A 144,179-nucleotide genomic window follows, 5' to 3' on the forward strand; every position below is an offset into this window, starting at 1 on the left:
TTCCATGTAATATAAATCTGTTTTTAGTCCCACGTCCTGAACACTAATCTCAGTTTAAAAAGAGCTAAGTAAACATGCTGAACAAGCTAAATAAAGGCACTTGGATCACTGAGTGAGCTTTAAGGAAAAAGGAATTCCGTAGCCTCCATTGTGCCTCTAAAGAAGCCCTTAGAAGTTTTCAAATTTAATCAGTAGCACAAAAATAAAACTTTGCTAATGTTCTACTTAATTTTATTATTCTCTTAGATTATAGTGATCAAAGAAAGAAGTCTTCCAAATACCTTGATCTTGAAGACAAATCATAAAAACGAGCCTAATTGTTTTGAGAACAATTGGATTGTTGTAGGGCTATATTTTCAAGTGCCTATTATGCAAAACATCACAACCAAGGCTTAGTTTGAGAGTGAAGCAATAGTTCAGTTTTCAGACAGAAAACTCACTAGACATGTTTGTGACTAAATAACCTAGCATACGCGTGCATAGACACCTGGAATGGCAGTACTCAAAACAGGTTCATAGATGTCTGCTTGTTTTCAGAAAGTAGCTACATAATTTTTTTAACAGAGGATGTAATCCCAAAAAATGAGCACAGTTGATGAAGCAAATTTTAGGACAAGGGGCAAGCTTATTTAGACTCACATTGTAAGAGAGATATAGAAAAACAAAGTTGAGAAACCAAGAAACCAGTTATGAAAATTGTTGCAATAGTAATAGATATTGAACATTTTGCCTGCTACACATAGAAGGTAAAAGTGATTTATATAGCATTTTGTTTCTTAGACTACTTCAAGACATCTGGGTCCTAGTGTTATATATCAAAAATTATAATGCAGTCGTTCTATTGTTCCTTTAGTGGATTTTCTCCAGGAAGAGAATGATGAAAAAAACAATGGAAATAATATCTAAATTTCAAATAAATAATGATAGCAAAACAAGTCAGGACAATTGTTTGGCTCATCCCTTATTTGGGAAACTGACCCCCCCCCAATTTAATGGGGATAGAATTTAATGTTTAATTCACAATGCAATCATATGCATGTTTACTCCAAAATAAGTATTTTTATTTTTTAATTTTCTTTATGTTAATTCTTTATTTAAAAACATCAATCCATCTGCTTTTACTCATGAAGAGTGTTTGAAAAAAATATTGTCAACTTAAAATTCATGGGGTCTTTCACAAAAATCTGATACCTAAGGCAGTGTCTCATTTTTTGAACTTCAGTACTGTCCCCATCAAAACTTAAGACAGAAAGATGATTCTGTAGGCCTCTTTGGCCTCAAATAGCTTTTCCTAAACTGAAGTATACATTTCCAACACCTGTACTCCCAACACATTTAAAAGGCAGCATGTTAAGGAAGTATGATCTAATTAGTCCTTAGTATGCTCTCAGATGAACTTTGGCATTGGTTCCAAGCGCACAGCAACAAGTTCCTAATAAATTACAACCATTCTTTGTAGAACTTGAAATTAAAGTATAATGTTGGCTTTGATTATACTGGATTTTTTTATGAGAATGATGAGTGAAGGGCCCATTTCCATAGCAGTGAAGGTCAGCTCTGACTGATGACTCACTTGTCATGATCATCTGGTAGAACTATCTGCATCACAAGGTTTTACTTTTCCTCTACCCAGCCTATATCCGCTGCAAGCCAGAGGGAAAATCTTAGCAAGTTTCCACAAGAAACTTTAGAGAAAGAACAACACAGGGAGAGAAAGAATTAGGAAAATTATAACTTCCCTCTCCTTTCCCTCTAAAGATAAGTTTGAAAGAAGTATAGAATTGTGTTGGTTGCTTTTCCTGGTAAACATCCTTTGCAATGAAGAACATTTGCTTCATGGAGAATCATAGAGAGCAATGCTCTAGCAAAATGGTAGTGTTCACCTTTCAATGACTTGTGGCAATAAAGCCACAATCCTCTGAAGTTCTAAACCAAGGCAATGCCACAGCAAATGCACAATTAGGTCTTTGGTGTTTCCATGTGGGAGGCTGGGTAGATCAGAATTATTGACAAGAAATTCTGCCTAGATTAATAGAATTCTTAAAAATGGAGAAAGAAGAAGGCCTATAGGAGCCCCAATTCCAGAAGGCTCATTTGAGCTTCCGTCTTTGGTTTCTTCTTCTCTAGTCTTGATATTTTATTTTCCTCTACTATAATCAGTGGACCAACAGATGGGATTATGTGAAAAACCCACAGCAGCAAAATAAAATTGGTATTGGTATAAAAACAACAAGTTTTACCATTCGGAAAGATGAAACATTCCATTTACGGTTTACCAATAATGAATGATACTTTGGACAAAACCCCCTTCATTCCCCTTCCCAGGCATGAAGTAGAAAAAAAAATGTTTTGTTTTGTTTTTTTAAAAGAGCCTTTTTTACTTTTTAAAAAATTTAGGGCACTTAAAAATGTTAAATATTTAGACTTGACAAAGCTTTTAATAAAACAACCCAAAGCTCTTCCTAATATCACAAGTCTGAAAGAATATTTCTTACATTGCATGGTATTTTCTAAAACTTGAGTTGTTCTCCAAGCTTGGAAGGAGAAAATGGATCTATATTATGCACCCCTAGGGGCCATAGCGCTGCACTCTAATTATTATTCACAATTTCTGTAACCAATCCTATTATTTTTATTGTTTTATTAGCTATTTCTTTTTTCTTTTTTTAAGGTACTACTGTATCCTTTTTGGACAGCATACCCAGAACATTGGTACCTTAAGCAAATGGATACAGATACCTTAAGCCAGGGGTGTCAAACTCAATTTCATTGAGGGCCGCATCAGCATTGCGGTTGCCCTCAGGGGGCTGGGTAGGTATGGCCAGGGTGGGTGTGGCCTACTGGGTGGGCATGGCTAGAGTGCGTATGGCCTATGGGGTGGGCGTGGTCAGCTCTACATCGTTCGCATCAAGGGTGCCTATGGGGGCCTGGGCAGGAGTGGGACAGATCTGAGGGTCTCTGGCAGAAGGAGGGTCTCTGGGCCAGGGCCAAGGTAGTGGGGGCCGTTCCCTCACTGTTTCCAGGATGGCTTCACGGGCCACATGAAACCACTTCACGGGCCGCATCCAGCCCCCGGGCCTCGTGTTTGACATGTCTGCCTTAAGCAAATGGATCTGTGGTAGCAAATTTTACATATGTGAGGAGGCACAGGGCACCATAGTTCACTATGGTAAACTCTTTTACAGATCTTTGTCCCTAGTCACAATTTTATACACACATACACACATATACCACAACTATGCACATCAGAGGAAAGTTGCTCAAATGACAGGTGTTGCCCTCAGCTCTCATTTTCTACATGACATTTTACTATCTGTACACTACTTATAGGCTATGTCAAATTGTTCAAAAATTACTGTTTTAATTAATGCAGATAAAAAGGCAGAGAGAAATGAAATGTCTACATCTCTTCAGATTGTTTTGTGAAGAATTACCCAATAATATCCCCAACCTCAACCAAGGAATAAACAACAAACGAGCCATGATACTGCCCAAGAGAAACTCTTCCAGCGCCCAGACCAATTTGTAATTCTACCCCCTTTGCATCTGTCAAGTTTGGTACATAATGTAGCAGCCTCTGTATGAAATGGTCTATTCCCACGGAGAATTTCATTACAGAATGATGCTCCATGCGAATAGTAATTTTGTTTTATTTGCCTTGCGCATATGGGAATATTTATCTTCAAAGTTTTTTCCTCTGGCTCAGAGGCTGCTTTGTAAAACAGATGGTCTTGTGTGGCCTAATTGTAAGATGATTTGTTGTGTGATTCAGTAGCATTGTTTATTTATACAGTGGTTTGATGGAATTTGTACACTGCATAATATTGTTCCACAGTGCTTTCCTTCAGGAACACATCCCATTTCGTGGCTGCATTGTAATTAGAGGGGGTTTGGAAGACCCTTTGATCTCAGTTCACTTGCTGCAATGAACCAGTAACATTAAAGAAGATGAGTCCATGCTGAAGCCAGCCTTGGCTGCTGGATTTGGAGATTTAGAGAGTATATTTATCACTGCTGTCATCTCAGTGAAATCAGTGCTATCTGCTATTAGATGTTGATCCAATATTCATTTCTAGAGTACTCTGCTAATAAAAGTGTTTTCGTAATGGAAGGGCCACCACACATGATAAACATTTCAGGGACCAGCCAGAACATCTAACACTAATCTACGGTATACTGAGAGTTGTAATAACACTCAGCAAAATTCTATGACAGAATCCACCCATGAGCATCCTGTTCATTTCATAAGGAACATTAACTTTCTTCTACTGAAACCAACAAACAAAAAACCCAACCAAACACGAGTATTTCCTTTTTCATCTTCATTTTGATTGCTACAATTTCTTTCATTGTACCATTAATAAACATTTTGTTCTTTGATAATCAGAAAGCTTGTTCCTGGATGAATTCTCAATTTTTTCTAGTAAGGAATTTAGTTTGATCAATGTTGAAGAGGGACTCCTATTAAAAAAAAATAACTTACCTTGTTCTCTGATTGCATGCCAACATTCTAAACCTGCTGACTTATTCTATCACCAAATATTTCTACAACCAAAGGCTAGCAATTTCTGAAGACCTGACTTCAAATTAGTAATATTGCACATATTTGCTTTTCTTTTCATCAAGTATATTTTGGGGATATATCTAAGCTTTATTAGGGCTCCAGGTTTCCTAGTCATATTCAATTAATATCTAAGATAACAGCTATTGAGTAGAATAACCAAGTATTAGATTTCTGTATTCATTTCAGTCTTCAATACATTGACTTTCTAAATGTAAAATGCAATGTTTCTGTAATTAATCACATTTAATTAATTCTTACTGCATCTTTTTATAACTTTCCTCAATCTGGTGGCCTCCAAAAGTAGATGAGCACAAAATAGTCCAGATATTTTTGTTTTACACTTATGAGAATTGAGAGTTATAGTACAACATAATTTAGCTTGGAGAAGGCTGCTTAGTATATAGCTTTTATAAAACTAGCCCATGAAAGTCTCCCACCTTTAAGAGAAGCAACCTAATAGAGCAACCACATTCCTAAATATATGTACCACTTTTCTTATATGTTGCCACGGGAAGCTAAATTGTTATTCAGATCTAGAAATGTGATTGTAAACTCATCAGGTGATTTTTGGAAGGCTTCAGCTAACTATTGCTATAGACCTGTCATTCATGAGTGTAAGGTAAATACCTTCCTATTTTCCTATTTTCTTGGCTGTCTGTTCAGCAAGTTCACTTACAACAGTGCCTTATTATAATTAATGACTTTTGTAAGAAACATATTCAAAGTTACATTCAGCTGGAACTCTTTGAACTCTGTTACTATGAACTAAGCACTCTCCAAAACAGACTTTCCAAGTATTAGAAAACATGCAAAAGTGCTATTTGGCTAGTCTATTCTCTCTCTCTCTCTCTCTCTCTCTCTCTCTCTCTCTCTCTCTCTCTCTCTCTCTCTCTCTCTCTCTCTCTCTCTCTCTCTCTCTCTCTCTCTCTCTCTCTCTCTCTCTCTCTCTCTCTCTCTCTTTGAATTTTTATTGAGTGGATTGGGCATCCATAATTTTATGCATCTTTAAAAATAATGCTGTTCCCTTTCTTCATGAATAGCAACCGTCCTCTCTCTTCTTAAAATGATTCTCTGCTTTGTGGAGAAACATTATGATCCACCTCAGATACTGCACCATCTATTTAGGTATCTCAGCTAATAGCAGGACTACCTCTCCAATTGTCTCAGCCCATATTATAAGGTCTGACAAGGTCAGCAAACTATGGATCTCCTCACTGAAGGATATCATCCCATGGAACTCCTATAATTTGCAGCAGCATTATGCCTAAGTTCATATAGCCCATGGACGTCAAACTCGATTGTGTCAAATGATGTATTGTGAAGTTGGGATGGGCATAGTCTGTGCATGATGCATCCAACCGATGAGCCACCAGTTTGACACCCCTGATGTAGCCCCAACCCTGGTGTTCTTTAGGAAAGCTAAAAAAATCTGGCTTTTCCAGACAGTTTTCGACTCTAGTATTGTGAACCCTCTAGTATTCTAGGACTATTTTGTTTGTGGCATTCCTAGGATAATTGATTGGTATTTATTTCTTCTACTGTTACATTAGGTTTTTAATATTCTGCATGCTTTTTTGAGTAGTTCAACCATATGGCAATCTTACAAAAAAACAAAACCTAACAAATAAATAAAACTATTCTTAAGTCAGTTTGATATGTAATTTGGTGGAAATATATTGTATGATCCTGGAATATACCAATCTGCAGATATTGTTCTGCTAGATATAGCCCCAATTTTCTCTATGTCAGGATTATATTTTGTCCTGAAATTTATAGTTTTAATATTTTGTAAAGAGAAATTTTATATATCCATGTCATGGTAAACTCCTCTGCTGCAGCAGTTCAGTATTGATCTGTGACTGAACACTGAGAACACTAGTAAGAAAAAGAGCTCAAGGAAGCAATTGGGTTTGTTTCTGGATCTGTATGCATGCCTGTAGTTTAATATTGTTATCAGTTCCTCAAAAATAAAAGAGATTATGGTTTGTGCATGTGTGCATGTATATGGATGCATACTGTATAGGCACTTACTTTAAGGCTTTAGGATAGTGATCAGTGATTAGTGTTTCTTTTTTTGCTACATAGTCCCATCTACGTAATTTGTTCCATCAGATAGGATGTGGATTGGCGTGAGGCAAGACCAGGAGACACCAGCACGGTTCTCAGATGTTTATTAAGGGGAAGCACTGGCTTAAAGACATCACCGGGACTCCCTGATATTTATACACAAACTTGTACAAGCGATAACCAATAACAGTGCGGCGTTCTCCCGCCGCGTGGCAGTGGCCAATCAGGCGCGGCTAGCTGTTGACAGCCGCGAGCTGTCAACGAGCTGTGCCTTCGACCAGCTGGTAACATTTGACAGCTTGGTCGCTACTGCGCATGCGCAGCCCCCGGCAACCTGCCAGCTGTCATTGAGCTGCGCCTGCGCGGCCGCTTTGACAGCTGTCATGGTCAGCCGGTCGCCGTGCCTGCGTGGTGGTGAGAGGCAGCCCGTTTGACAGCTGTCAGCGGGCTGCCGCGTTATCTCCTCACAAACTTGTGAGAGACGGGAACTTGTTTAAACACACAACAGTAACTGTTTAATACACAACAGGATGTTTCTTCATTGGACAACATGAGATTGTGTAATGATATGTATAAATGACCTTGGGAGACAAGAGAAAATGCTGCAGTCTTATCAGTGAAATTGGACTCCAAAAGAGGGGTGGAGATGGAGAGAGCATCTCAGAAGGGATGCTGCCTAGTATTGGGGAGAATAAAATAAGGGAGGGGAGACTTTCAAGATTCTGTTATTCTGTTATTGTAACTTTAAAATAAAGGTAGTGCTAGTATTCACAGTTGGTGCTTTTTTCTGGACTATCCTGAAGGCCTGACAGACAGTTAATTTGATTCTACTGCTTCCTTCAAACTCAAAATGGGTACAGTACCAATGAATTTCCAAATGCAATTCAACTGCTGTTCGCTACTTTTAAAGGCTTATATCAGGCATGTCAAACTGCCGGCCCATGGGCCAGATGCATCATACTGAAACTGTGCCCTTCCCATTGCCGTCAATGGGGAAAAAGTTGCGATACATCGCGCAACGTCATGTGAAGTTGCGAGTTTGACATGGCTGGCCTATATAGTTTTGGGCTTGGGTATCTTTTTCAAGACAAATTCTGCCAGCCCAGCCAATTCTAGATCCTTGATTACCAGGCAGTACAATGCAGTGTATGTGTCTAGAGAGCTCTCCTTAAGAATTCCCCACTTATGGAATAGCCTGCAAGGCAAGGATGGAAGTCCTGTTGCAACTTTTCAAAGAGTTTACGACTTTCCAAAAGATTTAGTTCATGGGGGGGAGGGGGGAGGCAGCTTTTGGGATTTCATTGCAGAATTGTCAATTCTAGAATTGATTTCATTATATTGCAGTACATTTTTATTTCATGATTTTTGTATTACTTTTATGTTTTGTTATATACAGTATTTTTGTGAACCTTAAAGTGGTGCATAAATTTCAAAATGAATTTTAAAAGTTCAACAGTGTTGCCAACCAGAGGTAATAGCAGTAAAATGTTTAAAAGATTAGGACCAACCTTGCCAGTCGCTATATAGGTGAGTACCTTAGAAAGAAGATGCTGGAGCAAGAAAGAAATTAAATGTAGGATCTGTGAATTTCACTTAACTTGCCCTACAGCCCTAAAGCAGCCAGCTCAATGAGAATAGAGGTAGAAGGGACTTTGGAGGTCTTCTAGTCCAACCCCCTACTCAAGCAGGAGACTGTGTGATGGAAATTCTTCCCCTTGAGTTAAAATAAGATTTCATTGAAAGTAAAATAAAACAGACACTTAACAGTGAAGTAGGTGGCATAAAATTTAATAAATAAATACAAATAAAAAAATAAAATAAACTGAAGTTAATCAGTGGAACAACCTGCCTATTAATCAGTGGAACAACCAGCCTCCAGAAGTTGTGAATGCTTCAACACTGGAAGGTTTTAAGAAGAGACTGGACAACCATTTGTCTGAAATGGTATAGGGTTTCCTGCCTGAGCAGGAGGTTGGACTACAAGACCTCCATGGTCCCTTCCAACTTTATTACTATTATTATTATTATTATTATTATTATTATTATTATTATTATTATTATTATTATTATTATTATTATTATTATTATTATTATTATTATTCACACAGTCAGCCAGATATTCAGACTGCATTTGGCATTTTTGTCTACCTATCGAATCCTTACCAAGGATCTGGTATAGGCAGATGTGGATGTTTGATGGTATTACAGATATCATTGCAGGATGGAAGCAGTTCTTAGTAAGGCCACCTTTTGCAATTGCCTAATGGTGAATTTGTCAATGCCAGTGGTGTTCAGGTGGTGCTCCAGTTGTTTTGGGATTGCACCCAAGACATCTATTACTATTGGTACTACCCTTGCTTGCCTTTGCCAGTCTTTCTATTTCTCTTTGTAGGTCTTTGTATTTTGTTATCTTTTCCAGTTCTTTCTCGTCTATTCAGCTGTCTCCAGGCACTGCGATGTCCACTATCCAGACTTTTTTGTCTTTCTTATCTACAATTGTTAAGTCTGGGGTGTCAAACTGAAGGCCTGTGGGCTGGCTGCATCATCCAGAAGCCACACCCACCCCATTGCCGGCAATGGCAAAATAGTCCCAATACGTCTCATGACGTCATGTGACATCGTGAGTTTCACATGTCTGTTCTATGACTTTCTCTATTTTATGATCCCACCAGTTCTTGCTTACAGGCAAATGATATTTCTTGCAGATCTTCCAATGCACCACTGTTGCTACTTTGTCATGCTGCTGCTTATAGTCAGTCTGTGCAGTCTTCTTGCAGCAGCTTACCATGTGGTCCACTGTTTCTTCAGCTTGTTTGCATAGGCGGCACTTACTATCTGTTGCTGTCTTCTCAATTTTGACTTTGTATACATTTGTCCTTAAGGCTTGGTCTTGTGCAGCCAGAATTAATCCCTCGGTCTCTTTCTTCAATTTTCCTGCTCTTAGCCATTTCCAGGTTATTATCTGCTTTCTCAGCTATTTTTTAATGTACTGGTCATGTAGTGCTTTGTCTTCCCATGCCTTTATTCTGTTCTTCATTTGGTCTTTCTTGTAGGACAGTTTGGTCTCTCCAGTAGTCAGTAAGCCTTCCTGATATACTAATTTCAGTGCATCTTCATCATTGTCCTTCAGATATTCTCCCAAAGCTATTTTTTCTTCTTCAACCACCTGATATACTTGCAGCATTCCACGCCCACTTATTTGCCTTGGTAGATAGAGTCTGTCAATGTCACTGCGTGGATGAAGGGCATGATTCATTGTCATTATTTTTCTGGTCTTCCTATCCATTGCTCTTACTTCTGCTTGAGTCCAGTCCACTATTCCAGCTGTGTATCTAAAGACTGGAATTGCCCAGGTGTTGATTGCCTTCATGGTATTTCCTCCATTGAGTTTGGACTTTAAGATCTTCACTCTCTTGATGTATTCACCTCTAATCTTTTTCTTGACTTCAGTGTGCTTGATGTTGTTAGCTTGAAGGATTCCCAACTATTTGTAGTAATCTTCCTCATTCCAGACTCTTAATGTTATTTTCGTGGGCCATCTTGATTTCTTCAGTTTTCACCATTTTTCCTTGTCTGATAGTAAGTGTGGCACATTTGTCCAAGCCAAACTCCTGAGTTATTCAGTATTGTTGACAGAGGAAACAGTGCAATAACAAATAGTAGTGGTGATAATGAATCTCCTTGAAATATTCCTCTTTTGATATTAATCTCTCCCAGTCTTTCACCATTGACCTGCAACTGTGTCTTCCATTGTGCCATCGATCTTTGCACAAATTTTCTGATGTTTCTACTGACTCCTGTTATTTTGAGGCACTTGATTATCCAGTCATGTGGCAGAGAGTCAATTGCCTTTTTGTAGTCAATTAATGTCACATTCGGGTTGGTCTTCCTTTTCTTGCAGTTTTCCAAGATGATTTAGTCTATTAGGAGTTGATTTTTTGTTCCTCTGCTATTGGGGCGGTTTCCTTTCTGCTCGGGTGGAAAGAGATTGTTTTCAACTAGATGCTGTTGTACTGCATCAGCTACCACACCAGTTAGCAATCTGAAAGTTGCTGGTAAGCAGGTAATTGGCCTGTAGTTGCCTGGTGTTGCCCCTTTTGCTGGATTTTTCATTAGGTAGGTTTTCCCAGTTGTTAGCCACTTTTCAATTTCTCCTCCTTGTAGTATATTGTTGAACTGCTAGGCAATGAGTGGATATATAACAGTTAGATGTTTCAACCCAAACCCTTGCAGTTTATCATCACCTGGTGCTGATCAATTTTTGATCTTCCTTGCTATTTTTTCTACCATTTTTGTTGTTATTACTAGTTCTTTCATTTCAACTTCTGTTTTATTTGCATCCATCTCTTTTAACCAAGCCGCATCCTTGTTGTGTTTCTTTGGGTTATCCCATATCTGCTTTCAGAACTGCACTGTTTCTTCCTTGTCAGGTACTGGCTGATTCATTGCAGTTTCTCCATTAATAGATTGGTTGAAACGTTTCTGATTGGATTGAAATGTTTCTACCAATCCATCATCATCATCATTAATTATTATTTATGGTGGCAGGGAGGCTTTTGTTTTGTTCTTTGCTTCAAATAACTCTAGTATACTGATGACCAGTTCTGGGCTGCAGAAATCAGTATGACCATCATATGGAAGGATAGAAATAAGAAGCGCAGTTTCCCGGTGATGCGTCCAGCCTGTGGGCTGGCAGTTTGACACTCCTGCTTTAACTCTTTGCCTCTGTATTCTGGTCATCTAGAGTTCTGCAGCTCCAGTCTAGTAATACTAGATAATCTATTCTGGAGATTTGATTATTTCATTGCTGTGGTGGTTAGAATGAAGTATTGCAGGCAAACTCTGCCCACTGCCAGGAGTTCAATCCTGACAGGTTCAAGGTTGACTCAACCTTCCATCCTTCTGAGGTCAGTAAAATGAGGACCTTGATTGGTGGGGGCAATATGCTGACTCTGTAAACTGCTTAGAGAGAGCTGTAAAGCACTATGAAATGGTATATAAGTCTAAGTGCTATTGTTATTTGAAGCAGTGACCAAACTCTTAAAGGTTTAAACATAGAAATGGGGTCTGAAGTTGGAAGTGCTTTATGAAAGGTGAGTTATGCTGACATATGTGCATGCTGCACAAAAACCCAGGAAACAGTGGTCATTAGTTCTCTGCTGCCAACATTTTGGTTTAGATTGTTGGAGCACTACCACATGGGTTACTTCATGCCCCTGGGAGCTGCTCTTATATTCCAACAGGTTACTTCATGAAATGAGTGTATCCAATTTGACAGAGTTCTCATCAGTTTTCTGTTCCATTTAATTTTATTTTTATACAGATGGAGAAATTACCGTTACACCCATACCTTCTGAAAGCCAACTACATGACTTCACATCTACTTTATAACCACATATAAGGGGGAGGGCCTTCTCTGTGGGCGCCCCGGCCTTATGGAATGAACTGCCGGTGGAGCTCCGGATGGCACCGGATCTCCGCTCCTTCCGGCGCGGGTTAAAGACCCACCTGTTTGAACAAGCTGGCCTGGCCTGATGGGGAGTTAATTTGGGTTTTTAAATATTTGTATATTTTACTGTTTTATCTTGGGCATTAATTTAATTCTATTTTAACTTTTGTAGTTTTGTACTTTTATTATCTGCCCTGTTCACCGCCCTGAGTCCCTAGGGAGAAGGGCGGTATAAAAATTTAATAAAACTAAACTTTAATAATAAACTAAACATAATCTCATCATTTATTTTCTCCCAAAACTGATGGCTCCTGATACTCATCTTTCTGATCTAAAAATCAAATAACCTAAAACACTTATACAATATGTTTTTCCCCTGCCTCCTGCCCTACCCCACCAAAATATCTACCTTTATTAACCACATTATCATTCAAACAAGACGGAAACAATGTTCTGTATAGGATAAACAAAAGACAAACTATGCTAGCTGAAAATTTGATATAAGCAGTCTTGTTTAATAATATACATTCAAGAGGCATATTGGCACAGTGGATAGAATGCAGTACTGCAGGCTAACTCACCGCTTACTCCAGGAGTTCAATTCTCACCAGCTCAAGCTTGACTCAGCCTTCTGTCCTTCTAAGGTTGGTAAAATGAGGACCCAGATTGTTGAGGGCAATATGCTTATTTTGTAAACCACTTAGAAAAGGTTGTAAAGCACTGTGAAGCAGTATATAAGTCTAAGTGCTATTGCTGTTCAACTATTTGTGCATATCGGTTAAAAATGGAGTTATTTTCATATTTCTATTCCTACATAAGGAATAAAACATGACCTGAAAAGCATTTATTACATATTGCTAGTTGGTTTTTTATAGCTGATACAGTCTGAACTAAATACAGGTAGATCTTGACTTGAATCTCTGCATATACAATAAAATCTTTGGACCGTTGTTTAGCCTAACCTGTGTGATTTGTTGTGAAATATCTAAATCTATCTCCATATAGATTACTTTGAATTCTTGATCCTAAACATAGTACCCACAAAGATCTCCCTTGGAAATTTCCAGATTTTAAGCCTTATTTAATATGAAGTTTTTATTTTTATTTTTTTCACTTAACAGTGAAAGCAAAGGACCTATCACAAAGCAAAGGATCTATTAGAGGTAACATTTGTGTTTCTGATTATGCTTTGTGATCTTTTTTATAACTTGCCTTTCCAAAAGCAGATAAGCTGAGGTAGTCGAAAGCATTCCGGCAGGTTCAAATAAATCTTGGGCAATTGGAGAACTGGGTGACAAACCATACACAATGAGTAGTCTTTAATGGAACTACATCCACCTAGAGCAGGGGTAGGCAACCTTGGCTCTTTTATGACTCGTGGACTTCAACTCCCAGAATTCCTGAGCCAGCCAGCTCAGGAATTCTGGGAGTTAAAGTCCATGAGTCATAAAAGAGCCAAGGTTGCCTACCCCTGACCTAGAGGGAAGTAAGCAGTGGGGTGGCCCAAGGTTCCATTTTAGGCCTAGTACTCTTCAATAGCATCATAAATGATCTAGATGAGGGAATAGAAGGAGAACTCATCAAATTTGCTGATGACACTAAACTGGCAGGAATAGCCACAGTGGTGGGATTCAGCCAGTTTCCACCACTTCGGCAGAACCGGTAGCTAATTTTTTGTTGCCCAGGCCCAGAATAGACTTCCAGAAGTAGCATCCATACAGAGAACCAGTTGTTCACATGTTTGAATCCCACCACTGAATAGCCAACACCTCAGAAGATAGGCTCAAGATCCAGATGGATCTTGACAGACTTGAATATTGGCCCCTATCCAACAAAATGAAATTCAATGTAGAGAAATGTAAGATTTTATGCTTAGAGAAAGAAAAACCACAAGTACAGGTACAGATTAGGTGAAACTTGACTCAATAACAGTAACTGTGAGAGGAATCTTGGCATCCTAGTGAACAATCCTAGGCTGCATTAACAGAGAGATAGAATCAAGATCATGTGAAGCACTAGTATCACTTTACAAAACCAGACCACACCTTGAATACTGTATCCACTTTTGGTCAACATATTATGTTAAGATGATAAGTCTTTGAAAAAAGTGCAGAGAAGAGTAACAAAGATTATTAGAAGCCTGGAGATTAAAACATATGATGAATGGTTGCAGAAATTGGATATGGCTAGTCTAGTAAAAAGAAGGACCAGGGGAGACATGATAGCAATGTACCAATATTTGAAAGGCTGCCACAAAGAAGAGGAGGTCAACTTATTTTCCAAAACATCCAAAGGCAAGACAAGAAACCACAAATGGAAACTAATCGAAGAGAGATCCAGCCTAGAACTAATGAGAAATTTCATGAAGTGAGAACAATAAACTAGAAGAACAGTTTGCCTTCAAAAGTTGTGGGTGCTGCATCACTGGAGGCTTTTAAGAAGAGATTAGACAGCCACCTGTCTGAAATGGTATAGGGTCTCCTGCTTGAGCAGGGGATTGCACTAGAAGACCTGCAAGATCCCTTCCAACTCTGATATTCTATGTTTGACCCAGCAATATTCCATTAGACAAAGGATGGTTTGGTTCCTCTATCTGGCCTGTGAGAGTCATTTTTGTGAAAGTGTCCATGATTTTATAAAATGTCTCCATATTTCCTGCCTCATGTATCTTGCAGGTAAGGCAGAATACAAAAGGACTAAGTTAGTATCCATTCTCCTTATGTAGATGACACATTCACCATAATAAAAAGGACCAACCCTTGTTGCTGCCTATTTAATGATTCAAAAAGCAGTATTACTTATGTTTAAACTCTTATGCCAGAGAGATTTTAATAAGAAGCAACAGATATTTACTTTAGAAAGTAATAATCACCACCCTGTATGGAACACTTCCAACTGAAATAACTAAAAAAAAAAGACATTTTTGAGGTTGGACCTTGTAACTTCAAAAAAGCTTTGTCATTTAATTGTATACACTGGAAGATCATTTGCAACACTTTTCTGAGGTGCATGGCGCAGTCATTGATTTTGATGATGAAATAACTGCTGCCTCACATTATGTAAACAGATCGTAACTAGTTTTTAATGGGTGGGGGAGACCCCATCCCAGTGAAGAGAATCTTCGCTCCAACTTGGATAATTTAAAAATGCTTTTTAAAACATATCTGTATTCTTTTTTTTTAAATTGAAAAAGCTTTCATAATATTTGCCATTGCTTTGTGTTTGGAATTTTAGTTATACATACTGCCTTGGCAATAATATCACTCTTGAAAATTGAGTAAGTCATTTGGTAAATAACAATTACTGCAATCAATGAAAGACATCTAAGAGAACTTCTAGGCCTTTCCTGTTAGAAGTAGTTCTAACAGTATCAAAATAGCTCCCTTTGTAGGGAGGCGGTAGCCTTTTCATAAAAAAGAGAGCTAACATTTATTTCAGAATAAAAGAGTTGGAAGAGACCTTGGGGGTCTTCTAGTCCAACACCCTGCTCAAGCAGAAAACTCTACATCATTTCAGACAAATTTGTCTGAAATGGTATAGGGTTTCCTGCCTTAGCAGGGGGTTGGACTAGATGACCTCCAAGGTCCCTTCCAACTTATTATTATTATTATTAAATGGTTGTCCAGTCTGTTCTTAAAAACCTCCAGTGATGGAGCACTCACAACTTCTGGAGGCAAGTTGTTCCACTGATTGTTTTATCAGGAAATTTCTCCTTCCTTCTAGGTTGGTTCTCTCCTTGATTACCTTTCATCCATTGCTTCTTGTACTGCCTCCAATTGCTTTGGAGAATAGATTGGCCCCCTCTTCTTTGTGGCAGCCCTTTGGATATTGGAATGCTGCTATCATGTCACCCCTAGTCCTTCTTTTCATTAAACTAGACATACCAAATTCCTGCAACTGTTCTTCATATATTTTAGCCTCCAGTCCCCTAGTCATGTTTGTTGCTCTTCTCTGCATTATATTTCTTTTATTCCTGTTCCTTGTCTATAATTATGATGGCAGTAGAATTTGTTTGTAGATGTTTTAGGGTAAACATGTATCTAGAAGTATGTTACAGTGAACCCAATAGCCCTTGAAAATATATATGGTATACAGATCTGTTTGTGGGACATCCTGTGGAATAAGGCCTTGTTCTTGACATTCTTGAGTCTATTCTTTTCCCTGTTTTGTAATGTCTTGCCTGATTAAAAGTTGAAGGGAATTCAAACGGTCCATACACCTTTGAGTTTTATGGCTTGCTCCTAGTGAAGGTATGGTTCAATTATAAATTTAAGGATAAATAATGTAGAGAAAGAAAACTACCTGCCAATTAGAAGAGACACTGTTATTAGACACCATCGTAGTTTAATATAAGGGAGTTTCAATTTGTTTGATATGTTCTCCTTATCAGAATTATCTCTGCTATGAAAACACATCTTGGACCAAAACATATATTCAGTGGTGGGATTCAACCGATTCGCATCACTTTGACAGAACCGGTAGCTAATTTTTTGTTGTCCAGGCCCAAAATGGACTTCCGGAAGCAGCATCCACACAGAGAACCATTTGTTCACATATCTGAATCTCACCACTGCATATATTATTTTTTGTTTTAAAATGTCTGGCTTCAAGCCCTGATGATCTTACTTAGTTTGGATAACAAAACATCTGCAAAAAACCCAAACAAACAACCAAGCTCAGAGAGCTCCAAGGACCCTTCATTTCAATTAAGCTACAAATATTTTCGTTAATTGGTGTTTGGCTTCTGTTATTTGAAAGAGAAAAAAATGAAATAAGGACCTAATCTTAAATGTGTTCCCAATCTGAATTTGGTCCATGTATTAAATTTTCATCAAAATCCCTTTGCTAGACTATCTTGAAGGTTCTCATTACTATTAATAGCAGTGTGAGACAGAAATAGCTAGATGGCAATTTTAGCCCAAAATCACTCCCTCTGTATTGCTGCTCCCCACTTCCAAATAAAATATGCACCAAAATCGTGCTTCCTCCTATATTTTGTAATGCTTATTTTCATTTAATTGACATGCTTGATACATACTAAAGTAGAATAAATTAAAATGACTAACCAACCTTTTTTATACAAGGAACATCTAAAAATTTATGACAGTTGATGTTCATATGGATGCTTATAATCTCAAATTAATTTTTGTCCCCCCAAAATTTCTTCTCTTCATAAATATTTACATCTCAATTGTTTAGATGTGTGCCAGTATATGGTGGCTTTAGATTGGTGTCATTCAGACACACATGTGCAGCCATTGAGAATAAGCCTATCAAACAAGCTTGGATTTATTCTTGGAATAAACATGCACAGTATTGTATATTAAAGGTAAGATATCTATAAAGTTTTGAGCTCAGAATTTAGAATATTAGAATTAAATATAAGTCTTATTGATGTCCATGGGGTGGGGTGATTTGTGCCTGCATTTGTATGTTCATGTGTATGAATGTGTTATATAACTTGCCCAGAATCAGATCTGAACACACTACAAAAACTTTAAAATAAACAGAAATTGCATATGTTCATATTGAAGGATGTAGATTTCTACACAAGAAAAACATTGAAGTCTTCCACTTTTAAAACAGTGTAAAATAATTTGAAAAGGAAAAAGGCATTTCTGTAACTTTATTTTAATGAAAAAAGCCAAAAAAAGTTATGAGAACAATGAATTATATACAGATACAATGCCTGATCTTATAGATCAGTTGTGAAGCTGATGGGTTGAGAAAGACAATTTTGTAATTAATTAATTGATTCCAGGTCAGATAAGAAAATTGTTAGCAATTATTTGAATTCATCAAATATCATTACAAATACCCTTCCTTCTGAATATGAATTCTGATTAAATCAATTCAATTTAGACTAGATTTAATCAGGGGTAGGATTAACCCAATTTAGGCTACATCCTGGATATTTTGCTTAAGACTTAAATTCAGCTGAATAAATGGTTAGTGAGATTTACAGGAGATAAAGCCATCAGTCTGGGGGAAAAAACTAATTTAAATAAATTAAATATGATTTTTGTAAAAATTATTTGTATTCCATATAGTTAGGATTTCATTTAATATTACTTTGGTAGCATTAAGTTACAATATTCAAGAAAAATATCTGGGTGCTGTATTTACCTTGATGTAAAAATCCATATACCTGACTTGTGTTCCAGTCTTAATAGTTCTGGGGAAAAATAAATCCTCAATCATCAAAAGGTAAATTTGCTTGACTGAATCAGTGTAAAACATGATTTTCTTCACCATACTATGACTTCCAGGGTGCTCAAATCCAACTGTGGGGAGCAGATGTTCAGAAGCAAGTTTTGTCATGTGTATATCTGAATATATATAAATAAGCAGTGCATGTACTGCTTTAAAAGTTTGGTCTAGCTTATAAAGATCACCTGTAAGCTTTAATAAATCTCTATATTCCCTAAATCCTAGCTTTTGTTGAGAAGAAAAATAAGACTCAATTGCTTTATGTCTGTTCCAATGCACCAAGAAGCTGGTCACTGATACTACCATTTTCTTAGCGTCTACTATGTTGGAATAGAGACAGTACATTGGTGCTTCCTTTGTTTAATTTGGAATTTAATTAACCCTATTACAGTACCCTTTTAAGTTATTAATGAAGGAGCACGGTGACTGATGAGATTAGGACAGTGGGCTGATGGTCAGCAAGCTCAAAACCTGGTTGCTGCCACAGGACACTCTCCAGCTCCTGCCAACTCAGCAGTTTGAAAACAGGCAACTGCAAGTAGATCAATAAGTATCACTTTGGTGGTATCACTTAATGAGGAAATGAAAGGAGCCCCAACTGGGCATCCTCCGGCAACAGTGATGTCAACATTTAATCCCTTCAATCCAGAAGTGCTTTGTTGCTCCCAACACGACAATAGTAGTAGTGTGAAAAATAATTCTGTACTCAATCTGCTGTGCCCCAGGAAAGGAGTGAAGTTGCACACACAACCAGTTTTTGTAGATTTCTCTGGTGATGCACAGGCCCATCAGAACTGCCAAGTTCACTTCTGCCTTTTGATCTGGCAGGTCTTGTCTTTGGACTAACTTCCTGTGAGCAGAACAGGGCAACCAAAGGCAGACTCCAGTCTCATCCCATCACCCTTCTTCAGAAATGTGTGTTTGTGTGTGTGAAGTTTAGACTTTTAAGATGTTTGATACATACATTTTATACAAAACAATATTTAAATCTATCCCTCTGTCTATATACAGACCGAAAGGAAAAAAAAAGAAGCTTGCGTCATAGAGATGAAAAACAACATACAAAACGCATGTATAGCAAATATTATAAAACATGTATTTGTAGTGCAAGTTAAAAGTACAGGGGACTCTACTTATACTGGCCAGCTCGAGGGAAGCACATGATTCTGAGTAATCAGCAAGAGCCCCCAAATTCAAATTCTTCAGAGTTGACAGTATTAACAGAATACAAAAATATGGTGAAAATTTACACATTACACATAAAGTACTTAATTTTTTAATAGTTTACAATAGAGATCTACAGATATGTTTCCAATTTAGCTGGCTTCTTACTATCCACCCTTTTTTAATATTATAGGTGTGGTTACATATATCAAAAACAATCTCAAAGCATAGCTATACAGCAACATATTAGGGTCTGAAGATGAGACCGGTACACGTTAAATATTTCACTGGCTTACTAAATTGACAGTTTATTCATTTACAGTTGTTGTTTTAATCTTAATAGATTTGTCTTTGAGACGAAAACAGAATGTCCTTTATTAATAACCTCCTCAGTATTATAACAATGATATGAGAAGCCCTCTTAGGCTTTCCACAAGAAAACAAGGTGTGCGTGGCTTTTCTTTTATAGTAGGCTTTCTTAATGATGTAATAACAGAGTTCTATTTTAATTGGGATAAACTAATTATTGTTTTCAGGATATTTCTGAGTTCATGTTCCCCAGAGATTAAAAACATTTTTAGTCATTTATTTGGTCTGATTATTTGTTTCTTTCTAGTCTGTCCCCATAACCCCTAGGGCAATACATATTCTTGTTTGATCGCATTACACAAAAATAAATAATGCACTGTTAATTCTAAAAACTACAAGGAACAGATAGGGCATCTATGGCATAACAATATAAAAATCAAGTAAGCCACGGGATAGATACAGCAACTCCACTTAATGGGTTTTTCCTGTTTTTTCCTTTCACATAAGAACTCTTAACAAATTCTTCCAGTGTTTATTTTTTAAAAACGTTTTCTTTCTTTTCTTTCTTGTTAGTATTTCTGCTTTCCTAAAAATGCTTCATGTCTATCTCACTAACCAAGTAGATGAAATGTAGGATAAGGCTTCACGGTTTTGCATCAGATGACTGTTTAAAAACAAAACACGAAACAGTGAAACCAAGTTTCAATCCATTCAGACTAGTACCGTTTCATTTTCTTTTTTTTCTTTTTAAAAACCATGGTTGATATATATATTTTTATTTCCTTCTTTTGAATGTTTCTTTTTCTCTTTTCTTTCCAGAGGAAAAAAATATACATATTCCAAAATGCTCCAATACATCCCTTAGCTGCATTTGCAAGACTTTACAATCATATTTGAAAGCTGTTCAATTTTGGGTGTTTTGCCAATGTAATACAAGATAGTGAGGGGTTCCAGATCCTGAGATACACAGCACGGAGATGCAGATGCCTCTGGGTTGATTGAGTTATACAAGCTAAGCACCTAGGATGAAAAAGAAGGGGGAAAAAGAGATATTTCTTCAAATTCTGCAGTTATTACAGTGGCAAGCAACTTTGGATAACAAGGAGCCTAGGGCTCTGATGGCACCATTGACATGGTGAGAATTTATTATTTAAAGTAATTATACTCAAATTCTTTTCCTCTGTATAAGACTAGACATCTGGAATCAATAAAAACACAGATATGTAAAACGTCCAAACAGTAGAAAATTTTCACAGCAGTAAATTACATTTTTTTTCCTGAAACAGCTGTTGATTAAAAAAGAGACACCAGTGAAAATACTTGAATACTTCTAAAATGAAAGGTTTTCTCAAGATTCTAGGCTTCACAAGAGGGGATAGAGTTGAAAATTGCATATCATTCTTTGGCTTTTTTTTGAGGAAGTAGTTGATAGAGTTATGTAAGATAACTGTTAAGTAAAAGTAAGGGAGAGAAATAAAATGCCCCATTAAAATTTTGCTTTTCACCCTCAACCCCCCTCTCCCACCCCGGCCCGGCCAATCAGGGCTGGCCTCACCTGACCTATTGGTGATAGTTTTTCAATTCCACATATTTTAACTTGCTTCTAAGAACAAATGAAATCCTGTGGGATGGGGCCTTTTCAGTCCAAAATCCTTTCCAGAATGGCCAATCATGCTTACAGGAAACCCATAAGCAGAACATAGTAATCCAGCCCTTTCCAACTACAGGTAGTGCTCGACTTACAATAGTTCATTTAGTGACCATTCAAAGTTACAACGGCACTGAAAAAAGTGACTTATGACCGTTTTTCATAGTTACGACCTCTGCAGCATCCCCATGATCATATGATCAACATTCAGATGCTTAGCAACTGGTTCATACTTATGACCACTGCGGCATCATGGGGTCACATGATCACCTTTCACAACCTTCTGACAAGCAAAGTCCATGGGGAAATCAAATTCACTTCACAGCCAGGATACTAACTTATCAACTTCAGTGATTCACTTAACGACCGTGGCAAGAAATATTGTAAAATGGGGAAAAACTCACTTAACAACAGAAATTGTTCCATGACCATTGATCTCTAAAAGCATATCTTCTCAAGATAAATGGATTGTTTCCATTTATTTATGGTCAGGGATGAAATGTTTAAAACTTGTTAGAAAACAAGTAAAATAAACTAAAAAGTAATGCACCATACAGCCCCTCCCCCCGCACCTTTATAAACACTCCAAATTGTAATCCTTTCAGTTATAATCTGAAACACATATTTCTATCATCAGACATCAGAACCATTCCTACTCATTGAAGGTACTCTAACTGCTGTGCTTACCACTGATCCATATTTCTTTATGGGTTTTTTTTGCAGCAGGATGCTGCATGGAGTTGCTTGCTTTTTTTAGTGCCAGATAAAGAAAGCTATTCTTTATACTAAAGGAGTGGAACAGGGACCAAGTCTTTGCATACTGAATACTTGAGTTTCTTTACATATACAATCTGGATATGAAGTACAGTTTTTCTACTTTTAAAATGCTCTTTCCCTTTCCCTTAGTTTCTGTCAATGGTATATGCCATAACAGATTAATCTGTTAGGTAAATTGGGTAAATGAAGTATTAATCTATCAATTAAATTAATTAAAATCATTTTAAACTGACAAAATAGGTTTTGTTCTGCTTTATAGACCTAATATTACTTAGTTTTCTAAAATACTTACTCTACTGTGCTGAGTGTCTGAGCTCCATAAATAGGGACAAGCTCCTGCACAGAAATTTGCATGATATCCTTTAGGTTCATGTATCCATTTCCATCCAAGATCTTTCTTGAAATCAATATAAAATGGACGTAGACAGCAGTTATCTTGCACGTTCCTGTAAATGGAGTTATAGACAAGTTATTTAATAAGCTTCTGCCAGTCAGAATGCTCCTATGCAGTACATATTCCTTAATGCAATAAATCATTCAGAAATGCAAGTGAGGAGACATTTCTGTTTTTCAAGGAATAATTTCTTTGAACAATGAACTAAACCAAGTCTAGCTGAAAGTGAAAGAGTTATAGGAGCAAGGACTTTGAAGTTGTTCCTAAGCATTCAGCACCATATGGCAGATTCAGCAGGTGTACAACATGTACTAAGATGTACCGGTATCATTTGTTTGATTTCTATAGCTACCCAGCTGAACAAGTTATTCTGGGAAGCATATTTCATAACAACATTAAAACAATACTCTCTATTGATCTGTCTCTTTTATTCATTGAATAAAACTATTGCCATGGATGTTAATATAGCCAAGAAAAGGGGCCCTTAACATACTGTGGGGTAAGATACATTACCAGGTCTTTATGGTCTTACAAAAAGCCAACATGTTTGAGGTCATCTTAATGTTTGAGGAAAAAATGTTCTCGAGGGCATGGGCTACCACAGAGAAACCACATCTCCTCATCCCAGCCAGTCAACATGTCTTGACTGATGAGACCCAAAATGTGCCTAACTTGCTAGACCAGAGGTCCCCAACCTTTTGGGCACCAGGGACCAGTTCTGTGGAGAAAGTTTTTTCTACAGACCGGGGAATGTGTGGTTTTGTGTGCCTACATCCCATGGATGGGCCTATATCTCATGGATGGGACTTTGCTTGTTTGTGTGGACCAGTTGCTGGCATGCTGCGGCCCAGTACCGGTCCACAGACCAGAGGTTGGGGACCCCGTGCTAGACTCAATATATATTTTCCTTTGAGATAAGTGTGATTTTTGTATATCCATGCAATTTTCTTGGGAACAGAACAGAAGGGGTTTATCATACCATAGCCTCCCATTCTGGCATCCTATAGTCCTGATATTCTCTAGAAGGCTTTATTCAGAAAGGAGCCTATTTATCTTCCAGACAAGATCAGCCTAATGCTGTCACCTATTAAAATATATTTTTATAACTGCATCCATACAAATAAATTAGCAAATGCAAAATTTATCCCTAGATGGATGCTCTTAGTTATGCTATGTGTACAGGTGAGGAGGGACAGAGGAATTTTTCTTTAATTATGCTTATAGGCTGTTCCAGTAGCAACAGATTTTTAAACAGTTTACATTTGTCTTGTTTGATTGTTGTTGCCATGGGGCTGGATTTTTATTGATGTTTGTATTTGGAGTTATAATTTTCTGAGATGCCTAGAGTTATCGTGAGTTGAACAGTCATATATATTTTCTTAATGAGTAAATAAATAAATACATGAATTCATAATTAAGTAATAGATTCAAAACAAAATACAGGCATAAAATATAATCATATTTGCTTCCTGCCTAAGAAATAAGCAAGGACCCCACAAGAGTGAAATAATACAACCCCAAAAAACCTGAAGGGCTTGCCCAAAAGCCCATTTTTCTTGATTTTAAAAGAACCTAACGAACTGGGGCCAACTTCATCTCAGACAGAATGGTGTTCCATAGAAAAGGGACAATGATCCAGAAAGAGCAACTCTGTGGTTCCTACAAGTGATACTTCCTATGGATAGGGATGTAGAGCACTGTTCCCCAACCTTTCCAGCTTTGTGGACCCACGGGAGGGGGGATGGTTCCACACATGTGGTGGGCAAGCACATGCACCCACAGCTCCATTTGCATGAGTGGCTGGCACCTGTGCCTGTTGCTTGCACAAATGGAGCACAAGCACTTACCCACTGCTCACACATGCGCTCACCTGCCACTTCTGGGCCCAGTTGGGAACAGCTCAAGGCCTGGGGGTTGTGGACCCCTGATCTAGAAGAAGCTTTCCCTTCTAGATCTTATTATATAGGCATCAGCTAACAAAACTGTTTTGATCCTCTGGGTATCTAGGTCTGGGTCACATATGCTTTTAAAGGAGAAGAATAAAATAAATTGTAGCTGGAAGCCAGTTGGTAACCTTGAAGTACTTGTGATATGTGGGCAAATTAACTGGTTTCCATGAGCCTCTTCAAATAGCCTATTGCAATAATCAGAATGAGAGATCATCAAAGCATGACTAATAGTCAGTAGCACTTCCTGAACCAGGAAAGGTCACAAGTAGAGCACAAGATAGAGTGATAGAAAGACCTTCCTAGAGCTCCTGTTGCCACCTAATTCTTGTCCTGGGGTTGTGAGTCCAGGAAAATCCCCTTATTACAAGCCAGTTTTGCACAGGAAATGCAATCCTTTCAAAAATGGAATAAGCTGGCATCAGAAGGCTTTGAAAAGCCACTGCCTCTGGATGCAACCAAGCCTCAATTCCTCCCCATTCAGACACTAACTGATTCCAAGCACAGGACAGACATTTAGCCACATTTTCTGATTTCTGGCACTATATTAGCAGCTGCTCAATTATTACATGATTTTGAACATATGCTCTTGTTCTATACATTTGAGACATTTTACTAGAGCATAAGAATTCCATTTGTTTAATTTTTCAAATTGGAGATAGCCTACCTTTTGAACTAGCAAAAACAGCCAAAATGTGACAGAGATTTTAACAAAGGTGCTAATAAAAGCAAATGTTATTCTTCAGTTAAATTGCAGTTAGTATAAAATGCCAGAAAATGAACAAATGAGATTTAGGGCTGAACATATAATCTGATGTGTATGAAGCCCCTTGCTGAATTCTTGATATGCTTGTTGAAGTTATGAAGCAGCTGCTCAATGGTTTCTTGGCCAAGTATCTTCTTCAAAGCAGCCCCCCCAGGTCCTACAGCAGCTGTAGCCCTTCAAGACTTTGAGGAAGAAATCCAGAGAAATACAAACTTTTATCCAAAGTTATGTGGGCGGGGTGGGGATGGGAAGTGACATATTCCTTTCACTAGAATGCTGTTAAAATTATAAATAAAAAGCAGTTTTTTTAAAAAAATGGGCTGCATTAATATTTTTATGCATGCATAAAAGTCTATAACATCTTATAATGTAATTACCTAAAACAATAAGCAGCATCTAAAGCACGCTTCTTCCGCCGACTGGATTGTTGCGACTCAAGTCTGTAGGAGGGTAACAACATTAGCAGAAGATGTGGGCTCTTCCCACTGTATTTTTTCCTACTCGACTTTAAAGCTTTCTCACCACTGGAATAAGGGTGGTCATCAATACCTTTAAAAAATACATTTTGGTAATAAATATTGTGTTGCTTTTTTTGGAACAAATTATATAAAGTATCTCTTCACAAGAAACTCAAATCATAGAATAATCAGGTGTGCTGGCATCAGCTGGGCTGATTTAAGACATGCTGATACATGAATGTGGGAAGCAGGGACCTACATACATTGAATTAAATACCCTATATTCTTATTATCTTTGCATCATTTCAGATCAGGAACACTTGCTTCATTCATATCAATTATTAGTCATATGATGGGTTATAGGTTTCCTTGTCCCACAATTATTACAATTATCCATATAATATTTATTTAATCCCAAGCAAATATTAATTCATTTCAATGTAGGGATAATAGACAATAGTGTGTCACTTTAGATCCAGGGGAGATGGAGATATAAAAGAAGCAGCTAGAGAATCAGTCTCAGGGACGCAGGGACTATATGTGAATCTAGTTACCTGCGTTATGATATAGACTCCATTAGTATGCTTGAATGTACCTTTCACATACATGTAAGGTCACCAGTTAGATAATGGACAGGATTTAAATTAGTCATTTACATTCTGATTCTCTGAGCATGAGTGCTGATATCTATTGGCACTAAAAGAGTTATGGCTGGATGGTCAAAATCGAGAATCCCTAAGCAAGTTGCAAGATGAATACCATCTGACACTCCATATTTTCCTTCATTAGTTGAGTTTAGCAGTACTGGGCATATTATAAGATCTAATGAAACATTTCACATTTATTACAAAATTACTTTATTTTTAAATGTTTAGTTATTACCTGCAAATCTTGCCTCTAATTCTTCACTTTTGTTTGGGATAATATAATTATTTGAAGGCACAAATGTACAGCACGGACAATGTAAACTGATCTTAAGTCCCAAATTCCTGTCTGCAAAATATAAGAGAAAGAAAATTTACCTTACATCAGGTCAGGCAAGACTAAAAACTGTTCAAATTTAATACAGGTTAACTCTAAAATAATTAATTACTATCACCTTTGTGATGGAGCCATTCATGTACAGCCTCAGTTACATCAAAAGATAACCATTCACCCTCAGCTCTTGTTTTCACGACCTTGCTATCAATATAGCGTTGTGTAGGTGATGTGGGATCTTTATTTTTGATCATCTGCAAAACAAGAACATCTATATTCTGTGACATGGAGTTCTCACAATTTAATTTGAAAAAATAGCTAAAGGGGACTCAAAACAGAATACTGAAAATCACTATAAGCCTCAAGAGGTTGTGCCATCTATCTATCTGTCTGTCTGTCTGTCTGTCTGTCTGTCTGTCTGTCTGTCTATCTATATCAATGTCATGAAAACAAATTTTGACATAATGCTTTGAAAAACTGTGACACAACAGAATTACAAGAAAAAAAATCTTGAAATATTTTGTAGAGATATGCAGCTGAACTGCACAAGTGAGATTCTTTTCGTCAAACGGAGATTTTGTACACAAACTTTTACTGCTTTACTTTACTTTTACTGCTTGAAATACATTTAAGCAAATTTCCTGATGTCATTCTTTTTTTATTTAATTGACTATGATTCAGTTCCTTTTCTTTATGTTAAAGTAACCCTAACAATGTTTTAAACCAAGGCAAGGTAGATAGAATTGGTTTCAAGACTTTTATACCCAAGTGTACCTTTTGTAACAAATGTAATGTTTTTGTAGTGTTTCTTTATCAGAAAAAATGGATAAATCTGGTCCTCTGATAAAATTTTTTTACATTACTAGAATTTTGCATTTTTGAAACATGGATCACTGTAATACAAGACAATTTCTAGTATTCATGACTGCACTAAGAATACAGCACTTCTTAATGCCTGAAATATGAGATCAAGACCAAAAATGGCTTTCAAGATGATAATATGATACTTAGATTGAAACTTACAAATGAATGTGATAGTTCAGTTGCAGCTTTTAATATATTACTACTTAATCACCTGGCAGTAAAAATATAATAAACAAAATGTGTAAGATGCATCTGTGAAAGTTTGGCAAGAAGTGTTAACTGCATGATATTGTGAAACCTAGTATTATAGATCCTTAAAGATTTTGGTATAGACTTCAGTAGGCCTTGTTCTATATTTATAGCATAGACCAGGATTTGTCCAAATGAATATTTCAAGCTTGAGTTTAATATAGTTTACACACCCTATACCTACTTTAAAATGCTCTGGGACCAAGATCTTTCCTCTCTTATAAAATACAATTAGTTACTAGGAGTCATAAATGAATTGATGGTACATAATCAATTGGAAATCCAGTACTGATGGGACAGGCCAAACATCCAATTCCAGATATTGCCAGAATGGATTAAAGCAAACATATTCCTACTGTAGATGCACTAAGCTAGCTTTCCCTGCAGCAAGTGTAATCCAGACAACACACATAAATTGCAACTGAGATACTAACAATACCAAGAACTCAGTTCACCTATCAAGCATAAGACTTTAACTTTTCATGGAACTTCTTTCACAATAAACATCCAAGTATTTTGTTTTCATCAAAGTATAATTATGGCTTCCTACATTTAGGCTGTTTCTAGGCATATACTTTGCCCAAATACTTTTTGTGTATTTTGGCTGGATGCCTTCTTTGTACATCATCTCAAATGCCTGCCCAATGAAAGTTAAATTGTGGCTTGGGAATGCACAATCTGTTTTACCACTGAGGATTATCATTTCTCCATTTGACTTAGAAGATAATGATAGACAATACTATTCTCTTCTCTCTCTCTCTCTCTCTCTCTCTCCCTCCCTCCCTCCCTCCCTCCCTCCCTCCCTCCCTCCCTCCTGTCAGTTCATTGTCTTTCTCTGGTTCTTAATCCTTCTGGGATAGCCTTCAAGCCTTTGCTAACTGAGCTTTCATAATTTGATATGTCTGTTTATTTTATCTTGGTATACTTCCTTTAAGTCTTTAAGTCTCCATTTTGCTCTTCTTTCTTGGAATCTTTATAGAGAAATTCCATTATCTAGATGAGAAGCTAGTCCTCAGTAAAATTCCACTGTCCAGATAACTGATTGTTTCTTAATTCTTGTATACTCAGTTGATTTGTAGGTTTCTGAACTACTGGATAGTAGCATCTTCAGAAAAACAGTGCCACAGGTAATATATGGGAAGCAATTTCCTAGTGCCAGACAAATTCCATAAATATTCAGTTTCCCTAAAAGATGCAGATTTGGACACACCCTAAATAGACTGGCTCAGGGAGTGGTCTTGAAGCCTGCTCTCCAAATAAGGTCTTAAAGAAAGTTACAGTCATATAGGATGAGGGTGTTCTTTTGTATACCTGGCCCTAGTCCACTGAGAGCTTTAAAGTTCAAAATAATTTTATGTCCGGGCTCCAAAGGAGCTTGTTCTTTGGGAACATTGCTCATGCCATAAATGCTCAGGGTTGTCTCTTCCCAGGCAAAGTAAAAGAACTAAATTAAATTCCAGATATTAAAGAAGGATGCCACTACAGTCAAGTGAGTTAGACATTCATACTGGTGATATGTTAGGAGAAAAACTGAAATCTCTCTCAAACACAAACTACTCCCAGAACTACATTTACTGCAATCTGATTTTTCCAAACTTTCCTAGAACATTTTATCTTTGAAAAACATATGGATTTACCTCTTATCGCCCAGTAGAATTTATTTATGTAAAAGTTTTATATGGCCACTCATCTTAAGCAAATCTGGATGGCTTACAACAACCATAAAATAAATCAAACCAATAAAACAATGAACAAAACCCTTGTGCCATAGTTGTCTGCTTGAGATGCCCCACACCAGGCTCAGTTACCCTCCTTCCATGTACACATAGAAAAGTCATGCTACTGAGGTCCTGCTAGATGGCAAGATTTCAGGAAGGGGACTTGGAACATGCCCACCCCATCTGTTCTAGTGGGATGTGCACATATTCTAGGGAAAGGTGGTCCCACAAATGGTCAGAATCCTTGCCATGTGGAACTTTAAATGTGATAATCAGCACTTTGAATTGCATCTGAAAGAAAACTGACGCCAATGCGCTCACTCAATAAAAATGTAACATGGGCAAACCTAGTGGCAGCTGTTGTCTTCCAGACCAGTTGTAACTTTCAAATGGTCTTTAAGGGCAGCCCCATGTAAAGCATATTGCAATAATCCAGGTTGGAGGTAACTAAAGCATGAGTGACCTCCCCCTCCCTTAGATATGGCAGCCACTTGCTCATCAAACAGGAGCCGTGCATCCAGAAGGACTCTTAAATTGTGCCCCCACTCTTGTTTGGTGAAGTGCAATCCCATCCAGAGTAAAAAAAAAAAAAGATAAATTACCAAGTCCCACAGGGCTAAAACCCCAAAGCCACTCCATCTTGCCAGGATACAGCCAAAATTGGTTCGATCCCATCCAGACCCTTACAGCTTCCAGGAACTTCAATAACTCCACAATAGTATCACTTGCTTGGCCCAGGGTAGATAATCGCATATCACCAACATACTGATGAAACTGTACCCCATGTTGCTGGATAACCTCCCCCAGCAATCATATAGATGTTAAAGTGTAGAGGTGAAAGACTCAAGCCCCCAGGCACCCCATCCTGCAGAGCCTAAGGCTTGAACTTTCCTCCCCCATCAACACTGACTTGAACCGGCCATGGAGAAAGGAGGAGAACCACTGTAAAATATTGTCTCCTACTCCCAACCCCTGGAGCCAGTCCAGAAGAATACCTTAGTATCAATGTATCAAAAGTCACTGAGAGATCAAAAGCTCCTGAGAGAGCCAGGACAGCTGCATCATCCCCATCCCACTCCAAAGTTCAGGAGCAAGCATTTTTACCAATGCCATCCCTGATCTAAACATTGGCCTGAAAAGAATCCAGGTAATAAGATTCAGCCATTTCATTATTCAAGATATAGTTCGATCATACTCAAAAGGTTATTTCACCATCTCATATCACAAGGTTTTTTATTTACTTCCAACTATCTCTCTCTCTTGAAAGCAATTATGAAAAGCAAGTATATGTATATGTATATGTATATGTATATGTATATGTATATGTATGTATGTATGTATGTATGTTAAATGTTTGTTAAGCATTCAGAATATACTTGCTTGGCGTATTCAGGTCTTTTCCCGTGTAGAATCCTACACGGGAAAAGACCCGAATACGAAATGGGAGGAGACACCATCCTCTGGGAAGATAAAATGAAAAAGAGGGCCATACAGGGTTTCTTTAACTTCACAGAGGAAAGAAGACTTGTCAGTTTAATAAACATACTAAATATTACACAGTATAACATAGTAAATATAATAAACAGACCATTCTGCCTCTTACTATGCCCAAATATTAAGCAGTGGCCTTAGCACAAATGCCTGCTTCTCTCTTGCTTGCTTGAAAGTGATTAATGTTGTTGGCTGTTTGCTGAAAAGTATTTCCAGGATATTTCCCATGAATAACTTTTGACAGCAGGGTTTTTGGCAACTTCAGCCACCTGCTAAATTCTGCAGGTCATGTTATTCCATCAGCTGGACTTCCTTAAAGCTATGTGGCTGCAAAGGGAAATAGTTCTGCAGAAGACAGTCGGGGTCTTTCTTTTGGCTTCAGTCAGCTTTGTATCTGGCAGGCACTGAGTACAGAGTGTGGACCTTAACAAGCTATTGTACGAGGTGCAGCATACTTGCCAAAATACAAAAGGTACATAGGACTTGCCAAATGTTTTAAAGCCGATAGTTCTGTGATCCGCTTCCTGTGATCTTGCCAAGCACGTTCATCATGCAAGATTGCAAATAACAAGGACATGTGGCACACTACACAAACCCACTTATAGCTTGTATGAAGGTAACACAACTATAGTGGATATTAATTGTTCGTACAGTCTCTTAAAAGTGGCTTCCATTTCCTCTGTTTGTACTTATCATGGTAAAAACTAGCATAGTTTAAAAATGAAAATTTCTAGCATTCGTATCTGTGAAAAAAACCATTTAAATACATTAGGGTTCTAAGGGAAAAGCTACCATGGGCCTGCACAACTATCTTTTCTCTGATGCTTTCATCTTTTATTTCGATGCCAGTTCTTTATCTTGGCTGCTATAAGTACCACACCTCAGTGCCTGTAATCTCTACAGCTTACATAAGGGTAAAACAGTGCTCTAAGTTTGTCTTTCTTCCTGAGCCAAATATATTTTATCAAAAAGTCATCTTTGCCAAGATTTCTTTTCCTGCTAGAGGTTAAAATGTATTAAGCTGTGAAAATACTGAAAATGTAATTTATTTTTGGCTTGCTTGAGAAATGATTACTGTGAATCTAGTGTATTTCGTTGTACCCATCTGTAGCCATGCAAAGAACTGAAGACAAGTGTACAGGTAAGTGTGCAATGAGGTTTTTATTGGAAAAAAAATGGGATGGGCTACAATACAATAGCTGTCATTAGTTGCCTGTCAGTTTTGTCCTTAACACAAGTACTGATACTTCCCACAATAAAGCTGCCATATTACACCAGATTTCCTCCAGTGTATCCACTTGCATTAGCAGATTCCCCTAGGGGAAATCAATTGATAGTTGCTTTTGATTAATCATATTCTAATATAGTTTATGGAGATTAACCAATTTGAAGAAAATTGGGGCAGAAGAATTTCATTATAAAAGTATTGTTCTTCATCATACTAGTTAGCCAAAACATATCTTCAGTGATAGAAGACATCTTAATACCTTACCATTGTTTCTACTTTATACACTTTATATTGTCAAAATATAAAGTATATAAAGAATGCATAAATAGGATGGTCACAGTTCAGAAAAAGGCTGAAACAACACAAATAGTTTAGAAGAGTTCAGAAATTATCAGGAATAAATACAAATTCATCACTAATCAAAATTCTTTTTGACTATCACTTGCCTGAAACATGCTAGGTTTGATTAAAAATCAGAACCATGAAACCATGAAAGCTATTACTTTTTTTAAAACAAGTTTTATTAGTTTTTCAATTTACAACCTATATATTTAGAAAGCATCATGATACCTGGGTAGTCATCAATTGAGTAACAGAGTTTTCAATACATAGTTCGGGTTACATTATCATAACATCCTTCTCTATTTCCCTCAACATTCAATACAATGTATTTAAACTAACAAATTTCTAGGAATAGCATGGTGAATTAGAGAAGATTTTGTCAATCCAATTTCGATAAAGTATATCTATATCCTGTTATTAAATTTTATCTAATTTTGATGTTAATTATAGTATCCAAGTTTAACCTTTAACATCCCAAACAGTATTCACAACCCAAAGTTCCCTTATCTTATTACACTAAAGACTGTATCATCTAACATACACCCAATAGTTAAACAGCTAGCTTCTACTTAGTAAACATTGTTTGTTTCATATCCTAATACATCACAAGTTACCAATTGGAGAGTCTATATTTATCAGTCTAGTTCTACTTATACATAACCAAAATTTTAACATCAGACATAGGATCCATAAGCCAAATTTCCATATTATCAATATATAAATTTATAATATTTGGAATAAGCTTAATAAGTACTTAAACACATTTTAATTCTATCTCACAAATATTTTCTATTTCAGATCCTAATAAGTCACTAATTACTAACAGAATGACCTACATAATTCTCTAGGAATTCATTTTTTAAATCTAACTCTAGGTTTCTTTTTTTTGCCAGTCGGGTTTCCAGACCCAAGGCTTTAAATTGCCAAGTAGGTCTTCCTTTGCTCGCATGCATATTATTTGCACCAGAGGAGGCCATCCAACCATCAGCAATGTACAAAAGTTGAACCATTTATAGTCATTATATTGTTGCATTGTTAATTCCATTCTCTTTATTTGCTCTAACATCTCTGTCTGCAATTCAGTCTGGATTCTTCTTCTATCTGGGTTGACCTGTTTTGAGAAGAAAATCTTATCCAGTTTTATAGTTAGTAGTTGACTGTCCAAGCTTTCCATAAGTTGTCTTTGTTGGTCTTCAGCGTCCTCTATATTAGCATCACTATCTTGCATGTAGTGTACTTCTGAAATTGTAGGCTCTTTAGAGAGAGTCAAAAGTTGAGTATTAAGTTTTTTCCTTGATTGTTGTTGGTCTTTAGGATTGTCTGTCATAGTAGTAGTTCCTTGTACTTTAAAAATTGAAGGTTCTTTGAGTAAAGTCAGGTTTTGGATATTAGTTTTTTCAGTACTTTGTTGTTGTTGCTTATATTCCTCTGTCTCAATAGTAGTACCTTCCAATTTTGTTATATTCCGAAGTGTAAATTCTTTAGTTGCAGTCTGGGTTTCCACTTGTAAATTAAGGTTGGCATGTAAATTATTAAATCTGGAGATAGACATCTCAGTGATTCTATAGATTGTTTCAAGTATAAGGTTATAGTCAAGCGAGGTTTATGGCTGATCCTTCTCCATTTTGTAGTATTTATAAATAGTCCTTAGTGGTGGCTATTTTTCAAACAAAAATCAGTAAGTGTCCACCTCCACAAGTCTAAGCCAAATTCATCTCCAGCTGTTTCAGGTTTTTATCTCGATGCTAATGATATGTAAAATGTAAGCAAACATGTTTGCCAGTAGTATTCATTTGCTGTAATAGACTTAGCCACTACTTCAAATCCTTTTCAGACAGAGTCTTTTTATTTATTTATTTATTTTTATTCCCTTTTTTAGACTAATAGGTAGAATAGTCCATTTCTGTAAATATAGGAACTTTGGGCCAAAAGTAGAAAGGCAGTAAGTCCAATTAATAAGTATTCTTTAGTACAAGGCTTTTTTCCCTCTCCCAATGTAGATAAAGGCCGCTATTAAGGAGGGTGGGGGAAAAAAACCAAAGATCTCTTCCCTCTCTCCTCACAAGGGGAAGCAAATTCTGGATGGCCCCGGACCTCTGGTCCTTTCGCCACGACCTCAAGACCTCAAGACGTTCTTTTTCCATCAGGCTGACTTGGATTGATGATGGGTTTTTAAAAGTCTTAATTTTAACTGTATAATTAATATTTGGGGCTGTTATTTATTTATTTTTTAAAACTTTTGTACTGTTGGTTTTTATTGTTGTTAGCCGCCCTGAGTCCTCTGGGAGATAGGGCGGCATATAAGTCCCATAATAAAAAATAAATAAAATAAATTCAGGAAGCTTTTGACAGGCAAAGTAGACGATTAAAAAAGAAGGCAATTCTCACCCAGTTTTCAAGTGCTTTGTTGTGCTTTCGCTTCGGCAGGAAATGGCTAAACAATGGGCCATGGGAGTGGCTGATCCTTTCTTCTTCGGTTTGGAGAGTAGCTCCAAGCCGAAGGGAGGGCTGCCACCCTTCTACTGCCGACTGGAGAGACCTCTACCCCGCTCGTCGCCCCTCCAGGGTGACTTTTGAACCCTTTACAGGGGGCCCCCGATGAAGAAATCCAGGCGACGCGAGGAGTGATTCCCTCACACATCTGGCCGCACTGAGATCCGGAACCAGAAGCCACCATGAAAGCTATTACTATGGATGTTATTTTATGCCAATCCAGCCAATCCGAATCCGACCGATTGCAGTTAAGAACCTTTATAAGGTCTTATCTTGCGGCGATAAGGACGGCGAAGTCTAACTACTTTGCCGCCCTTGTCGCGTCCGCAGATAATCACCCAACCGCCCTGTTTAGGGTGACTCGCTCCCTCCTTAACCAGGAGGTGAGAGAGGATCCCTTGCAGGGACGAGCCGAGGAGTTTAGTCATCATCTGGCGGACAAAATCGCTCGGATCCGGACCGGCCTGGACTCTGACTGGGCAGAGTCTGATGTGGAGGAATCAGGCGGTCTTGAGCACGTTATCTGGACTGAGTTCGACCCTGTTTCCCCTGATGATGTGGACAGGATCATGGGGAGACTGAGCACCACCACCTGTTTGTTGGATCCGTGCCCCTCCTGGCTAGCTTATGCGGCTCGGGAGGGAACACGAGGCTGGTTCCATGCTGTAATAACTGCTTCTTTGAAGGAGGGTGTCTTCCCTGCTGCCCTGAAGGAGGTGGTGGTGAGACCCCTTCTCAAGAAGCCTGCTTTGGACCCAGCTGCTTTAAACAACTATCGTCCAGTCTCCAACCTTCGCTTTCTGGCAAAGGTTGTTGAGAGTGTGGTGGCGCATCAGCTCCCTCTGTTCCTGGAGGAAACTGATTATCTGGACCCGTACCAATCGGGCTTCAGGCCCGGACACAGCACGGAGACGGCATTGGTCGCGCTGGTGAATGATCTCTGGAGGGCTAGGGACAGGGGTTGCTCCTCTGTCCTTGTCCTATTAGATCTCTCAGCGGCTTTCGATACCATCGACCATGGTATCCTGCTGCGGCGTCTCAGGGGGTTGGGAGTGGGAGGCACCGTTCTACGGTGGTTCTCCTCCTACCTCCAGGGCCGCTCGCAGTCGGTGTTGACAGGAGGGCAGAGATCCGCCCCGAGCTCTCTCATTTGTGGAGTTCCTCAGGGGTCGGTCCTCTCGCCTTTCCTGTTCAACATCTATATGAAGCCGCTGGGCGAGATCATTCGTGGTTTTGGGGTGGGGTATCACCAGTACGCTGATAATACCCAACTTTTTCTTTCCACCCCGAACCAACCCAGTGATGCCCTCTCCGTGATGTCCCGGTGCCTGGAGGCGGTTCAGGTCTGGGTGGGGAGAAACAGGCTTCATCTCAATCCCGCCAAGACTGAATGGCTGTGCATATCGGCATCTCGGGTTAACCAAGTTATTCCACCTCTAACGATGGGGGGTGAGGTGTTACCCCCCGCTGATAGGGCTCGCAACCTGGGCGTCCTCCTGGACTCACGGCTCAATTTTGAAGACCACATAGGGCCTTCTCAGTGGGAGCGCCTGCCCTCTGGAACCAGCTGCCGGTGGAGCTGAGGACTGCCCCCGACCTCCGATCATTCCGCCGGGGCCTGAAGACCTGGCTCTTTGAGCTCTCGGGCCCAGGCTGAGGAGAAAATTTTAACTGGGGTTTTTAAGAGTACAGGGTTGATTTAATATTTTTTAATTTGGTTTTTAACTTTTGTATGTTTGATTTTTAATTCCCTGTAAACCGCCCTGAGTCCTCAGGGAAAGGGCGGTATATAAATGCAATAAAATAAATAAATAAAATAAATAAATGCTGTCTTTCAGTTCATAAATAAAAAATATGTGCCTCTTGGAATTTTCAAAATCCTATATAGGTAGCCCTCAACTCATTACTATAATTGAGCCTGCAACTATGGTCATAGATTGTGGCAGTTATTAAACAGGTCATCACATAACCGCACCTGATTTCACAAATGCTGTGATCGTTAAGTGAACTTTACTGTGGGGTATTTTTTATTGGAAACTGGAAGTAAACAGTGGTTTCTGACAAAAATGTTGCAAATCACAATTACATGACTGTAAATGCTAGCTGACTGTTGAGCACTCAAAAGGCAGTCACATGACTGTGGGTGACCTGGGAATTGTAGTTTCTAATTTGGGTTGTAAGTACCTTTGGGGGGGGCTCTATCACAACTTCAAAAGATTAATAAATGACTGGTCCTAAGTTGAGGACTACCTGCAGTCTTCCTTGATCATAACCTACTACTAGGTAAGATAGAAAAATGTGGCTTAGACAGCATCACCACCAGATGGATTTGTAACTGGCTGACCAACCACACTCAGCATGTGGTCCTCAATGGAACTGCATCTACATGGAGGGAAGTATGAAGTGGGGTACCCAAGGCTCTGTTTTAGGCCCAGTACTTTTCAGCATCTTCATCAATGATTTGGATGAGGGGATAGATGGGGAACTCATCAAACTTGCAGATGACACTAAGCTGGAAGAAATAGCCAACACTCCAGAAGATAGGCTTAAGATACAGAAGGATCTGGACAGACTCGAACACTGGGCACTATCTAACAAAATGAAATTCAATGGTGAAAAAAGTAAGGCTCTACATTTAGGTAAGAAAAACCAAATGCACAAATACAGTATAGGTGGTACATGGCTCAATAGTAGTAACTGTGAGAGGGATCTCAGAGTCCTAGTGGACAATCACTTAAACATGAGCCAGCAGTGTGCTGCAGCTGCCAAAAAAAGCCAACACAGTGCTAGGCTGCATTAAGAGGGACAGAATCAAGATCATATGAAGTGTTAATACCACTTTACAATGCCTTGGAAAGGCCACACTTGGAATAATACATGCAGTTTTGGTCACCACGATGTAAAAAATATGTTGAGACTCTAGAAATAGTGCAGAGAAAAGCAACAAAGATGATCAGGGGACTGGAAGCTAAAACATATTAAAAATGGTTGCTGGAATTGGGTATGTCTAGTTTAATGAAAAGAAGGACTAGGGGTGACATGATAGCAGTGTTCCAATATCTCAGGGGCTCCAACAAAGAGGAGGGAGTCAAGCTATTCTCCAAAGCACCTGAGGGCAGGACAAGAAGCAATGGATGGAAACTAATCAAGGAGAAAAGCAACCTAGAACTAAGGAGAAATTTCCTGATAATTAGAATAATTAATCAGTGGACCTGCCTCCAGAAATTGTGAATGCTCCAACATTGGAAGTTTTTAAGAAGAGACTGGACAGTCATTTGCCTGAAATGGTATAGGGTTTCCTGCCTGAGCAGGGGATTGGACTAGAGACCTCCAAGGTCCCTTCCAATTCTGTTATTCTGTTCTGTTCTCTTTTGTTCTATGTCACATATATTATCTACTATCATTAAGAGTGGATGCAGTTTTGGGGAGACTCTGGATTTGGGTTGTCTCCATCTTCAGTTTGGGTGGGGTTTCACTCCACCATTCAGTAGTGGTACCCAGTCTGAGGATTGTCTTAAATTCACAGCTCCTGTTCAATGAACAATGTTAGCTGCGACCAAGAGGGCCCTCGTACAACTTTGTCTTGTGTGGCAGCTGTGTCTGCTCATGGATCAGAAGGCCTTCTAGACTATCACTCATGCTTCAGCCACCACAGAGTTGGCCTTCTATATGATGCTGTTCGAGTTCCATAGAAGCTGCAGTTCTATGGAAGCTGCAGTTGAACCAGAATGTAACAGCACAAGCAAGGTTGGTAATGCCACAGTACGTTTATATGAGACTATTACTTATTGAGTTGCACTGGTCACCATTAGGCTTCCAGGTGCAATTCAAGGTGTTGACCGACACCTATAAAGCTTTTCAGGGCATAGGTCCTCCTCCTATCTCCCAAGGTTCCTGTTCTGTACCAGCCTGCTACCGGCCCTGCAGAAAAGGCAGGGACAACCCCTTTTACAAGAAGGCAAGAGGCTGGAATTACGCCTGCCAAATTTATTGCTACAAAAACAAATAGAACAAGACACAAACCAAGAAACAGGAGCTTTTCAAGCGGTTGCCTTCAGCAAACCAGCCCTCCCACGCATTCCCCCTTAAATACAGTTCAGGGCGTGGCTTCTCTCTGCCTCCTTCCGAGGAGCCCTATTGCCTTCCTCTGTTTACTCCTGATTGACTGCCTCCTGCGTCGGGCATCCTTGAACAGGGCCAGCTGTGGGTCATCTTCATCCACGCTGTCAGGCTCACACAGCTGGGTCTGCGTCGTGACCAGATGAGGACTCTCATCAAGCTCTTCAACACCCTCCTCCTCCTCCTCCTCTGAATCATCCGACCCAACTGCCGAACCCACAGGCTGACCCTGAATCACAACAGTTCCTGCCCATCTGAATCAATATGGCTCTGGCCCCCTCAATTAAACAATACCACCTATTGGGACACAATACACTATTGCAGCACCTGCCCTCTAAAACGTTTTCCTTCTCCTTTTCCATGTGGTATGGTACATTCCATTCTTTCCACAAGCTTATCAAGTATCTAGGTATGCTAAAGACCCTGATAAGAGCAGCAGTAAAACCCAGAATTTTGGCTCTATTTTTCATGATACTTCATGTGCTGTCAAAACATGACATTGTTTCCATGGAAAAATCACTTGAACCCACTCTTGTTTTATAATCTGTATAGACTATAGTATATGTCTACTATAGCTTTATAGTAGCTAATGAACTACCATAAAAACAAACTGCTACAACCGTTTAAAATGAGAGCATGTTTCAAGGTACTTCCACTCTTTGCTTGCCCTCCATGTCACAATGCCTATTTCTTTTTCAAATGCCTATTTGTAAACTAGAAATGTGTCAGAGTTTATTTTTCTTTCTATGCAAGATGTTTCTTAATAAAATAAAGATGTCACAAAATCAACAAAAATGCTACTGAGAATATGTGTTCAAGAGATTCCCATAACATTCAACCTTTCATATGATTAAATTCCAGTAATTCCTGGATTTGTCAACCATTTTTATAAGCAAAGGAAGAGACGCTGGATATTTGAGATTGTTTAATCATTTTATTTCCTCTCCTCCCCCAAGCTTTTAAAATAATTTTATTAGTTAATTGGAATTACTGGAGATCTAGAGAAGAAAGCTGACAGGTTATAGACTCACAGACAGAAACAACAGCAAAACTTCATTGGCAATTCAGGCAAAGAATGGTCTGTTACAGTGCTGAGCCAGAAATTCTTAGTTTTTTTTTAATCCTGTCTTTTTAAAATACAGGTAGTCCTCAACTTACAACAGTTTGCTTAGTGACCATTCAAAGTTACAACGGTACTGAAAAAAGTGACTTATCTCCATTTCTCACCCTTATGACCATTGCAGCATCCCCATGGTTACGTGATTTACATTCAGAAGTTTGAAAACTGACTCACATTTATGACAGTTGCAGTGTCCCGGGGTCATGTGATCACCTTTGCAAAAGCAGAGGGGGAAACCAGATTCACTTAACAACCATGTTACTAATTTAACAACTACAGTGATTCACTTAAAAAATGTGGCAAGATAAGTTGCAAAATGCAGCAAAACTCACTTAACAAATTCCTCACTTAGCAACATAAATTTTTGACTCAATTGTGGTCGTAAGTTAAGGATTACCTGTAATAATAATTCAAGACAGCTAACATACCTAGTATTTCTTCCTCTTTCTTCTCTTTTCCCACAGCAATAACCCTCTGAGGGAGAATAAACTGACCCAAAGTCACCCAGCTGGCTTTCATGCCTAAGGCTTGACTAAAAACTCAGTCTCCTGGTTTGTAACCTGGTGATTTAACCACTGGACCACACTATTTTTATGGTTATTTTTTTTTTAAAAAATCATCTATATAAACTGGAGACATCTATAACTGAACAGCAAATTACTAAACTGGGGGAACAAATTAAACAGAAGAGATCCATCAAAAATATGAAAGGAAATTGGGACAACCATAACCGGAAATTGCAGAGACAATCCAAGCTATGAAATTGAGAAAAACCTTTGTTCTTGATGGGTTTCCAACTGAATGGTGCAGTGCAGAAGTTTTATAGTTTTATTAGTGTCTAAGTGTATTTTTCTCCCCAACGTGTTGTGTTTATCAATGTAGTTTTCATATTGTATTTGTATGCTATTTTAACTGTGTAACCTGCCTACGGTCTTTGGATTTGGCAATCTATAAATCTAATTCAGTAGCAAAAATAAGTCAAGAATAAAAATCTATTAAGGCTGGATCTTAATGTTAAGTATTCATCTCAGGGCCTAACTTTACAGAAATTTGCCAAATGACTAAAAAAAAAGAATAATTTTTTTTAAAAAAACAACAACTTTAGCATAGATTACTTGGAAATACAAATATGTGTACCAGATTGGTGTCCCTGGCTTCAGTGGAACTAATCGGCCTTAAATCTGAGCAAGTTGATTTAACTAGATTACATATGAAGTGCAAGTGAATTAAAAAGAGCATAAAAAGAGCTTGCTGGCACTGAGCAGTTAGAAACAAAATAAAACAAGCTCCTGGCTTTAACTCCATGGAACACAAAACAGCATCAATTGAAGCAAGACAAAATGAGGTCAGGTGGGGTCACTGAGGATGAGAAGTACTCCACCCAGGACTGTCATATTTTTTACAAAGTAAAGCTGCAATCTTGTGCTTGATTTATTTGAGAATAAATTGCACTGTGCTGAACTGGATTTGCTTCTAAAAAAGATGAAACACTGTAATGATAAACATGTTTATACATCTTACAGTCAGTATGACACACTGAGTAAAATGTATCTAGACCCAGCCCTTGTGAATGTCAATAAATGTCATATTCCCGTATGTACAGTATTTATGATTTTTTAGCCCTAAATCTCATTGTGGCAACAGGAGCAACAGAAGAAGGACCATATATTGCTTGGATCATTCCAGTAAGTTACAAATTATGATCTCCTCACACTGGTGAAATAAGAAAACTCACACCTTGTCTGTTGTAGCTTCAGGATTTTGATTTTCCCCCTTAGCAGAACCACAATTTAATTTAAACTGGAACCATCAGTCACTAAAGTCTGAGGTAACAGATTTGTAATGTTTAATATAGCAAAGGAGAAGAATTACCAATCAGACAATTTCAGGTTAATCATGTTATCTATGTGTAATTTTAATGAAATCCAAATGAAATGAAATCACTTTTATTTTTTATCCTAGTCTCATTCCTGTTTTTTGGAATGAGGTATGCAACATGACTTTTGGCCTGGAAAATTTGCTTCTCCTGGACTCACATAGCAAATCTAAAAAAAGAGGGATCAGAAAATAAATTTAATGAATGAGATTCCTCTGTGCAGAGCCTGAGATCTCTTCTCATAAACTACATTTCCCAAAGTGTCCAAAGAAGAGAGAATGAATATTACTATCTATTTAACTCTACAGTGTCTAACTGTGCTATAGAAAAAATCTCATATTAAAAAAACATAAAAGCTGCAATAATCAAAGCTTTACCTGATACAGTTCTATCCGTTGTTCTGATACACGAGCTTTTGGATTCTGTAAGCGGAAGACTCTAAATTCCGCTTTCACTAAGTTGGAAGCATTTTTCTCCATTGCTGAAACATCAAACCTCACTCTTCTAAAATACGGGTTTTGATTGCTTGATGAGATGAAATCTGCAAGAAATTAAAATTATAAATACATTGCTTTTTTTTTTTTACAGACTGCAACATAAGACAGATCCCAGAAACAGTGACGGAAATGTCTTTAGGATGATACAACATCCAGCAATCAATTTTGATATCATTAACTGTTTAATCAGATAAACAAACATATGTGTTTGGTTACAAAAACAGCAGATTAATAGTGATCAGAAAAAAACATTCCCAAGTTTATTTCAGGGCATGCATTTAAACCTATTCTTTGAAAGCAAGCATGATTATAAGTTGGGGCATACTCATGATAGTTATATTTTTAAAAATGACCCAAATAGTTCCATAAAAACCAGTAGCTACTGGTTTGTGATGGTTATTTCAAACAGGAAAACCCAATCTACCTCAGTTAGGCAGCCCTGAAATGTGCTGGGAATTACATCTACCAGAATTCCCAGCCAAACTCAGTATGAGTGATCCCATTTGCATTAGAACTAACTGTAAGTGGGAGAACTTATGTACAGTATTCCCCTGGAGAGCTGTTTGTTTCCTAACCTACAACAGTTGCACAAATCTTTTAAGAACCTGGCTTTGCTCCCAAGCCTGGGGTTAGGGTAATTGTTAAGCCCCCATTAGTTTCTTTTCTAGGTATTGGACTGTTTTTCCAGATGTACAGGTTTTTTTCTTCATTTTCCCCCCTTATTTTTGTGATGTAAGCCACCCAGCGTTGTTTGGGAGTTGAGTAGCTCTAAATCCAATGCAATAAATGTATCAGCAAACAAATAAGGGGGGAAAAAAGCTTGTCTGTACTCCACCAGCAGTAGTTGTGGGGCAACTGAGAGCAGGTATCCTAACTGATTTGGCGGGGGGAGTGAAGTAACAGAAGCACACAATCATATACAGTTTCTCTTTCTTTTGTAATTAACCATAAGTATATATTATTTCCTCTGGGTGGGTTGGAGAAATACTAGTCATACCCCTTTTTTGCTTTGCTTTTAAAAATCAACCCCAATGTGCCTCTGCAGACAAGTAAACAAAGCAGGAGAACAAGAGTTGTGAGAACGTTTTTTACTTCTCAGCTACCCTGCTACCTGTTTGGGCAGCCCCTTGAAATACTAACCAAACCATTGGGGTAAGATGCCACAACAGCTGATGAGTTGTAAGCCCATAAAAAAAACCTGGCCACCCATTTAGCAATTAACTGCCCACAGAATAACTATTTCTGAACCATGAATGCATGATCGTGGACAGCCCAGCTCAGCAAACCATGCTGTGGTTATTGTGTAGTGAGAAAGTGCCAACTGAGGCAACAATGTGGACTTCAAAATCTTCACAGCTTACACTGACCACAGCTTTCACCACTTTGAAAGTGGTGAACCATTCCTGAATAACATTTTCAAGATTTGAAAGCACTCAAGAAAAGGAAGCATTTCAGCCACAGTCATGCCACTGAATAGTTTTTTTTTTAAATAAAAATATAAATAACTTTAGATGTAAAAGCAGGTCTAGCATACTGATACTCATTGATTGCAAAAAAAAGTTCTCAAAATTCATTTTTAGTGTCTGCAGTTTGCAAAGGTTATCAGAAAGCAGTGCTGAAAGGCCCAGTTACAAATCCTGAGACCGAAACAGAGCAATGTCACTTTTCAACATTGTTTCTTTGAAGGTGTTTTGTAGCATTTACTTGCACATCTTCTTTTACATTTCTGTTTCCTATATAACAGATATAAGATTAGCCAATAAATTATTCCCTAACAGAACAATAAAGTGGAACAATTTGCCTCCAGATGTTGTGAATGGACTGTAAGTTTTTAAGAAGAGATTGGACAACCATTTGTCTGAAATGATACAGGTAATCCTTGAGTTGTGAGCATTCCCTTAGTGAATGTTTAAAATTACGTGATAAGCACCCCCTAGTGCTTACAAGCAAATCCCAAAAATACGAATGTTGCTGCACCATGGCAGTTGTTCATCCTTACAAGTGTCTCTTCCTCCCTCCCTCCGGGTCTCCCTAGGCACTAGGCCTTCAATATTCACCCTGCAAAGATCGAGATCCTTTGCTTTCTTGGCTGCTCCAGGCCTTCGGTGCGTTCACAAGAGAATGGAGGTCTAAAGTAATGCCTTGGTGGAGCAGTGGGCTAATGCCTCCTTAAGTAACACCAGCTGCCTGCAATTAGTGCAGGTTCGCATCCCACCAGGCTCAAGGTTGACTCAGCCTTCCATCCTTCCGAGGTAGGTAAAATGAGGACCCAGATTGTTGGGGGCAATTAAGCTGACTTTGTAATAATGCCGCTTGGGGTGTGTGTGAAAGCCCTAATAAGTAGGCATATACATAGAATGAAGGCTACTGCTAAGCTTGTAAGCCGCCCTGAGTCTTCGGAGAAGGGCGGGATATAAATGGAATTAAAATAAAATAAATAAATAAATAAAGATCACATGAGATCAATGGCGCAAGATCTCACGCTACCGATCTCATGTGATCTCATGCTACTTTAGGCCTCTGTTCTCTGCAAAAGAGAATGGAACTAAAGCTGGGGGATGCTTCTGCAGGCCTCCAGAGGCTGGATCCGGCCTCCAGAGACCATGGAAGCATCTCCGAGACTCAGATCCGGGCAGCAGCAGCCTGGAAAAAGCCTCCAAAGCCCAAATCAGGCCTGCAGAGAAACACGAAAGTGTCCCCTGGCCTCTGATCTGGGCGGCAGCAGGAACTGCAGCAGAGAGGAGATGGATCTTTTTAAGGTGAGTCCAGGCAGTATGAAGGAAGGGAGAAGCATGAGGTATATTAGTGGGTCGGTGAGGCCTTGGGGGCCTGTTCCATCACTAGGTCCTCCATTAGATACCTCATGTTCACTTAACAAGCCACATGGTCTTAACTAGCAGGGAGTGATCTCATTCGAGGTACGAGATTCACTTCCACGAATGTTCGAGTTACGAATGGAATGGGCAGGCTCCATTACATTCATAACTCGAGGACTACCTGTATAAGGTTTCCTGCCTGAGCAGGGAGTTGGACTAGAAGACCTCCAAGATCCCTTCCAACTCTGTTATTCTATTTTATTCAAATATCAGAAAGTCCCCACATTTGAGGTTGAGCTTTTCAAGATAAACACACTAGTTAAGAGTTACATATGCTTAGTGTCTGCAATCAGTAAAAAAGACTCTGCCAAGTAAATAACATAGTTATACAAATACTGAATGAATAAATTATTATGAACTACATAATTAGCAGTATAATTAATTATTGTATGTCATTTATAAGGATACATGAAATTTCATTAGACTGACAAATTACCATGGTTGAAATTATCAGAAAATTCCAGATCATCCCCATGTATTTTCAATTACTTTATAAGGGAAGAAAATATCAATCATTTAAAGAAAAGATGGTATAGGTTCTCCTGCTGGACTAGAAGATCTCCAAGGTCCCTTCCAGCTCTATTCTATTCTATAAGACATTTATTGAAACAAATCAATCACTTTATTCATAGCCAGGGACTACTTCTGATTGATGAGCTTATTCATTAAAGTGTCAAAAAGATATTTGTGTAGCAAAGTACCTTGCTGTTAAGAATCTATTAAAAGGATTAAGCTGTATTTGTTCTGAGAGATCTCTTAGGAAATGAGCAGTGCTGGCTGGAGACAAAGACAATTTAATTTCATGTGTCTGGAAAACTACAGAGTGGGGACCCTGTCTAAAACAACCCTTTTATCTTTATTAAAGGTAAACTCATAATACTTACTTACAGAAACTGGTTTCTAAACTATATTTCAACACTTTCTAAAAAGTTCCAAAAGCTGAGGATTAGTATTAATTAGATTAGTGTAAACCAGTGCTTTTCACACTTGTTAACTTTAAGATGTATGGACTTCCAGACTTCTCCATACTGGCTGAGGAATTTTGGGAGCTGAAGTCCACACATCCTAAAGTTGCCAAAGTAGGAATGATTATATAATTAGAAAATAAATAAAAGTTTAATTATGAGGAATGATTATATTGGTTCCATTAAGAATTTGACTTTTCCTTTACCTACTCAGGTATTCTTGAATAGATCATCACTTAACAGATATTCATCAGTTGGTGATGTTGCCCAGTAGGTAATGTCTCTCAGTAGGTCATCATTATCCAGGAAAAAAAAAGAAATCATATTGGATTTTCTTAGTCCTTGTCAAGATCAAACTGAAATGTCAGATGGTTAGTACCACATCCACAAGACTAACAAGCGACTTTATCCAAAGGCTCAGCTAATCATTTCAACTCATTGAGACAAAGCTGAAAAACTTAAGATTTCTATAAAATAAATTGTGTAATTAAAGAGAGAATTGTCTGGGGTTACTGTCCAGTCCCAGGTTATAATTCTGGGTACTTCATAGAAATCATACTTAATATTACATTCTCCTTCCTAATGTACAGTAAATTATCCTCTCTGAACTATAATAGTTCAGATCAGCAGGCCCAAGATTCAGACAAGATCTTGGAGCAAGGGACCAGGTTGAGGGCCTGGCATAGTAGGCAACCTGGGCAGTGATAGTCTATCAGTAGCCTGCTTGCTGATGGAGTAGCATGCTTGTATGGCTCCTGTACTTCTTGGCCTGCTTCTACCATGGAAGCAAAGGGGTTGTGGTGGTGTCTTTTCAAACTAAGTTTGCCAGTCCTTGTTCTATATCCCAGAAGTAGAGTCCTTTACAAGTACAGTCATTTACAATACACTGTAAAGTGCTAAATTCACAGAACTCTGGGAAACCTTTAGAAATTTGCCCATTTTGCAGGAATAACCATGGTTGGAAATCTGTACCATTTCAGCTATAAATGCAGAGTTTTTTTTCTCTTCTTCTCTAGAGAGCCAGAAGCATCAAACTTCCTTTGATATGCTGTCCTAAATAAGTGGAACTAATTCAATATGTTTCCTGTTGCAGGGAGACATAAACAACTTTTCTTTTCTTATTGGAAGAAAACGCAGACTATCCAGGACTGCCTTTACTGATTTGCTCAGTCTCTCTCATTCCTGCTAGCAGGAACTGAGAGCAATCAAATCATTCCCATGAAGGTGGGTAATAAATTTCTTTCCTTCCTTCCTTCCTTCCTTCCTTCCTTCCTTCCTTCCTTCCTTCCTTCCTTCCTTCCTTCCTTCCTGATCTTTATTTACAGCAGCCATGGGCTGGGCTTTGATGCTCTGTGTGAAAATGTGTGAATGCAAATATTTATTAGTCACTTGACTTTGATTAAAAGTTTTTGCAATACTCTGGCTCCCTTCCCTAAACCTCTGCCTACTAGGTCTGTGTTAAGTTATTTAAGTTTCATCTGATAACATAAATTAATTAAAGCAAACAAAAAGCACAATGAATATAAACCAGTCCCTTCTGTTCAGGGAAAAGCCGTTCTTCCAGGCCTGTTTAGAGCTTTCTCCCTGAACCACATACAGGCTTCTGTCCAGAAGTGTCTCCTCCCTGTTATGAAACATACTAACTGATAGATTTGCATGGAAAGCAAATCCAAATGAAGCAGTTATTAGTCTGCCACTAAGTGATTTTCTGGCATGATCCCACGCTTTGTTGCCCAGGGAGCAGAAATGACAAGCTTCCTCTAAAAACAAAACAAAACAAAACAAAACAAAAGAAACAGGGTTTCCAATTGGAATCCCAATCCATACCTAAAGTACTGCCCTCCTTCACTCCTACCCCTTTTGATATTCTGATGCAAATGTATCATAGAAGGACAGCTGTTTCACTCTATGGTAGCGTTTCTAAATTTGATCAACTTTAAGGTGTGTGGATTTCAACTTCCAGAATTCTCCATGCTGGCTGGAGAATCCTGGAAGTTGAAGTCATACATCTTAAAATTAGGACAATTAAGAAACATTGGCATTTGGTGACCTAAAATCAGAAGTTTAATAATACAATTTCCAGCAAATTTTTATTAAGGTATGAGCATTCAGGAGCTGCACTGAATGGATGGACTGATGTAGGATTTAAATCTCAACAAATGCAATGAGGTTTTTTTAAACCACTTTACAATTATTAACTGGCAATCTTCCTCACATGTAAAAACATTTGCATACATAGATAATAAATGATGGGTAAGATGCAAAACAAAACGAACAAAGCAAAGTAGCACATATTCTAAGGGCAGATTAGTACCAAATACAGATAAGTAGGAATTTGTGCCATTATTCGAAAGATCATTTGAAGACCAAGGATTGTAAAAGCTGCAGCATACAAGCTGTTAAAGCTTTCTTCTCTCCCATCATTTCACCATTTCAAATTATCCTCCAATGTGATCCTTCTCACCCCACCACACCTGTTTGCTATTTCTATAATGTATGCATCTGTTAATGACTGAAGAATGAAATGGGTTAAATTTCCCCATACTTTCCCAAACCTACTCATCATTGGAAGTTGTTCAGGATAAAGGTCTTGGATTTATGGTGAGCAGTTATATGGATATTTCAGCTCATTACAAAATGCAGGGGGGGGGGGGCAGAGGGGGCTCTTTTTGGAATAAGCTCTCAGGAGTCCTATGACTGCTTGCATGTGCTGAAAAGATATTTTCAGCTTCTTGCAAGCCTCTGGAATGCCTGAGATTAAATATCATGGCCTCATCTGTGAAGGACTCCTGAGAGGAACAAGACAGGTGAAGTGATCCCTCCGAACCATTTGCATCAGGTGAACAAGACTTCAGCATAGTACCTGAGTTAGAATCATTCCCCATTAGTCTGATATCAGATTAAAAATGTAGCCATGCAGCCTAGGTGAACAATAATTCTGGACTTCCGGTTTGTCATGCAGCTGCTATGGATGGCTGGGAGACTTGCTCTCTCTCCCTTGTCCAGTTTTGCATCGCTGGGGTCCCCTGAAAAGGGCTGAAAGTCACCCCGAAGAGGCAACCAGCAAGGAGGGGTGCTCGCTGGATCGTGGGAGAGCCGCAACTCTCCCATTAGACCTGGTAATCCCTCCAAACTGGCAGACGAAATGACCAGCCATTATGGCTCGTCCCTAGGCTGTGAACAGCCGAAGTCAAATTTTCCACCAGGCAACTCTTAAAGCAGCGCAGAAGAGACTGGGTGAGATCTACCTCTTTTACACCCTAATTACTTCCTGTACCTCCTTAAGCTGCTAAGCATTTTCCCCCCTGCAGAGAGGGAAGGGGGACTTTAGCCCTCCCTCCAGAAAGAGCAGTAACTAAATACCCAGGGCATTTTAAATGTTGAAAAAGTAACTGAATCCCAATTGGAACTTTATTTCTCAAAGCATGTGGACTGAAAGATTTTTTATTTCTTATTTTTCATTGTCTACTTCTGTTGGAAATCTGGATTCTTTCTTATGAAAAAAAAACCCTGAAAAGATTAAGACAACTTTGGGACTCAAAGGGAAACTTTAAAAGGGGCCTGGCTGACTGCCCAGGGAAATAGATAAGATACATAACCTTGAGAACTTTGAAACAACCGCTGTGAAAGGCTTTGTGTTCCCTACCTAGAAAAAAAATTCTCTCTTTTATATTTTCTAAGTGTAAAGCCTTTAGCTTAAAATACCAATATGGAAGAAGACCAGGAACAAAATATATTTATGGATGAAGATCAACAAACTCTTGTTATGTTGAAAACTCTAATCCAAATTCTTACCACAACCAAAGAAATACTAAGAGGCTATGTGTAGGAACAAGAAGACAGCCCAGATATGAAAGCCCAAACTTTGACCACAACTAAAGAACCATCGATACAAAATACAATAGGAAAAAATGTAACATTCAAATACGATGACAGAAGAATCTACTATTCAACAAATATTGATATTTGAAAATCCAGAAAAGACATTGACAACTTGGGAAAAGGAAAAGGTTTCTTATACAACTCAGAAGGAACTAGAGCAGGGGTCGGCAACCTAAAAAAGGAAAAGAGCCACTGGGAACCGGTTCCATCACAAATTAAAAAAAGTGGGAGCCGCGTGCGTGTGTCCATGCACGCGCATGCGCAAAAAGGTTTTTTGCGCATGCGCGGACGCACGCGGCTGCCATTTTTTAAAAAATGAGATGGAACCGGTTCCCGGTTGCCCGACGGCGACGGCCCATCTGCAAAGCTGCCGCTTTCGGCAGCTTTGCAGACGGGCCGCGGCAGCCTCCTCAAAGAGCGGCGCCCCTGCCCATTCCGGGAGGTGCGCGCATACCTCCGCGCGAACGGGCAGCGGTGCCGCTCTTTGAGGAAGCTGCCGCGGCCCGTCTGCGAAGCTGCTGCTTTTGGCAGCTTCACAGATGGGCTGTGGCAGCTTCCTCAAAGAGCGGCGCCCCTGCCCATTCCGAGAGGTGCGCGCGTACCTCTCCGAACGACCGGAGGTGCGCGCGTACCTCCGCACGAATGGGCAGCGGTGCCGCACTTTGAGGAAGCTGCCGCGGCCCGTCTGCGAAGCTGCCGCTTTCGGCAGCTTCGCAGACGGGCCGCGGCAGCTTCCTCAAAGAGCGGCGCCCCTGCCCATTCTGAGAGGTGCACGCGCACCTCCCCAAAGGTTTGGGGAGGTGCGCACGCACCTCCAGTCGTTTGGAGAGGTGCGTGCGCACCTCTCGGAATGGGCAGGGGCGCCGCTCTTTGAGGAAGCTGCCACGGCCCGTCTGCGAAGCTGCCGAAAGCGTCAGCTTCGCAGACGGGCCGCAGCAGCTTCCTGAAAGAGCGGCACCGCTGCCCATTCGCGCGGAGGTTGTTCTGTAGTTCTATGTTTCGTGGATGTTGATTTTCATTCTCATCATCATCATTCCTTTCCACCTTGATATATCTACTGACTTTTATTATCTATTCTCTTTGGTATAGCTCTCTATGAAACATCCCTTTTTTGAATTAAATTCAGGATATCACAACTATGTCTTGCCATTCCTATCTGTACCTAGGAAAGGAGAATGCCATTTATAGACAGTGGAACTATTAGTAATTTCTGGTAATTGGCAAAAGCTAAGTGATGCAATCATAATGGAGAAGCAAAGATACTTCAGAGTGAAGACAACTGGCTTTATCTCTGTCACAGACATTTTAAAATACCTTGTGCCTTTTAAATACCCATTTCACTAGAGGAGAAAATAGAACAGAACAACTAATTTATTAATACAGCATTCCTTGACACACAACTGCTCCAAAACTCATCGAAGTTGATACTCAATGCATTTTGATGTGAAAATTTGTCCCAGTACTCATCATTTATTTGGTACTCACACACGAGCTAGAACTGGTCAGTGTCTGTTGCCTTGTGACTCACTACATTATTCCTTATGGGAAAAATGTGTTTGGTACTCATCGTTTTTGGTACTCATCATGCCTCTGGGAACCAATTAATGATGAGTACCAAAGTACCACTGTAATGTAACAACTAATCACTTTCAAAAATCTTCAAATTTATTGTCACACTCTAGCTCAAGGGTGTCAAACTGCCAGCCCACAGGCTGGACGCATCACGTGGAAGCCATGCCCACCCCATTGCCGGCAATGGCAAAACCATCCTGATATGTCACAAGTTTGACATTTCTGCGTCTAGCTAATGTGCTTCAACTCCTTAATGTGTAAGCAATCATGGCTTCAGGAGGAACAGATGTTTATGTTTCACTCTAGTAAATCTGGGAGTGACTATTATATATATAGCAAGGTCCATTCAAAAAGCCTTGACAAATACTTAAACATACATTTGCCTTGCCTTCCAGCTAATATAAGAGAGAAGGAACCCGTGGCTCAGGAGGTTAAAACACTGCCTGATATATAATCAGCCCGGGTTCAAATCTCAGATAAAGGGTATGACTAACTGATGAGAACATAAAGAGTTCGAAATGATCATCTTAGCCTCCCAAATTCTTTATTAGCAATTTGAATAATTTGCACAAATAATGAGCTGTCATAAGTTGACTAGTTCCTGTGGATAAGCCCTGAGCCGGGCCAAAACAGGAATGAAAGAGTTAATTAGCAAGGTCCATTCAAAAAGCCTTGACAAATACTTAAACATACATTTGCCTTGCCTTCCAGCTAATATAAGAGAGAAGGAACCCGTGGCTCAGGAGGTTAAAACACTGCCTGATATATAATCAGCCCGGGTTCGAATCTCAGATAAAGGGTATGACTAACTGATGAGAACATAAAGAGTTCGAAATGATCATCTTAGCCTCCCAACTATATATATATATATATATATATATATATATATATATATATATATATATATATATATATATATATATAAACATATGTATATATATATATGTTTAAGTATTTGTCAAGGTTTTTTGAATGGACCTTGCTAATTAACTCTTTCATTCCTGTTTTGGCCCGACTCAGGGCTTATCCACAGGACATAGTCAACTTATGACAGCTCATTATTTGTGCAAATTATTCAAATTGCTAATAAAGAATTTGGGAGGCTAAGATGATCATCTTAGCCTCCCAAATTCTTTATTAGCAATTTGAATATATATATATATATATATATATATATATATATATATATATATATATATATATATATATATATATATATATATATATTTGTTTTCTGAGGTTTTCGCGGGTGTTTGTATGTGGATCTTTGGTCATTCGGGTTTTTTCCCGCGTGGAATTGAAGGTGTAGGAGCAACGTTTCGACGGAATCTCATCCGTCATCCTCAGGCTGGTGGCTTCAGTTTCCTTCTTCTGGGAGAAGCATGTGGTAGTGGCTGTTTGTTCCTCTTTTTTAAACTGCCAGAGGGGGTGTGTTCTGTGGGTGGAGGTGTGCTCTGATTGGGTGGGGGATTAGGTGTGTTCTGATTGGGTGGGGGGTGTTTTGAATGGTGGGTGTGTTCTGATTGGGTGGGGGTGTGTTTTCAGTGGATGGGCTGGTCTCAGCTGCCAGCCTTAGACCTGAGCTGGTGAGTTGTGCTGCTTTTGTTCGGCTTTGTGTTTGTGGTGGTGCCATGTTTTTATAGTGGGTGTCAGTTTGCTTACTGTGTGGTTTGGAGGGGTTTAAATGGCTGATGTTGCAGCTGTAGTTAGGTTTCTGTTTTGTGGTTGTGCGTCGTTATCATTGTGGGTTTGGATTTGCTTTTTGAATGGTTGTGTGGTGGTGATGTCATGTGATGTTATCATGAGTTTGGGTCTGGTATCATTCTTGGTGGTTGGGACTCGTCTGTCAATCAAGGCGGGTTTCCAAATGGCTGGTAGGCGAGAGGTATCATCTCGTTTGTTCATGCTGTGGGGGCATTTTTCTATCTCAATGGCTTCTCTGATTAGAAACCTAACTACAGCTGCAACATCAGCCACTTTAAACCCCTCCAAACCACACAGTAAGCAAACTGACATCCACTATAAAAACAGGGCACCACCACAAACACGAAGCCGAACAAAAGCAGCACAACTCACCAGCTTAGGTCTAAGGCTGGCAGCTGAGACCAGCCCATCCACTCAAAACACACCCCCACCCAATCAGAACACACCTAATCCCCCACCCAATCAGAGCACACCTCCACCCACAGAACACACCCCCTCTGGCAGTTTAAAAAAGAGGAACAAACAGCCACATGCTTCTCCCAGAAGAAAGAAACTGAAGCCACCAGCCTGAGGATGACGGATGGGATTCCGTCAAAACGTTGCTCCTACACCTTCAATTCTACGCGGGGAAAAAACCCGAATGACAAAAGATCCATATATATATATATATATATATATATATATATATATATATATATATATATATATATATATATTCTGAGGTTTTCATGGGTGTTTGTATGTAGATCTTTGGTCAATCTCTGGGACAAGCAGATGAGTATCCAATATTACACATTTAAGACTTAAGAAGAGCTCAGTTGGGAGGTCCAGAGAACAAAGTTGAGTTCATGGCAATTGAAACAGGAGAGGCTATTCCTAGCCCAATCTGTGTCCTCCATATTCTCCTCTGATATTTCAGATAAAGAACAAAAGTCCTTTGGCTCATGCTGAAACATCTGACAAAAAGTCCCTTCCAAAGCACTATCAAAATTGCATCTTTGGCCTGAAGATAATGTCTCCCGTATCACCAGTGAAATAAAATACTCCAGTAAATGTGTGTTGTTTTTGGAAAATTTTCAGGCATGCACTTCAGTATTCTGCTTACACTGGTTTTTTTTTTTAAGGAAATATATCCATAACACTTTCATCTCCTTCCACGAAGAACAACTTCTCTGCTGGCTTATATTAATGTTTGTGAATTGCAAACCTATCTAGCTCTTAGCAAAGAGAGGACAGAAATTGAGACAAGCAAGATCATCCAGTTTGGCTGAATAAAGTTAGCTATATTGATAGATAATATTGGTTAGGAAACTGAACTATAAATGAGAAAATCCCCAGTGCAAATCTTTCTTCAATGAATTGTTATAGATCTTGGATAAGACACAGATTTTCAAGAACCTGAAAGACCTGAAACTTGGAAGGCCAATAATTCTGACTGACTTTGCAGGAGTATTATTTCATTTCTCAAAACCATCTATTGCAAAGGGTTACAGCTAGGTTACAGGCAGAAGTTGGTAAACGCTTAGAAGCACTGTACAAACATTAAGTCTTAAATTAGATTCACCCATTGCCTTATTCTAAAAAAGAAACTAGAATTGCCTGTTTCCTTTGACTGGAAAAGCCTATCTGGGAGTTCAGATGGAAGCCCTTCACATGTCCATCAGATCCTTTGTTATGGGATGCACCACACATTAAACCTAGAGTCTATTGTGTGCAAAAATACATTCCTTCCCAAATTAATTACAAAACTTCAGATACTAAAATGACTAGAATAGATCCAAGGTGTAGACATTATTTTAAACCAGCCTTCACTGCTGATTCCAATCTTAATATATTAATGCGGCCTACAAGGCTTACTTAATTCCAGACACCTCTGTCTATCTCTCTGTTGATAGCTTGGAATTATCTGGTGCTACCAAGCCCCTTATTAGATGGCTAGAGTAGTGCTCTCTGGCTACTGTCAAAGCTTAATCCAGGGCTTGGCAATAAATTCTGAAACTCAGATTCACCTCTAGGAGCTAGCAGTATTTTTTATTTATTTTATTTATTTTAATTCCATTTATATCCCGTCCTTCTCCGAAGACTCAGGGCGGCTTACATGCTTAGCAGTAGCCTTCATTCTAAGTATATGCCTGCTTATTAGGGCTTTCACACACACACACCCAAGCGGCATTATTACAAAGTCAGCTTATTGCCCCCAACAATCTGGGTCCTCATTTTACCTACCTCGGAAGGATGGAAGGCTGAGTCAACCTTGAGTCTGGTGGGATGCGAACCTGCAAGGATATGCTATATCTGTCACTGCAGATATAGATATAAGAAGCCCTAATAATGAAGAAAGAAATAAGAAAGGCTGAGCACCAAAGAATTGAGGCCTTTGAACTATGGTGCTGGAGAAGACTCCTGCGAGTTCCTTGGACTGTAAGACATTCAAACCTGTCAGTCCTAGAGGAGATCAACCCTGACTGTTCTTTAGAAGGACAGATCCTGAAGTTGAAACTCAAATACTTTGGCCACCTAATGAGAAGGAAGGACTCACTGGAGAGGAGCCTAATGCTGAGAAAGGTTGAGGGCAAGAGAAGAAGGGGACGACAGAGAATGAGGTGGCTGGATGGAGTCACTGAAGTAGTAGGCGTGAGCTTAAGTGGACTCCAGAAGATGGTAGAAGACAGGAAGGCCTGGAGGAACGTTGTCCATAGGGTTGCGATGGGTTGGACATGACTTCGCAACTAACAATAAAATAATGAAGATGGACAACTACTGTGGAATCAAGTAATCAAGTCTTTTATTTGTAACCCCTTCAGGGTATAAATCTTATGTCTCTTTGTCATGGCCTTACAAACATCCTGTTTTTGAGCCTTGGAAGTGGAGAGCATCTACACCAAATTTTGATAATTGTCCTATCTAATTTCAGGCCTTTGCTTCCAGCCTTGCCAACTTTAGTCTTAAAAGTATGTACAAATCACTCTTTACTAAAATTTTAAGTAGACATATACTGTTCTATAGAACATTCTGTTGCTTGTCATTATTTCACTATTTCTGGAGGTCATCAAGATGGTAAAAGATTATTTAGAAATCCAGCTTAGTAGTGAATGTTGAGTGGGGTCAGGTCAAAACTAATTTAAGCTTGTTTAAAAATTGTTTGTGTGTTTGTTTCCTAGGTGTTAGGTCATCCTCAGTTTTTGCTACATTGTAAACTAATTTTGGCAGGTGAATGGGAGACTTTACCCAAGATTTTTGAGGGCTACACCAGCAGTACCTGTTAAGTCACAGTTTAGATTTATCAATCACACTCTATTGCTGGTATGGCATGGGTGCTAATTACCAAGGAATAACTACAGCAGTCACATAGATTCTTCCTATCTTGGTTATCTAGTTTCTCCTGCTCCATAGATTGGAAAATAATCTTAGTAAGTTGATTTTACTATATGAACCCCCATTTCAACACATTAACATTGCCATTTAATGTATGAACTTTTCTTAACTCCCAATATGTTATAATCATCCCTTTTGTCCAAATGATGAGAAAAAAGAGGTGGAATAGCAAGGACTGGCACAATGAGATGGTGAGAGAAAGACTCTTAGGAACATAATGCTAGCAACAGCAATACTAAACTAGCTGAAGATGTCCAAAATACACTTGCAGCAGAAGATGAAAATCTGGGGCCAGCATGGTATCCAGACTTAGGTAATAAAAGCAACGTGTAGTTTTTGGAATTTCTAATTGACTGCCAAGAAGTTTTGTGTGTTAAATTTAAATGCATAAGAAACTCTCTCATACAATACAAATTAGAGAACAGACAATGTTATGTGGACTATACCTAAAGTTTTATATACCGTAAGTATAAAGTACACACATAATAGTGTTTAGAAAGGCAATGCATTCAGAATATTAACTAACAGTGATTAGGACCAGCTTTCTTTGTTATCTAGAAGAAGGACAGAGATTTATAGATTTATAGTGCAGGAAGCTGGATGAACATGAGAAGATAAACAGGGCTGTGCTAGACCAGACCAAAAGTTCATCAGGTCCAGTAATCAAATACCTCTGATAAGACTTTCTTTTTTCCCCTTCCTTAATGGGGTATGATGTGTTATACTACTCTGCATGTAGAAATTTAAGGTAGCCACCATACTGGCTGTTATTTCTCTGTAACTTTCCCCACATCCTGCTATTTAAGCCATATAAATCAGCAGCCAACCTCCAGCAGTAAAACCCATAAGCTAATTATGCACTGTGTGAAGAGGCCATCTCTTGTACCATGAATCTTTTGCCAAATACTGTTATAGAAAGACTCCAGGTTCTAGTGGTAACAGAAGGGGAACATCTCTGACTTCATACAGTGCATCATATCTTCTTTGATCATCTCTTTTATGATCATGTCAGAAATTAATTTTGAAAGACAACTGCATTTAAGTTTTCAGAGTCTGGCCATCATAGGAGCCAGATTACATAGCAAATTCCACTACTGGAAATGTAGACTGTAGCTGATCTATGATTAAGCCATTTGATGATTATAGCCCCTGCTCAGCTCTTGGCTTGCTACCCATTAACTACATCAGTAGGGGTGGTGTAGCAAATATAAATTGGTGTGCCAAGTTTAGACAAGCATTTGCTTATTCCTTACTCTGTTTTGCACAAGCCAGTTTCAAATACAATTTAAGAACATACTACAATCTTGCTTCTAATATGTAAATACCTGACCACCAAAAATGCAAAAAATTCAACTCCACTAATAATGGATTCTTGTGTTTTAGCCATCAAGTTCTCATCAAAGAACCACAAAGGAATAAAAATGAATTGGATGTTCTCCCTGCCCCAAATTTGGCCTTGTTTCTCCTAGCCTCAAAACACTTCCACAATTACCCTATTACTGTCCAAGTGGTTTTCTACCATTACAGAAATAAAACTTGGATCATAATTGCAGTGGTATATATCCTTCTCATAACTTGGTGCCTTCCAGATGTGCTGGGACATAACTCCTGGAATTCCTAGTCAGACTCAATATATTTGGAGGACATCATATTGGGGAAGGCTGCACTATATAATGAAGACAGAGGCTCCAGTAGATTAGGTTGCAGCAGTAATGGAAAGCCTGGACTTTTGTTCCAGCAGTCTAGCAATCATAGAAAGTTTCCAGCAGTCATGGAAAGCATGGAACATTTATAATAACATGAAGACAGTTTTCATAGGTGTGCCATCATTCCCTCTATTTCCTATAGTCATACTCTGAGTATTATAACATATATAGCCCAAATAGAACTACCCATGCATGTAAGGAAAAGGAAAAGATTTGTAGAATATTTTTAATAAAGAATGAAAAAGGACCCAATTCAGCCTAATTAGTTAGAATGCTCTGTCCTGATGGATTTCTAACTACATAATCAGAGCAGAATACAATGGAACTGGTACACAGACTGAAGGTTGGGGACCCCTGGTTTAGAATACAAAATGTTGCATTATTTGTGGCCTGTTTACATTTAAATACATATGTGAAAGATTATATTGAAAGTTGAATGATAGAATGATAGGAATGATAGAGTTAAGATGCAAGCTTTGTATTCCTTTTCTAATTTTTGAAAAAATATCAATCTTATTCGCCAAGCTACATTAGATCATCACTTTACTTTCTACTATTTCCTCAAAGATCATTTTCTTTTTGTGTTCTAAAGATAGGAAAGGACAAATTCATATTAAAACTAGCTGAAAGTTAAGTATAATAGTTGAGGAGCCTGATGGAAATCTGGGACATTAGGAGTGAACATTCTAAAGTTTTTTTTTTACCTGTAAAAATACATCTGGGACAATATGGCTTTAATGACTAAAAATATTGTTATAGCTGAAAGGTTCTGCTAGGGTAGATACAAATTATTTCATTTTTAACACATTATAGCCTCTATGAGTTAGCAAGTCTCATTGTCTTTTTCCTTCCAGGCATGAAACTTTAATAATAGATACTAGCAGTGACACTGGACATATTAAGGTTTTGTGATTTTTACATGTTTACTCTAAAGCAAATTCCATGCTCAAGGTAGAGAATGGCAGTGTTTCAAATGTATTTTTAATTTATTATCTGGCATGGATTTTACGCAGCATATAGCTTGTTAACAACATATATTTAGTATTGTCACTGAAGTTATTTGGTTTAATAAACTTTAACTATACCACTAGGTTACAGACCTGTAGAAATCCAAGACTCTGAAAATATACAGTAGTCCAGATACATTAGTAAGAGCAACTAGAGTAGCTTATTGGCCAATGAAGACAGCTTTAATTTACAACCATTTTGTTAGTAGAGAAGATATGGTAATTCATCAACCCAGATGATCTGAGGGATCTATCTGTTTCTACAAAAATCGTATTCCCAGACTACTTCTTACATCTGAATAATTCATTCTTGGGAGAACTTGCCAAGTAGATTTGCCTTTTACTATTGTAAAAATTGTCACTCCTGCTAATTTTAGACTTCTCTAACCACCTCTTGGTCTCTGAGAGCCTGATAAGAAGCTGATCTTTAGTTTATCAGGGAAGGATCCTCCTCTCCCCTAAATAACTCTATAGGGCATTCCTATATATTGCCAGGATACTACATTAAACTCTTTAACCAAATATCTGCATTTATGTTAGCACTGTCCATGTGAAAAGGGTTATAATTACTTGTGTAGTGCCACAGCCAGAATATGCTCTGAACAATCCTTGGTTCCACATCAATCCCAGAAAACCCAGCCCAACCAAATCCTGAGGTTTTAAGAAGAGGATAGACACTTGTTATTCTTGCTGTATGAATTAGAAAGCAGCATGAACATGTTGTGCTGAGGGAAAGTTAAATTGAAAACATTTTGAATTATTTAGAGAGCTAAATAAACTTTCCTTAAATCCAATTTTCTCCAACAGTGTCACATGAACCACAAAGCCGTCATCCATGACAAGTTTAGCAGTGTTGAAATCAAGAAAATGGCAATAAAAAGACATTCTCAAGCTATTTCACAATTCAGTTTGGGCACAGTGGATGGCTATGTTTATGTGTCTCCACCTTAGTGTTAGAAAATCCAACCAAGTCTGCTTATTCCAACATTCTGGTAGCTCTTGCTTAAAAGTTGAGGAAAGCATTGAACTGATTCTTGATTAACTTTCAGGGAGTGTTAAATAACTCGAAATGAATGTGTATGAGATGGATGCATCATAAAGCTATGGTGAGTAAAATTGTTAATAATGCTGAAACACGTCTGCAAAAAAAAAAGAAAAGATTTATGCAAAAATGGTAATACCAGGTATTGGTATTTCATTACTAAATTCATTTTGTGGACACTCCCTCAAATATATACCAGTAAAAATTGAAATAAGCATGTTCTGAACCTTTTAAACCCAGGCTTGTGACTGGGAAACTCTGCGTGAGAGAGTTTAGTTTAAGTGATACAAGATTATTGGACTGGCTCTAACTGACTGCAATACAAGATGATTTGTAACATAATCCTGCCAATATACTTCAACAGAGTGTTGGAGTCCTGTTGCAAAAGAGAAAGGAAAACAACGCCTTCATCCAACATCTCTATTGTAATTACTGATTCACTATTCCTTTTCCATACATTTATTTCTAATCCCCTTTCCCTTAATCCATTAATATTCATATTTGTCTGATCTGTTTCACCAATTTTTAGACAGCACAGAAAATATCTTTTATATATATCTGGTTATCTACTAGATCCAAGACTACGAATATCTACCATGGTACATTCCACCACCCCTAAAGTAGCCACCAACAGCACAAACCTAAGAGTCATATTGATTAACACACAAACTTCCAAATCAAACAGCTGAAGCCCCTCTGCCACTTTGTTTTCCAAGAAAGCCTACAGAGCTAGGGAACCTATGATAATTCTTATACCTAAAGATAGCAATGAAAACTGCTTTTTTTCACTCTCATTGCTCTTCATTGAGGATATAAATCCAATGCCTATTTTTTACTCAAGTCATAGTGTTTGAAACTACTTATAGTGACCTTTTCTTATATTATGTTGTAGCTACTCAGCAAATAAAGGGTAAAGGATTAATGTTTTTGTAGAAATGTCACACATTTGCTGGGTTCATATGTAGTGCTATATTATAAAATGGCCTGTGGGTTTGTAAATCATAGCTTATAGGTTATGAAGTGGCTTATTCAACGAATGATATTTACACAAATCATGACTTAGCACAGGGAGCAAGTCCAGGCACTAGCTTTTAAATGGGAAGATAAAAAGCAAAATGAGCCCATTACTCTCCTCTTGCCCAACCCCCTGCCAGACCCAGAATAGTAAACAGAAATCAAAGTCTTCTCTTCTGGTAGCAGAATCCCCTATTAAGAAAGCAGTGCTGCTAACATGTGATGCAAACATCACATCATTCAGAGTAGTGCTTTCTACATCTCTTGAGCATAATCCCAATGCCAATATTCTCTTGCCCTTTTTCTTAACTGGAGAGATTGGCAGCTAGTCATCAATGAAGGATCACTGATGTATAACTAAAGAAAACAGTGCAAGGTCCAACAAAAACACTAAATCAGATCTAAACTTTTGTTCCTCTCTCATTCTTTCTATTTTCAGTTGAAGTAAAAGCTGATAAATATTATAGTTACAAGGAAAAAGTTTTGGAATTTAAGGCATCCAGGCAGAGGCTCTTCTTGGCCTCTAACTGCATTGATGCAATTGCTTGGTGCCAAACTATATTCAACTAGTTCTACATACACAAATACATACACAGATAATTTACACAAAGACAAATCTTTGATTGATCAGTAATGAAAGAAGGTTTCTTCCTGAGACTGAGAAAGGGTGACTTTACATGGTGATTTAGGCATGACCCATTCTTGGTTTGGTCCACAATTATATGACATTTAACTTATGGTTCCAACAGCTACCCCACCAGAAACCTTCACTGCAACAAGTTAACCTGATGGGAGATAATGAACACATTAAAAAGTTCTCCAAAGGGTACTCTGCGACAGCTCCTCAAATAAGGGAGTTCTATATACAGTAGACTATGTTGACAATCACAAATCTAGAGCATTTCCATACTTGTAATTCATCCAGATGGGTGGTGACTAGGTGGTACTGTCAATCATTAAGGTAGAAATCCTCAGGCACTAGAGAGGAATTGCTCTTCCCATAGTGCAACCACATAGTGCCTCATCCCTCTTTGACTAGATCAAGTAAGGCAGGCATGTCAAACTGCCGGCCCACGGGCCGAATTTGTCACAACAAAACCATGTCCACCCCATTGCCGGCAATGGGGAAAAAGTCCCAATACATCATGCAACGTCACGTGACATCACGAGTTTGACATGCCTGAAATAAGATATCAGAAATACAGGAAATAGGGAAAGATACATATTCAAAAAGCAACTTGTGTTTATTAAAAAAAATTACATGCCAACCATAAAAACTATAGTTTCTCAAGAAAGGCTTTATCCAAGGAAGGGAGGGATAGATTAAGACCAACATTTTTTTTGAGAGTAGTCATTTATTCTAGATTTACCCCTCTGTCCCCAGAATTTCCCCAAAGTGTGACTATCACTGAGAATTCTGGGAGATTCTCTTCTCTATATATATCTGGGTGGAATCCATGCTGGAGAAATTTAATTTCATCCCTCAGTGTTCTGCCTAGCAATATCCAATGCTGTAGTTAAAATTTATTTAGTCTGACTATAACCAGGAAACACCTAAAACATTGTGCAACTTGAAGCAAATAGCTTTCTTCTTTCCAACTAAGGATGGATAGCTACCCTGAATATGTGCACAACTGGCTTTAGCTAAACATTTTATTTCAGATAGGTAGGCAGAGAAATCAAATCCCCATACAGGTATTCTGGGTCTTCCTCCAGATGTTTCAAAACCCAAACAGATAAGACTATCCAGAGAGAAATGGTTTGAGATGGGAGGAATGCTTGTTTTTAGGATGGCTTCATAAAATAAAATAAATTTTGTAGAGTTTATTCCTGTTAAATATAAGAATAATTGGATTGCTTTACATATAATAGGACATTATAGCATATTAGTAGAATGTAACTAATTTGTAGAAGAGATTTCATATATTAGCCAAAGTACTTTTAATTTAGTCCTCCCTTTTCTAAACACAGATTTATATTCATTCTATTAAATGAACATTTGAAGGCTATTGAGAGTCCTAAATAAGAGTTTTTAAATGTTTCAAGAATCTGGCTTCACCATGAATAAACTCCAAAGATTAACTTTCAACAAACTTTGCGGGAAAGGAGTTGCATTACTCTGACTTAGAAAATATGGTATCTGAGAATGGTTCTCTAATATACTGAAGCTCAGGTGACAGAAGACCTTTGGGACTTTAAGTGTCATGTACCTGCTACCTCCACAAACACTGGTCCTGAATTCTGAAACCTATACTGGCTTAGCAATTAAAATAGGCAGTTTACCAATATTTTACTCAAGATGGGACAGTGAGCATGAGTTTATAGCCTATTTTATTTTATTTTATTTTTAAAAAGAGTTGTGAAATAGATTTGTTTAAGATGAAGAAGTGTGGTGGTGATAATCTCTCTTCAGTTGACTCATAATCATGCTAAATACTAATGTGGTTTGTTTAGCTTGGCTTGTCTATCAGTAAAGCAAACCATGATTCTATGTGAACCCCCAAAGGAGTAAGTTATTTTTTTAAGGGGAAGGAGCTTGTTAGAAAAACAGAAATAAGGCACAGCTTTCTAAACTTACCACTGCAACTGTCTTGCCATTGGGTTAAAGTTGATATATTATTTTCCTGACCCATTTGGACTTTACATATTTTGTGTCCCAGACAGTCCAAAAACTGACCTATTTAAAATACTGTAAAACTGGAGAGATGCCCTGGCTGGAATAAACCTGTAGGTCATAATGAAAAAAAAGATGAACAATCTGATATACCCTGAAACTATTTTAACCCTGTAGTGTGAGGATGAAAGAAAAGGAAATAAACTAAATTTCAAAATTTCAAACTAAAGCTTTAACACTGCTTTCCTCCTCTTTCCTATGGCCTTTCAGAATTCATTTACAGACATAAACAACACATAACTAGGAAATGGGGGTTGTCAGGGCAAGTCACCAATGTGTTTCAACCTTTGTTTCTCCAACCACACAGTTGTGCAGATTTGATTACCCCGTTTTAGCTGCCATCTTCACTTTTTTTTTTTGACATTTTCATAGATACTCCTGGGTACCATCCTGTTGCTAACAAAAGGCAAACAGTGCCCCCCCCCGTTGCTAATAAACACTGTAGACTAATAAACAGCTGAAAAATATTGGTTCTTTTCTCAAAGCTTTCAATTTGCAGCAAAAGAGTGCAGGGTGCCTCCGATCGGAGAATGTCGATAGGTGGCCCCCAGGGGGAGGGCGTTCTCTGTGGGTGCGCCAGACCTATGGAACCGCTTGCCGGTTGAGCTCCGGACGGCCCCCGACCTTCGCTCCTTCCGGCACGATTTAAAAACCTATCTATTTGAACAATCTGGCCTGGTCTGATGGGTTTGAGGTTTGGATTTGGTTTTAATATTGTTTTAATTATTGTATTATATTGGGCATAATTATTTAATCTTTTTAAACTTTTGTATGTATATTTTGATATTTATTGCCCTGTACACCGCCCTGAGTCCTTCAGGAAAAGGGCGGTATAAAAATTTAATAAATAAATAAATAAATAAATATAAGGAAAACAAAACCATTATTTGTCCCCAATGCTTCACAGGCAACAATTTATTTGTATTTTATATTCTTCAATTATGTGTTGAAATGCAAATTGGTAAAACAGTAGTTTGATGTTTAATGATATCCAACAACTAGCCGAACTTTAAGAAAAATCTAATGACAAGAGAAACTTGACAATGGAACCAGTGACTAAGAGAAGAAAGGGAATCTCCTCTGTTGAGTGCTTTTAAGCAGATACTATACAAAATATAGTTGTGATATCAACTTCTTGCTTTACATTTGTAAGAGATACAAGCCATTTCTATAACAACAAAGTTAATCTAATCATCAAAATCTAAAGTGAACATTTCATTTTTTTCTGTTTCGAACATAAAATCCAGAAGAGGTTTCCAAGTGGAAACAAAACTGGATTAGTTTGCCTCTTTAATTAACACAGTTAGCATTGCTATCTCCGCCAACTCCATCACTTTTTCCATCCATTCTTCCATTGTGGGAATTGACATGTCTTTCCATTGTTGCACATATAGGATTCTTGTCAATTTATATAATAACAAAGTTCCAAATTTTCTTTCAAGTTTTCTATCCAACAGCCCTAAAAGAAAAACTTCTGGTTTCAATTTTATATTTGAAGCTAGGGAGGGTCCCTTCTGAGCCCTTTTCTCTGGACATTATGCAGCTGTGAGCTTTGATGTCTCTTATCTGATAGTTCTCCAGGCAGCATTTCTTCACCACGTCTCTCACATTCCATTAGAGTTGAAGACAAGCACCTTGGATTTCATCTAAAAGCCAAGTAGCAACGACTGCTCCTTGTGGAGGAAAGGTGTTACCCAGATGAACCAAAGTGTGCTCATAACTCTTTTGCCCACTGTATGCATTCATTCATATGTACCTTCCAAATACTCTATTTGGGTCTGCCCTTGAAGACTATGTTGTTATAGTCCAACAACAAAGAGACCAAGGCATGAACAAGCATGAATACAGCTTTCTAAATAGAGCATAATTACTACATAAAAATGATTTGTCCAAAGCCACAGCCACTCAAGCTTCCACTGCCCCATGAACAAGAGTAGTAACTTTAGTTCCATTTGGAGAAATGCAACTCTATTAAAACTAAAATAGGAAGAGTCAAGAAACAGAGGTCCCATCAATCTATAGCCATTCAGCCCTTCTAGGGCTATGTGATGGTCAACTCAGACTGAGATGAATATGAGATGAAGCTGTTCAGGATGCCTGGAGAAATAACAACCTCAAAGGGAGCCCAGATATCAGTTGCCAGAGGCTAATATGGCTGAGAAATATTCTGTTCAGGATGCCTGGAGAAATAGCAACCTCAAAAAGAGCCCAGATACCAGTTGCCAGATGCTAATATGGCTGAGAAATATTAATTTAATTTAATTTAATTTAATAATATTTCTATACCGCCCTTCTCCCTGAGGACTCAGGGCGGTTCACAGGGCAGAAGTAGAATACAAAATACAAACATTAAAAAGAAATTAAATAATTGCCCAAGTTTAAAACAATTGATATACAATTATAAAACCCCAAAGATAAAATTAAGAATACAAAAAATAAAAAACCCCACCAATCCCCATCAGGCTAGGCCGGCTTGTACAAACAAAAACGTCTTGAGATCGCGACGAAAGGAGCGAAGATCGGGCGCCATCCGGAGCTCTACCGGTAACTGATTCCACAGCTCCGGGGCGCCCACAGAGAAGGATCTCCCCCTGGGGGCCACCAATCGACATTCTCTGATCGGTGGCACCCTGAGGAGGCCCTCTCTGTGGGAACGCACAGGGCGCAGGGAGCTTGATGCCGGCAGCAGATGTTCCCTGAGGTACTCCGGCCCCATGCCATGGAGAGCTTTGAACACCATTACTAGTACCTTGAATCTCACCCGGAAGGCAACTGGTAACCAATGCAGCTCACGGAGCAAAGGTGTAACGTGGGAGTATCGGGAGACTCCCAACACAACTCTCGCGGCTGCATTCTGTACCAGTTGGAGCTTCCGGGTGGTCCTCAAGGGCAGCCCCATGTAGAGAGCGTTGCAGTAGTCCAGACGAGAGGCCACGAGCGCACGAGTGACCGTGCATAAATCATCCCGCCTTAGATAGGGCCGCAACTGGCGCACCAGGCGAACCTGGGCGAAAGCCCCCCTAGTCACAGCTCCTATATGGTCTTCCAAGGTGAGCCGTGAATCTAGGAGGACTCCCAAGTTGCGAGCCCTATCTATGGGGGGGTAATAGTTCACCCCCCATAGCAAGAGGTGGAATATCCGAATAAACCCGGGATGAAGGTATGCAAAGCCACTCAGTCTTGTCGGGGTTCAGTTGAAGTCTGTTCCTCCCCATCCAGACCCAGTTAATATTCCAGTTACCTGGAGATGACAGAAGATGGGGGGCTGGATCCAGCACCCTTCTCCAAGTCTTATTTATTTAATTTATTTATTTAATTTAATTTGTATACCGCCCTTCTCCCGAAGGATTCAGGGCAGTATACAAATAGCATGTAAGACTGAGTACAGAGCAGAACAGAGGAGATCTGCCAGGCTTCTTGCATGTTAAGGATGTTTCTGTCCTTCAAGCAATTCCCACTTAAGAGCCATTGCTGACCAGAAGTTATCTGTTGGGAGCAACTGCTCTGCATGCTAGACCTTCTGTTGTTTGCCTCCTGTACCTGTTGCCTGTGAAAACTACTTCTTGGAACCCAGAATCCCTATTTGAACTCTTGGACTGTGACCTGGCTATGCTTTTGTTCCCCCATTTTGGATTCTGGCAGTACAAGCTCTTTGCAGGAAGCTCTCCAGGGATTTGTTGCTCTGCTGCTCTGTGCTTCTGTTTGCATTGCATATATGTCCTGTCTGCTACTGCCTGTATCTACTAAATCCTAAGTAAAGCTCTTTGCCATTACTTCTTGGTGCGCATGTGTCTACCATGGGACAGGACTGGTTAAGTATGAATCTTCTTTTTCCCATCCATATCTTAGATCCTCCAGACGTGAAGATAGAATTTTGATAGCAACAGTTGGGCATTATCTGCATATTTAAGAGATCCAGTGATAGCAGATGATCTGCCTAGAAGTCCATCCATTTTAATGTTGCCAAGGTTGAAAAACACTGTTATAGAGTGTAGGCTATGTCTGACCCAGAATTGTTCTTATGCTGGCGTGGTTTAAGGCTGCTTTAAGGCCTACCTTCAGCCCTAGTACAGCCACACTGGACCCCTACCAAATTGCTCAATAACAGGCTAGAATTCTCAGTCAGAAGAAGTTTCCCCTACCATAGCTAACAGCAAGGTAAGCATAAAATAGGTCAGCAGGAACTCAGGGAGGCTTTCTGATTTCTGATTTAACTTTAGCAACAACCAAAAGTCATTCCTCTGCCACTTAAGAAAGCTTAGAAAGAAACAGGAATAGATTTGTGGGTGAAAGGCTATCCGTGCAAGCTTAGGTCTGGTGATGAAAATAAACTTATAGGCAGAATAAACATTGAGAAGTTCCTTGTTCCTTAGTTTGCCTACTTTCCTGAGCTCTATTTTGCCCTAAGATGGAACTGGGTACTGGGCCTAAGATGGAAGCTTGTTGTATCCCACTGCTTATTTCCCTCCATAGGGCACCATTAAGGACTACTCACTGAGTATGGTTTGTCAGCCAGTTAAAATTCATCTGGTTGTGATGTTATCTATCCCACATTTTTCTAGTTTACCAAGAAATAGAGTGTGGCCTACTTTTTTGAATGCCTTGCTGAATTATACTAATTATACTATGTCCACAGCATTTCACTGGTTTATTTAGTCACTTTGTCAAAGAATAAAATAAGATTGTTTTGGCATGATCTGTTTTTAGCAAACCTGTGCTGGCTATTAGTTATAACTTTGTTTCTAGATGCTCACAGATTTTTTTTTTATTATTTTTTCTAGTATCTTCCCAGGTATTGATGTTATTGATTGGTCTGTGGTTTCCTGGGTCTGCTTCCCCCCCCCCTTTTTTTGGAAGATGGAAACCACATCAGCTCTTTTCCAATCTTCTGGTAGTTGCCCAGTGCGTTGCTCCAGGATTTTTTAAAGATATGGTACAATGGTTCTGAGATAACATCTGCCAGCTCCATCAGAACTCTGGGATATAATCCATCAGGTCCCGGTAATTTATATTCATCAAGGTCAGACAGGTGTTCTCTAATCATTTTCTTGCTTATTTTAATTTTTATTTCTGTCATTTACAGTTGTGTTTTTGGTAGGTTGGGCTATAGTTTCTTTTTGCATGAAGACAGATGCAAAGAATGAGTCAAGCAGTTCTGCTTTCTCTCTACTGCCTGTTACTTCCTTACCATCTTCTCTTTAGTGGATCGACTGCTTCCTAAGTACTTTCTATGTATTTTGAGTCCTGAGTATGTATTTTATATAGTGGATCCAGAAAAATGCCAATGAATTCAGTATATCTAAAAAGAATTAATCTCCAAACCAGGCATTCAGAAAATCAGAAAACCCAGAATTTCTAAGGAAGCAAGGGGAGACCTGATGCCAACTCTGTGAAAAAACCTCTCACCATCAAGGAAAGGTAGAGATGGGATGAACCACTATTAAGTACAAAAGACTAAAGAAAATGGGTAAAACAAAACAGAGTAAGGTAGCAAGCTGTGTTAGCTGACTGCTCCAAACGTGACACAGAAGGCAAGGGTTGTTATGCTTCATTCAATAATTTGAGAAATGAATTCCAGGATCCTGTGCCAAGACATGGTAGCAAAACAGCCGTCTTTCAAAGTGGACACTTTATAAAGAGCTAAAAAAAACCCTGGGCTTAAAGAAAAGAGTTGAGGGACCTCCTGAAGCTGGAACACTTGAGTTATATAGCATCTTGGGAAATTTCTGCTAGGGAAATGTGTTGTCCTGGTAGTTAATAATCCTTAAAACATTTCAATGTGTAGAGAAAGTGGGTTCTATGAAGTTGGTCAATCAAACTGTGCACTTATTTTCCCAGCGTGGAAATGCATAGTGTCTGCAATATTGATGAACAAGATCTATAGGCATCCCATTATAAGACCATAAAGTAAACCTATGTTAATGAGGCCATGGACTCTCAGCCAATCCATGATACTATTGGACTTACTGTATGTGTCTTGTTGGAAATGCAGGCACTTGGTTTGAGAATTCTGTTATATGAAAAGAGAATCCTATCTTGAGCCCTTTCTCAGAAAAAAGGCAAGCCCTCATCGAAAGGCAGTTTTGTACTTTCAAATATCGAGTAGAACAGGAACAGCAATACAGCTTCATCAAGTGAATGTTTGAATTGATCTTCATTCCGAAAAGAATAAACATCACTGATTAGGATTACAATGCATCGAGGAAGAAACACAAGGTTCTAACTGCACTAATGTAAAAATATTTTTTAAACATCTCAAACTCTTATACTGCCTGATCACGGCCATAGGAGGAACTTGCATTTAAAAGAGGGGATGAAGAAGGCCTTATGTGTGTTTTGCATATGCTAAAATATATTTGTCTGAAATGGTATAGGGTTTCTTGCCTGAACAGGGGGTTGGACTAGATGACCTCCAAAGTTCCTTCCAACTTTATTATTATTATTATATAGTGATAGTGTAAGGATACATTTAATCAATTACAATCAATTTGGTTTCATACAACACATTATGGCTTGACTATACAAATTCAGCCTTTCACTAATGTTGAAGAGGTTAAAAAAAACTTTAGTGCTCTTCTCTTTTATGACTCCCTCCTTCTCATCATACACTGCCTCAATTTCTATATATTTTACTCACATCTCTTGGACAATATTCAGACTGGATATGCTCATGCAAGAAGAATCAACTTTCATCCAAGCTATTGACTGAGGGCCAGACAAAAGATACCTGCTTAAACAAAGAGGCAATTCTAATTCTTGAAAAAATTGTAAGCTAATAACAAATAACATATAGTGATGCAATGTGATGTACCTTCATCTTAGTTCAGCCTCCAGTTATGTTGTTTTCTATTATTCTCCAGCTGGGTCTACATATCAAAACTATGTGATGATTTCTTACATAAGCTTTGGTAACCAGATTCATAAAATTTTAAGCTATAAATCTATCTTATATGGCTTCATAATACATTTGCTAAAGTAACATCCAGAAATGCTTTATGACTGACTCATGGGCACCAATAAAGGATGAGCAAAGAAAAGAAATTATCTCAACACATATGATGTTTTCATGCAAAGGTTGCAAATTATGTAATTTGTACTCTGATACCAACTCTATTACTCATCTCATTCATAATAAGATACCACAATATGCATGAACTTAACATGAGTTCCAATAGAAGCCAACGGACTCACTGCAATATGTAAATCTAGTTTACACATACAGCAGACCTGTTCATCTCCCTCCTAATCTCCTTTCTTCCACCAAATATCTTAAAGGAACTTATTCTTTTAAAACTCATATGTACACACGAAGGTAAAAATGTTTGCAGGGGAAAAACTTGCTTTCCAGTGCAAAAAAATTAATACTACCATAATATTTAACTGATCCCGCCTCCTCTGTATAATGGAATTTAAGAATGGATGTAGATGACTTTCTTCATGAGCAACCATGAACAAGTTTGGAGCTTATGCACTTTCCTCACCTTCACACACACACACACACACATGCACACACACACGCACACACACCTTCTAGAACAGGCATGAGAAGATATAAGAGGGAGGGAGACAGAACACAGTCAAGCTTGCAAGGTTCTGTTATTAGGGCTTCTCTCAAAAAGTACGGACCTAGTTTTCCTGTGAAGACTGTTTTCTGATTTGATCTCCCAAATGTCTTCCAAATCCTATCTTTTTACCAGGACTTAAGGAATGTTTCAGCCCTCTCTGCTTTTATAAAGGTTTGTGTCTGTTCCTTTCAAAGTAATCTCTCTGATTCTCTACAAAAAGAAAACTACAGCTTTCATTTCAACTAACCACTGTATTCAAACTGAGTTACATTAGTTTTAATAACAGATGGTGCAAACAAATTAATTTCAGATCTATATTCTTAAATCTAAAAGTAACTGAATGTTGTTCATTGTACTAATCCAAGTGATTTCATGAGACGCACCAACAAAGATTTATCAGACAAACCACTCTTGAAACAAACCATGATTTTGCACAGTATATAATGGAGACTATTGAATAAGAGCAAAAATAAGTGCTGATATCTATTATTGCTATTGGCCTGTTGTACCTGAGCAGATTAGACCAGTGCTCTTACTGGAATTGTTGAATAAAGATGTGTTTTTCTATTTTAATCTCTACAATTTGGTAATAAACCTCCAATGAGAGATCACTGTCTGAATGGCAGTCAACTCTCAAAAAAGTGCCAAAGCCAAGAGAGAGGCAGGACAAGAAGCAACAGATGGAAACTAATCAAAGAGAAAAGCAACCTAGAACTAAGGAGAATGTTCCTGACAATTAGAACAATTAACCAGTGGAACAACCTGCCTCCAGAAGTTGTGAATGGTCCAATCCCTGAAGTTTGTAAGGGGTTGGGGCATTCAGACAACCATTTGTCTCAAATTTATTTTATTTATTATAGTGTTTCCTGCCTGAGCATGGGGTTGGACTAGAAGACCTCCAAGGTCCCTTCCAACTCTATTATTATTATTTTTATTGTTGTTGTTGCTGCTGCTGCTGCTGTTGTTACTGAGAGAGGGAAAGAGAAAGGTGGAAGCCACCATCCTAAAAGGTCTCAGTTTTCATGAGTTATCTGAAAATCTCAGTAGCCATTTCATATTTAGCCCTGCCCAGACCAATCAGTCAATACACATTTTGCCAAAGCCTCCCAAAGGCCTTTTTTTCCTTATTCCTTAGCAGTATGAGCATTATGAACAGAGCTTTGCAGCTCTGACAAGAACTATGTGCCTTTTGTAAAGAAAGATGGTAAAAGAAAATATATACTGAATGAAAGGCTGAGAGTACCATAGGCAGCCCCCAAAGAAGGAAAAAGGAATATGTTCACAAAAAGGGAATGCCTCTCTCTGCACACACACTATATATTCCCCTTACTCTGGAAATGGACAAAAAATTAAGACTTCAAGGACAGGCTCCAGGGATCCTGGTTAGCTCAAGGTCAGGCATGATATTCTGGGACTACTGGGTCAGCAGCTGGAAATTTAAACAGCTGCTGAATTCATTCTCTCTGCAACTAATAAAAGAGCACCACGTATGTTTCTATCAGAATAGATTTATCTCTGGATTTCTCTCCAACCCCCCACTCTGAACCTCTGAACACACACATGCCCTAGAGATCTGCTTCAGAAATGGAATTTCCAAGCTAAAGGAAGCTTTGGAATGCCAAAGGTTGTTTCATTCTTAATGGGGACAGAATGTCAGAAATTTTCCATTTTAAAAATATGATTAAATAAATATATAAATCATAGGCCAAGCACAAAAGAAAACGGAGAGTTTCTCTTCCCTCCCCATGTGCCTAAAAGCTTTCTGAAGATCTTGACTGCTGCTTCTGATCTAGTGTGCTAATAAAAATATCCAATGCTGGGTAAACATATGAAAGAAATTCCTTGTGTTCTTGTTCCAAATTCTCCTGTATTTGGCTGTCATGCACCCCTCTGTTAGTTGTGTGGAAAGTCTTCGGTGAACTTTGAAGGACCTCACATTCAGGTATTAAACAATGATTTGTAATAATAGATACACTTCATTTCCATTTATTTTCTGTCACACATTGTTTACCTGAAATATCCTGCTGTATTTTATCAAGGCCTGTAGGGTGGCCAATGAGGCATCATGAAATATATATATATATATATTTAGATAGATAGATAGATAGATAGATAGATAGATAGATAGATAGATAGATATAGATATAGATATAGATATAGATATAGATATAGATATAGATATAGATATAGATATAGATATAGATATAGATATAGATATAGATATATATATATAGAGAGAGAGAGAGGGGAGGAGGAGGAAAGAATATAATACCATAGCAGAATTATCCATAATGTTTTGATAACATAACAGAATTAACCACCTTCCAACAGTAATCACCATTTGTCCCGAACCATTAATAAGCATGGATAATAAAAAAAGGTAGTGGTTCCCTCAAAAAAGTAAGATTCCCCCCCCATGGAAAACAGTTCAGATAAAGGATTCCAATGTTTAATAACAGAATACCCATATCCATTTGCATTCTAGCTCATAAGCTGATTTGTCAAGGATTTCTGGCAATGTGTGACCATCCTATAGTAAATAAAGACTTCCAGAAAACAAAGACACCAAAGCAAGATTGCTGAGACAGTCTAACACTCAACCCAGTACAGCTTCTGTTTCTGACTGGAAACAATCAAATGCCAAAGCAAAAAAAATGTTAGGTAGTCTTTTCCAGGCTTAAACCAAGCCAGAGCAAGACTAATTCCCTAACACTACAACATGGAACTTCAGTAAAATTAGTTTATTCAGAGGTACAAAATATAGATGAAAGACATTTCCCAAGGCCTGTTGGAATGTGAGTTTCTCAGCTGCATTTCTGCATTTCTGAGCAATATGTATATTCTCCGATCAGTATGCATATTTCCAGGTCAATACATACAGTATGCCACAACCAATAGATCTCTGCGGTTGAGTAGTTTATTAAATTTGCATAATAGCCAGTTGTACTAGAAACTAGCACAGTAACAGAGAATCTTATTGCATACAGAGAGTCCCTGATTTAATCCTTGGCCTCTCCTGAGAAGGCTAAAAATGACTCTGGTCAGAAATCTTGAAGAGCTTTTCTTGCCCATATTGTCAATACTGGATTTGATTATTTAGCTAAAACATTATCTGGTTGGCCATTTCCGATGGTACATACATTATTTATTTATTATTAATGGGATTTATATCCCGCCCTATCTCCGGAAGGACTCAGGGCGGCTAACAACAAAACATATAATAAGTACAGAAATTAAGATAAAAATAAAATTAAAATCATCTGTGCAATAAATTAGCTATACAAGTGCACCACATAATTGTAATAGTTAGCATCCCTTGGTAAACTTCTCAATAGTTTCTCTTTCATGAATTTCTCTATTCTCTTCCTGAAGTCACTGCACTATCACCTCCTTAAAGAAGAGAAAAACCCATAAATTTACTGTATGCTATGCAATCTTAACTGCTCCTCCTCTCCCCCCCCCAGTTTTTCTAGGGGTTGCTGTCCTGACCTGCATTTTCTGTAAATTAATGTTATGAGAGGTGTGGACTGTTCTCTCTACTTGTTTTCTCCATATTTTGCCTCATGTTATAAAAATTTGGCTTGGTTTCCTCTTGGCCATATTTTTTTCCAAATGGAAAAACACCGGCAAAAGCTGGAATCCCCCCAAAGGCAAGCCATGCATGTTTGCCCAGAAGTATATCCTCCTTGAGTACAATAGAAACTTACATCTGGGAAAATAGGAAAGGCTGGATTTCAGCCTCATTCCCATTTAGAATCCATTAAGTACAAGGATCAAAAATAAGGATTATATTCTGACAGTAATTTATAACAAGAACGTTCCACAGTTTTCAAGAATGAATTGTATGTAATGTGAACAAAGACCTTGCTTGAATGGAGACAGCCTTGCAAATTTATATGCAGATTACAAGGGGTTAATACTTTTAGAAGAAGGAATAGGATTAAAAAGGAAGGTTGAAAAAAAAATCACTATTTGAGACACAAATGTGTCAAAATGACTGAAGTTCAAATGTGCAAAAGTCCTCTTAACATCAGTTGCCACGATTCAGGGAATCCCAGATCCTCCACTGAGATTGCAGCTACAGATGAGTACAGAGGCTCTTATCCAGATAAAGATGATATAAAGATAAAGATCCAGATGAAGAACAATCTGCAGCAGGAACTGTCCTGTTCATTGGATCACATCTAATGGTATAGTCAGCTTAAGAACAGCTAGTGGCGTTATCTAGTGAGATGGACTAGAGCAGAGGTAGGCAACCTCGGCTCTTTTATGACTCATGGACTTCAACTCCCAGAATTCCTGAGTCAGCATAGCTGACTCAGGAATTCTGGGAGTTGAAGTCCATGAGACATGAAAGAGCCGAGGTTGCCTACCCCTGGACTAGAGGGAATGGCACTGCTCAGTGTATTATCAAGGACCTAACCAGGACAAACATAAAAAAATAAAGCAATGCAGAAGTAGTAGAAGCTGGGTTTGAGGAGAAAAAAAAGAGGCAACTGCTACTGATACTGATACTCCCATATCACACCTCTCCTCCGTGCACTGCACTGGCTTCCAGTTGCCTTCCGTGTGAAGTTCAAGGTGCTAACAATGACTTACAAAGCCCTACATGGCATGGGTCCGGACTACCTACGGGAGCACCTTCTGCCAATGTCAGCACCCCACCGTCCTGTGCGCTCCCACAGAGAGGGCCTCCTCAGGGTGCCACCGCTCAAGGAATGTCGGCTGGTGGCCCCCAGGGGGAGGGCATTCTCAGTGGGTGCGCCAGCCCTCTGGAACAGCTTACCAACCGAAATCCGGATGGCCCCGACCTCCGCACCTTCCGGCGCGAATTAAAAACTTATCTGTTCCAGCAGTCCGGCCTGGCCTGATAGCTCTAATCTGGGGTCCCAGTTTGTATTTTACTATTGTTTGTTTTCACTATTGTTCATTCTGTATGCCTACCTTATTCTGTACACCGCCCCGAGTCCCTCGGGAGAAGGGCGGTTTATAAAAACAAATAAATAAATAAATAAATAAATAAATAAATACTGCTAATACCTCTCATTCCCAATAGACCCCATATTCAGTATGGGCACTAACTTTTTGGGCCTCATTCTGGATACACAACAAGAAGGGGAAGCAGTGAACCAAAGACTGGAGGAAACAACATTGAAAGAAAGGTGGAGAGGCCTTCTGAATGGTGTCTCAAGATCTGATGTTTTATTGAATCTTGCAGCATGTTTTTAACAACTTTTTTGCAGGCCAGATAACCACAGAAAATGTCTTTAGACAATGCTGACTCCCTCAGCCAAGAAACAGAGATGACCACCCAGGGTGGATTTAAGTTAAGTCGATTTAAATGACGATTTTTAGAGAGCAACTGTCATCTCTGTCCCTCAGCAGCTCCTCCTTTGACCTGCTGTTGAGTCACCGACAGTCCCATTCACTTTAATGGGACAGCTGATGATGCAGCAGTGACACAACAAAGTGAGGGACATGGCAGGCAACAGGTGAGTGGATTCCCACTACCAGGCGCTGCCATGATGGATCTGAAATGACAAGTGCTCTTTAAATGTAAGGACTCATTCTTGCTTGTAGTTAGAATCCGTAATATTATTATTTGGAAACAAAATGAAGGTTTCCTATTTAGAATAATAAGATGTCAGGTTAGTAAAACAGTGATATCAGAACCAATTTTAGGTTAATAGGTTAATCACACATACCGTGTTTCCCCAAAAATTAGACATATCTCAAAAATAAGACCTACCCTGATTTTGGGGGGGTGGGCCTAATATAAGCCCTACCCCAAAATAAGCCCTAGTTAGGACCCTGCCCACTTCGTCCTACCTCGCTGCTGCAATGGGGCAGGAGAGCGCAAAAAAAAAATCTCGTGAGAAGTTGGAAGGTCTGACTGAACTTTTTTTAGTCCCACAAACTCTGTTTCCCTGCAGCAGGAGAGAAATGTGCCAGAGGTGGAAAGCAGGTTAGTGAAGATTTTTTTTTTCTTTCCAGAAGAGAGAGGAGCTGGGCGGTGGTGTGCCAAATTCTACAGCAGCACCAGAAGAAGCTGCAAGAAACAGAGAAAGGAGACGCAGGGCAATGTAGGGTGGCAAGCAAATGCTCTTCTCTGCTCTGCATCGCTGTGCAGAGCCACTCCCCTCCTGTTCTCCATTCTCTTCAGTGGCGGCAACGGAGGGCTGGTGGAAGGAAGTGGCAGGGGAGACTTGTGCTGCCCGGTCACAGTGCAAGCCCCGGGAGACTTGGTGGAGGAGGTGACGGCTGCCGACGAACAGATGATCTGTGGGGTGAAGCACGAAGAAAGTCCCTCCAGTGGTGCACAGCAGCAGTGGAGCCTTTTGCCTTCACTCCCTCCTGGCTCCAAAATGGCAGAGGGGGACCGGGTCTACCCTGCTTATCTTCCATAATATGGCAGTCCAGCTCAGGAGGGGAGTGAAAGGGAAGGTCACCAAGCAAGGAATGGACAGCTGGTGGGGCCCTGAAGTAACTGGGTGTGGGGCACGTGAGGCAGTTCCATCCCATCATCCACCTGCCTTGCCTTGTTGTGGCAGCTGCACGATGTACTTGCAGCAGCAAGTGGCTGCAGCAGAAGTGGACTGGCAGCCACGTGGGCGCATGCTGGACAGGGCTATTGGTGCTAACAATGCGAGGTGAGGTAGGTGTCACAAAAAATATAAGACATCCCCCCGAAATAAGACCTAATGCCTCTTTTGGAAGCAAAAATAATATAAGACTGGGTCTTACTTTCGGGGAAACATGATAGTTGGAAAACTACTCAAATTTTTTTATTTAATTAAAACACCTAGATGCATTTTTCTTCAAACAATCATATAGTTTATAAAACAATGAGATAAAAGAATATTCCTGAACTTTGTTTTATGATTTATGTCATGGATACTGTGAAATTGTGTGCATGCATCAATGCAGTACATGTTATCTCAGCTTGCAAAGCTTGGATTCATTGAATGAGTTTATCAAAAATGTAAATATTGCAGAATATACAGCCTCATGCTTTATAACTAAGCTCCGTTTCATGCTGGATAGACTAAATTATTAATGTATCTTAAATAGAAATCTATATTTAGATAGACTTTTACTCCAAAAGCATTTTATTAAAATAAATTTGATAAAAAAAATCCGATTTAAATAAAAAATACATTTTTTAATTTTTTTTAAAAAAATCATCAATTATTATCTACCCTGTGAGCACCGCATCCTAGAGTCAAACACAACTGGACAGGGAAAGCTTTACCTTTACATGTAAGGAACGGTTGCTGAAATTGGATATGTCTAGTTTAATGAAGAGAAGGACTGGGGTGACATGATAGCAGTGTTCCAATATCTCAGGGGTTGCCACAGAGAAGAGGGAGTCAAGCTATTCTCCAAAGCATCTGAAGGCAGGACAAGAAGCAATGGATGGAAACTAATCAAGGAGAGAAGCAACCTAGAACTAAGGAGAAATTTGCTGGCAGTTAGAACAATCCCTGAAGTTTTTAAGGGGTTGGAACATTCAGACAACCATTTGTCTTAAATGGTATAGGATTTCCTGCCTTCAAGATCCCTTCTAACTCTATTATTATTATTGTTGTTGTTGTTGTTCCAAAGGAGTTATCACACATAGCATTACTTCCCTGAAATCTGCAACTATCCAAGACTAGTCTTGGGTTTTCCTTGCCCCAGGGGCCTTCTGCAGAAAATGTTTGTAATGGTTGATCCTCATTCTGACAGAATAAAAAGTCATCACAATCATTTCAGGGTCTTTAAATTTCAAGTGCAAAGCCTCATTGTGCTACCTCCAATGCAGTTATGGTAATTGACACTGTGGTAAGAAAATCTGATTCTGAATTTTGGTGCTTTCGCCTGTCTGGAAGGTACTTATTGATGAACATGACATTTTCATTGAGTTTCGGGATGCTATTATCCCCATTACCAGAGAAACATTTTGAGCACAACTGAGAAGAGACTATTTAGGGAAGATAATACTGATGGTACTCTAGCTACTTGGCAAAGTATATTCTCCCTTGACGAATCCTCAAAATCACACTCAGGATGGAGAAATCCACTCTTTCTCTGGATGCTTGCCTCCTGGCACTGGCTAACTTAACATTTTTATTCAATTACTAATTATAAAATAAAGGGAGAGAGAACAGCATAGCTTTACTTTACTCAAACTTTAAAAACCAGGCCCAAACTGGCTACTAACACCAAATAAAAGATTTTTAAGTCATCAGCAAAGCACCGAATCCTAAAGAAGACAGGGAACAATATGACTACACAGAGAAATTCTGCTCATTCAACCATTCCCTGGTTGCCCCTAAACTTGATTCTGCCCTGGAAGAACTCCCATTCTCTTTGGCACACTCCACCATAGGCTTCTTTGGGAGACATTGAAGGTTACAAAGAAAATAAAATCTTTAAACCATTCCTTGGCTGCAGAAGGAAAATCAGTCATTTTCAAGAAAAGCCGGGTACTTTGTCTGAAGTTTATTAACAACTCTTGATTAACAAAAACTGCCATTACTGAACATTACCAGTAATGTCTAGAGATACATGATTGAAGAAGGAAGGAAGGAAGGAGGGAAGGAAGGAAGAAGGAAGGAAGGAAGGAAGGAAGGAAGGAAGGAAGGAAGGAAGGAAGGAAAGAAAGAAAGAAAGAAAGAAAGAAAGAAAGAAAGAAAGAAAGAAAGAAAGAAAGAAGCACAGGAAAAACTTAAAAAACAAACTTTAAGAAGAATTTAGAATCTAAACCAAAAAAAAAAACATAGATGAAAGATTCTAGGATGCATAGCAAGAAACCTGGATGATGGCTAACTAAATATTGAATAAATCCAGGCCAAGTAAGACATAACATTGCAAATATTTAACAGCAGCAAACTCCATGTCTTTACTTTACATTCCAAAGCTCACTATAAAAATAAATGCAATTATAAATAAACCTTGATTAAACTCTTTAAAAAGTGAGGAAAGTTTCATGTTAATTTTACAATTTTCCAAATGCATTAGATCACAGCTGTTTTTGACACTCTTTAAGACTTAAAGGCTTACAGAGAACAAATTATTAGCCACACAAATACAAGTAAAAAAGAAATCTAATGAGTAGGCCTGTGCAAATGCAAAGTGTTGCCTTGCTTTCAGCTTTGGAATTGTGGAGCTATTCCAAAGTAATGTCTTCATTGGACTTCATACTTGTACATTTGTATAGAAGGTAGTTTTCTTGAAGCCAAGTAGACAGGTAAAGTGAACCTTGCTTTTCCATGCCAAGCACTGCTTTAGCAGCTGAGCTCCAGAAAGCAAAATGCTACAATTTGACACAATTCTGTTATTTTTTTCTGTTAGCAAAATACCCAGTTTATCAAGCTGATGCAATGGGTTATAGCCAATGGGTTATAGCTAGCAGCCCTCCAATAGTGTATGCTAAGTTGATTTGTTCATGGTAAAAAATTCACTCTCTACACACTGCTGTGATACCCAATAAGCTTAGTGGATGCTCCCAAATGATATGAATTATGGGAACAAAGATTGCAAAAAGCCTGGGAAAATCAAAGAGAACTCAGTGTTCTGCTTTGCAGAAGTGATTTGCAATTCAAGGGTTTTATTGGTTTTCCAATTCAATTGGATATATGGGACTAACAGATGTTCAAACGAAATGAATTGGATGACCTAATCTTGAACATTAGTATTATTTTCAGTGGGATAAAACAGAGCCAGCCTTTATTGGATCTGTCCATGATAAAGTTATGTAAAACTATACTTATGTGCAATGGTTCATATTCCCAGTGTTATTTGTGTTTGCAGGGAAACTTGCCAGATCAAATGCTTTAAAAAGCCAGAATTTTGGAAAACATAGCAGCGGTACATTTAGTTGCTAATCAATTAGTTGCATTTTAAGACATTATGGACCAATACCCGTTTCAGCAGATAAGTGAAATGGTTACCCTAAAGGAGTTCAGCAGTGATTTAAAGCATGCTTATAGCTAAAAAAGCAGTGATACTGCAGAGGAAATGGGTGAAGATGAAATACAACCAAATGAAACCAAATAAGGGTTAAGAACCAGTGACTGACTTGCACGCTCTTGACAAGTAGCCAATGCTGATCAGTAGTACAAATCTAAACCTGGAAAAAATGTTTCCCAAGCACTGTGGAAAGGAAACATGCCTTCATAATGTTTTTGTTGGAGAAAAACAGTGTTCAGCCTTCTATATAACATCCTCAGAAATCAAAAGGCACCCACGTAGTTCTTGGGTATTACCAAGTCTTTATCCAAGGCTAATAATTGTCCTATTTGGCGTATGTAACTGAAAGAAAGATGTTGTTAACAGATGGTGGCAATAATCAGTTTAAGTTCTAGATCATACCAATGCAATACTCTAATTGCATACTCTAATTGCAATACATTTATTATTGTGTTAGATGACATTTTATACTACTCTTAGCTTGTTCCACTACTTAACACACACCATTACAAACATATTTTTAAACTCGCTTTTGAATGTAAGAAAAAAGCTATAGAAACTGGGAGCTTTGGCCATGAATTTTAAGCAAAGACTGTACACATAATCACCAGTTAACAGATTAGTGACCTGCCAGCTTGCCAGTTAGGATCCCATTAGAGCAGGAAATGGTAGGCGTCATCCCCATGTACTGTAAGATCCCTAATGCCATTCCAGCTATGTGGGAGGGAGGGTATATTTATACTTTAGTTTCTCTGCTTTGCCAAAACAGTGGCACTGAATGTTTCATATATATTCCCAATACGCCTCTGTCAGCTTGTAATGCCAAACCATGATGATCTGTCTTCTGCGTAATTCTGGTAAGAAATGCTGGTGCTAGTGATTTAAAATGCCTTCCTTTAGAAGATATGCTATCATGCCTAGACTTCATATGCAACTGCCAAACATGCAAAGCATATTTTTAAAGAAGCAACCATGTGATTGACCTTATTCAAAGGGTACCCTAAGTTTTTTCCTTGTCTTGTATTAGACCCACATGGAGTCCTACATTAATGCATCCAACCATTTTTCTGTTGAATAACTGTCGTTATACTTGCTGCCATGATGAAAAAGGACTTATTCATTGAAACTCATAACAGGGAAGAATTTTGATGAGCATTTACCCTAACTTGTTCATTGAAGAATCTAAGTACTAGAGTTGGGTGGAGAACTATAGCATTGCTTAGACAGGACTGTTCCATCTCAGCTTTAACACCGTCAAAGATTCTAACAACTCCCAGTTAGAAGGTTTCACCCCAATCTAACTCTGCTATCCTGCAATTATTATCCACTGTTATACTTCTGCATGCTTCAAAGTCTGCTCTATCTTCTGTGTGATAGCTAGGTAATGGTAGCAAGCACAATTCCCTTTATTTTTTCTCTTCTCCAGGCAAAACTATTTCATATCTCCCTCACAGTATGGGAATTTCAGAGTATTCACTTTCCTGGTAATTCTTTTCTGAACATGCTCTAATTTCTTTTCTTAAAACTATGGCACTCACAAATGAATACAGTATTTCAGATAGTTTGACCAATGCAGAATAGAAATAATTTTGCAATCCAGTATCAGAAAACGTAAGTGCTGTAGGGTCTGCAAGCTCTTCCAGTCTTCAAACTATGATCAACCCCACCCACCCTCACTATGGCTGAAGTCTCAAATGATTCTGCAGGATTTTCATTTCTAAAAGACAATAATTGATTATCCTTATCTTCTACGTTTCCTTTAAATTCAGGTACTTTCTGCCTGGACACCCATGTTTGTTGACTTTTACCTGACTGGAGGATCAATTATTCTCTAAAATCTTTCATCATAACCATACTCCCCTTAATGACGATCCCAAGCTTTGGGATTCCGAGAGGTGGCTGGGCTTAGATAGGGGCCTCGAGTTAAGACATGCTAAGAGGCCCCTGATAAAATTTTTAGCCGGTTATTTTAAGAGGTTAGGGAAGGGGAGGGAGGGGGGGTAGGGAGGGAATCTTTAACTGGCACTCAGTCTGGTCCTGTTAGAGGTCCTGACGGGACGGGGTTGGGGGAGGTGGCTGCTGGTTCTGGGAAGGTGGGGGCGGGGCTTCAAATCCCCACGGCGATAGGGAATGGCAGCAGGTGTTTGCACGGAGGGCCATATCAACATCTGGGATCGCGCCCCCGCTATCTCCGAGCGGTGGCGCGCTCCGACCCTCCGGTTAGCACCCTCCTACCCGGGGATGAGGGTGATCAGGCCCCTGAGCTCAGGTTGGTCTATTTTAACGCTAGATCCGTAGTTAACAAAGCTCCCCTCATCCGTGATCTGATCGAGGAGGAATGTGCGGATCTGGCGTGCATCACGGAAACTTGGTTGGGTTCGGAGGGAGGGGTGCCTCTCACCGAGTTATGCCTGCCAGGTTTCCGGGTGCTGCACCAGCCACGGGCTCAGGGCAGGGGTGGTGGGGTGGCAGTGGTTATTCGGGAGACTTTGTGTCCCCGGGAGGCCACCATTGTCCAGATGGCCGGGAGTGAATCCCTCCTCTTGAGATGTGGTCCTCGGGTTCAGTTGGGCTTGTTGCTCACATACCTGGCGCCCAGCTGTGTGGCAACAGCCCTGCCTGAGCTGCTCGACACCCTCTCAGGGTTGGCGGTGGAGTTCCCCAGGCTTATAGTCCTGGGTGACTTCAACCTGCCATCACTGGGGGGGTCGTCGGAGTTAGCTCGGGAGTTCATGGCTTCCATGACAGCCATGGGCCTGACCCAGGTTATTGAGGGCCCTACTCACGAGGGGGATCATACTCTCGACCTGGTGTTCCTGTCTGGACAGTGGTTGGATGATCTGGGGGGGGGTTCTCCGTCCATCACCCCTCTGTCATGGTCAGATCATTACCTCCTGAGGCTGGTTTTCCGTCATGCCATCCCCCGCCGCTGGGCGGCGGAACCGACCAGGTGGTTCCGCCCCAGGCGCCTAATGGACCCGGACCGGTTCCAGAGGGCGCTTGGGCCGATACCTATCACCCTTACCCACAGCCCAGTCGAGGCTCTGGTGGAGGCCTGGGAAACGGCTGCCACCAGGGCACTCGACTGTGTTGTACCCATGCGACCTCTGACTCGGCGCAGATCCCGTTGGGCTCCATGGTTCTCGGTGGAGCTCCGGGAGATGAAGCGTTGGAGACGAGGTCTAGAGAGCGGTTGGAGGTCCAGCCGATCCGAATCCGACCGATTGCAGTTAAGAACCTTTATAAGGTCTTATCTTGCGGCGATAAGGACGGCGAAGTCTAACTACTTTGCCGCCCTTGTCGCGTCCGCAGATAATCGCCCGGCCGCCCTGTTTAGGGTGACTCGCTCCCTCCTTAACCAGGAGGTGAGGGAGGATCCCTTGCAGGGACGAGCCGAGGAGTTTAGTCATCATCTGACGGACAAAATCGCTCGGATCCGGACCGGCTTGGACTCTGACTGGGCAGAGTCTGATGTGGAGGTATCAGGCGGTCTTGAGCATGTTATCTGGACTGAGTTCGACCCTGTTTCCCCTGATGATGTGGACAGGATCATGGGGAGACTGAGCTCCACCACCTGTTTGTTGGATCCGTGCCCCTCCTGGCTAGCTTATGCGGCTCGGGAGGGAACACGAGGCTGGTTCCATGCAGTAATAACTGCTTCTTTGAAGGAGGGTGTCTTCCCTGCCGCCTTGAAGGAGGCGGTGGTGAGACCCCTCCTCAAGAAGCCTGCTTTGGACCCGGCTGTTTTAAACAACTATCGTCCAGTCTCCAACCTTCGCTTTCTGGCGAAGGTTGTTGAGAGTGTGGTGGCGCATCAGCTCCCTCTGTTCCTGGAGGAAACTGATTATCTGGACCCGTACCAATCGGGCTTCAGGTCCGGACACAGCACGGAGACGGCATTGGTCGCGCTGGTGAATGATCTCTGGAGGGCTAGGGACAGGGGTTGCTCCTCTGTCCTGGTCCTATTAGATCTCTCAGCGGCTTTCGATACCATCGACCATGGTATCCTGCTGCGGCGTCTCAGGGGGTTGGGAGTGGGAGGCACCGTGCTACGGTGGTTCTCCTCCTACCTCCAGGGCCGCTCGCAGTCGGTGTTGACAGGAGGGCAGAGATCCGCCCCGAGGTCTCTCATTTGTGGAGTCCCTCAGGGGTCGGTTCTCTCGCCTCTCCTGTTCAACATCTATATGAAGCCGCTGGGCGAGATCATTCGTGGTTTTGGGGTGGGGTATCACCAGTACGCTGATGATACCCAACTTTTTCTTTCCACCCCGAACCAACCCAGTGATGCCCTCTCCGTGATGTCCCGGTGCCTGAAGGCGGTTCAGGTCTGGATGGGGAGAAACAGGCTTCGTCTCAATCCCGCCAAGACTGAGTGGCTGTGCATATCGGCGTCTCGGGTTAACCAAGTTATTCCACCTCTAATGATGGGGGGTGAGGTGTTACCCCCCGTTGATAGGGCTCGCAACTTGGGCGTCCTCCTGGATTCACGGCTCAATTTTGAAGATCACATAGGAGCCGTGACCAGGGGGGCTTTTGCACAGGTTCGCCTGGTGCGCCAGTTGCGTCCCTATCTGGACCGAGACGCCCTACGCACAGTCACTCATGCGCTTGTGACCTCCCGTTTGGACTACTGTAACGCTCTCTACATGGGGCTGCCCTTGAAGACCACTCGGAGGCTTCAACTGGTGCAGAATGCGGCTGCGCAAGTTGTAATGGGGGTTTCCCGATACTCCCATGTAACACCTCTACTCCGCGAGCTGCATTGGCTTCCGGTTGCCCTCCGGGTGAAATTCAAGGTGCTGGTTATTACCTATAAAGCCCTACATGGCCTGGGTCCGGGTTATTTGAGGGAACACCTGCTGCCGGCATCAAACGCCCTTCGCCCAGTGCGCTCCCACAGGGAGGGTCTGCTCAGGGTTCCGCCGGTGAGAGATTGCCGGCGGGTGACACCCAGGGATAGGGCCTTCTCAGTGGGAGCGCCTGCCCTCTGGAACCAGCTGCCGGTGGAGCTGAGAACTGCCCCCGACCTCCGATCATTCCGCCGGGGCCTGAAGACCTGGCTCTTTGAGCTCTCGGGCCCAGGCTGAGGAGAAATTTTTTAATTGGGGTTTTAATTGTGTACAGGGTTAATTTAATATTTTTTAATATGGTTTTAACTTTTGTATATTGGATTTTTTAATTCCCTGTAAACCGCCCTGAGTCCTCAGGGAAAGGGCGGTATACAAATGCAACTAAATAAATAAATAAATAAATAAATAAACCTCACATTAGTCCTATTAGGTGTCTGCCTCATGTTCCCAGGGTCAGAAACAGCCCTGTCCTTATTTTCATAAACAATCTTATTGGATCATTTGCCACAGAGATGCATTTAACTTGCAAGCCCAGAAATAAAGCTTTATAGGCTCCTGTTAAGCATCTATTAGAATCCAAAGCCTGTCTGTTTTACTTATATTTCAGGTATTTCACAAGGAGTCATGTCTTAGGATCAATTTACTAGTTTTGAAGCAACAGTTGTAGTGCTCAAGTGGGGAATTTAGAACATTTTAAGAGGTTTATAGCAAAGATGTAAAGCCAGGCATATCCAATTAGTTATTTTTAGGTCTATCTATATTTATATACTTTTTTTATATCCCACCTGTTCCCAAAGAGCCCAGATGGTTTACACAGCGTTCCTCCTCCATTGTTTTCTCAACAATAACCCTATGAGGTAGCTTGGGTTGAAAAAGATTCAATTGAATTTCTAGCTGAAAGAGTCCTGAAGGAACCAAGAATGACAAGGGGAATTACTCCAGAGAAGTTTCCTTATTGTTGCTCACCTATAGGCAGGAATCTTGCCAGACTAAAGCACAAATCTGCATAACCTCTAGATACTGTATACTCTGTGAACGGTTAGGCTGACTTGACTCTCTTCCTGCTTACCAAAGATTCCACACTGAGCTGCCATGCTGACCTGCTCTTTGGAAAAGACCCCTTCCCTTTGGTGACTCTGTACCACACCTCACCAGATCATTTGATCTTTAACTTGGATTGCCCAGAGTCTACTCCAACACCTCCATCACTATATCACACTGATACAGATTGTGATGGCTCTGGATTATTTAATAATCAGGTCATTATAATTTATGGGTTCCATTCCTTCTTGCTTTTTCTGAAGGTAATAAGCCCATAGAAAACAGAATTTTGGCCCTCCAGATGTTGTTTGATGCCAACTTCTATTAGTCAACAAATTAAGCCAATGGCCAGGGATGATGAGTATTATACTGTATAAATAATTGAATAAGGGCAGATTCCTCATCCTGCCTTTGATTATCTTTTGGAATGCAGTTTCCTTGTACTCATCTTCCATATTTTGTTGTTGTTCAGTCGCTAAGTCCTGTCCAATTCTTCATGACACCATGGACCATAGCATGCCAGGCTCCCATGTCCTCTCTGTCTCCCGGAGTTTGCCCAAATTCATGTTCATTGTGTCGATGACACTATCTCATCTTTTGCTGTCCCCAAATAGAAGAATCAAAATACTGCAAATATTGTGGCATCATTCTTGCAACAAAATACTGCCAGCCATTATTTTAATGCCTTTCCTAATAATATACACTTTTAAAAAGAGATTCAAAATGCTTATATTTTGCCATTCGTTAACACTTTTCCCCCAATCAAAAGCAGATTCTGCCAGCAAAACATTGATTATGTTTGATGGCCTCACTAATGTATTTCATCTTTGCTTTTTCCTTCTGATCACAGTGGTTACTTGTAGTTATTAGAAAGTTTGGTGTTTACATTCAAATGCCTTAAAATGTGAGTTGGCGTTGGTCCTTGGGGATTCTTTTTTTTAGTATAAATCCTAGTTTAGCTCTTTGATGAGTAACAGCTTTGGGGGAAGGCATGAAGGAAAGACATTATAACATGTTTATTTGAAAGGTCAGATCATCATTTATTATGGGAACGGGTGTGCATTTTGAATACCAGGAAAGTAGAGTGCATAAACTCAGGATTATTTTCTTGAATTCTGAAACCATATGCTAGGGCCATATTGCTACCATATGTTGCTACCAGATGACAAATGCTATCAAATGTAGCTACCAATAAACTGGCACTATATTTATTTCTACATTAAAAAAAAAACTAGCTTGCGTAGACAGTAATTCAAAGAAAAGGATCGCATTTTTAAAAGGCATTCCAAAAGATCCTGCATCCAAGACTCTTGTAATGATGTCTAGAAGTGTAAAGCTTACTTATCTAAAAGTAAATCACATCCTCAGTCTTGGGACTGGGCTGATATTTATTCTCCTCCCTAAATTAAATTACAAACAAAGGGGACCAATTTACACTTTCAGGAATTCTGTTATTAGCATTTCATTCACAGCTACTAGAAAGATTTCATACATAATACATGAATCAGGAAGCACCAGTAATCCTGGAGAAGATGTTCATTAAAAAGAAAGGTAGCTATAATTCAACAACAACAACAACAACAAAAACTCTAAACCAGATTTACTGAAAATTCCGGGTACTGACAATCACTTCTAGAAATAGTTCCCGCTAGACTCCTGTGTGATTACTGAATCCTGTCTGATTGAATAACCTAAAATGCACCATTGTTTGGGCCATAATTTACATTCCCCCCTCCCCCGAAACTATAACTTAGCAAAGCTAGTTTTGTACTTCTGCTTTTCAAAATCCAAATCAAAAAACCATTTGATGAAAAATATAATTCTAACCTACAAGCACACCTAGACGTCAATTAATATGCAGAGTTATAAAAAATTTCATTGCTTATGTTGCTTATATATAACTTTTTTAAAAGCTCATAACTATAGACATAAATTGTATCATGTTATAGATAGAAAAGCTTGGAAAGATACTAATTAGATGTTTTCCCCTGAACATGATATAGTATTCTACTATGCAGTTACAAATTTAGACTGAATTTGATCTTAATATTATTCTTTCCCTCCTCAATATCTTTTCTCTTTGTTTCTGACCCTACCTCCACATATGCTCACATTTGTGTGATATATATATAAACACACACACACACACACACACACACACACACACACACGGCCACACATCAGTGAGCTTCTAATAATTTTGAATTATTATCCTACATTTAGGCAGGAAAAATCAAATGCATAGGTATAGTATAGGTGGTACCTTGCTCAATAGTAGTAACTGCGAGAGGGATCTCGGAGTCTTAGTAGACAATCACTTCAATATGAGCCAGCAGTGTGCTGCAGCTGCCAAAAAAGCCAACACAGTGCTAGGCTGCATTAACAGAGGGATAGAATCAAGATCAAGTGAAGTACTAATACCACTTTACAATGCTTTGGTAAGGCCACACCTGGAATACTGCATCCAGTTTTGGTCACCACGATGTAAAAAAGATGTCAAGACTCTAGAAAGGGTACAGAGAAGAGCAACCAAGATGATTAGGGGGCTGGAGGCTAAAACATATAGGGAACGGTTGCTGGAATTGGGTATGTGTAGTTTAATGAAGAGAAGGGTGAGGGGTGACATGATAGCAGTGTTCCAATATCTCAGGGGCTACCACAAAGAAGAGGGAGTCAAGCTATTCTCCAAAGCACCTGAAAGCAGGACAAGAAGCAACGGATGGAAACTAGTCAAGGAGAGAAGCAACCTAGAACTAAGGAGAAACTTCCTGACAGTTAGAACAATTAACCAGTGGAACAACCTGCCTCCAAAGGTGGTGAATGCTCCAACACTGGAGATTTTTAAGAAGAGACTGGACAGCCATTTGTCTGAAATGGTATAGGGTTTCCTGCCTGAGCAGGGGGTTGGACTAGATGACCTCCAAGGTCCCTTCCAACTTTATATTATTATTATTATTATTATTATTATTATTATTATTATTATTATTATTATTATTATTAAGAATACAGGCACTGTTTCGGATCACTGTTTCAAGTGCTTTTTGCAGATGGAATTTCTCTCATGAAAGAGACAAAATGACACACCAACTTAAATACACTTTTCATTTATGTATACATTTGTGTATTATTATTTCTTATGTAGACAAAATTACTCTGTTTATTGTCTAAAGTGTTAAAAAATATTGAGAAAGTTAATATAGATAACTGGGTGCCAATGATTCACTACTGTAGCAGTAATATACTCAGCTTGCTACATCCCTGATATCTCTATATTAGGATCTTTTTATTCAATATCCCACCATTTGTTCTGTAACAAGTTGCTGTTTTTAACTGAAGCAATTTATCAGTAAAGGGGAAATATTTTCTTTTTTTGGATCCTCTATCTGACAGTGATTATATTGTTTGTCCTTCTTTAGTATAATCTATTGCTTATCTTACATTAGTCAGCTATTTGACCTCCCGTTTCAGAACTGTGTCTCTCCTGCGCTGAATGATCATCTTCTGTATGCCAATTGTGAAAATTAAAGATTAAAATAACAATAAAAAGGACTGTACTCTCAGTCTTTACCGTAAACTTTGACAACATTTCCATGCCATCCTTGCAGACTGGAATTTACCATTTATTCAGGCTTCATTCCTAGATACATTTACTCCTACACAGCTGGCAAGAGTCTTGCTTCTGGCTTGCTTCATGTACTGGGTATACCACATTTCTCCAGGCTAGAGTCCTCCAAACGGTTTCAAACTACAATACCCAGAATTGCCAGGCAGTACTACTGAGTACAAGTTGGAAGAAAGTTTGGGTGAGAATTAAATTTTCCATTTATTATTCCGTGCATGTTTGGAAAAATAGATCTGGGGAAACGTATTGCTGGATAAAGTAGGAACAAAATGATCCTGCAAGATCTTTAGTTTGTAATACTATATGGCAAATCTTGTTGCATGGGTATAAATAGGCATAACTCCTGGGGGACTTTATTTCTTTCTCCCTTGCAATTTATAAGCAGAAGTTTCACTTGGTATCCCATTCATTGTCCCCATATCTATCTTCTTTTTAGATATGTCTTAATTGCCAAGGTTGGTCCTTAGAATATTTCAGTTGTACAATCATCATTCCCAATTTCAATTTTTATTATTATTTTTCTTTATTTCACAATAGCCAGCAATCTTCCTAAGTGAATATGTGTTCTCTTTTCTCTATTAAGCCTGTTTCGGCATCCAATACATCCATATACTGAATATAGGGCTTTTTTAAGGGGAGAATGGAACTACCTAAAGTATAGCTCCATATTAGAAATGCTCAGGTTGGTATTTTTTATTTGAAATGGGGAAATCCAACAGTTGAAATAGAATATCACGGACTATTTCAGGATTTTGAATTTTCTGCATATATTCCCATTTACAGGGTTGTTGACCACATCAGACAGAAAGCAATGGATTTAGGGTTCAGTCAGAGGGAAATGGTGGGGTCATTCAAGTGGACGTTCTTCCCTCAGGCCTTGAAAACTTTTAGAAGAGCCCCAGCTGAATCTCTACTCTGCTGATAGGAAGGAGGAGTAGCTCTGCAAGCTCAAAGATTTACTGGACTCATCAATTAAATTCTCTCATATTGTGGATAAGGAAAAACACAGTGCTGTGGTCAGCTGCTTCCCAGCCAAAACAGTATGAAATACTGTATTTCACTCCTAAACCTTGGTGGAGCAGTGAGCTAATGCCTCCTTAAGTAACACCAGCTGCCTGCAATTAGTGCAGGTTCGCATCCCAGCAGGCTCAAGGTTGACTCAGCCTTCCATCCTTCCGAGGTAGGTAAAATGAGGACCCAGATTGTTGGGGGCAAGTAAGCTGACTTTGTAATAATGCCGCTTGGGGGTGTGTGTGAAAGCCCTAACAAGCAGGCATATACATAGAATGAAGGCTACTGCTAAGCTTGTAAGCCGCCCTGAGTCTTCGGAGAAGGGCAGGATATAAATGGAAATTAAATAAATAAATAAATAAATAAATAAATAAATAAATAAATAAATAAATAAACAAACAAACAAACTAACTCCATTTGAGATGTGCCAGCTGCTGACTTGCAAATGCTTAAGGGAAACAAACAAACAAACAAACAAAAATCACAGGACCCGGTTGTTGGGCGGTCTTTAAATTCAAGGCAGGATTTTGAACAAAAGGATGCTTGGGTATACACTCATTTGACACAGGCCAAATGAGGAAAATACCACACATTTCTATGGGAAAGAAAAAAAGGAGTTGGAAAGGGCGAAATGTTTACTGTACTGCTCATTTTGTTTGCCTGTGCCATCACTGCTGATAGCCTCTTCCCAGGAAGTGTTGAAATTTCCACTACCGACACTGACCCAACCACTGAAATTAAATTATCTTTCCCCAAACATTCCAATTTGGGCTTTGGCAAAAAGAAAAGAACTGAAGCCTGTTGAACTGAAACAAACTTTTTTTTTTAAAAAAAAGATGGGTATATAAGATGGGTACATAATATTTGTTGCAACATTTTTTTTAAAGAGCAACTTTAAAAAAAAGCAACTTTTACCCTTTATAGAAATTGCTGAAAACAAACCGCATTAAATGTGTATTTGTGTCTCCTCTGTGTGTGTGTGTGTGTGTGTGCATGCATGCGTGCTCCTTCAAGTCATTCCTGACTTCTAGAGATTGCCTGGACACGTCCCTGCAATTTTCTTGGCAGAATTTTCAGAAGTGGTTTGCTATGGTCTTTTTCCTAGAACTGAGAGAGGGACTGGCACAAAGTCACCCATCTGGCTTCATGCCTAAAGTGGGACTAAAAGTCCTTGTCTCTTTGTGTCTAGTCTGGTGCTTTGAACCATTACATCAGGGGTGTCAAACTCAATTTCATTGAAGGCCGCATCAGCATAGCGGTTGCCCTCAGGGGGCCGGGTGGGTATGGCCAGGGTGGGTGTGGCCTACTGGGTGGGCGTAGCTAGAGTGTGTATGGCCTACTGGGTGGGTGTGGCCAGGGTGCCTATGGGGGCCTGGGCAGGAGTGGGAGAGATCCGAGGGTCTCTGGAAGAAGGAGGGTCTCTGGGCCAGGGCCAAGGCAGTGGGGGCCATTCCCTCACTGTTTCCAGGATGGCTTCGCGGGCCGCATGAAACCACTTCACGGGCCAGATCCGGCCCCCGGGCCTTGTGTTTGACATGTCTGCATTACATCAAACTGGTAATTGTGAAACCTTTAAGTTCATTTGATTACAAGACTAGAATCTCTAAATGCAACAAAGAAGAACTTTTAAAAAATTCCTTAGATATAGACTTCTTTCAATATCTGGTCAATTTTATCACTTGGAATGCTAAACTTTACCTCAGTCATACCGACTACAGTGCTTTCCACTTATAGCACATAGTCTGACTCATCTGCTTAAACTACTGGAACTATTTCTTCTACAATCACATTTTAGATATTTGAGGTATAAAGGAAAATTGAACTGTGACAGAGCTGAGTTCTCATGGGCACAAATCTAAGTGGGTGATGGTGTACAGTCACTCTTCTTAACCCAAGGAAGGAGATAGTGGCAAACAATTTCTCAAAAATCTTACCAAGAAAACTACAGTGCCCTGCCTAGGTAGTGGCCTGGAGTCAACAATGACTCAATCAAACACATACAGAGATCTTGAGACTGGAAATCTACCCTGAGGGAATGCATAGGGATAGGAAAAATTGTTAGGAGAGACCAAGATCATCTGTTCTGTGCTGGTGTCCCTGGGAACAAAGATGGAGGGAAATGACCTCCAATGAGTAATCTCTTAGGCAAAGAACGACTAAAGGGACAGATAGAAAAGGAGCACAGAACAAATCCTTGATGCTCGTTCTATGCTCTACTGCTCTCTTGGATTCAGCAGCTCATGAAAAGCTGTTGGCTTATTACAATGGCTATGTTTATGGTTCCTCCAGCCTGGGAAGAGATAATCCCACAATTAAAATCCATGAAAATCTATCTACCAAATAAACTAGCCAGTCTAAAACAAATAAATGATTTCCTAGGATATTATGCCCTGGTTTACCTTTGGTCCTTCATCTATGGGTGAAACAAGAATAGCAAAAGGTGATACCCTTATCAAAGAGCGAAGCCCTCGCCATAGTTTTTTTTTTGTAAAAAAACAATTTCTCCTGTGCTTTCTTTTTTTTTCCTTTCCCATCCCCACACAAACACAGAGTAGGAGGTACATCAACAGCAGGAGGGGATCTGAAACATCTAGAGACCCAAAGGAGGTAAAGTTCACCCCCAAAATAGTTAAGTGGCAAGAGATTCTTCGCATAACATTAGTATTAGCAGCTAACACTGTTTAAAATAGAAAATCACTTGACTACTTGGAGATTTAATTTAATTTAATTTAATTTTAATTTTATTAGATTTATATACCGCCCTTTCCCGAAGGACTCAGGGCGGTTTACAGGGCATTTTAAAATCACACCAATACAAAATACAAAAGTTAAAAGACAATTAAAAAGATTAAATTATCCCTGAAAATAAAACCCCAGTTAAAATTCTCAGCCTGGGCCAGAGAGCTCAAAGAGCCAAGTCTTCAGGTCCCGGCGGAATGAACGCAGGTCAGGGGCAGTCCTGAGCTCCATGGGCAGCTGGTTCCAGAGGGCAGGTGCACCCACTGAGAAGGCCCTCCCCCTGGGTGTTATCTGCTGGCAATCTTTTACCGGCGGCACCCTGAGAAGACCCTCCCTGTGCGAGCGCACTGGATGAAGGGAACTTGATGCTGGCAGCAGGTGTTCCCTCAAATATCCCGGACCCAAGCCATTCAGGGCTTTATAGGTGATCACCAGCACCTTGAATCTCACCCAGAGGGCAACCGGAAGCCAATGCAGCTCATGGAGTAGAGGTGTTACATGGGAGTATCGGGAAACCCCCATCACAACTCGCACGGCTGCATTCTGCACCAGTTGAAGCCTCCGAGTGGTCCTCAAGGGCAGCCCCATGTAGAGAGCATTGCAGTAGTCTAAACGGGAGGTCACGAGCGCATGAGTGACTGTGCGTAGGGCATCTTGGTCCAGGTAGGGTTGCAACTGGCGCACCAGGCGAACCTGGGCAAAAGCCCCCCTGGTCACGGCTCCTATATGATCTTCAAAATTGAGCCATGAGTCCAGGAGGACGCCCAAGTTGCGAGCCCTATCAACGGGGGGGGGGGTAACACCTCACCCCCCATCATTTCTTGGGAAATGATCAGTAATCAAAAAGGTTCATAATCTAGATTTACATTAATAACATTTAAGGAAATATGAGTATGCTTTGGGCATTACAGTGGCCATGCATAGGGAAGAAACTGGAACCACACTATCTAGCCCCTTGTTGGTATAATTTTTGCAAATGATGCATTTCTCTTTTTCCCCCTGTTCATTTCCAAACAAAATCAACATCCCTATATCCAGGTTATTTGAGGACTGTCTCATCCCAGTCTCATCGACCCATCCCACAAGGACAGGGAAGAAGGACATATTTAGGACCCTGCTGGTTAAAGATTGTCAACTGGCGAGGTCTAGGAAGAAAGCCTTCTCTGACATTGCCCCCACCCTATGAAACAGTTTGCCTCCACTCCTGGTCTTCTGGAAGTGTATTAAAACTTGGCTCTGCCAAATGACCTTGGTGGTACAAAAGTGCCATGCAACCCTGGGGGTGATTGGTGGTTGAAAGTGCTCCCTCTACCTTTTAACTTTGCAATTGTTCCTTTTTGTTTTAAATTTGATTTTTAACTTGCAATTAACTAAAGTTTTTGCATCATTTGGGAGTTTTTTTCTATAAATTAGGCAGAAGCATGCAAGTATGTTGGATGGTATAAAAATGTGTAAATAAAATAAAAGTAAGTAAACACTCAACTCCTTCCACTGTAAGGGCATGCATGTCTTTTCAGCCAACATATCAAGAAAAGACTATGGATGAGAGTTGCATCTGAATGAGAATTTAATCTATCCTGCACTATTCTAGCCAATCTGCAAACCAAATCACAGTTATCAGTATTTCTAGTTCTCCAAATTATGTAATGCAAGTTCTCTAAGATTGCAAAAATATGTATAGTAGGAGAAAGTGGATTGAAAACCTTAATATTAAGTTAATACAAGAATATGCCTTATATTAGAAAAAATATATGCTGGGCAAGATTTGGTATTGGATTTTAAAAGAAGATAGTGCTCATATTTTTAAAGATTTTATTTAGCACAAAATCTAACAACTTCACAAACTTCACTCTATTATCCATTTATCTGCCTATAATCATCCGTTGGTCACTAACATGACTAAGACTTAGGCAATTGATCCTAAAATTCAGGGAATCACTTGACACCTACATGTCTAAGGGCTGATCCTCAAGACTATATTCAGGTGATATCACCAACCACCAGGCTAAACATCCAGAATCAGAGCACTGGAATAGAATTTATTTACTTTTATTTATTCATTATTTATAAAATTTGTTTGCTGCCCATCTCGTGGTTCAGGCGACTCTGAGTGGCTTACATCAAGATAAATGTTGATTTCAAATACCGTATATAAAATTGATTTTAAAATTACAAAAATTAAAACAAACTAAAAAGAAGGGTTTGGACGGAAGAGGTCGGTACCTTCTCCATTAGTGCACCAACTACCTCCAGCCAATAGCTTTTCCTTCATAGCCACCTCCAGCCTACTTAGCTAGGTTTTAAGGCCTTTCCCGCAGGCTAAAAGAGAGGGGGTGGTTCTCACCTGCTGTGGCAAGATGTTCCAAAGAGCAGAGAAGGCTCTTCTGGATCCCACCAGCCAAAATTCCTTGGGGTCCGCAGTAGGCCCCTTCTGCCAGCACAAGTGGGTCGGACCAATCCCATTGGGGAAAGATGGTGCCACATTTAGAATAGGGAAAGAAGCCCCTGGGATTGCCAGAAAGTGAGACAGTCTAGATTTTAGGAAACCTTATCTTAGCTCAGTTTAACATGAATAGAACACTTTCCATTCTAGCTACACCTTCCCTCCAGGGTCTAAAGAAAGGAGGTGGCATGCAAACCTGAGGCTTGTTGCTGTAAAACCAAGACCACAGCTTTGACTTATGCTGAAACTGAGCCCAGGGATCGAGATAACTCCTTTGGATTGTAATTTAATGTGAACAAATCCACACTTCCTAAACCAAAGCATGAATTGAAACACAATTTTCCATTTCTATTTATCCTTTTCCAAATTTGGTCGTGCTATTTTCCTTTTTTTTTAAAAAAAAAGCCTATAAAATGCATACCAAATGATATAGTAGAAAAATGTATGTACACATTAGAAAAACATGCATAAAATGCATGCTACATTTTATATGGGCATATATATTTGTTTTGTAAGAAAAAAAGAGACTGCTGCAGAAACAGGAAAGAACAAACTAAAGTTTGGAAAAATAAGAACTGAGTGAAATTGAACTTGACAGATTAGTTCATCTCTATTAATGACACTTTCCTCCCTTCCCTATTATGCATCTTTAGCAAATTACCCAGAGCAGACAACTCCTCTTATTTTTTTGCATTTGGCACTGCAAATGTTGTAGTCATAGGTATTAGATCAAAATAATGATGGCCTGGTTAGTTTGGTCAGAAAAGAGAAGCAATATCCTCACAGCAGATTATTCCCAGCAGCAAGGTGAACACCCATTCTTTGAGAAAAGCCATTTCCAAAGAACCAAACAAAAAGAAAACTAATCCACAATCACAACTGGGATGCCAACACATTTTATTTGGGGCTTCCTTAACCTGGTGTCTTCTTAATATATTAGGACTGGAAGACCCAGAATCCCCAGCCAGTATACCATCTGGGAATTCTGAGATCTGCATCCCCAATACATCAGAAGGACACATGGTCAGGGAAAGCTAACCTAAACAAAAACAAGTCTTTTTCACCCGGACAATCCTGTTCATGAAGCATTCCTGGTTTATTAATAATTTAAATTAATACCTCGAGAAGCATCACAGTTCCAGGCTGAGAGAAAAAAAAAGCATTAAAAAAAAACTAAACAAAAACTGTAAGGTATGATTTGTAACGGGAAAGAAAACATTTGTGTATTCTCATGAAGACTTGTTTTGTCAAAATGCACTGGGAATTTGGTTGAATCGGTAATGCAGAAAGGCTGAGATGAGAGACACTGTGCAGGCAAAGGAAGCCAGAGGCCAGCTGGAAAAGGTTCTTTAGGATCACACTGTCACTGGAAAGAGAAAACTTCTCACACACCAATGCCTCATATTTCATTTCCTGGGAATGTTGACAGTTAGCAGCACATATTTAGGAAAATGAATTCCATTACCCTCAAATCTTCAGAGCTGGTTCTGAAGAGGAGAGCTGTAAAAATCCTGGACGGAAAAGGTGGGAGACAAATAAGACGCTTTCATGCTCAAGTAAAGGGCTGCTATAGTATTCTGTCATCTAATTGCAAACTAGAGCAGCTAAGAAATTGCATTCAGCTTCTGTGTAAATTAGAATAAATGCAAGTCACCTAAAGTTCATGGTCTCCATGACGTTCAGTGGGGAAACGTAAAGAATTACAGTAAGGAAGATTATGGGGCTCTACTATGTTTCAGTGCTGGAGTCCCCAGAGTCCGGTAGTCCTGAATACAAACATTTCCTTTCTCCCCCAAAAAATCAATGGCTGCCATCCATGTCTATGGAAAAAGGAATCCCAGCATCCCATTCCAACTGAAGCCAAATCTGCTGAGTGATGTGGGGAGCTTTCAGACAGCAGTTTCTAGAATGCCACAGGTTGCTCCCCTGAGGTGCTGTTTAAAAATTCATCACATACAGAAGAGGAACCCATGTTGTCTATGCATGGAAAAGAAGATGAGTATTTACATAGTCACTCCATGAATGAAATCCTTTCCTTCTCTCTCTCTCTCTCTCTCTCTCTCTCTCTCTCTCTCTCTCTCTCTCTCTCTCTGTGTGTGTATGGAAATGATGCATCCTAACACAGATCTATCATCCATTTAGCCATCATCTACAAACTTCATCTAGGTATTAATCCATTGGTCTAAGCTGGCAGTGCTACAAAAGGGATCCTGGAGTCATGATGGGCAGCTTGAGGAAAAGATCAACCAGGGAGCAGCTGCTATAAAAATAGAAATCTATTCTTAGAAACATTAGAAAGGAAACTGTAAATAGAACCGCCCATATAATAATGCCCTAACCTGCCACTCTCAAGGGACTGTATACAGTTCTAGTTCTTACACATTAAGAAAGATATGGGAAGCCTAGAAAAGGTGGAGAAAGAAAAGTAGGGGCAACCTATTCAGGAAAAATCTATTTCAAGGCTTCTCAGTTTCAAGCAAAGGAGAATAAAAAGGGTCAGGGATCTCCACAGATGCATAGGATGGCTGCAACGGTAGGACCAAAGTTCTGCCTGTTTTATATGTCATACATAAAAAAAACCAGGAAGACCTTTCATCCCACCATTGTAGCCGCTGTTTTGACTTTTTTCATTGTGCCCTGCAACTCATGGTAGAGATATATAAAATTTAAAGATGATGCAGAAAAAGGGTGATGACCTTTTCCTCCATCTTTTGTAATTTCAAAAGGCCATCTGCCAAAACAAGAGATTAGGGGATTGATGGAAATAAGTACTTCTTCACAAAGCATTTAATTAAACTGTGGAAATTGCCATTTTAATCATCATAGCCATTCTGTATTGTTTCAAAAGGGGACTGGGCAGACTCACAGAGGACAGGCTATAAAAGGCAACTAACACCGATGGCATCTTCAGTCATAAGTAGCATACGCTAAATATTGGTTTCTGGGAATAACTGGTATGTGGGAGATAATGTGGGAGCTATTGTCTTCCATTCCTGGTTTCCCCAGAATGTCTGTAACTGGCCACTGCATGATTCAAAATGCTGAACTAAGAGAACTTATTATCTAATTCAGCAGAGCTCTTATATTCTTATGATCAACAAAATTTTATCTATATTTTGAGTCTGCAAACATTTATTCTCTGTCTTTTGGTTATCAGGAAGGCTAGAAAGCCACCTTAATTCATTTACTTATTTTTATACAGCTCAATAACTAGAGCTTTTCTAAGCAGTGTTTGAGAATTAAAGCTTATTAGAAGTAAAACATAGTAAAAAAACTACATACAGCACTATATATGGCAGTATATAGAGGTATCAGAAGCAGCTATAATAACATCAATAAATATGACAATTATAAGAAAATCACAACAAGGCACGTTGCTGAAATACCAAAGTGACATTATAAATGCATTAAAAAAAGGAACACACCTTATCAGTTAAATCACAAATGTGACAAGTGGCACAAGAACCCACAACTTCTTCAATTTATGAAAAACTACAAAGCCTCCTGTGGTATATTTTCAAGGCTGGCACATTTATTTTGGCATGAATTGCCTTTTCATTTCTAAAAGAGCTTCTTAATCAGAGTCCACGTCTCTCAATTCATAGTTTTCATTATAAAAAGAAGAGGCAGAGAAGAACGCTGATCTTCTTTCTTTAAAAGCAACAGCCAACTGTAAATGGAACACTTTTTCCATTCAGCAGCTCATTGTCTCATGTGATTAGTTTTCAGTTTTTACACTGAAGGCAGTTGGGTGCAACTTTATTTTTGCCCAAATATGATTCCTTCTGAAAGGTCAGGATTCAATCTCCTTTCCAAAAAGAGAGAACTGAAGTCAGTTTTCCCAAGGGTATATTACTAAGATCCTAATTCTGTCTTCCAGGTATAGTGAGACTTCAATTCCTGACACTTCCAGAGATAAATTCCTAGAGTGTTGTTTCCCAGCCCAGCAGAATGTGCAATAATGCCATAATGTACATTACAAGAAGAATTGGGACTCTAGAGAACAGCTGAAGCATGCCATTTCTTTGAAAGAACTTTTTACACTAGTTTGATTCTATCAGGGTAATTATATCATACAATATACAGATTAATTTAAAAAGCAAGTACCTCATATAAATTATTAATAAAGATCCACACAGTGAATCGATTCAGCTCTTCTATTTATTCTAGATAAATTTGTGTACCAATTGAAAGGGGATAGTCTTGAATCAGAATAAAAGTTGGAAAAAGATAACAAGGTACCATTTAAGAAATCCCAGCATTACATGGATAAAATTTATCCTGAAGCAGAATTCTCAAGACTTTGTGGGCCACATGTTAATAGTTTCTCAAAAATTTCATTGTAACTTGAGTACCAATTAATTGTCTGTCTTCTTCTCAACTTAAAATATGCTGTCAAAAATTCAGTACAATCCTTCATGTTTCAGCAGATTCCCCAATAATGCCTCTCTATCCTTCTTTCTTCCATCATCCAATGTTTACAAGAGGGATGGAACACCATGGCCATTCATGGGAGTCCATGGGAAAGGATACAGGTGACATTGTCAGTATCACAATGTCATGCAAATTACATAAATTGTGTGATTTGCTTCAAGTCAAGTTGCTTTTTCAAGTTGGAGTTTAGCAACATTCCACACATGTTTCTTGACCTCTGACATGCCAAAAGACAACATCTTTCACAGCTATGAACAACAACGTATTTCCTTACAGTCTTACTGAAGCTCATCCCATTCTTTTTCTCAACACCCAATCCCGTAAGTGAAATTTCCTGGACACCAAACCAATGCATATTTACTTGGAAGTAAGTCTCACAGAGTTAGTGGCTTTTTAGTAAGTTCTGGATTAGTTCCTCACTCATCCATGACTGTCTTATAACCAGGGCTTTTTTTCTCATAGAACGCTCAGAATGGAGTTCCGGCACCTTTTTTGGATGGAACCTTGTAGGGTAGGCAAGGCGGGTTGTATGACATGTGTGAGTTCCGGCACCTTTTTCTTTTACAAAAAAAAGTGCTGCTTATAACACTGCACACTCTTGGAAAACAAAACCAGTAGCCCTGCCTTCACTATGCTAGTAACCCAATTCCTTCAAAGGCAAAGAACTTGCACCCCTATAAACACTGGTAAATCAATTCCTCATTGATAAAATAGAACTAAACCATTTTATCTTGTTAGTTTAGAAAGTTTTCTTTCATTAGATAAAATGCTGAGCAAGGGGGTAAGGGGGGGAGGAGGGGAAGAAATGAAGTGAATATTCGAACCAACAGAAGGATAAATCACACCAGCAGCACTTGTAAAGCTGAAGTACAGACCAGAGATTCAAAGAGTGCAGGGGCGGAGGTGGTGGTGAACTGTTCTGCATTAAATTATTTTAACTTTCATGTGGAACTGCTACAAAAAGTATAAACAGTTGCAGTTTTTCAGGCCTCTGTAAATTTATATCCCAACCTCTGAACATCAAAGTGATAAATTACTCTCTAAACTTAAGCCCAGTTCTTACTCAAGCAAAACTTTCATTATAGCTAAGGGAAAAAAAGTTTTTCCTCTGAAAAAAGCAAAGAAAAAGACATAATTGGTTCTTTTATACGGATTAAAGACCAGTTATACAATTTAGACTCTAGAAAGGTACACTAATAATCCTTAGAATAAACTACTTTCTCACGTGATTCTAATTTTACCTTCAAGCTCTGAATGGCCAAAAATTCAGTTACAGAACGAGAAGAAACAATGACATTTGAAATAAGAAGGCCAATTCATCAATAATTTAATTACAAACACTCCTTCTTAACATTACTACTAATTACATACTTTTGATACTGAGTGTCTGAATGCACGTCATAGCAAGTGGCAATCCTTTCAACTCTGCGTACCTTGAAAAAAGCTAAACTAGTCCAGATTTCTGGATGGGAGACCACCAGAAAATCCAGTGGCTCTAGCTAGACTGAAAGGTAAAACAGCAACTTGTAGAAGGCAATGGCAAATCTTTTCTCCAATGATAACAAGAAAAACAACAGGGACATGTCTATGAAATCACCAGGAGTTGAACTCAATTTGAATACTTTTTTTCCCCTTTAGTTGAATGTAAAGTCAAATTGACAGTTAATTCCTGCATGCATGTTTATCGGACTATGACTGCATATTGATATTCCCAACATATTGACTATCACAGATAGAATTAGTGTTAGGATTACGCACACCTGCTGCCGGCATCGACTTCCCTCCGCCCTGTGCGTTCCCACAGAGAGGGCCTCCTCAGGGTGCCACCGGTCAGAGAATGTCGACTGGTGGCCCCCAGGGGGAGATCCTTCTCTGTGGGCGCCCCGGAGCTATGGATTCAGCTACCGGTTGAACTCCGGACGGCGCCCGACCTTCGCTCCTTTCGCCGCGAGCTAAAAACATACTTTTTTGAACAAGCTGGCCTGGCCTGATGAGGGGATTGGGGGGGGTTGTTATTGTTATTTTATTAGGTTTTAAAGATGTATTTTAGTATGTGGGCATTTATTTAATCTTGTTTTAACTTTTGTAATCTGTATTTTTATTCTTGCCCGGTTCACCGCCCTGAGTCCTTCGGGAGAAGGGCGATATAGAAATATTATTAAATTAAATTAAATTAAATTAAATTCTAATAAGGGGATGCTTGCAACAAACTGCTAAGCTTGTAAGCCGCCCTGAGTCTTCGGAGAAGGGCGGGATATAAATGGAATTTAAAAAAACAACAACATGTGAGAATGCATTGCTACTCTGGAAACTGCTGGTTGTTTCCTGCATGCATGTGTACACATAATTGCTTTGTCTCACTTTTTTCTCAGCATATCAAAATGGCGATAATATCCATGCACACATGTAAAACCCTTCGGCGTGAGAAGCAGTTTCCAAAGCAGTTGTGTAAACCTGGAAAACTATGTGGCTGCTTTAATGGGTCAAGGAAAGGTGTTATGTGTACCCTCTCAAGTACTGTGAAGTATAGGCTTCCAAAGTTTTCCACAACCTGATTCAACCTATTTCAGACCACATAGAACACAACACTTTCAACAGACAGTGAAGGAAGGGTCTTGCAGCCCTTCTAATACTGTTACATATCCCATATGGTGAGGAATGTTGGAAGTTGTGGTTCAGCAACACCTAGGAGGCCACTGATTCTGCATCTCTTAATGAATTATTTCTGCTTGATATGCTCAAACCTGGTACTATTATTATTATTATTATTATTATTATTATTATTATTATTATTATTATTATTATTACATTTATATCCCGCCCTTCTCCGAAGACTCAGGGCGGCTTACAAGCTTAGCAGTAGCCTTCATTCTATGTATATGCCTGCTTGTTAGGGCTTTCACACACACCCCAAGCGGCATTATTACAAAGTCAGCTTAATTGCCCCCAACAATCTGGGTCCTCATTTTACCTACCTCAGAAGGATGGAAGGCTGAGTCAACCTTGAGCCTGGTGGGATGCAAACCTGCACTTATTGCAGGCAGCTGGTGTTACTTAAGGAGGCATTAGCCCACTGCTCCACCAAGGCTCTATAGCACATAGAACTTTGTGCGACTTATAAGTCAACACTCAACTAAAATGATATGTAATACCCAAATGCTCCATCCTTTCAAGCACAGTTATATTTATTTTATTTTATTTATTTATTTATTTTATTAAATTTCTATACCGCCCTTCTCCCGAAAGACTCAGGGCGGTGTACAGGGCAATAAAATGCAACATACAAAAGTTAAAAAGAAAATTAAATTAATTAGCCCTAACAATAAATAATTAAAATAAACCCAAACAGGCTGGCCTGTTCAAACAACCAAGTCTTCAGGTCATGGCAGAAAGAGCGAAGGTCAGGAGCCGTCCGGAGCTCAACAGGCAGTAGATTCCAAAGGGCTGGTGCACCCACAGAGAATGCTCTCCCCCTGGGGGCTGCCAGCCGGCAATCCCTGACCAACGGCACCCTGAGGAGGCCTTCACTGTGGGAGCGCACAGGACGAAGGGAAGTTGACGCCGGCAGCAGGTGCTCCCGTAAGTAATCCGGACCCATGCCATTTAGGGTTTTATAGGTCATCACCAGCACCTTGAATCTCACCCGGAGGGCAACTGGAAGCCAATGCAGCTCACGGAGGAGAGGTGTTACATGGGAGTATCGGGAAACCCCCATCACAACTCGCGCGGCCGCATTCTGCACCAGTTGAAGCCTCCGAGTGGTCCTCAAGGGCAGCCCCATGTAGAGAGCATTGCAATACTCTATCCGAGAGGTCACGAGCACATGAGTGACTGTATGCAGGGCATCCTGGTCCAGATAGGGCTGCAACTGGCGCACCAGGCGAACCTGGGCAAAAGCCCCCCTGGCCACAGCTCCTACATGGTCTTCCAAACTGAGCTGTGAGTCAAGGAGGATACCCAAGTTGTGAGCCCTATCTACGGGGGGGGGTGTAACACCTCACCCCCACATAGTTATATGGTGGACATTATATTTAATTTTACAACTATATGTATATTAATTTGAGTGGAGGTGCCACTGAGTTTAATAGGATCAACCTGCTAAAAAGTATGTTCAGGATTCCATATCATTCGTGTGTGTGTGTGTGTGTGTGTGTGTGTGTCTTTCTGTCTCTGTCTGTCTGTGTGACTCTGTGTGTCATATTCATGAAGGTTTGTAGCTAGCTGTATTTTTATCTCAAGAATTAATAACTGCTTTAGGCAGGAAGGGACCTTTACTAGTTTATCCTTCCCACTCTGACCTTATTATTTATGAGTGCAATTGGGCATAAGACAGACAGATAGATAAATTTTTGCTAACTCAATAGAACTAATGGAGTTAGCAGCATTATCAGCTGTCTTTTATTTAAAATGTTATGGCATGCTCCAAGAAAACCTAGGAAAGAAAATAACTGCTGAAGTATTGTGATAAACATTTTTTGTACAGCCTTTAGATGGGAGTCGGATCCATTCCAGTCAGAAAAGAAATTTCTAGCATGATAGGAAGTGGAGACAGAAGGCTAATACAAACTGATGACTCAGAAATATATATTGATTCTAAATTAATGCAATTACAACTACTGAGAAACTTCATTGGGTATGCTTATAAAGAAATTAGGCTAAGGAAAGTAATCTGACTGGCATGTTTTTGCCTATTTTGTAGAAAATCCAGTTTTTGGGACACATTATGCAACCTATCCTAACATCTCTTACAGGTCCTTCAGTCCATCCAGGAGAAACCAAATGCCCTTTTATTCCCTACGTGCAAATGACTGGCAAAATTTTAGCCCAATTCCACTTCAAGTCTTAACCCAGCATCACACAAAAAGTTTAATACGAATAAATTCTGAGCTAATAAGGTTCCTTCTTTAAATGTTGACACAGTATTATGCATATCCCATAAATACCTTCTGACTAAAATTCATCCCAGGAGATTGGCACCATGCCAGGGCTATTCATATTTACTGTATTTATATAGTACAGTTGGCCAAAGATAATACTGAAGACAAAATATGCCTTGAGATATATACAATATCTCTGGGTTTTCCTTTTAAATCTCTTCATTGCTAAAAATATTTACAATGAACTTTACAAAATGTCCCACAAAGACCTATCAGGGATCTGCACGGTGATATATAGCCAACTATGAGTATAATTAGAGCATATTTGTAATATTTGAGCTGTAGTCTTTACCAAACGCTAATGTCTCTGTGGTTTAAAAAAAGTTTCTTTTTTAAAAAAAAACCTGAATGATTACTCTTTCCCAGGCCTTTTACTCTATGACCTCAGTGTGTTTGTAAAGATCTCCTCCCCTCCTACTACTACCACATTGTCTGCTTGACTGGTACTAGAAGACTTAAAACTTTTAAGGCTGCAAGGAATCTGAAGAGCAGCCTAGCCAGCCTTGTGTCTTCTCGTTTACATTGTAGCCGTTTCTTCTTGGCTGTATATGTTTTATTCCCTTGAGAATGGCTCACCCAGCCTAACATATAACTAGACAGCAGTGGAAAAATGGTTAACTCTTTTACTCTGATCTTCTCAACCAAGTATTTGCACAGGAAGCCTGGCTGCAAGCAAGCTGTGGGCTCTTGAACAACTGATGCTCCCTATTGGCCAAGGCCTGTAACCTCCACTTGTCCTTTTCTGCCGTTCTATTTCAAGTCTGGGGGGGGGGGGCGGGGAAGAGGGGGGAAAGGGAATCCAAAAATGTTGGGGACACTTTTGCATGCATGCTAAGATAGCTAGCTCTTCAGTTTCCATGGGTAGTTGAATTTTCCAGGAAAAAGATGCGTAGCTGTAAATCATTCACTCTGGATAAGTGAGTGAACAGAGGATAACATGCTTCTTTCTAGGGCTCAGCGACATCAGAAAAGTGCTCAAAGAGACTGGGAGAGCGTCACCCTTATTCTCTTTGTATTTAAAATGGTAAACAGTTCTCCAAAGAAAGGAGTTTTTCCATAATGTTAGCCACATTGGGGGTGGGGAGGGCAGGGAATTGCATGTGTGGATGTTTGTACATAAGTACGTGTGCATTCTAATGCCTTGAGTTCACTTCTGCATTTCAGCATTATTGCCACAAATTATACCAGAGAGCTTGCACATCCCTCCTTGGCTCCAGCACGTTCTGCAAAATGTTTTTTTTTCCCCTCAGGGCAGCAAGGGTGGAGTGTGTTTATCATAGACTTCTGGATGGTGCCTTAATTACAATAATAAAGCCCTTTGATTCCCAGGGTGTCCTCTTCCTTGGATTGTCATTTGACAATAAAAAGAAGAAAGAGAAGGCAGCTCACTAAGAATTGGGTGCAGAAATTGCTGGCTGGCACTCTAGCTCCCTAACACTCATTGGCGTGCCTCAGCAAGCCTCAGAGATACACCTCTGTAACAGTCAAAATAAATAGATTACTGAGATAGAAAATCTAGCATGGAGTTACCCAGATGGCTGCAATGCCTTCTCTATTATCTGCTTCTCAGAGATGATCAGGAATCAGTATATAGGCTCCATATAAAAGAAGCAGAGTATTGTTCTAAGACAGTATTTGGCAACTTTAAGAAGGGTGAACTTCAACTCCCAGAATTCCCCAGCCAGTACATGCTGGCTGGGGAATTCTGGGATCTGAAGTCCACCCATCTTAAAGTGGTCAAGGTTAAGAAACATTGTTCCAAGATATTCCAATTCTGCTCCAGACCACAATAATCAGTTATGAGACTTCCATAGATTTCATAGTCTGATTTTCTAAAGAGCAAAAAAAGTCCACCATTTCAGAGAGTGAAGCAACAATCCTGTCTAAAGTTACCTAGGAGTAACACCCACTGAACTTAATGCAACTTACTTCAGAACAGACATATATACAGGATAGCAGTATAACTTTGCAATGTTGTGCACACTTATGTGAAGATAACTCCACTGGGCTGGGGTTGTTTCTAGTTACGATGCAGAGCCTTGTTATTTTTATATTTATATCTCACCTTTTTGGGTATATAAGCACTCTAATTGACTAGACTTTTTTTGGCCACAGCCCAACAGCAAGTCCAAACCGGAGCTGCAATTTGAATTCAAGTCTGCCACTGCCAACACTTAATGCTCAGCTTTTAGATTTGTATGAAGCCAAGTTCTTCAAGCTCGCCCTGATCTTCAGAAGAGAGAGTCCATCTAATCAGATCCAGCTGACACATTCCCAGGCTGTGTCCAGGAAGCTGGCCTTAAAAAAATGTTGGAGGGAGATTTATTTTGTACCTGGAGAGAAGATGACCACAAATATGATGGACTATTAAACTGAAAAAGGGTTTGGACAATTTTTTGGTAGGCAAGAAAAACTTGAGTTTCAGAGTCAGATTCTTGTTTCTCTCCATTCTCCCCACTTCTCATCCCCTCCTGCCCTAATTCCAACACAATCCAGCAGTGGCTAGAGAAGAGGAGGCCACAGGATGGAAAGAAGAGATAGGAGACTGCTAAGGCAATAGGAAGGGGGGGGGAGTGGGCTCCTGAGGAGGGGGGCGGAGGGTGGTTTTAATCCCATTTGTGATGTTTGTTGACCCAGGTGCTTGCTGAGAAAGATCCAGGATTTGCAGAAGTCTCTGACAAAGTGCTGAGGTGGAGAGGATCTATAAGGAGAAAACACTGGGGAGGGAGCTGGAGTTGCCAACTGAAGGAATATAGAGAAATATTACACAAGGAAGAATGACAGGAGAGAATCAGAAAAAGGAGCCTTCCAGATATTTCTGCTCCTCAAAGACACCAGCCGGCCAACTTTGGGTAGGGTGGGATGTTATGTACTCTTTAACAAAAGCTTTACGGGGAGGTTCCCCAGAGGCAAAGCCCAATTTGCATTTGTGTTCTCTGCTATGAAGTCTTTGCAAGTGCTCAGGTTTGGATGTATATGGTTTATAGCTCTCACAGAAGGGTAAAAGACAGGCACTCTGCAGATGTTCAGAGGCACACGCATCTCGTCTTACTTTGCGTGTCCCAAGGTTACACCTTGGCACTCAAAACATTCCCAAGGGTTAGATGCAGAGCCCGGATTTCCCCCGTTTAACCTCGTTGATGAAACTTAGCTCACTTGCTTGGATTTTCATCCTGAGGAATAAAATGTTGCTAGTTGTGCTATGCTGTTTCAGTAATTGCCGAAATGCAACTGGTAGGTGGCTACGTCAACATCCTCGCTTTTGCAGAGGAAACCCCTTGTCACATTTTTAACATGTGGGGGAGGGGTCTGGAATGTCAAACAGCTGAATTACAATCTGGCCTCTCCCCCGCCCCCCAATCTCTGTGGGACCTGAACCGCCAGGCACCCACCTGAGCTCTCAAGACAACAGAGAAGACACCTCTCCATGCCCCGCACACACCCCATCAGGCGCATTATACATATACCCTGCAACAACCAAAGCTCTACCTGGCACAGGCGCCCAGAATTATTCAGAGTAGACTTACTTGCCGACAGGTACTGACTCCCCATGTCAATTTTGTAAACTTCTTTGGCGTAATATTCCTCATCGCTCCTTTCCTTCTCGCAAGAGGCCGCCCTGTGGTTCGCTTTCTCCTGCAGCAAGTCCCTCGTGCTGTTGTAGATTGAGATGACCTCCGGAGGAACCTCCTCGGGCTCGGGGTACTCTTCCGGAGGGCTGGTGAGTTTCAGTTTGCTCAGGATCTGGCCTCGGATCGCTTCGATCCGCTTCCGCATGAACTGGTCCGTGTCTAGGGTGCTGCACGTAGACAGGGCGAAGGCCACCGTGGCCAGATCCAGGGTGAGGAACACGCTCAGGAGATAGCAGTGCATTTTAGAAAGAAGAAAAAAAGGTTTAAAAATGAAAAATAAAATAAAGCCCCAAACACACTTCTTTTCCCTTAGCTTCTCCCACAAAGGAAGGACCAAAATGTTTCCTGGAATTTTCTCCGTGGCAGTTGAAGGTGTGCAAACGAGGTTCAGATCTTCTTTAAAAAAACAAAACAAAACAACAACGAGGGATCGAAAGAATAAATGCAACCGATCGTTAGTCCAAACAGCGTATGTCAAGTTGCCAGTCCGCCAAACCGCTCGAATTGGTTGCAAGTCCTAGAGCGAGCTGGCGAGCAGATGCGATGCTCCAGCAAAGGTGGAGTGTTCAAACCAGCAATCTCTTTCTATTAAAAAAACAAAACAAAACAAAAAACAAAAAAAACCTGCAACAGGTAGCGCCTAATTAAAAAAAAAGAGAAAGAAATGTAACAGGTTGCAAATGTTGCTTTAAAATCAGGAAAGCAGGTTGCCTTTTCTCCTCCCGGCTACCGAACAGAGAAAGGAGATAATAAAATCCCAAAAAGGTTGCGGGAGTGGGGGGGGCGGGAATCACCTCTGGTACGTACAAAAAGTAAAAAAAAAAATCCTAAGAGTTGAAGGAGTGCGCGGAGGAGGAAAAAAAAAGGAAGGGAAACTGGCCTAAAGCGAGGGCTCCGGAGACTCGGCGCCCTGCTGCCCACAAGCTCCCACGCTCCAAATTGAGATGGCACCGACTGGCAGGCGGAGGAAAGTAGGTCCGGGGTGGGGGGGATGCCCCCCTTCTGGGAATCAGTGCGTCGCTCCCCCCTTTTGGCCAGGGGATTCGTGTCCAGCTGCGAGCGGAGGCGAAAAGCGCCCACGTGTGTAGAGATGCGTGTGTGTGTGTGTGTGTGTACGCGCGTGCTGGCGCCAGGACAGACCCCGAGACGCGCCTGGGACAGCTGGGCGCCTTCAAGGTGGTTCTGCCCGCTTCCCTCCCTTCTCCTCCCGCGACTTTTGCTCTTCGACCCCCCCACCCACCCCCCACTAATCCCCCTTCGCGGCGTGGGCAGCGTTCTGAGCGGTCCTGCCTTCCTAGGGACGGCCGCGGCTGTTTGCATTAACCGACCAGCTCACCTCCCTCCCTACCCCCCCTCTCTGTGTGTGTGTGTGTGTGTGTGTGTCTCCCTCTCTCCCCCCCTCTCTCTCTCTCTCTCTCTGTGTGTGTCTCCCTCCCTCTCTCTCTCTCTCTCTGTGTGTGTGTGTCTCCCTCTCTCTCCCTCTCTCTCTCTCTCTCTCTCTCTCACTGTGTCTCCCTCTCTCTCCCTCCCTCTCTCTCTCTCTCTCTCTCTCACTGTGTCTCCCTCTCTCTCGCTGGCGACTGCTGGCTGCACAGCTTTTCCAGGCTCTCCCTCTCCTCCTCCTCCTCCTCCGCTTCAGTGTTTTAAAAGCCAAACCGAACCAAGAAGGCAGAGCTACCGCTGTTTCTCCGAGGCTTTGGTGATTCCGCCCCCTCCACCCGCGCGTTTTCTCCTAAGACTGGAGATTGCAAAGTTCGTTTTCCGCCCTCGCCTTGGCACTTTTCCTGGCGGAGTCGTAGGTGGTGTGCCTTTTCGTCTGTTTTTTGTGTGTTGTTGTTTTTTTTTTTTTTTTTGGCCCACGGCTCCCTCCTTCCCCACGGAGCTTGAAGAGATGGGGGCTGGCAGGCACGCCGCCCCTCGTCCCCAGGTTGTCTAGCGGCGCTAGCCTCTCCCCTCTTCTCGGAGCCCTCCCCCACCCCCCCACACACACACCGTGCTCAACTCACGGCTTTCGCCCGCAGAGAACCTCACGCACTGCCGGAGAGGGCGGGTTGATAAGGTTCCCTCGGACCGCGGGTGGGAGGGCGTGAGTGTTTCCACTGCCTCCGCAAAATGACGCGGTGAGGGAGCCGACAGACTTAAGTGACCGGGCGGATAAGGACCCTGATGCCTTCTTGAACCTGGGCTATGTCTTGTTCTGTTCCAGGGAGGTGAAAGACCGAGGAAGCCCGGCAGGTCCACATCAAAAAGATGATGGTAGGAAGTGCCTTTGGCCAGGAGAGCTCGGGTGTTACCGCGCGGAGGTAGAGGTGCTACAGAGGTGCAAACTAGAAAGGGCTACCTGGTGCCTTCCAGATGTTTTAGACGTCAACTCCCACAATTCCGTTGGTGATGGTGTCCGGGGCTGAAGGGAGTTAAACTTAAAACATCTGGAAGTCCAGGCGGTCAATCCCTAATGTGAACTAAGAAACAATAAAACGTTAAGATTTAATTAGTCTGGACAGAGCAGGCAGACTCATTCCCACTTGCTCCAATCTGGTTCCCAAATTTGCACTGTCTGTGATTCATATATTCCATTCCAAATGTCCTCTCTCTTGCCTCCATTTGTAGAATCTTGCCCAGTTACAAAACTAAGTTTCTACATACTTTTTGGCATGATTTGTGCATGCTTTTAAAAAGAAAAAAAAACCTTGCCAAATGTTCAGTGGCTGCAAGCTCCCAGTTGTTGAATGGCTTCAACATTACAGGGAAATGATCTGGTCATGATCTACTCATCTAATATTCTTATATGTCAGGGCTGGAGATCACTCCAACTACAGGAGCCACATTAAATATAAGAAATGGAGTGAGGGCCATGCATGTGCATTTTCAGCCTACCCACTTTATGGTTGGCTGAACGAGAAAGAGCCCAAGTGCATCTTCTTCCACTTTCACTGGCAAACTGCTTGCACACCTCTTACACTAATGAAGATAAAGCAAAAAAAAAATAATGTCCTTCTGTAAACGTAGTCCTCAACTGAGTCCAAAATTTCTGTTGTTAAGTGAGAAAGTGAGTTTTCTCCGTTTCATAACCTTTCTTGCTACAGTTGTTAAGTGAATCATTGTGGTTGATAAGTTAGTAACCCAATTGTTACTTGAATCTGGCTTCCCCATTGACTTTGCTTGTCAGAAGGTCACAAAAGATGATCACATGACCCTGGGACACAGCAAAGGTCATGGTTATGAACCAGTTGCCAAGCATCTGAATTTTGATCATGTGATCATGGGGATGCTGCAAAAGCCGTAACTCTGCAAAACTATCATAAGTCACATTTTTCAGTGCTGTTGTAACTTTCAATGATCACTAAACGATCTGTTTAAGTCGAGAACTATCTGTGCATCAAATACCCCCCCCCCAGCTCCAGAGCACATGATTGATGGTTTGGTCGGGTATGTTACCCTACTTTGGAAGAGCTTCTCCAGCATACAATAATACTAATTCCCACTTACTAATTGGTAGATTGCAGGAGAGGGCAGTTCTCATGACAGGCACATAGTTTACCTTAGTTCAGAGGCCCCCAACCTTTTGGGCACCAGGGACCGGTTCGTTGGAGAAAGATTCTTCCACGGACCAGAGGGGGCGTGGTTTCATGTGCTGCCTGCATCCCACAGATGGGGCTTCGATTGTTTGCGCGGCCCAGTTACTGGCATGCCGAGGCCTGGTGCCAATCCACAGACCGGGGGTTGGGGACCCCTGTCTTAGCTGAAGGGGAGCTTTTCTGCATGGAATCTGTTCCCAGTTGTGTATCCTCTTCTCCCACTGAATTTTAGGACTGGGGATTCTAAGCCTCATTTCTGTGCCCTGAATTTTTTTTCTCCAATCATTTAGGAATCTTGCCTGAGATTTAATGAAAATATAGGGGTTTTTTTCTGTCAAGCTTTCCCTTGAAGGTGGCATCTTAAATCCAGGGTTATCGTCTTGAAGGCTGTATCACATAATCCATACAGTTTAATGGCAGATGCATATGAACATGAAGCATTCTTCCAATGCTTACTATATTGTTTTACTTCTTTATTAAGCTGGGGAGCCAGCAAAGTAAGTGAAAAGTAACTATATTGTTTAAATAGGTTTTTAAAAAGTTTTTATGTTTATAATGGGTAGACATTTTGCATTGGTTCAGTGCAATTCAGGCTCTTTGTCAGATGAAGAGGTTATGTCCGCATTTCCACAAAAAATCTGTTTAGGGGATGAGAAAGATTCCCAAAGGACCACTTCTTCAAGTGATGTAGTTCCTTCTTTCCAGGTATAAAAACTATTTCAGTCCATCATAACTATTATTAATTTAATAGAAGAAATGACTCAACATGAAGGTCAGCATATGCTTGGCCAATTGGTTAAAACAGATTAACCAGTGCCTCTTTTTGGCCACATTCATGTTAAACATGTTGGATTAATTTCAGTTTAATGTGTTGTACAAATTGAGATGCTGTTGATTTCTAAACCATGGCTTGTGGCAAAGTATGTAGTGGTGATTTAAAGCAGTGTCACTATTTTAGAAATAAATGCCATATATCAACAGTTAAAATGTTATATCTTTCTTCATTGTTGGCTTCCTTCTTTAATTAAAGGACATTTTTTTCAAGTTACCTAGAAGTCAGAATAAACATTTGCAGAGATCATATAGATGCAAAGTAATATGAAGATAAGATTTGTAGTAATGTTTATCTGTTTCATGTTTCTTGCTGAGTACAATTGGTTCTTTTCCACATATTTTAAAAATAAAACTTTACTGCAAAAATGGAGACACCTAGAAGATTGCTAACAATCTTGTGTTTCCTTTTTTAGGAAAAAAATATGTGATCTTTAACAATTTTGAGGTTTCTTTTTATGCTGATTTTGATTATTAAAAATAATGACATATAAAATAGAAAAAAGCCACTTTATGCAACTGATGACCAAACTGTTATGTAAATAGCCATATTTTATTAGCTGAAGGCAATTAATGAAGAAATGTAAAAATTACATTATAATTTCCAAAATATAACTTGTGGTATAATGACAATTTCCCATACTTACTGTTTGAAAAGTAACATGGGCTTGAAATGCTCAATCTAATTGCAGAACATATTCCTATACCCTGTCTTGTTACATACTACAGCTGTGCTTCAAAAAGGATATTATTTTGGTTGGTCACATAGTCAGCCTGATGTTTAGACTGTTTGGCATTTTTGTTAATCTATTGAGCCCTTCCCAAGGATCTGGGATAGGCAGATGATGGTGTTAAAGGATATATTATTATAGGATGTAAGCTGTTTCAAATAAAGGTGCCTAAAGCAATCAACCATAGTGATTTTGATGGTGTTCAAGTGGTGCTCCAGTTATTTTGGGATTGCACCCAAGGCATCTATTCCTATTTGTACTATCTTTGCTTTCTTTTGCCGCAGTTGTTCCACTACTATTTACAGATCTTTCTATTTTGTGATTTTCTCCAGTTCTATATTTATCACCTACTATAATACCGGTAATGACAGTTATGCTGGTTATCAAGCAGGCTAGATCAGATTAATGTCCTGGTGGAAAAGTTCTTAGAAATACTACCTTGCTACCTTAAGTAAAAAAAAAATAATGATGATTGCTTGATGATCATCCCAATTTAGGATCTAAAAGCTAAATGAAATTTGGAAACCCAATTTAGGCATGAAACCAGCTGGATGATCTTGGACCAGTCATTCTCAGCCAAAGAAGGCAATGGCAAATCACTTCCAAATTGCCAAGAAAACATTAGGAATTTGTCCAGGTAGTCATCAGGAGCCAAGATAAACTTAGCATAAAAGGTACACACACATACACACATAATGTTAAGACTTTGGTAAAGGACTGCCAGGACCATGAGCGACTGACTGAACAAGTCACAGCAGCCTATTTCACAGATACTATAAAGCCACAATGGATGGGTTTGCAAATCATAAGCCAAATATCCAAGTTTTAGCTTTAAGTGGCATCCAGGTCATTATGTCATCAAAATGACTGTACTGTGATTGATGACAATGCAAATTACTTTGTGTAGCCTAGAGAAAATAAAATCAGCACAATTTTGATTCCAAGTTAGTTTTCTGTCACTAGAATCTTAGCAAGAAAAAAGTGATATTATCAGAAGCTTAAGGTAAAGGTAAAGGTTCCCCCGCACATGTGTGCTAGTCGTTTCCGACTCTAGGGGCCGGTGCTCATCTCCGTTTCAAAGCCGAGGAGCCAGCGCTTGTCCGAGGACGTCTCCGTGGTCATGTGGCCGGCATGACTAGATGCCAAAGGTGCACGGAACGCTGTTACCTTCCCACTGTAGTGGTCCCTATTTTTCTACTTGCATTTTTATGTGCTTTCGAACTGCTAGGTTGGCAGAAGCTGGGACGAGTAACAGGCACTCACTCTGTTATGCGGCACTCGGGATTTGACCCGCCAGACCGCCGACCTTCTGATCGACAAGCTCAGCGTCCTAACCCACTGAGCCACCGCATCCCTTATCAGAAGCTTATTCTCATCAAAAACAGCCAGCCATTCCTTAATCCTACAAATTGCAGATTTTAATGCCATCGGACCAAAGGCCTATATAGTTCGTTAACATTTATCTGGTAGCCAGCTAGATATCCATGGGAGGCTCACAAACAGGGCAGTTTTTACCTGCTACTTTTCTCCTGTCCAACTGATTCTTAGAAATATCCAAAAATTATTGGATTTATCTGTCACTAACTTACTTAACTGTCTTTTCAAACTAAATTGGTAATGTCTATCATATCCACCTATTCAGCCAAGCATCTATTTTAAAAAAAGGGTCTACTTTTGGTCATTGCATTCACATCTTAGTCTCTCAAGCATTGTTATTTTGCTTTTCCTATTCCTTTGCTTCATGTGGTTGATACAAAATTCTTTTGCTGTCCCCAGCCACGTATCTGTTAGGAAAATCTGTACTTAAATAATATGTCCTGAAGGGAAAAACAAATTAATTTAAATTATACATTACCACTTGGATAACTATTGTGATGATGAAAGCAGGTTAATTAGAAGAAGACATTCAGATGATTGCACACATTGTAGCATTTAGGCATTTTTTAAAAATAATAGCTGAAAATATAAAAATAATTAAGATTTGTTCACAGAGCTTCATGAGCATAATGGCAATCCAAGGTGTCTATCACTCATTATAAAATTGGCCTTAAACTAGTTTGAGAAAATAACACCCAAGATTAATTTCAGAACATATCAGTACAGAAATAAAAAGTGCTTTCCTACTGTGCCTCAAGTACACATTAAGCATATGGAAGACCTTGGTACAAATCTTTAGTCTACTACAATTATGTGCAATTGTATTAACATTAGCCTGTTACCAAGAAAACAAAAAAATACCTATTTCACAAAATTATTATAAGGCGGAAATATTCTAATACTATCATGCCTCTTACCCCACAAGAAAGAACAAAGAAAATGATTTTGTTCTAATGGCAAAGCAAGGAAAAGCTCCACAAGAATTTGCTGCACACATTAAAACTTACTGCAATGTGAATCTAGTTAGTGAGTGAGTGTGTGAGTGAATGAGGTTTTGATTAATAGGGGATCTTAGGTACAATCTTTACACAATCTGTCTACTCTACCAATCTCATAGCTACCTAAGCTCAACAGACATTTTCGTTTTTGTGTATGTAATCCATTTCTTTTACTAAGAATCTGAAAACACTATGCCATACAGTAACAATATACAATACTGTTTATAAGGTTACCTTTATCTTTCTTTGTCCAGAAATTTTAGTCATTTAATCATAGACATTCTAAGATGTACTAATACTTTATATTCCATAATTTTAAAAGGAAAATAGTGCATTCAGTTTCATTCAGGGACCTTAACTCCTAACATAATGAGAAAAAATATTTATTTTTTCACTTTCTCCACACCCTGCAAAATTTGGTGTCATGACCCTTCTCACTGGCTCTTTTACCTCAACCTAAAAAACCAGAATGAATATATGGATACAGGTAAAAATAATATAGATACATCTATTTTTTCTCACACAAAATGCAAAATAATAAATCTGTATCTTTAAAATATTTAAGATGCTGAAAATATGAACTAATTTTCTTTCATCAATCCTTAAATAACTATAGTAACATCCTGATGGTTGCATATACTTTGCAATATCCAAACTAATTTTTCCTCCTCTACTTATTTAATTCTCCCCACTTGTGTTTGAAAAATACAAACCTGTTATTCAAGCTGGCATTATGCTTTGCATTCAATAGCTTACATGACTCAAATGTGCTGCTTTTGGTTATTAAGAAAAAATCAAGCATAATTTCTGGACATGTTCAAGCTGTTTCTTGGCTATAATACAGACGTTGTTTGTCATTGCTGTCATCAGGTTGGTTGGTAATTAATTAATTAATTAATTAATTTGGCCTTCCCAGGCTATTCTACAAACCTGGAATTTCCTGATACTCTTCTGTCCAAGTAAAACTGTTTGGGTCCCACTTATATTCTTTTTTTAGAACGACCAAGTTCCACTAGGTGCTGACTTCTGCTGCATGCATATAAACACCCAGTGAATACATATTAAAAAATAGCTTCAAACTGATAATTTCACATGTTTTCAAATTGAAACACTAGGAACACATTAGGAAAATATTTTATTTGGGCCAATCAAATATCACATAATTACAGAGGAAGTCTTTGCATACTTCAGAACTTTTCAGCAACTCAGTGTTAGTGTATTTAATGTAATATATTTATATCTGTGTGCTATATTTGCCTTGTGTAGGAATTGTCTGTAGCAAGAACAGTATATTGCATGACAAAAGAAAGCAGGATAACAACAGAAATCAGGATATATGGTGTGTATATATATGAATAACAATTCATTTGTCTATTTGAGGTTAGTAGACATTTTAAGGTGGTAGAGCAAAATATACCAGTTTATTCTGGTATTTAACAAGCACAGTTCTGCCAAGCAACATGGTGGCCTACTGATTTAAGAATTGAAGCTAAATAAATTCCCAATATTTTATAGTTCGTCCCAGCTTCTGCCAAGCTAGCAGTTTGAAAGCATGTAAAAATGCAAGTAGAAAAATAGGGACCACTACGGTGGGAAGGTAACAGCATTCCATGCGTCTTTGGTGTCTAGTCATGCTGGCCACATGACCACGGAGACGTCCTTGGACAAACGCTAGCTGTTCAGCTTTGAAACGGAGATGAGCACCAGCCCCTAGAGTTGGAAACAACTAGCACGCATGTGCGGGGGAACCTTTACCTTTTTACCTAAATAATAAATTGAGAACTTCAACCAGTATAACTACGCATATAAAAACATTTATTGTTATAAACTGAGGAGAAAGAGAAATACATATCCTATAGTCACCCTCACCATTTTGCTCTAAATAAGTTTAAATTTAGTAAACTTAATTGCCCAACTGCATTGTTTAGTCAACTATTTACATAAGATGAAAATGGATAACAATTTGCCAAACAGATGATCTCTCTGATAAATTAATATTCTGGTATTCTCATTAATCTGCCTCCTTAAGTAACACCAGCTGCCTGCAATTAGTGCAGGTTCGCATCCCACCAGGCTCAAGGTTGACTCAGCGTTCCATCCTTCCGAGGTAGGTAAAATGAGGACCCAGATTGTTGGGGGCAATTAAGCTGACTTTGTAATAATGCCGCTTGGGGTGTGTGTGAAAGCCCTAATAAGCAGGCATATACATAGAATGAAGGCTACTGCTAAGCTTGTAAGCTGCCCTGAGTCTTCGGAGAAGGGCGGGACATAAATGGAATTAAAATAAAAATAAATAAAAATAATATGCCATCATGGATCCAAGTTTACAGAGGGGGTCATCTATAAATGCTTCCCCTCCTTTTGAGTATTTACAAACACCTTGAGGTAGTGCCATTAGATGTAATTTCAGCTGCCCCAGGGTGCTAAATGAGGCTGGTGTTTTGTATTCTAGCATTCACAGTGGGGGGAGGGCCAGTTCTGATGTTTTATGTTCAGCTGTTTCTGTTTAATTTTTTTGCTATAAGATGGCTACAGCCTGCCCTAAGCCAATAATTAGTAAGCTTATATCATAAAATAAGAAGAGCTTGAGTCTGGTATAGGAGAGGCTGGTGATGTAAAGTGCCATCCAAATGTTTAAATGTAATTTAAATATTCTATGAGAGAAGAAGATCAACTTCTGTGCAGAATATACCAAGATGCACAGAAATCTCCACACTGGGGAAATGTATCAAAAACCAGGAAGCTCCTGGATACAGGGAATTTACTTGAGGCTATTTGATTAAATAGGGACGCTGAGCTTGTCGATCGGAAGGTCGGCAGTTTGGTGGGTCGAATCCCGAGTGCCGCGTAACAGAGTGAGCGCCTGTTACTCGTCCCAGCTTCTGCCAACCTAGCAGTTCCAAAGCACGTAAAAATGCAAGTAGAAAAATAGGGACCACTCCGGTGGGAAGGTAACAGCGTTCTGTGCGCCTTTGGCGTCTAGTCATGCCGGCCACATGACCACGGAGATGTCCTTGGACAAGCGCTGGCTCTTCGGCTTTGAAACGGAAATGAGCACCGGCCCCTAGAGTCGGAAACGACTAGCACGCATGTGCGGGGGAACCTTTACCTTTACTTAATTGAAAAACATTGAATGCTGGAATCTCTACCCATCACGAAGAAGGAGCTTGTTAGGTAGAAAGGCAGAAGTATAAACGGGGTGCAATGGCCCCTTCAAACTATCTGCACAGTCCTTAGGTCCATACTCTAATAACCATGAGTGCAAGTTCACTACAGATGAAGTTTCATAACTCCTCCTTTCTCTGCAGTACTCCAAAACAGAAAAAAATGACTCACCACAGCCTATGACTGGATTTTCCTTCACCTTTTAAATCTCGGGTTATATTCACAGCAATCACAACACTCTTGAGACGGAACCTATAAAGCCTTTCTAAGCCAATAATCTCTACAAGTGCAGTGCATTTTGTACAAGAATATTTTACCATGTATTTTATGCTAAAATTAAGCCAAGTTGCAATCACCAAAATGGAAAGACAAACAAAATCTTACATTAATGTCAATCAACATTTAAACTTCTAGTGATCTTCTCAAAGTCCTTCTTTTTCTGATGGAGGCAGATGCCTCTGTTCTGAGTATACAAAGAGTTTTGGACCTGTTTAGTTTAGGAAATATTGCAGATTTCTGGTTTGATAGACAATGTCTTGTTAAGAGAACTGTATGGTATAAAAAAGCATCTTTCTTTGATTTAAGGCCTGTCTGTGGATCTGTAAGTTATTTTCAATATTATCAATTTGACTTACTTTCATTTTCCTGATTGATACTTGATTGATACATATTTTTCCCATTATTCCCTTAATCCCTTTATTTGAGGCTTCCATCATGTAGCCTTCTCACTGTATTCTCCATGCCTGTTCTTCAAATTTCAATGCATTGTAAAAGTTGAGAGAAGAGTACATGAAAATTAAGTGGCAACTGAAAAATTGAATATTATAAATTTATTATAATCAATAATGTAATTTGCAAATAGGTTGAAAATACAAAATCTAACTCAAATGTCTATTATATCATCAGATTGATGATACCTAAGTGGAAAGCACTCAGGACCTTCAAAAAGTATCAATTTATGAAATTTATGTAAGGTTATTTGAGAAAATTCTGCAAATTTTGCCATTTCATATGTGTTGGCTGATACATGTGTGGCCACAATAATTAAATAAATGGTTTACAGGGAAAATCCAAGACATTTTCTTCTTATTGATGTTCACTAGGGCTTTTGACTTTGTGAGTAGCTTTCGTCTATGGCAAAAAAAGTGAAAGAGCAAAAAGCTGAATCTTTCTAGGAAGAAAGGGAGAACTAGAAATTAAAGCAAAAAACCTAAAGCTTCAGATCTGGGCATAAAAGACTTGAAAAACCCACAAATAGCTTCCCAATTAGGAACTTTACCAGAAGTGGGAAGCCTACTACTCTACCCTAATACTGTATATAAAACTCAGAGGTCCCTGAAAGAGGAGATGCAATTTTTACCTCTTTTGTCTTCTAGCCCCTAAAGGCTTAATTACAAGGCTGAACCAAAAAACTATGTTGGAATTACAAATATATGAGTACAACTGTGAAACAGACTTTTCCTAGCATGTTTCAGGGCCTATCAGGATTGCCGGATGCCCAGAAAATCTGACATTGATTATTGTTCTTCATTTCTCAACTCAAAGGCACTGAAAGTGCAAAAATCTATCTATCTATCTATCTATCTATCTATCTATCTATCTATCTATCTATCCATCCATCCATCCATTGTGGCATAACAGAATACAGCATTGTTTTTATTTTTGATACTTATGCTGCTGCTTTTTACTAAGAGATGTGTAGACTATTTAGCTATGACAAAGACATATTGCCTGGGATGCATCATGAGGGAAGTTAGTCTACATTGCACCCAGCTACTCCCATAATAATGTTTAAGTAGAGATGTTTTCAATAAACCAATTCAATTATAGATACTCCTTTCAAGTATGTTAGATTTTATCTTGATCTTTGTACATTTTAGATGGACATTTGGTTCAGCTGTGGATATATGTTGTGTAAACTCAATACCCAATAATATGAACTCAAAGCTCCAAATTTTATTATCCAGTTGGGTATAATTACATGATTTGTGGATAAATTACCTGCAAAACCTTATCTAGATGGTTCATCAAGATTCAGATGAGAACTATGGTACATAGGGATCTGCACTACTCCCTACAATTTTTCCTTGTTGGATCAAATTAAATAATTAAATTAAATTAAATTAAAGTAAAAAATGAATAGATCAGAATTATACTTTCCAACTCCACCTTATTAGAAGGATTACTAAAATGATACATGCAAACGAAAGGCCAATTTCAATTTATCTAAGCAAGCTCACATAAGAATCGGGGTCAGATGCTTGAGTAAAAAAGCAAGTTAGTAACCAGTAGTAGAAATGAGATAATATCATCCCTCTCTCTTGGGCTTAATTTACAGTTATCCCTGGAAAAGACTTCTTTATAACACTCCAAGAGGCTTATGACCTCCTGTATTATTTTCAAGATAAAAGTTCCTCTACAAAAGTTCACATTTAAGTACTTTGAACTCATATTCAAATTCTTTGTGAGCCAATCTTATGATACTGCCTAGGTACACAGCTACCTCAGCCAGGGGGGAAAAAATCACTGCCAGTATTTATTGATAGCAATCAGATGGGGATGCTAATCAATGTTTTTCTTTTCTTCAGTATGCAGAAATGGTGGTAAGATTTACGGCTTCTCAAGTTGCCAGATCTTTTAAGGTTCAAGAAGCAGTAAAATATTTTATACAGTGCAACAGCACCACTCTGTGGCTTCAGTTCAAGCAAAAGCATACAGTGCTGGGGGCAGCATGTTGCAAGCGTCCGAAGATAAGAACAGTTTATCAACTGGGTCTTTGAGAGTTTCTTATAGAATATACTTCTTACTAAGAATTAGAAAGTATCTCTACCAATTAATCTGAATTCTGATCCTTCTCTTCTTTCTGATTATTATCTTACTCATTCACTCATTGTATGTATGGTGTTTTAGTTCTTTGAAACGTCTCTTTTAAATAGTCCCAAAACCTTGATATGTCTTTAAAGTTCTGCATTCACTGATTCATGAATTTTACAATTTTATCTGTAATCAGTTTGAACAAATTCATTTTAGTTGCATAATCCAGCAACTAAACAGCAAATGTAAAGATTATTTTATATAATACATCCTAAAGTCATATTGTATTTGCATTAAACTCTTTCACTAAAATAAAAAATGCTTCCAAAATTTGATTTAGGTCAATCACCTTTTAAAGTCTTTTTAGAATAAATATTACTAATCCATTGGATTTTAAATTTTAAAAGGCACTCAGTAGCTAATAAGCAAAATCATTTCAATTTTAAAACATCATTTCGAAGAACCCCTTACAAATAATTACTCTGCATTTAATTTTCCCAAGGGGCCACATGAGAAACTGGGACAGTTGTGGGGTCCCACCACTGCTGCTTCTCCCCCCCTGCTGCCACTCCTTCCGTGCCACTACCCCTACCCCCACCCCCTGCAGCGGGCTGAACAGGGAGAGTCAAAGGGCCGGATGTGGCCTGCTCTACATGCTTTCAAAAATATTCTACAACATTTTAGCATAAATAATAAGTTCATTCCATGAAAACTCAAAGAGTAACAGAGAAGAAAGACTGTGGGTATCTCATTTTGGCAATGTTCTCCACCTACTTCCAGTACTGGGTTCTACCCAATGTCACATAAATAAACACAACGTACATAAATGCAGTGAGAATCTATAGATATATCAAGGGACTTATGCTTTACAGTCTATTTGAAGTGGATATACAGTTGCTATACAAAGATAAGTGTCAGAAATAGGAATTCTGTTGAAATTGGAATGTACACAGGTAAAAGAATTGTCCTGCCTGTAGCACATAATATTAAATTTTGAGAAAACAAAATTTGAGTCCTTTTGAGTATTTTGGTTTCAGGAATAATAGGAAATTATTTGCTGTCTCTCTCACACACACACACAGAAAAATGCATCAGCAGTAATCAATTCTGAGTGTTCTCTATCCATCCAAATTATAGAAAAAAGGGACTTTTTGTGTTTTGTGTGTCTGTGTGTGTGTGTAGTCAGTAGTCACAGCTGAGAAGCAAGGGAGATATGTGTTAAATGTTTGTTAAGTATTTAGATTACCTTGCTAGGCCCCAAACATGGGACAAATCTTATTTCCTGTTTCAGCGAGAAAGAGCCAGTGGCCTAAAGGTTAGAACAATTGCCTAAGGTGCAATCGGCCCAGGTTCGAATCTCAGAAGGGTATGACTGACTGATGAGAACAAATAAGTTTGAAATGCATATCAGTCTCCCTTTAATTCTTTGTTATCAATCCAAAAAAATTTACACAAATATGAGCTGTCACTGCTGTGACTACTGCCTGTTGATGGCCTTGGGTTAAGCTGAAACAGGAAATAAGATTTGTCCCATGTTTGGGGCCTAGCAAGGTAATCTAAATACTTAACAAACATTTAACACATATCTCCCTTGCTTCTCAGCTAACAAAGCGAGAAAGAGCCAGTGGCCTAAAGGTTAGAACAATTGCCTTAATGTGCAATCGGCCCAGGTTCAAATCTCAGAAGGGTATGGCTGACTGATGAGAACAAATAAGTTTGAAATGCATATCAGTCTCCCTTTAATTCTTTGTTAGCAATCCAAAAAAATTACACACACACACACATATGGGGTGTGCGTTAGGTTTAGGTATACTGAACGTATATACTATGACCTCCATTTTTCCATTAATAAGTTCAACCAAGTATATTTTATGTTTTCTGTATTAGAGGCTATGAGGTACAGTTGGAAGATGTTCTGGCAGAAGTCTAATTTTGACCCTTACCTGTATGATAAACTTGTTCTCTGGAATTATCCCAGTATAAAAAAATAACAGCAAACCTTTGGGCAGGAATACAATCCAAAAGAAGCAATTTTTCTCAGTTCTTCACTAGGTGGCAGCTTTTTTCTAATTTCTTCTTTTACTCATTCTTCCTCCTGTCTACTGGAGAAAACCAGTGGAATCCAGGAAAAGGGCCCAATTTAATGGGTAAGTTCCCAGTTGCAACATAAGAGAATGCAACATTAAGTACGATTGACTATAAAAACTGCAGTTTTAAAAACAAACTTGAAATTAAGGTGCTAATAAAAGGGGCTGAAACGGAAATCAAAATTGGCTTTGTATTATGGCTGCCAAAACCTAGATAATAAATATATGAAAGTGGAGAAATACAGAAACATGAACCTCCTGCTGCTATGCAATCGGCATCCAGATTATGTACCATATCCTAGATATGGTACTTAAGCCACCCACACAGTGCCTTGCTCCTCTGAATGGTGATTTAAAAGTAGCAAAGAATTATTCCAGGTTGGATTTAGGGTTAGTAGATATTTCACATATTAGAAACAAATACCTCTTCCATTCTCTCTAACAATAAAATAACTGAAGTACAGAGTAGTCAGTTGAAGCCAATGACAGTATCTTTTTGAGCGTTTTACAGTACTGAAGAGATTTGACTTGCTTCAATTAAGCCACCGTGGTTTGATGTAATTACTATGGGTTGTATCCAATCAATTCCATCAATAGAACAGGCCAAACTGATGGATCACTGATGTTCTGGAGCAGATCTAGGGAAGCGCAGGAAAATACAAGTGCAAGGAAGCAAGGAAAAATCTACTAAGTATAGAATGGAACTCTATAATCAGGCAACACTGTATACTCCATATTTCTAAGCAAATGGAGAATATTAACATAAAATTCTGGTAATATTAACATAAAATTCTGGTAACCTTGGTCTATTAAAACATGTGCTTTTTACATAAGAAAAACATCTTCCCGGAAACTTAGTGAATAATACAATATGCATAAATTCAAATTTAGACTAAGGGGTACGTTCATTAAAAAAAATATCTTTCAAGTTAAACAGATATACTTTGTTTAAAAAAATGAACTTCCATACTACCTGGAGGGAAAATATTGTGAGGAAGAATACTAGGAAACTCTTTTACTAGAACACAGTCTTAAACACCAGCTCAGAAGAGAGTGTGCATGCTGGGTTTCAAAATCCAAATATGAAAAATGATGCACACAAGGGATCATTCACAACCTCACTTACAGCTCTTAATCAGAAGACTCAGTTGCAGCTGCTGGAAAATATCCACAATAAGCAAACATTACAAAACATTGTTTACATTACCTGGTCTCCACTCTACCCTGGATAACTTCATTTTCAGCCCACAGCAAATGCTGTAACCTCTACCACTATGCCCTTAATTAAGGCAGGACAGATGTTTTCATATGGAGTCATAACGGGGACCACCCAAGTAAATTTCCCCCACCTCAATATTTCAAAGTCACATTTCATCTGTTAAAATGAGTGGTGTGCCCACGAAGCCATACTTCAGGATGGCTTTCCTTAATCTACTAAGAAATAAACTTCTGCAAAAAATAGTCTAGCATCAAATTTAAAAAAAATAAGCATCAAGGAAACACACAAAATTAAGGGCTATATCATTATGCCTTTGGTGGCAATTTTACATATACTTAACCTGGGAGCAAATCTAATAAATTCATGAGCTTTTAGTCTCGATAATCAATATCCCATTTCCAAAAACTGTTATCAAAACACTGAGCACTTTTGAGAGATACCTCTCACTTCTAAAAGCAGCCTAACATGAAAACCAAATAACAGAATAGCAGAGTTGGAAGGAACCACCTTGGAGGTCTTCTGGTCCAACCCCCTGCACAAGCAGATGACCTTATGCCATTCTAGACCCTATGCCATTCCACTTAAAAGCATCCAGAGATGGAGCACCCACAACTTCTGAAGGCAAGCCGTTCCACAGTTAGGAAATTTCTCTTTAGTTCTAGGTTGCTTCTCCCCTTGATTAGTTTCCATTATTTCTTGTCTTGCCTTTTGGTGCTTTGGAAAATAGGTTGTCCCCCATTGCTTTGTGACAGCCCCTCAGATATTAGAACACTGCTATCATGTCACCTCTAGTTCTTCTTTTCATTAAACTAGACATACCTATAATCATTCTTCATATGTTTTAGCCTCCAGTTCCCTGGAGGCTAAAGAGCATCTTTGTTGCTCTTCTCTGAACTCTTTCTAGAATCTCAACATCTTTTCTGTATCACAGTGACCAAAACTGGATGCAATATTCTATATTATACAAAACACTGCTGCATTGGAAAAACTATCATATTTGAAAATAATTTAGATATGGATAGGGGAACTGGTTTCATTCCCACTGAGCTATGCTCTTTCTTCTAGTGCAATGTGAGAATGTACATGTGGACGGATACATTTTACTTCTGAAAGCATAGAAGCCTGGATGTAAAAGAAATCTTCCTACGTGGAAATTCTTCTGAAATATATTAAGAAATCAAAGGTGCATAGCTGATAAAATGGTATTTAGAGGAATGGCAAACCTTTAGGGGTTGCCACTGATATTCCCCATAATGCCTCCCTTATTTGCTCAACCTTCCTGAAGACAGAATATTATACAAATTCAGTATGAGAATTATTATGTTCTTCTATTTAACCCAAGTATAAATAAAAGGAAAAAAGGGAAAAAATGTTTGTGTGAAACAGAGAGAGAAAGGGGAGAGAAAAAGTACATGCTCCTCTGGATATGTAAGCTACATATCCAATGTATCCAGTGTATCCATATGATGACAATGAGTCCGTAGACCTCACTGATGGGGACGCACTACAACGCCGGATGGAGAGGCGGCAATCCCGAAGGAACGACATCACAGACCGCCAAAAAGCTAGGAACCTCCTGCCACCACGAAGAGACCAACGCTCCAATTGTGCCAGCTGCAGGGGCAACCATGCCAGGGGCAGCTGCCGGTTCCGCAACGCAAAGTGCCACAATTGCGGTAAAACCAGCCACATCAAGCCTGTCTGCTGAAGCCGCCCCCGCGACAACTTGCACGAACTGGAGGCCAACCACCCAAAACAACAGGGGAAGGACGCTGGGGGGTCTAGTGGAAACGGTAGACGAGGTACACAGTCTAAGTCCAAAAGTAAAAATTAAGACCAAAATCCAAGGAGTCACCTGCGACATGGAGGTCGACTCCGGGTCAGCAGTTTCCTTAATCTCGTTCAAAACGTACCAGGAAATCTGCCGACATTGTAATTGGGAAATCCCTTTAGAAAAACCCCACGTCCAGCTAGCGGACTACCAGAAAACCCCCATACAACTGAAAGGGAAGGCTAGGGTTACAGTCGAATATAAAAAGTTTAAGGGACCCCTAGAAGTCCTAGTAACTCCAGGGAATCGCACCAATTTAATAGGGCTGAACTGGTTCAGCCCCCTAGGCATCGCCATCACTGGGGTAAACTCAGTACAGGCCGCAAGCCTCGAAACCGTCTGCAACAAGTATGCAGACGTTTTCGACGGCTCACTAGGGAAATACACAGCCCCCCCATCTCCTTAAAATTAAACCCAACCGTCCAACCCGTTAGGATAAGGGCCAGGAGGGTTCCATTCGCCCTCAAGAAAAAAATTGAGGACGAACTGGAACACCTCGTGAAACTAGGGGTACTCGAACCTACCGACGGGGGAAACTGGGAAACCCCGTCAAGCCTAACGGGGAAATAAGACTATGTGCGGACTATAAAGCAGCCCTAAGTCCCCACGCTTACCCGGTTCCAGCGGTGAGAGACGTCCTCGCTTCCATCTGCTCCGGCGCCATCTTCGCTAAACTTGACCTCACGCAGGCGTACTTGCAATTGCCTGTAACCAATGAGACCGCGGAAGCCCAAACAATCGTCACACACCGCGGGGCTTTTAAAGTAAAAAGGCTACAGTTTGGCATTTCGGCAGCCCCGGGGATCTTCCAAGGCATCATGGAGAAAACCTTAAAGGGAATACCCGGGGTCTGCCCCTACTTCGACGATGTACTCATCGCCGGAGAAAATGAAGCCAACTTAGCTGATAGACTGTCAGCTGTGTTGGTCCGGCTCAGAAAAGCCGGTCTCAAATTAAAAAGGGAAAAGTGCTCCATCGGAGTCACTTCCACAGAACTTCTGGGCTATAAAATAGACGCCAAGGGCATCCATCCAACTAGGGAAAAATTAGAAGCTATTCAAACAGCCCCCAGTCCAAAAAATAAACAAGAACTCCAAGCCTTTTTAGGACTACTAAATTTTTATCATGCCTTCCTGCCGCACAAAGCTACAATAGCGGAACCTCTCCACAGGCTATTAGACAAGGGCACTGCCTGGTCTTGGACCAGGACTCATGAAAACAGTTTTCAATCACTGAAAAGCATTATCTGTAACAGCTCGACGGTCACGCTCTTTAGAGAAGAGATTCCGGTGTGCATCACTTGCAATGCCTCCCCCTACGGAATCGGGGCGGTATTAAGCCACCTTTATAAGGACGGCACCCAAAGACCAATAGCCTTCTATTCCCACACACTATCCAAAGCAGAAAGGAACTACGCGCAGATTGACAGCCATAGTAGCAGGTGTAAAAAAGTTCCATGACTATCTGTATGGAAGACCCTTCACCATCTTCACCAATCACAAGCCCCTTTTGGGGATCTTCACTTGGGACAAAACAACCCCCCAAATTCTATCCCCAAGAATTTTGCGCTGGTCCACCTTCCTGTCAGCGTATTCATACAGATTAATACACAAACCTGGAAGAGAACTGGGACACGCGGATTGCCTTAGCAGACTGCCCATTCAAACTGATGACACAGACCCGGCTCCCGCAGGGAACATACTAGCAATATCCGAACTACCAGAGTGCCCCCTCTCCGCTAAAATCATAGCCAAAAACACAGCCAAGGATACGATTCTAAGCAGGGTCCTAAGATGGGTAACCACGGGATGGCCAGCTAAATGCCCAGAACCACAATTCAAACCATTCTGTAACAGACAACACGAATTGTCATCCCACTTGGGATGCCTCTTATGGGGGAACAGGGTAGTAATACCTAACAAAAACATACCACAAACCCTAGACACCCTCCACGAAGGACATCCAGGCATAGTTAAAATGAAAGCCCTAGCGAGGAGCTATGTATGGTGGCTGGGGATAGATAAGGATATAGAAACCCACGTGGGGGGATGCTACCCTTGCCAATCAACAAGAGGTGAACCACCCCACGCCCCAGTGCACAAATGGGAAACTACCAGAAACCCATGGTCGCGCATCCATTTAGATTTTGCGGGACCAATCCGGGGACAGAGTTTTTTAGTAATCATTGACAGCTATTCAAAATGGCTGGAAGTACTTCCCCTTAAGAAAACTACTTCAGGATCCACCATACAAGCCCTTAGAAGGGTCTTTGCTACCCACGGCCTCCCAGACGTCATAGTCTCAGATAACGGACCACAATTCACTTCTTGTGAATTTCATATGTTCGCTATGAAGAACTCTATTAGGTTGGTCACAGCGCCATTCCACCCATCGACGAACGGGATGGCTGAAATCATGGTTCGCTCAACCAAAGAAGCCTTAAAAAAGTTTGTAAAGGGAGACTGGCACCGTCGCCTCAGCCAATTCCTCATGGCCCAACATACTACACCGTGTACCGCAACCAGCAAAACACCAGCAGAACTCAGGTGGGGCAGGAGGCTTATAACACGTCTGGACAGACTGCACCCTGACAACAACATACCAGAACCAGAACAACCCCCCCCCCCACCATGCACATTTACACCGGGCCAACTAGTATGGGCCAGATCTTACACTTCAAACAACAAATGGGTCCAAGGGGTCGTCTTACGACAGACTAGACCCATCTCCTACCAAATACACACCACGTCAGAAGGCAATCTACGACGACATGTAGACCAGCTCCGACCGAGACAACCGGAACACACGTCAAACCAACCAGACCTCCCCGCTACCAATGACCCAACTGCACCCCCCGTGGACATACTGCCAGCACCACCGCAGGAGGAAAGGGAACAAGAGAACGAACCACCCCAGCGTTGATCCGGCCGAACCAGGAGAGCACCGGCCTACCTATAAGATTACGAATGGGCAGGCAGCAATGACCAACAACAGGGGGGAGGAAGCAATCCAGGGGAAGGGTAAGGAGTGTAATATATGTATATATATATATATATGTAAATACTTATTACTATTGTTAAACACGTTAAACCATGAGGTAAACCCAATCTGATAGGAGAACACGTGGGAATTTTGACAGCTGTCAAAATTCCCCGCCAGAGCGCAGGCGCAGCCGACTGACAGCTCGCGGCTGTCAAAACACAGAGAAGCCGCCAGCCACGAGGAGAGAGAGAGCTGTCAGAAAGCGGCACCTACGATTGGACGACGGAACCCGGCGCGAAAAGACTAACTCCTGATTGGCTCAGCCTGCCGGCAGCCGGCTATGAAAGCCAAACGAGTTGTACCCTTCCTTGCCTTGCTCCTGAATAAACTTTGTTAGCCAGCCTGTTGTCCCAGCGTGGTCCTTCAGCCCCTCCCTTATTTGCTCAACCTTCCTGAAGACAGAATATTATACAAATTCAGTATGAGAATTATTATGTTCTTCTATTTAACCCAAGTATAAATAAAAGGAAAAAAGGGAAAAAATGTTTGTGTGAAACAGAGAGAGAAAGGGGAGAGAAAAAGTACATGCTCCTCTGGATATGTAAGCTACATATCCAATGTATCCAGTGTATCCATATCCATATTATATAGCCATTCAATTTCTGTAAGCCACCTAGAGTTGGCTTTGGTGAGATGGGCACCATAGAGGTTTGATCAATAAATAATAATATAATAAGACTAACTATAGCAAACTGTCAACATTTATAGCAGACCTGACAGTGTATCTCCCCATTCTCATCTCATTCTTAATTGGATGAAATGAACCTTTATTGTCAAAGTACAACTATGTGTACATTGAGATTAGCTGAGCCTCCCTTTGTGCTCCCACCCCCCAACACACAGTGACAACAAACCCTCCATCTTACTACACCATGTGAACCAACTACACCACACACCAGCCTCCCAAGTCAATTCTGCATAAAATTCACAAAAGTTATTTCTCATTCAAAAGCCTAACAGCCCACGGATAAAAGCTGTTTTTCAGCCTGTTGGTGCAACTGGCTATACTCCTATATCTCCTACCAGATGGTAGGAGAGTAAAGAGATATCGTCCAGGGTATGAGCCACCCCTGAGAATTTTCCTCACTCTTCCAAGGCAACGAGCCCTGGCGATGTCATCCAGTGGTGTCAGGGGACAGCCCACAATGTCTTGTGCTATACTCACCACCCTCTGTAATACTTTCCTGTCCGTGGCTGTCAGACCAGCATACCAAACCTCAATACCATACAAGAGAACACTCTCTATAGTAGACCGGTAAAAGAGGGTCATTAGCTGTTGTTCTACCCTGTTCTTCCGCAAGACCCTGAGAAAGTGAAGCCTCTGTTGGGCCTTTCTAGCCACCTGGGTTGTATTAACTTTCCAGGTCAGATCTTCACAGAGGTAGACTCCCAGAAATTTAAAGGAGGAAACTCTCTCCACACAGTCCTCCCCGATGTAAAGTGGGGCAGGTTCCTCCTTTTTTTCTCTGGAAGTCTAGCACCATCTCTTTCATCTTGCTGATGTTCAGGTGCAAGTTGTTGTTACTACACCATATGGATAGCTTTTGTACCTCCGCCCTGTATGCTGTCTCATCCCCACCTGTAATGAGACCCACCACAGTTGTATCATCTGCAAACTGAATTATCGCAGTGGATGGGTCAGATGATACACAGTCATATGTGTAAAAAGAGTACAGGTAGGGGCTAAGCACACAGCCCTGTGGCTAGCTGGTGCAAAGCTTCAGGGGGGTGGACAAAGCAGACCCGACCCTCACTGTTTGTAACCGATCCCTGAGAAAGTCTTGAATCCAATCGCAGATGGCGGGGGAGAATTTCAAGAGAGAATGCTCGGCAAAATGGTGTTGAAAGCCGAGCTATAGTCAACAAAAAGCATCCTGACATAACTTCCAGGTTTCTCAAGATGACTTGCTACAGCGTGTAAAGCAGTAGCTATGGCATCGTCTGTCAACCTATTTCCCCTGTAGGCAAATTGATGTTTATCAAAATCCAGTGGGAGGCATGTCCTGAGAGGTTGGATAACCAATCTTTCAAAGCATACCAAAGAGAACCAAGGTTGATCACTAGCTCATAAATCCCTAGGAGTGAATCGGGGATAACACTTCCCCCAACACCAATATCAGAAAGAAGTTTGGAGTTATTAGATATATTCAGAGAATGAAGTATCTGCACTGCAGCTGCATTTGTAAACTTCTTATCTGGTACAAACACCTACTGCACCATTTAGTTCATTTAAATTATGTCCAAATAAAGGTGACTTAAAATAGGGATTGCAGAATAATCTATGTGCAACTAGGATGTGCTCTCTTATTGGTCCACTTTTTGCAGACCTACAATCTTAAGCTTCCAATTGAAAATCACTCCCTCTTAAGTCCAAAAAACTTGTCCACAAGTAAACAGCCAATCAAAAGTGTCTATAGGCAAGTTCACTTAATTTCTCAGTCATTAAGAGCAGAACATGAAAGCAGAACTATACTTGGCAAAAGGAGGCAAATTATACTGTATGTCTAGGGGATTAGAAGGAGAGACAAAATGTCTTCAATCTTCTCCAGTTATACCTTCCAGAAATATTGGGATTTCAAATTTTTGGCCAGGCTGGCCAGGAATTATAGAAGCTGACATCCAATAATCTGGAAGATACCAAGTTGGTCTGATTTAACCTAAGCTACTATTAATCTATTTGCCTATAGAAAATTGCTGTTTCACCTACAGATATTTCTGGCATACTTTAAACAGAGCTAACAGATTTACCATGGGAAAGGTATCAGGGATACTTTTCAGCTCTACACCCAATGAAAACCATAATGCTGCCTCAAGTGGCAACCAATCTGCGGTTTGCTAGGCACAATACTTTTTGCAACGCTAATAAACCAGGCAGATGGTTAGCTTATAGACTGAGGAAAAAACAAAGGGCCTCTAATATAGATAAGATTGAGTATAAAGGAAGGGTTGTGTTTCAACAGAATCTTATTAAGGATGCTTTTGTGGATTTTTATTCGAAATTATATACTAAAGAGGAAATTAATGTAAAAGATATTGATATATATCTGGAGAATGCTAGCATCCCAGTTCTTACGCAAGTACAAAAAGAGGGGATTAATCAATTGATTACAGAAGAAGAAATTCTTACAGCAATTAAAGAACTGAAGGTGGATAAAGCGCCAGGCACGGATGGCTTGACTGCGGCCTATTATAAAAATTTACAATTTGAGATGATAAAGCCGTTAAAGGAACTGTTTCAGACAATTCAGAGGGGGGGAAAGGTGCCACCGTCTTGGAAAACAGCTTTTATTTCTTTGATTCCAAAGGAAGACCAGGATGCTACTCAAGTTAAAAATTATAGACCGATATCGCTTTTAAATACAGATTATAAGATATTTGCTAAGGTTTTGGCTAATAGACTGATGAGGGTTCTGCAACAGGTGATTCATGGGGATCAAACGGGGTTTATTAGTGGTAGGCAAATGAAAAATAATGTGAGACATATAGTTGATGTGTTAGAGTTTTTGGAAAGGCACAACCAGATCTCTGCAGCGCTAATCTTTTTAGATGCTGAAAAGGCCTTTGATCAATTGAATTGGCAATTTTTGTTGAAAGTTTTAGATAAAATGGATTTTGGGGAAAATTTTTTACAGCCGATTAGGGCATTATATCAAAAACAAACTGCCCGCATTATAGTTAACAATAGCCTGACGGCAGTATGTAATATTGAGAAGGGCACAAGGCAAGGGTGTCCGTTATCGCCCTTGTTATTTGTGTTAACATTAGAGATACTATTGGTTAAGATTCGGAGCTCGGAAAAAATTAAGGGGATACAAGTTGGAGATCAGGATTATAGATTGAGAGCATTTGCAGATGATCTGGTTGTTACAGTGACCCAGCCAGAGAACTCTGTTGTGGACCTGATGGAGATAATAACGCAATATGGGAAGGTTTCTGGATTTAAAGTAAATACACAGAAAACTAAAATTTTGGTTAGAAATATGACAATTTCACAGAAGGCTCTCTTAGAAGGATTAACTGGATTTGAGATTGTTAAGAGGGTTAAATATCTGGGGGTGATTTTGTCGCCCTCTAATACAAAGCTATATAAAAATAATTATGAAAAACTATGGGGGAAAATTCAAAAAGAATTGGAGAGTTGGCAAAAATTGCAATTGTCTTTGTTGGGACGGATTGCAGCAGTGAAAATGAATGTCCTGCCCAAGTTTTTATTTTTGTTTCAAATGATACCGATTCTTAAGAAAGATTCTAATTTGGAGGAATGGCAGCGTGGTATCAATAAGTTTGTGTGGGCAGGGAAAAAGCCACGAGTTAAACTTAAGATTATGCAGGATACTCGTGAGAGAGGTGGCCTTAAATTGCCTAATTTTAAATTATATTATGAAGCTGCTGCATTAGTAGGAATAAGTGATTGGATTAATTTGACGCAATTGAGGTTATTAAATCTTGAGGGCCATGATTTGTTGTTTGACTGGCATGCATATTTGTTGTATGATAAGAAGGTAGATACTGTGTTTAGGATGCATATTTTAAGACAGGCATTGCTGAGAGTTTGGAAGAAGTATAGACATCAGCTAAGCAGCAAGATACCATTGTGGGCAATTCCAAAACACGCAATAGAAAATATACATGCTGGTTTCAAACATGACGTGACTACGTACAAGGAAATTTTAAGTTTCGAAAGGAATGTTTGGTGTTTGAAATCATATAGCCTCTTGCGAGAAGAGAAGGTTGTTCAAACTTGGTTTCAATATATTCAATTACAGGCCAGGTGGAAAGAAGACCAGAAAAATGGATTTATAATGACTGATGAAAATTTGATAAAGCAGATTAGAAATCAGGGACCAGCACATATTAAACGGATATATCTTGCATTGATAGAGATGGACTCGGAAACAGAGCTTGTTAAGGATTGTATGATTAAATGGGCCCAAAATATTCAGGAAGTTATTGCAATGGACACGTGGGAAAAGATTTGGGTGAGGAACGTAAAATTTACTCAAGCTCAAAATCTAAGAGAGAACTTTTACAAAATGTTTTATAGATGGCATCTAGATCCTAAAAAGCTTGCAAGTATGTATCCGAATTATCAGCCTAAATGTTGGAGGTGTGGTGATGAAGATGCAACATATTTTCACATATGGTGGACATGTAAGAAGGTTAAGGCTTTTTGGATAAAAGTCTGGTGGAATATGCAGAAGATTCTTATACAGAGGATAAAGTTTTGTCCGCAACTTTTTTTGTTGGGAATAATTGCAGACGCTACAGTTGTGGACACCAAGCTGATGTTGAACTTAATTACGGCGGCAAGACTTTTGATAGGCCAATATTGGAAGAAAGAGGAACTGCCGACCATAGAAGAGTGGACTTTAAAGGTTTCTGACCTGGCAGAGATGGCGAAGATTTCGGCCTATTTGAAAGATCATTCGCAAGAACGCTATATTATGGAATGGAGAAAATGGATTGAGTTTATCCAGAACAAGTATAGGGTTAAGAAGTTTTATGTAGCATTCGAATAAGTCTTCTTTCGTTTTCTTTTTTCTTTTTCTATTTTAGTTTTTTATATATATTTAATATTGCTAAGGTTTGTTTTATCCTATATAAGTTAGAGAGTGATGGATTTTAGAATTTATAGTTGTTAGTATATGGTTGTTTATGATTGCTTTTTTTTATATATACCTTGTATTTAGCTCTGGGAAGTCGGGGGGGGGAGGGGGGGAGGTAGGGGGGAAGGAGGGAGGGGGGAAGGGGGGGTGGGGGGGAGGAGGGAGGGGGAAGGGGTTTTTTTTAAAGGAAAACTGTATTTTAAAACTTTTCAATAAAAAAAAAAACCCATAATGCTGCCAAACGTTTTTCATGGACCTATTCATAGCCAGTGCCCAGATGACACTGAAATTTTGCATTCTACTACATGAGGAAGAAAATATCTTCTATCTAAAAGGTTAAGCTTCAGATTTTTTGGTAGAGTAAGATTCTATGGATGATATCTTTAACAAAAATTAGACTGTATTCATTATGTGAGGAATGTTTGTACAGGCAGCTGAGAGACTAGCCGTGCTAAAATCTAAGTTCTTTCTCCATAAGCCAGATAAGGTTAATGTAGCCATAAAATTGTGTTGAATATTTTAATCCCAACCTGGGAGATCACACCGTCTTATTGTAAAGAATCCATTTTTATACTAGCTTAGCTATTGGCCTCGCTGGAGAAGAGCCTGCCAAATTGTAGCTGTAATGAAGCAGTTTCCAATTTGTGATATGGGCCATATACAAATCTTAGTGGGACTATGATTTGCCAATAAATTCCAAAGTTTATTTGATCTTTCCAGGTTGGGATTATGCTATTAACTGAACAAAACATTCTTCTGAACAAAAGAAAAATGAAAAGAAATTGTTTTGAATATGAATAAGCTACTGGAGCTTGTGATAAATATAGTTTTTCTAAGTATTTTATTACCGTAAACTATTTGGAACCCTTTTTGACTATTTAAGATGGTGTATACAATAATTGTTTGAATACATAAATACAGTGAATAAAAGGAAAAAACAATAGCATTGGGGAAAAGGAAACAACAGGGATTTACTTCACTGAATGAACATCAGAGTCAAATATGTTTAGACAAGCTTTTCTTGAGAAATTTAAAGTAGTTTTATATATACCATCCTCTAATGGGCAGTCTCTGCCACTTCAAGGCCAGGTTACATTTAACTTCATCTACAGATTGGCATTTGTGGTCACCAGATAATTTTTTGATAATGTCCCAAAATATATGATAAGCCTAATTCAGTTTTCCTCTTATCACTGAACAGGAGCAGCATTTGTTTCCATCTCCCACTAGCTACAAAACTGGGGGGTGGGGTGGGGAATTATTTGGATATTGAATTACAGAATATATGCAAATACTTTAAAACCAGCGATTCTGAAATATTCACTTTTTGTATATTTTAATGTTTATAGAAAAATAGGGGGGGGGAATATTTGTTTTGGAAATCCCAAACAGTTAAATGCTAAGTAAGGTAAAGGTTCCCCCACACATGCGTGCTAGTCGTTTCCAACTCTAGGGGCCGGTGCTCATCTCCGTTTCAAAGCCGAAGAGCCAGCGCTTGTCCGAGGACATCTCCGTGGTCATGTGGCCGGCATGACTAGACGCCAAAGGGGCACGGAATGCTAAGTACATGTATATAAAGTACATGTATATAAATCTAATTCAACTGTTCTTCACATTTCCTGCTTTCTCATCTTCTACAAACAGGCTAGGAATAAAGGGAAAAATCAGAAGCTTCTCATTAACTGGACTTTGGCATTATTGATTATGTGCCATCAAGTTTATATCAAATCTTAACTACATAGATTGATTTCTTTTCCCATGATAATCTTTCCCTATCCTGGTCCTTCAAGTGTTCCAACAGTGCAAAATGTATGTATCACAAGTTGCTCCAATAAACTGCAGGAAGGGGGGGTTGGGGGAGGGGGGGTTGGAGGTGTTTTTTTTGTTTGCAAAAGAATAGGAAAAGGATGTCCATTTGGTAAAATAAACTATTTTTGTACCTGGCATTAGCTGAAGAGGAGCAGGGCAAATAGCTTCTCTGGAATTAAGCACTATTCTTCCTGTGCCATGAATAGCCCATCTGTCACTTCTACCAATTGTTTGATTCTTTCCTTGTTAAAATTTACTGGCTTCTAACAGTTCAGAAAGCTGGTATCTTTGTATATTAAGTTTCATTTACCTCTAGACCAGGTGTAGTATTATGGCAGTCGACACAGATTTTATATTTTATTTTATATTTTATACCTGACACATAAAAGAAATAAGAATTCTAGCTTTATTTACCTATGTAAGTCCTCATCCCTAGCTGTATTCAATATGGTCAGGCTATAAATTTATTTATTTTATTTTAATTCCATTTATATCCCGCCCTTCTCCGAAGACTCAGGGCGGCTTACAAGCTTAGCAGTAGCCTTCATTCTATGTATATGCCTGTTTAGAACATTTATATAGTTGTTTTTTTAAAAAAAAATTCTATGAGCCCCTTCTAAATAATATTCCTGAAATAAGTTGAATCTGCCCATCCAAAGAAGCTTTTCAGATAAGAAAGAAGGAAGAGGAGGAAACCACAAGGTCCTTTCTGGAAGCAAGCTTTTTTTTTTTTTTTACCTTGGAGAAAGAAAAAAAGTCTTCTACAGAAGTCATAAGGTTTGGCAAGAATGAAGAAATATTTTGATAAACCATTAATTATATGAAAAGCAAAAGCTTTGGATGTCGTTCAGAAAAAAACAATTACTCCCATCTGATCCCACTAAATCTGCAGAAAGTGCTACAGATTTTAAAGTAGCATGAAGAAGTATTTCACAGACCAAAGAACCCCTTTGGAAGTTGTGCAGGACAGCAGATAACAGAAACACCCAATCTGCTGAGTAGAAACAGATAACCAGAGATGGTAAGCAAGTAATTGGCCTGTAGTTGCCTGATGCTACCCCTTTTCCTGGATCTTTTATTATCAGGTAGGTTTTCCCAGATGTTAGTCATTCTTCAATTTCACCTCCTTGTAGTATGTTGTTAAACTGCTTGGCAATGAGTGAGTATAGACCAGTTAGATCAGACATGTCAAACTTGCAATGTCATGTGACATCACGCAATGTATTGGGACGGTTTTGCCATTGCCGGCAATGGCTTCCAGGTGATGCATCCGGCCTGCAGGCCGGCAGTTTGAGACCCCTGAGTTAGATGTTTCAATCAAAAACCATGCAGTTCATCTTCACCTGGTGCTGACCAATTCTTGATCTTCCTTGCTCTTTTGTCTACCATTTCTGCTGTTATCACTATTTCTTTCATTTTAACTTCTTTTTTTATTCTTATCCAACTGTTTTAACCATGCTACATCTTTGTTGTATTTCTTTTGGTTATCCCATATCTGCGCCAGAACTGCACTATTTCTTCCTTGTCAAGTACTGACTGATTCATTGCAGTTTCTCCATTGATGGATTGGTAGAATGTTTCTGTTTGAATTGAAGTTGGAGGTTCTACCTATAATTTGCAATTTGAGCTTCATATCTGCTGATCTTCTTGGCTAGAGCTGTTATTTGCTCCTTTATTATTTCCAGTTCTTTCTTGATCTTCCTTGTTTCTGTGGGTCATTTCTTGATTAGGTCTTCTTTGGTCTTCTTATTCTTCAGCTTCTTTTCTTTCATCTGTTCTAGCTTGCTTGCATCTGATCTCAACTTGCTGATCTTATTTTCCAGTCTAATCTTCCAAGTTCGTGGGTGCAGTGTTTAGTTTTTATCTTCTTTGTTGATTTTTTGCATCCTAGGCATTCAGTTATAACTGCAGCTGTGCTGTACATTAATTAGTTTGTTTCTTACAACAAGTTGGTGTTTATACTTGATATTGCAGTATTTGCATCTTTTAACACTTGTGCTAGCTGCTTCTTTGAAACAAGCTTCAATGCATGCAATCTTATTCTCATGTTTTTGTGATGTTCTAGATCAGACATGTCAAACTCACGATGTCATGTGACGTTGTGCGATGTATTGGAGCTTTTTCCCCATTGCCAGCAATGGGGTGGGTGCGGTTTTGTCATGACGAGTCTGGCCCATGGGCTGGCAGTTTAATACCCCTGTTCTAGATGCTCATTCTTTAATTATAGACCTTTGTTCTTTTTGAGGCAGAAGAAAGGGTGTATGTTTTCTAAATGCAATTTGCAAATTTGCAAATTTCTTCCACCCACTACTGAGTACAAAGTTCAAATATGAATGCAAATATGCAAATATTTTTTCTAGTTGTTTCTCTTCAATTCGTCCATCACCTAGTATTGCAATATCAATGAAACAGATTTTTTTCTTTTCCACAATAGTGTGTCAGGCGTGTTGTGGGCCAGATGTCTATATGTTTGGATCTGAAAATCCCTCAAGAATTCATTTTCAAGAACTTTGTCAATTTGGTAGTTCCAGTAATTTTTTCTGCATTCAAACCCAAACTTCTGGCAAAGCTTCCAATAAGATTTAATCTTCAATTTGATTCACAATCTGGGACTGGTAAAAACTTAACAGTTCAAGTCCTAACCAAGGACCTAAGAGCTATTAAGGTAGCATCTGAGTATATTTATTTATTAAAAAGATTGCAATAAACAATATTCCACTATAAAATTATTCTGTGGTGGCATCTGATTTTGGTATTAGCCATTTCTCCCTGTCCAACCTTTGCTTGAAAACCTCCAATGAAGGAACATTCATGATTCCAGGAGCCAGGAGTTTCCACTGTAGCTTTTGTGGTCAAGAAACTCATTCCAAGTTTTGATCTTCCTCTGTAAAGCTCCTAGCTACTGGTTCTTGTCCTGTTTCCAGGCAGTAATTGCTCTTGAAACTGCAGACTAATTCTAAGTCACCAAATAATCAAGGGGCTAACTAAGCTGACACTGGGTTGACTGAAGCTGTACTATGCCACAACTTGAATTATGTCTGATTAGGAGTGGCTTTATTCCTGCCACAAGTCCTTGTCCTTGTTTTTTTTTTAAATCGGATTTAATGGTTAAGAACTGTTCCTTATACATTCAGCATGCACGTTCATGAAAAAGAGTGCTAGCAAGTGCACTGGAAAGTAAGAAAGGAGAAATTATCATCACTGTTTTTCATCAACATTTTCTTTTTATTGCTGCAACAGTATCCTGAGGAAGAGATGAAAGAACCAATTGTGATATTCCGGATGGTTGAGAAGAGCTATTTACTTTACAACTTACATTGAAGCTAATCAAATATGGTATACTAGAGCACAGAAGTTCAGATTGGATATTTATTTATTAATTTTGGAACATTTATATAGTCACCTACTCACTCACAGCATCTCTAGGCAGTTTACAGAAAAATAAAAACACAATGTAGAAGAAATAAAAATAATAAAAATTAAAAATAATAATAAATAACACACACTGCTTGGTGACAACACACACTCATATGAGCCATTTAATGGGCTCCATCCCACTCTGAGTTCCCCAGACCTGCTGGCAAAACTATGTCTTCAGGCCTTCCAAAAGAGTGTTAGAGTGAGGGGGAGCAGTCAGATTTCTGGAAGGATGATGTTCCAGAGGGAGACACCACAGAGAAGGCCCTCTCCTGGATCCCACCAGATGTACATCCTTAGGGGACGGGACCTACAACATCCCTTGCCTCCCCAGTCTAAGGGGTCAGATGGATGTGGACGGTAAGAGATGGTCCCTCAGATAACCTGATCCAAGCCATGAAGGGCTTTAAAGGTGACAACCAGCACCTTGAATTGTACCCAGAAGCAATTTGGCAGCCAAACCAGCTCCTGCAGGAGAGGTGACACATGTGCGCATCGAAGTCTGCACAAAACCATGTGGGCCGCTGCATTTTGAAATAACTGGAGCTTCCCAGTTCTTCTCAATAACTTAATAACTAGGAGGAATCAGAATAGCTTTATAGTTAATATTCTAATCTATTTTCACGCAATGACATTGAGCCAGTCTCTCTGTTCCTCAACTCAATCTACCTCACAGGCTTATTGCTGCTGGGATAAAATGAAGGAAAATACTTCTATAGGGCACTTTGAGCCCTTGAAAAAAGTTGGGATATAAATATAAATAAATAAAAGTTATGCATTACATTTAAGTCATAACATCTTCACCTAAGAAGTTTGATCAGGTCTTATTATATTTTATCCATCACTACCTCTATTAAGTCTCAGTTTATCAACATAGTAATAGAAAACTTGACAGGAAGGCA

At 39.7% G+C, this 144,179-nt stretch overlaps 1 protein-coding gene across 1 annotated transcript; it reads right to left on the reverse strand.

Moving 5' to 3' along the window:
• Positions 1–17,804: 17,804 nt before the first annotated feature.
• On the reverse strand, positions 17,805–111,971 carry TGFB2 (transforming growth factor beta 2). The gene is made up of 7 exons (XM_083348951.1): positions 110,668–111,971; positions 42,608–42,771; positions 26,852–26,984; positions 26,635–26,745; positions 25,672–25,843; positions 22,481–22,634; positions 17,805–20,783 (listed from the first exon to the last, which is right to left on the reverse strand). Exons 1-7 carry the CDS (start codon positions 111,011–111,013, stop codon positions 20,625–20,627), a joined length of 1,239 nt encoding a protein of 412 aa, XP_083205077.1. The 5' UTR covers positions 111,014–111,971; the 3' UTR covers positions 17,805–20,624.
• Between the last annotated feature and the right edge of the window lie 32,208 nt (positions 111,972–144,179).

The sequence above is a fragment of the Vipera ursinii genome (assembly GCF_947247035.1).
Source record: "Vipera ursinii genome assembly, chromosome: 1".
Classification (NCBI taxonomy): Eukaryota; Metazoa; Chordata; class Lepidosauria; order Squamata; family Viperidae; genus Vipera; species Vipera ursinii.

Coding starts and splice junctions, on each gene's coding strand:
- TGFB2 (XM_083348951.1), bottom strand. CDS start 111,013: ATGCACTGCTATCTCCTGAGCGTGTTCCTCACCCTGGATCTGGCCACG. Junction 26,985..42,607: donor AACGGATAGAACTGTATCAG/GTAAAGCTTTGA, acceptor CTTGTTTTGCAG/ATGATCAAAAATAAAGATCC. Junction 25,844..26,634: donor ATTAGAGGCAAGATTTGCAG/GTAATAACTAAA, acceptor TATTTTTTAAAG/GTATTGATGACCACCCTTAT.